The 120,102-nt window shown below is 31.2% G+C and overlaps 14 protein-coding genes and 2 long non-coding RNA genes across 25 annotated transcripts; 7 read left to right on the top strand and 9 right to left on the bottom strand.

Annotated features, from left to right (window-relative positions):
* Window positions 1-2,536: 2,536 nt before the first annotated feature.
* On the bottom strand, window positions 2,537-6,697 carry LOC127239527 (guanine nucleotide-binding protein subunit gamma 3). Of its 2 annotated transcripts, XM_051257722.1 has the most exons (6): window positions 6,416-6,697; window positions 5,500-5,642; window positions 3,715-3,767; window positions 3,560-3,604; window positions 3,409-3,453; window positions 2,538-3,075 (listed from the first exon to the last, which is right to left on the bottom strand). In XM_051257722.1, exons 2-6 carry the CDS (start codon window positions 5,527-5,529, stop codon window positions 2,685-2,687), a joined length of 564 nt encoding a protein of 187 aa, XP_051113679.1. In that variant the 5' UTR covers window positions 5,530-5,642; window positions 6,416-6,697; the 3' UTR covers window positions 2,538-2,684. The 2 variants fall into 2 exon arrangements, with proteins under 2 accessions (XP_051113678.1, XP_051113679.1); XM_051257721.1 differs by lacking the exon at window positions 6,416-6,697 and having other exon boundaries at window positions 2,537-3,075; window positions 5,500-5,982.
* A 17,586-nt stretch (window positions 6,698-24,283) lies between these two features.
* On the bottom strand, window positions 24,284-25,617 carry LOC127239849 (protein LURP-one-related 6-like). Its single transcript, XM_051258192.1, has 3 exons — window positions 25,245-25,617; window positions 24,957-25,172; window positions 24,284-24,549 (listed from the first exon to the last, which is right to left on the bottom strand). The coding sequence occupies exons 1-3, from the start codon at window positions 25,491-25,493 to the stop codon at window positions 24,427-24,429; spliced, it is 588 nt and encodes a 195-aa protein (XP_051114149.1). The 5' UTR covers window positions 25,494-25,617; the 3' UTR covers window positions 24,284-24,426.
* Window positions 25,618-27,495: 1,878 nt separating this feature from the next.
* On the top strand, window positions 27,496-29,064 carry LOC127239614 (40S ribosomal protein S29-like). The gene is made up of 3 exons (XM_051257851.1): window positions 27,496-27,652; window positions 27,747-27,846; window positions 28,852-29,064. The coding sequence occupies exons 1-3, from the start codon at window positions 27,591-27,593 to the stop codon at window positions 28,858-28,860; spliced, it is 171 nt and encodes a 56-aa protein (XP_051113808.1). The 5' UTR covers window positions 27,496-27,590; the 3' UTR covers window positions 28,861-29,064.
* Window positions 29,065-29,629: 565 nt separating this feature from the next.
* Window positions 29,630-34,528, top strand: LOC127239612 (protein trichome birefringence-like 14). Its single transcript, XM_051257847.1, has 6 exons — window positions 29,630-30,254; window positions 31,030-31,252; window positions 32,149-32,277; window positions 32,585-32,689; window positions 32,805-33,000; window positions 33,687-34,528. The coding sequence occupies exons 2-6, from the start codon at window positions 31,099-31,101 to the stop codon at window positions 34,510-34,512; spliced, it is 1,410 nt and encodes a 469-aa protein (XP_051113804.1). The 5' UTR covers window positions 29,630-30,254; window positions 31,030-31,098; the 3' UTR covers window positions 34,513-34,528.
* A 966-nt stretch (window positions 34,529-35,494) lies between these two features.
* Window positions 35,495-40,699, top strand: LOC127239611 (uncharacterized). Of its 2 annotated transcripts, none has more exons than XM_051257844.1 (13): window positions 35,495-35,914; window positions 36,895-37,065; window positions 37,309-37,524; window positions 37,614-37,706; window positions 37,782-37,895; window positions 37,993-38,262; window positions 38,346-38,502; window positions 38,618-38,695; window positions 39,370-39,473; window positions 39,587-39,766; window positions 39,835-39,909; window positions 39,994-40,110; window positions 40,193-40,699. In XM_051257844.1, exons 1-13 carry the CDS (start codon window positions 35,495-35,497, stop codon window positions 40,541-40,543), a joined length of 2,346 nt encoding a protein of 781 aa, XP_051113801.1. In that variant the 3' UTR covers window positions 40,544-40,699. The 2 variants fall into 2 exon arrangements, with proteins under 2 accessions (XP_051113801.1, XP_051113803.1); XM_051257846.1 differs by having other exon boundaries at window positions 39,373-39,473.
* LOC127239615 (uncharacterized) lies at window positions 35,808-40,412 on the bottom strand. Of its 2 annotated transcripts, none has more exons than XR_007836162.1 (4): window positions 40,290-40,412; window positions 37,933-38,180; window positions 37,275-37,869; window positions 35,808-35,929 (listed from the first exon to the last, which is right to left on the bottom strand). It is a non-coding gene; the product is annotated as an uncharacterized LOC127239615 (long non-coding RNA). The 2 variants fall into 2 exon arrangements; XR_007836163.1 differs by lacking the exon at window positions 40,290-40,412 and adding an exon at window positions 38,337-38,450.
* Window positions 40,700-40,705: 6 nt separating the features above from the next.
* Window positions 40,706-45,205, bottom strand: LOC127239613 (protein LAZ1 homolog 2-like). 3 transcript variants are annotated; one of them, XM_051257849.1, is made up of 10 exons: window positions 44,853-45,204; window positions 44,485-44,704; window positions 44,342-44,398; window positions 43,190-43,298; window positions 42,782-42,975; window positions 42,595-42,683; window positions 42,163-42,412; window positions 41,137-41,358; window positions 40,874-41,059; window positions 40,706-40,799 (listed from the first exon to the last, which is right to left on the bottom strand). In XM_051257849.1, the coding sequence occupies exons 2-9, from the start codon at window positions 44,638-44,640 to the stop codon at window positions 40,886-40,888; spliced, it is 1,251 nt and encodes a 416-aa protein (XP_051113806.1). In that variant the 5' UTR covers window positions 44,641-44,704; window positions 44,853-45,204; the 3' UTR covers window positions 40,706-40,799; window positions 40,874-40,885. The 3 variants fall into 3 exon arrangements, with proteins under 3 accessions (XP_051113806.1, XP_051113807.1, XP_051113805.1); XM_051257850.1 differs by having other exon boundaries at window positions 40,706-41,059; window positions 44,342-44,389; window positions 44,853-45,205; XM_051257848.1 differs by having other exon boundaries at window positions 40,706-41,059; window positions 44,853-45,203.
* A 1,859-nt stretch (window positions 45,206-47,064) lies between these two features.
* Window positions 47,065-50,700, bottom strand: LOC127239832 (uncharacterized). The gene is made up of 3 exons (XM_051258175.1): window positions 50,541-50,700; window positions 49,164-49,285; window positions 47,065-47,603 (listed from the first exon to the last, which is right to left on the bottom strand). The coding sequence occupies exons 1-3, from the start codon at window positions 50,677-50,679 to the stop codon at window positions 47,292-47,294; spliced, it is 573 nt and encodes a 190-aa protein (XP_051114132.1). The 5' UTR covers window positions 50,680-50,700; the 3' UTR covers window positions 47,065-47,291.
* LOC127239831 (uncharacterized) lies at window positions 50,674-57,018 on the bottom strand. Of its 2 annotated transcripts, XM_051258174.1 has the most exons (7): window positions 56,600-57,018; window positions 56,094-56,201; window positions 55,477-55,638; window positions 55,226-55,397; window positions 54,374-54,447; window positions 53,846-53,938; window positions 50,674-50,793 (listed from the first exon to the last, which is right to left on the bottom strand). In XM_051258174.1, exons 1-6 carry the CDS (start codon window positions 56,909-56,911, stop codon window positions 53,858-53,860), a joined length of 909 nt encoding a protein of 302 aa, XP_051114131.1. In that variant the 5' UTR covers window positions 56,912-57,018; the 3' UTR covers window positions 50,674-50,793; window positions 53,846-53,857. The 2 variants fall into 2 exon arrangements, with proteins under 2 accessions (XP_051114131.1, XP_051114130.1); XM_051258173.1 differs by lacking the exon at window positions 50,674-50,793 and having other exon boundaries at window positions 53,701-53,938; window positions 56,600-57,017.
* Window positions 57,019-59,604: 2,586 nt separating this feature from the next.
* LOC127239838 (uncharacterized) lies at window positions 59,605-61,525 on the bottom strand. 3 transcript variants are annotated; one of them, XR_007836248.1, is made up of 7 exons: window positions 61,268-61,525; window positions 60,920-61,195; window positions 60,498-60,665; window positions 60,333-60,390; window positions 60,180-60,236; window positions 60,004-60,078; window positions 59,605-59,858 (listed from the first exon to the last, which is right to left on the bottom strand). It is a non-coding gene; the product is annotated as an uncharacterized LOC127239838 (long non-coding RNA). The 3 variants fall into 3 exon arrangements; XR_007836247.1 differs by having other exon boundaries at window positions 61,259-61,525; XR_007836246.1 differs by having other exon boundaries at window positions 60,920-61,524.
* A 1,581-nt stretch (window positions 61,526-63,106) lies between these two features.
* LOC127240000 (pollen receptor-like kinase 3) lies at window positions 63,107-65,791 on the bottom strand. Its single transcript, XM_051258412.1, has 2 exons — window positions 64,309-65,791; window positions 63,107-63,873 (listed from the first exon to the last, which is right to left on the bottom strand). Exons 1-2 carry the CDS (start codon window positions 65,654-65,656, stop codon window positions 63,299-63,301), a joined length of 1,923 nt encoding a protein of 640 aa, XP_051114369.1. The 5' UTR covers window positions 65,657-65,791; the 3' UTR covers window positions 63,107-63,298.
* A 3,775-nt stretch (window positions 65,792-69,566) lies between these two features.
* LOC127239999 (probable polygalacturonase) lies at window positions 69,567-74,465 on the top strand. The gene is made up of 5 exons (XM_051258411.1): window positions 69,567-70,342; window positions 71,700-71,820; window positions 72,552-72,800; window positions 72,908-73,061; window positions 73,752-74,465. Exons 1-5 carry the CDS (start codon window positions 69,893-69,895, stop codon window positions 74,275-74,277), a joined length of 1,500 nt encoding a protein of 499 aa, XP_051114368.1. The 5' UTR covers window positions 69,567-69,892; the 3' UTR covers window positions 74,278-74,465.
* Window positions 74,466-88,528: 14,063 nt separating this feature from the next.
* LOC127239800 (protein TIFY 10b-like) lies at window positions 88,529-91,016 on the top strand. Of its 2 annotated transcripts, XM_051258123.1 has the most exons (5): window positions 88,529-88,808; window positions 88,918-89,035; window positions 89,129-89,403; window positions 89,517-89,679; window positions 90,705-91,016. In XM_051258123.1, the coding sequence occupies exons 1-5, from the start codon at window positions 88,667-88,669 to the stop codon at window positions 90,721-90,723; spliced, it is 717 nt and encodes a 238-aa protein (XP_051114080.1). In that variant the 5' UTR covers window positions 88,529-88,666; the 3' UTR covers window positions 90,724-91,016. The 2 variants fall into 2 exon arrangements, with proteins under 2 accessions (XP_051114080.1, XP_051114079.1); XM_051258122.1 differs by lacking the exon at window positions 90,705-91,016 and having other exon boundaries at window positions 89,517-89,923.
* Window positions 91,017-95,979: 4,963 nt separating this feature from the next.
* Window positions 95,980-99,910, bottom strand: LOC127239530 (mediator of RNA polymerase II transcription subunit 7a-like). The gene is made up of 5 exons (XM_051257724.1): window positions 99,582-99,910; window positions 98,493-98,562; window positions 97,688-97,854; window positions 97,041-97,114; window positions 95,980-96,402 (listed from the first exon to the last, which is right to left on the bottom strand). The coding sequence occupies exons 1-5, from the start codon at window positions 99,714-99,716 to the stop codon at window positions 96,342-96,344; spliced, it is 507 nt and encodes a 168-aa protein (XP_051113681.1). The 5' UTR covers window positions 99,717-99,910; the 3' UTR covers window positions 95,980-96,341.
* Window positions 99,911-101,944: 2,034 nt separating this feature from the next.
* On the top strand, window positions 101,945-114,547 carry LOC127239870 (kinesin-like protein KIN-14B). The gene is made up of 22 exons (XM_051258219.1): window positions 101,945-102,326; window positions 103,459-103,582; window positions 103,740-103,826; window positions 103,939-104,109; window positions 104,191-104,297; window positions 104,532-104,663; window positions 104,798-105,006; window positions 105,544-105,702; window positions 106,124-106,215; window positions 107,103-107,224; window positions 107,439-107,612; window positions 108,599-108,745; window positions 109,002-109,190; window positions 109,303-109,424; window positions 109,533-109,743; window positions 110,336-110,527; window positions 110,608-110,826; window positions 111,322-111,669; window positions 111,795-111,893; window positions 112,550-112,690; window positions 112,792-112,950; window positions 113,914-114,547. The coding sequence occupies exons 1-22, from the start codon at window positions 102,108-102,110 to the stop codon at window positions 114,337-114,339; spliced, it is 3,849 nt and encodes a 1,282-aa protein (XP_051114176.1). The 5' UTR covers window positions 101,945-102,107; the 3' UTR covers window positions 114,340-114,547.
* Window positions 114,548-116,037: 1,490 nt separating this feature from the next.
* LOC127239608 (ethylene-responsive transcription factor ERF017-like) lies at window positions 116,038-117,216 on the top strand. Its single transcript, XM_051257842.1, has one exon. It carries the CDS (start codon window positions 116,137-116,139, stop codon window positions 116,809-116,811), a length of 675 nt encoding a protein of 224 aa, XP_051113799.1. The 5' UTR covers window positions 116,038-116,136; the 3' UTR covers window positions 116,812-117,216.
* Window positions 117,217-120,102: the final 2,886 nt, after the last annotated feature.

Below are 120,102 nucleotides of genomic sequence, written 5' to 3' on the forward strand. Positions count from 1 at the left end.
CAGCTAAGCAAATTAACAACATTTCTTTTAAGATTTCCACTCAATCCAAATCTTTTTTCATTTTCTCTTATTCAGTATTATGTTGAATAGCGGGCAGGGTGCTAATAAATAATTTCTTTAATAATCTATCAAATTTTTTTATTTTGGTCTGTCCCATAACAAAATATTCAGTATATTTTTTTTTAAGTAATTGTACTATCTATTTAACATTACAAATGCCCTTCCAATTTATAATATATTACACAAATGTCATTACCTTTATATCATATAATAATAATAGGGTTAATTTAGTCCTTTTACTTTTATTGCTAATTTATCCTAATATAATACTAATATTTCTAAAATTCCGTGCAAAAAGCAAATTGATATATAAATATGAAACGGAGGGAGTAGCACATGATATTAACACATATAGTACAAATACATCACATGTATTAACAATATATAGCATAAGTTCTGTAAGGGATGACCTGGTGGTGTAATGGTTGGATTTGTGAGCGTGAGGTCATAGGTTCAAACACCCGATGACCTGAATTTTATGAACAATAGTTTTGATACAAATATTCCCTCCGTCTTATAAAAAAGTATTCATTTTTTTTTTTTTTTAGCAACTGTACTATCGTCATTACTTTTATATCACACATACTAATAAGATTATTCTAGTCATTTCTATTAATATAATATTAATATTTCTAAAATTATGTGAAAAAAATAAATGAATATTTATTTATGAGAGGAAGGGAATATAAAAAAATAAAACACTCTAAAATGGCGTGAATAGTGTAAAATTGGTTTGGGAAGACACGGAAAGTCAGCATATAGTCACATGGCATAGTTTTCTGAATTGCTATATTTAGACATTTTTTACGTGCGTAATCTGCTTTAATTATTCATTAATTATTGCTACACAATTATCAGATTACATTTCTTTATATTTGCACATATCAAATAAATTATATATATAAATTATACTCCTTCGATCATGCAGATGTGTGCTCATTTGATCAGACATGAATTTTAATAAAAATGAGTAATAATTATTATTATTTTTTATAGTACAAAAAAATGCAAAAATATAATCATTTTTTACTTTAAAAAAAAAACGAAAATATTTTTTTATGACAATTTTAAAAAGAAAGTGAATATAAATTTAAATAACGGAGGGAATACATATACAAAATACAACCCCTATTTATATTTGAGCTCATAATCGACCCTGATCACAAAGCATATAACTTTTATTGTATTGCTATATATTATATTAATATTTGATACCTCTTTTTTTATATATATAAATATTTACATATTAGATTAAATTATTATTGTACTGAAATTTTAATATATATTTGTTATATATAATTATATAATGTGCAAAGTCATTCAATATATAATGTGTTATAAAAATATATTATAGTATACAAAATTTATATTTATATTTTTATTATTAATCGGATCAAATCAGTATTAGCATTGAGATTTATGGTTTTGTTCTGTTATGGGCATAATTGCTTGTTAAGATTAGACATCGTTTATCTACGCCCATAAAAATTCTTTGGTATTTCTTTATTAGTAGTAACTTTATAAAATTACGTATATATATATATTAAGAAATGTCACATAAAATTCTCAAATTTCTAATATTTAAAAAAATTTAAAATCTTCTAAACTGCAAAAATTTATAGGTAAACACAGTCAGACTTGGGCTTTTAAATAGATTGAAAAAGAAGTTGGCCCAGGCCAGTTATAAATTGTGCCTTGCCTGGACTTTTAGAAAATGGGATGTGCTAGGCCCAGTCTGCATTTAAAAAAATCAAAATAGATTTAAATTTAAATACTATTGAAAATATATAGCATATTATATCACATTTAAATCAGAAAAATAAAAAATAATCACCAATCCAAGATATACCTGTCACAAGAAAGTATAACTTTTATTATTCTTATTTGTCCGCTCAAAAATATCATCTTTTACTATTGTCAAAATAATTACTCTAATACGAACATAACACAGAGTTATATTATTACGCATAAAAAATAGAGATATATATATATCTTACAGTAGGGATGTCAATGGGGCAGGTTCAGGACGGGTTCTGCAGGCTCCGAAACCCGTCTCGCTAGAAAATATTAGGCCCCGAGACCCGTCCCACCCTGCTTCCACTCGGCCCCAAGACCCGCTCCGCCCTGAACCAGGCCGGGTTTAAAATTTTAAATCCACAGCCCACCCCGAAACATATTATTTAGACCCGAACCCGTCCCATTAAGAGCAGGTCAGGGGCTAACCAGCCCCATTTGACATCCCTATCATACATATATCCATTAATTAATAAAATATTTTGAGTTTATGTATAAAATAATTGTATTTTTAATAGCATATTGATAGTTTAAATAAAAATAAAAAATATGTTAACGTATTAATGTATAATTACTTTACTAAACTAAGAAAGAAACTTTTATTTAAATTATTTTACATATATCAATTTTTTTTTTTCACCTCTACGAAGCAACGAACAAATACATTACACTCAACAAATATATTTCGATAATTTTGACTTCCCAATAATAATAACAATAATAATAATTACATGAAGAAAGAAAAGAAAAACAGCAAAACAAAAGAGGTCAAAAAAATACCCACACACAAGTAAATTTATATTTATAAAATAAAATAAAATAAATAAAACCTAATAACAATAGTAGCAAGGATAGCAACACATACTATTACTACCACAACACAATATATTACCAAAACTAAATTTTAGACATTTAGGAAGACAATAAAAGCATGTACACCACCTCTTCCAGGAACACGGCGGCCGCCGGCAAACGCCGAGGCAGGACGACGACGAGGACAGGCATTCCGGCGTGCTAAGGCATCCGCAGTTCCGGCAGGAGGAGAAGCACGAGCAATTCGGCATTCTGCAGCACACCCAGTCGCCGCTGCATCGACACGTTTCGCAGACCCGGGTGCAATTGCCGCCGCCGCCGCAGCAGTTGCAGTTGCAGCTGCAGCAGTGCGATGGACACGGCGCGCAGCAGCATAGCCACGAGAGGTTGAAGCAAGAAACCCGGTTGCTGCAATCGAGAAAATCGTTCGAGTAATGAGATTAGGTTAGTTCATCGACGACAACGAGCTACTGATTGAGCTAGTTATAAATCAATTTAAAAAAATTAATATAATAGATATAATTTTTTATATAAAATAATTGTGAATCAAATTAAATATATTTAATTTATATATTTAAAAAACATACTATATGATTAAAATTCGAGTTCGACCATAAAGTCGAGCCTAACGAGCTAGGCCGAGCAATTATTTTAGCTCGAATCCTAAACGAGCCATATCGAACCTAAGTATTCGGAAATGTGGCGTAAATTAAAGTCGGGAGTTAGTTAAACAGAAAATACCATAACCGTTTCCAGAAGCGGCAGGATTTGCGTGTCTTCTTGGTTCTGCATTCAGAGGACAAAATAATACAATATCGTAAACGATAGTTTAAAATGTATGCATTGAGTCATTGAGATGTATGGATGAAAATCGATTTTTTTCGTTTCTTACGTGGGTATGAGAGGATCGGCGTTCGCCGTCACAAAATCCACAACCCTGCGCGAAACAAAGGATTTACACTTCTTGAAGTTAGAAAGAAATTCGTTTAATTTGGGGAGCCATAACAATATCCCGATAATTTTGCAATCAGGAAATATGAAACTTACTCTTTACAAGATCTCGAAGCCGGGTGAAGCCCCTCTAACGACTTTAATTCGTCCTGCTTATACGAAATTTCCGATCAATATATCTGTAAGTTCGCATGTCCAATGCAGCAGTCGACGAGTAAATTAATTTAACAGTGAATCTACCAGCTAGAACGACTTTATTATTAACAAACGTACTAGCGAAGAATTACGCCATGGAATCTTTTCAAACAAACTTGCATTAAATATCGACGGTTCAAAGTTAGTTAGGTAGAACTGCCTTCACAGGAACAAATACATCATCGAAAAGTCAAATTTAGTTATGGCATGGAGCAAAGAGCCCAACACACCACACCAACGGCATCCAATTAAATTTCTAGCAACAAATATTCGGTTCAAGATCATATTTTTCAAGAGTCGCCAAACTTCGATTCAAGAATATATTTTTCTAGCAACAAATATTCGGTTCAAGAATATATTTTTCAAGAGTTGCCTAACTTTGATTCGAGAATATATTTTTCTAGCAACAAAGTGCCCGAGACACCACGCCAAGCAGCATCCAAATCTCTGATTACTCGAAAATTCCAAGAGTTGCCTAACTTCTATTACCCAAATCACGTACATTTTTAAATCTCTTTATGACACTCTTCGTCAACTTAACCTTTTGCTACTAAAAAACATAAAATAAAATAACATCAAAAAAATATTTCTTTTAGGTGTGTTTCTTTGGCAAAAGTTTATCAAGGGTGTGTTTGTTAGGGGGATTGGACTTTTTTGCCACTATTCATCCAATTTTTTCCCTCCAAAAACATCGAATCAAACACCTATTTTTTTTTTTATATTATACTAAAAATCAATTTTACATTCAAAACATCACATCATTACCTATTTATATCAATCTACAACTATTCAAATTCAAAATTTTTACTATTCAAATCCCAACTCAAAACCCAAAGAAACACACCCTAAAATACAAAAAAAACATAAAAAAATAAATTCACAATTCACAAAAAAAAAAAATTAAAAAAAAAAATCAAATATTATTTAAATACAAAAAAACATAAATAAATAAATTCACAATTCAAACCCAAAGAAACACACCCTAAAACACATTCAATCTACACTAAATAGTCTTTATTCGGGGCATTTAAAACATCATTTTCAATTCCTAAACTTTATACAACCAAAAAATTCAAATTCAAAACGATAAAGAACAAGTAAACACACCCTTTAGTGTCTTCAACGGGCAACCAAACTGATTCTTTGAAGAAGATCTTAGTAAGTGGTCCAAAGCCCAAACTTTTATCAAAAAGTAAACACTTATGCTATATCTACTTTAACATTTTTTCCAATTTATTTACCGTAGAATTCTGATATCCCAAATTAACTATAAAAATTTAAAAAAAAATCATCTTTATAATGAATAGACTCTGTTTTCCAATAAATAAACCTAACGAATTGGGATCATCATCACTATGCTATAAAATAGGCGGCCCCAAGTGAAGCCACCCCCCCTGCCCTACCCAAAACACCTACCCACCAAAATTACTAAAATTGGTAACAAGAAATCAACAGTCAGCAACCACAAACAAAACCCAAAGCACACCAAAGAACACAAGAAGAATAATGCGAGATCATAGAAATCCAATCTGAGATTTCCAAGAAATGGACATGGAAAGCCTAAAATGGGGAATATAAAGTCCAATTTCACAAGAATTAAACCACAAATCCGCCATTGTTACCACCAGGAGAGCTTTAATGGCTTCACCTATATCTACAGTACAATGATTAACCACGAGAACTCACCTCAAGGAAACCAATTTCCCTCTCCAGCATCTGAACTTTGGCAGATTCCCGCCGCTTGCCGTACAAATCAGGGTACTGCGGCGGCGACTTTGGCCGCGGCGGCGGCAGCGACGGCGGCGCTGAGCCATTGCCTCCCAACCCAGCTGCCATTTTTGTTTCTTAAAATCTTAAATCTAATTTCATAACTATAAACAAAAAAATTAAACACAGATACAGAAGAAGGGGTGAAGAAACAAGAAACTGCACTGAACAATGCTAATATTTAATCAATCTAGTGAAGAAGTTGAAAAGGTTTTTTTAGAGAGAGAAACAGAGGAGAGAGGAAACAGGGAGAGAGAGGAAATGCAGTTAGGTATGGGAATGGAAAACGAAAAGTTACAAGAGAGGGAAAGAAAACAAGGCAGGCAGAGGAAAAATAATTACTGAGCAGCTGCAGAAGCAGCAGCAATTGCAGCAGCTCTGACTCTGGGGATAATTTACGCAGGGGGTCCATACCCCCGCTAACCACCCACCCCACCCCCACCCCCACCCCCCTACCCAACTGTCTCTAGTCTCTGCTACGCAACAACTATCGCCAATTTTGACAGAACGTTAATGGTTTTGTTGCCTCTCTCAACAACTGTACTACGTACTGTCTCACAAATTGAAATCGATCGAACGAAGAGAATGAGCTATGACATATGAATCAACAAATTATTTATGCATCGTGAATTGATTATCCAAGTGATTAATTTCTTCAGAATCACGGTAATCAGTTTTTCTCCAATTTTTTTTTAACCTAGAAATTGAAACAAATTGATCAACAAATGATGTATGCATCGTGTAGAAACGATTATCTGAGTGATTAATTTCATCAGAATCTATTAAATTGATTTTCCCCAAATTTTTTGGTTTAACCTAGAAATTGAGAAATTACCGATGGCGAAACCCTAGCTTCGATTGATCGGCGGTCGGCGGTGGGGGCCGCGGCCTGCGGAGGTGCGAAAAGGCTGCAAACGGAGGACATACGTGTGTGGGGCATAGCACGGCATGGCAGCAATTCTCTCCACTATTGCTACAAAGTTGAGACGTTAAAGTAAGAGCTCTGTCGCTGTCGGTCGGTGGTCGACTCGACTCGCGCAATTGCGCAGCTGCGTTGGTGGCGTGTACGACGCCGGTCGGCGGTGGCACGGCGGCGGTACGGCAGCGCGCACGTGACTGCTGCTGCTGCGGTGGCATTGGGAAAGGGAAGAAGCCATTGGAAGCGTAAAAATTAAAAAATAAAATTACTTTTCACTGTGAAGGATAGTGTTAATTTCTGTTTTTTACTATTTTTTATTCTTTTAGTTTTTCCAGTATTTGGAAAATTTACATAATTTGAAGATTTGCTTGCGTATTGTGGATTCATTGAAGGTCCTTGGACTTGGACGCCAGATGCATCTCCGCCGTCGATTTGGTGGAGGACTGTGAGCTCCCGGATTACTCCGTCGTAAGGAACAATCTCTGTGTTCGTTACCTGCACCGTACATGATGAATAATTGTAATTTTATTTGATTTCTAAAAATTATCAGTATGTTTTTATTATTATATAAATAATCATTTAAATAAAATTGTAGGGTGTGTTTGTTCTTCGGTTTAGGTTGGGATCTTTAATAGTAAAAAAATTGAATTTGAATAATTATTTAATATAAAATAAATTTGTAATATAATTTAAAAAAATAATTATTTGATATGATATTTTTTGATAAAAAATAAAATTAAATAATAAAAATATGTGATAAAACTTACAAAAGAACGCAATAAACACAATAATTTAGTAAATGCATAATCAATAAATAAGTAAGAAAGTATTACTAAAAAATTATAGTATAATAAAAATAATTTTAAATTAAAATTAAGATAACTAACTGGTCTAATTAAAATTTAAAAAAATATAAATTAAAATGAAATTAAATTGTATAATTCTTTAAAAAAATTAATAAAATATGTGAGATAGACGGAAATTGAAAAATTGACAAAAAGATGGATGAACTATTATTTTATTATTTATTATGTCAATGGTATTGTTAGTATTTTTATAATAAAATTTAAATATATTACTAAAAGTAGTTTAGAATATATATTTAAATATTTAAATATTATATCTCAATAATATAATATCTAATTTGAACACAATTTCATAAAAAATAAAATTTCATATACTTCATTCGTCTCCTAAGATGGATATCATTTTATATTTTTGTCCGTACCAAAAGAAGTATACTATGTCATAATTTAATAATTGTCTATTTATCTAACATAATAAATATTTTTATAAATTACAATATATTACACAAAAGACGTTACTTTTATATTATATTATACTAATAGAGGCATTTGTGTCTCTTTTTTTTTTACTTCAAAGTAATTTAATATTAATACTAAAAAATCAGCGTGCAAAAAATAAATGATATATATCTTTATTTGATAATTTATTTAGAATTGACATCAAATTAATTTTATAAAAAATATCAAATTTTAAATATAGATAAAAATATTTATGAATGAGCATTATAGAAATGGGAGGAAGTGTTTTTTATAAAATATATTCGCTCTATCCATTTCGTAAGTATATGTTATTATTTTTTATTATCTAAACAAAACAATCTATTTTTATTTTTAATAAGTTTGGAGTCCATTGCATATCACAAATATATTCACATTTATATTTATTTACATTAATGTATTCACAATAATTTTACATAATATACAAATAAAATAGTATTACCCTCGTCATTCAAATCTATGCTCACTTTTCTTTTTTCGATTGTCATCGAAAAATATTATCATTTTTTTAAGTAAAAAAATCATTCCACTTTTGTACTATTTTTTACTATAAAAGAAAAAATTAATAGTTATTATTCATTCTTATTAATATCCGTATCCGGTCAAAAGAACACACATTTACGTGACGGAGGGAGTAGTTATATACAAAACTATCACCAACTATATTTTAAATATAATATTATTTCCATTTCAATTCAAAATAGTTTTTTTATTATTTTCGTCCGTCTCATTCAAAATTATTTTCTTCCATTTTTTATAAAAGTAATCATATATTAATACCAAAATACTTTTAACTTTAATTTAAAATTACAATTATACTATTATACATACAATTACTTATATAAAATCAAATGACAAAAATATCAAAACCTCGTACACATTCCATTAATCACTACGATATTATTATTTTTTTAAAATTTACTACAAAATCTCAAATTGACCATTTCAAAAGGGACGGAGAGAGTATTATTTATTAAATTATATGTAAAATATAAATATATATTTATAAAGTGGGAGCATGAGTATTAAATTTTAACGAAACATTAAAAAAAAAGAAAATTTTGTTCATTTAAGTGATATTATCTCCGTCTCAATTCAATAATTATATTTTATCATTGATCTTCATCTTAAAATAAATAGTAAATAATACTCTATCTGTCTTAATACAATAGTCTTGTTTACTATTTTTGTTCATCTTAAAATAATAGTCTTATTTTCATAAATAATCATATCACTATAAAACTACCCTTATTTCTTCATGATTATTAAACAATTGTCACTACTTTTTACATTAATACACTCATAAAGGGCAAAAAAAAAAATTTACCCATATTTTTTATCCACTACCAATATAATATTATATTCTTTAAATCTTGTGTTAGTAACAGCACAAACTATAGTTCTGAAACGGAGGAAGTAGTATTATTTTTATAAATAATATATCATCGTAAAACTATTTTTACTTATTTACTACTATTACACATATATTACTATTTTTTACACTTCAATAAAAATATGTTTACAAGGGCAAAATAATATCCTACTTATACTTTCTACATATTATCAATATATTCTTTTTTACCAAAGGTTTTTTTTTTTTTTTTTTTGTGTTTTGATTTGATTTGATTTTTTTTTTATGTAAGATATAAAATATTGTGTAAATAATATAAAAATAACGAGCGTGTAGTATAATAGTTTTTTAGAAAAATATATTGAAATTTATTTTGTTAAAGAAACCAAGTATGATATTTTTATATAAAAATAATATATATGTTATTGTAAATAAAAAAAAAAAACTATATGCTCATGAAACTTTAAATTGTCAATTATATTATAATTATAGAAAAAATAAAATCCATTGTAACTCATTAATTTGACCATAATAAACATTCTTTTACAATTTTATATAAATTTATATCATAGTATATAAATAGTATTATTTACTTTGTATAATGAATAATTTAATTAAAATAAACAATGTCTTTTTACATCATTTTTAAGAAATAAAATGATGAATTATATTAAAATTTTATTGAATTTTATATTTTGAATGACAACAATATATATGAAATTATAACAATTTAGAAAATAAAGATTAATCAATTATTTTTGTTCTTTTTCATCATCTTTCATCATATTATTATTATTATTACTATTATTATTATTATACCCAAATGGATGAGAAGAAATAATTGAATCTACCAAAACTTCATTACCATTGATGAAAGTGTTGAATTTCAAAACAAAATTATTTTATTATATTTCAAATAAATTTAATACTCCCTCTCTCCCACGTACCATGTCCACGTTGCCGTTTATGTCCGTCCCACATACCATGTCACTTTCCTTTTTTGGAAAATGATTACACACTTTAATCTCATTTTAAACTTTTTAATTTTATTTTTTTTAAATTTTAATTAAACTCATTAGTTATCTTAATTTTAATTTATAATCATTTATATTATCGGATAATTATTTTCACTAATACATTCTTAATTATCTACTAATTACATCCCTGCTAAAATATCGTGTCTACAGTGTAGTAGACACGGTACGTGGGACGGAGGGAATATTATTTGATAATTATATATATATATAATTAATATTGTAGTAGTATAATAAGGCAAATGTACAGAAGCTCTGACCCACTTCAAGCAATAATTCATTTTTTCAAATTTATGTACTTAATAATATTAAATGAATTAATAACTTATAAATACTCAGAACTGAGCATAAGATAGTAATAAAACATTTATTTATTTACATTTTATTATTTTTAAAGAAAAGTCAATTGGTCAGTTATTTTTTATAATAAACTGGATATTCTTTTGGAATCTAAAAAATTTAAATATTAATACTTCAGTACATTTACTAAGCTCAATTTATTACTTTTGGAAATATATTTTACAATTAATTACTGCACCGTAGATATATAAATAAAAATACTTACAGTGATATGTCTGTGCCTTTTTTTTTTCTGTCTATTTTTTAATTATTTATATATTTGAAAATAAAATATAAGGGTAGAAGTACAAAAGTTAACAATATCTTCAGTCTCAATTGATTTTTTTTTTTTTTTATATACGAAGAACTATCTTAATAATATAAAAATATTTAAATAATATTTTGAATGGTTCAGTTTTTTATAAGTAAATAATATATATATTAATAGGTGTATATTTATATTTTTTAATAATATTTATGATGAATTGTTTTATTGAAAAATGTTGAATGAACAGACTGATTATATATTTGTTACTCTCAAATATATTCGGGCCTCCGGAAGTGACTAGCAGTCTAGCTCGGAGGAGTAGATGGGCTGGCCCAAATAGCCCAAATCCAACCCAAATCTGTGTACGGATAAGGATAAGATTAATTTGGATGATGGATATAGCGGGGAGTGAATCAAAGAACTTTCCAGAAAATGATGGAACAAAAATGGGAAAGTGAGGTTATTACCAATAAAACTCATCAAATGCTATTAAAAGGAGAGTTAAGATATGAGAAAAAGGAGATTGATCTAAAAAATAATAAACACGATCCAACTTTATCTATTTTGCTTTCTTGCTTGTTTTTTCTTATTTTTGTTCCTAAATTAATGTTATTTTTTCAATTATTCATTTCATAATCCAATTCCTTTTTATATCTATTACTTTCTTCTGATTCTATCAATTTAGTAGTTCAATTTCCCATACAATTACAATCGTTAACTTTTGTTACCAAGCCCAAATACTTTATTAAGTAAGTCGGGGAATCCGATAATTTTTAATTTCAACTGGCTTAAATCCGTTGGGCCGTCATCAATGAATTACAGTGATAATAGATTGGCACATCCAATGGGACTCCGACGAATCTCGCACTTATTATGCAATTGAGGAATCGCAAATTACCATTTCCGAAGAAAACCACATTGTCGATTGCATGCGAAATTACAACACCGTATGTTTCCGGAGAAAACACATAACAAATCATCTGCAGCTCCGGAAGGTGTGCAAAGAATGGTGACAATCCCGACTAGCGTTTTAAAGAATCAAATCCGGGAAGAGATCCAAATGGCACTCCACAGGTCGACACCAAAGCTTTCCCGGTACATTAAAAATTTAATAAAGCTCACTATCCGCGATGAATTCGCATGGGTGAGGGAAGAAGAGACCTACAAAGGAGAAGCTCCCACGACCAACATCAAACATGTCAAGGATGATCCTCTGTCAAGGGCGAAACTGGGTGGCAACATTAGATCTCATTCGACAACGTTCCGGTACGACAACGTGACCGTATTGACGAGAGGGACCAGCAGCAAGCGTGCCCTGGATAAGTACGTGGCTGAAACAGCGACATCCTCCGAACAGGCTATTATTGCGCAGCCGCCATTCCAAAGACCTCTGGGAAGCATCGGATATATGCCACCAAACTCTTAATGGTACACTAACCCTTTATTTGGTGGAACAGGTCCACATATTTCGATTTCAGATCGCAATAATCAAGGAGTGACCATCAATGCTTGGGGGGGCATGGCCGAACATGGCCCCGACACCTTCAGCCGTTACTACGACCTCCGGAATCACTTGTGGGGACAATCCCACCACCTCTGCGTGTACCCTGGGGGCAGCCCCGCCTCTTCCGAGACCCTGAGGGTCAACCCATTTGGCCGTCGCAGTGGCGTGAGGATCAAACCTACCAACTTCATCGGCGTCGCCTCCGCATGGGTGGCAAGAAGCATACCACGGGATGAATTTTTCTGAGGTGTCCGGGTAGGTCCAGGATTACGGATCTCTAAATCAAGGGGTTTCAGTACTATTCGAGAACTTTTTGGCTCCTGAGGCGCCAAGGATGACATGGGACAGCTCTGACTCCCCCGGAACAACCATCAGCTTAACGGACGACTCGAGAGATATCTCTGGCAGCACATTCAGCGCCAACGGCGCCACAAACGACCTGGAATGTGCATCTAATGGTACTTCAAGTTCTAGACACTGCCCGGAGGACAACCCCGCCACATCCATGAGCACTTCAATTTCCAGATACTACCAAGAGGACAACCCTTCTACCTCCAGCAGCACTTCCAGCTTCAGACATTGCCCGGAGGACAGCTCCGCCACCTTCGACAGTACTTTCAGCTCCAAATGTTGCACCTTTAGATCTTAGGTTGAATGGTCGTGCACACAGAGCATTAATTTAATTTTCTTTTACCAATACATTCACACAATATGTTAACATTGAATCACACAAATCACTATAATAAATGGAGTTTCGTTACAATTATATTGTATGCATTCGAGTTTGCAAACTACATTCACTTTGTTTCTGTGTTTTTTGTCATAAACTAGTCTCTCTGAATGTTCATTGATATGGTTCATGTGAAGAAGAGGGTCAGACCTACTAAGAAGTCCACGGCCCCATCTTCATCGACGCTTCCCAGCTGCAACGACGCAAGACTGACGCCTTTTGAAAATCCAACGCATGCAGGGAAGTTCGACCAACTGAATAGGGTAACTTTCCTAATAGGATGTTACATAACCGTAGAGGCAGTTGAAACGCTTAATGTAGTAACTGAGTGCGAGAGGTACCTCCGTGTGGGTGCATGGTGACGATTCTTCGAGCTTAAGGACAACACACAATGTACGTTGACGCTGGAGTTCCTAAGTACCTTGGCCTTTGAAAAGAAACATATGTACGAGTTCGACTATCCCACCACACTTTCATTCTGCCTCAGCAATAGGAACTTCCAACTTTCAGTTACCAAATTCTCAGTAGCAATGGGACTATACGATATAGAGTTCACAAAGACAACCGAGTACAAGACGTTGCAGGGAGAAATGCAAGATGCGCAATAACGGTACTAGATTTCAATCATGAACTCGAAGGCATACAAGTGATGTCGCGATTTGGGGAAAGTCCCGCGTCGAAGATGAGGCCAACTGGTATTGACATCCTTATTCAAATGGGGATAATTCAGAGGCGACAACGAGGGGAGACGCAGGCTGACGAAATTACAACCAATGCAGCCGTGGATGAGTCCCACTCACTGATACATGCACTCGTTTCTGGAATCCACCGTCGTCTTGACGAGATAGAGTCACACATTGAGGGTAAGGTAGAGGCAATCGAATGCAAACTTGATGCATTGTGCGCCCATTTTGGAGTGGTGGATTGAGGGCCAACTTCCGTCGGGATGAGTGCGTGAATCGCGTAATAAATGTTTGCTCGATGATCGAACTGGGCGTGCACTTGTGTTCGGCTGCCACATTGGATAATGGTTTTGATATCTATGTTTTGATGCTTTACATAATTCTCGGACGATTAGTAATGTATTGCACGCCACCGAACGGCCTACGCGCATGACATATGTTTGCAATTGACGCTTATTAACCTTTTGTATTCGGCATCTTCTTTCACGTCGGTTACATCTTTTTTATTATATATCAAACGTAACTTGCATTGAAGAAATATTTCTTCCACTTGTTTATCCGCACACAATTGTAAGCTACTGCGATAATTAATTCATTTTTTTTTTCTTTTCCCCTTTTCTTTGTTAACGAAAAAGAAGGAAAATTAATAAAAAAAAAATACATCGCACTTCATATTTATTATTTTTTTATATTTAACATAAATTATTTCAATAAAATAAATAATTTTATCACTCTAATTATTACCTATCCCATCACCATCCAATAAAATTTCTCCAAATCCAAACAAAATTTATTACACCAAACAAATGCGATTTTCCAAAATTTCAAAAACAATTCAAATTCAATCTAAACTCAAACCTAATCTCCCAAATCCAACATGAAACACACCCTTAAACGGATTAAAACAAAAAAATAAAAAATAATAATAATAATAATAATAATTGTTGCACATCCTGATATACTGGACTTGCAGAAATTGGATAGATCTGCACCATTCACTTTGTGGACCCCACATATTGTACGGTGTACATTCATGTGGTACTGTGGTCCCGGGAGCTTTACTGCGATATTAGTACACAGAGTGTTCCCGAGCGGGTGCGGGTTCTGACAAGAAAATATGTTTTTTTTTATAAGTTTTAGAAAAGAAATTAGTTTTAATTTAATATTAAAATAATATTTTACAAAATATTTCGTAAAAAAATATATATATATTTATTTATTTTTATCAAATACAAAGTTGAAATAATAAAAATTTAATAATAAAAAAAACAAATAACTTAAACTGCAAAAAGTATCTTTTTATTTCTATCAGTTTTATATATTATATTTCTATCTCTTAGACTCTAAATAAGTCTCTTGTTTCACAAATTATGTCATATTTTTTATTTGTAATTATCTTATATATTTTTTTTAGAAAATAGTTATATATTTTAATTATATTTTTAAATATTAATTACATTAATTAATTATTTTAATTTTAATTTAAAATTATTTTTAATATATTATAGTTATTTTTATTGATACATTTCTAATTATTTATTAATTATACTGATTCTAAATTTTTGCATCTAAATTAACTTGCCATGATATCCGGAATGGAGAGAGAACTAATAAAATATATTCTCTCTGTCTCAATTTAAAATAGTATTTTTTTTTCATTTGTATTTGTCCAAATTTAAAGTATCATTTTCTATTTTTGGAAAAAGTAATCATCCACTAATACAAAAATATCTTTAATTTTTACTTAAATTACAAAAATACTATTACACATACAATAAATTAATATACAGATTTAAATGACAAAAATATCAAAAACTCTTATACATTTTCACAAACCAATAAAATATTAGTATTATTCTTTAATATACTACAAAATTCCAAAAGACCCTGTTAAGATAACTAAATAGTATAATTAATTAGAAAAATGACAAATAAGGTTGGACGGACAAAAATAGAAATAGTTGACGAAAAAAGTGGAATGACGTATTTGTTCTTTTTATTTTTTTCCGCACATTTTCCCAAAAATATTACTTTAAATTACACAAATTTATTATTTTAATATTTCATACACAATTCCTTGTACCTCACATAAAAAAAAAATCAATTCATTTTCACAAAACAAACATTATTAAAAATATAAAATTTTAAATATAAATAAAAATATTTATTTATTAAAAAAAATATGTCTTAAATATAAAATATTAAATTTTTAATTATATTGATTTATAATTATTTAATATATTTAATATTAATACATTTTATTAAAAATAAAAACTATATCAATTATTATATAATAAATTAAAATAAAAATATATATATATCTAATGTTATGAGACGAGAGAATATAATAATAATGAGAAGACCTGATGTGATATGGAAAAGTATGAACTCTTAGAGGAGGTCCCGATCTGGATATGTGGACCGTTGGATCTTTAAAATTAACGGTGAAGATATATCTGGTGTATTGATCCGGGAGCGGTAGAGATTTGGGAGTTTGAGGTGACTTAAGGTAAGGGAACATATATCGTCATTTCAATCATACTTCATATCATTTGCTTCCTGTCATCATTTCACTTATCACATAATCATTTTTATATTATTCAATTTAAAATTTATAAGATTTTTTTTTTTGTAATTTTAAAAATTGAAATGTATTTAATTTAATTTTTATAATTTTTTTTTTTTTTTAAGATTTAGAGGTATTCGATAAAACCTTTGCCTTTAAAATTAAAATTTAATTTAATACAATAAATGATAAATAAGTATTTGATTTGATTTTTTATGATATAATTTTTTTTATGTATAATACAGAGAATCATATTCCTAATATAATAGTAATAATATTTTATATTGAATATTGACTTTGTGAAATGATAAAATATACTTCATCCGTCCTATGTCTTATGTCACTTTTCGAAAATGATTAGACATTTTAATTTTATTTTTTCGAAAATGATTAGACATTTTAATTTTATTTAAAAAATTTTAATTTAATTAAATTAATTAGTTATCTTAATCTTAATATATAATTATTTTTACTAATACATTCTTAAATATCTACTAATTATATTTATTCTAAATTCTCGTGTCTACAATGACTCAGATATCCAACATGAGACAGAGAGAGTATATATTAGAAATCGTGTCGGAAAAAAAAAAATTTGTATTGAAACAAACCCAATAATTTTAATTATAAATATAAATATGCAAAAGTGATAAAGTGACTCGTTTTTTCGAATTTAATTTTTATTATTTTTTCATGTTAAATTATTTTTTTATATTAAAGAGAATAAAAAAAATAACGATGTCTGCCACATATATTTTGCCTTGTCGGCCTAGTTTATTTACTCAAAAAAATTAGATCAACAGACAAAATTTAAGTATGTGAATTTTAAATCTATATAAATCCACAATTATTTTTAAAATAATCATAATATATATAATAAAATCTTAATTGAATTTACCTCTCAATTAAAATAAAATGTTATCACACAAAACATTATATTTAAATCTATATTTTAAACAATATATTAGAAAAGTTAGTGTTTACTTTTTACACTAAATTTATTATTATTATTACTTATATTATAATATAGTATAAATTAAAAAAATATTTATTATATTAGATAGTACAGTATAATTATTAAATTACAAAATAGTAATCTTGTTTTTAGAAAGTTTTAAAATTTTAAATTTACTTTTTTTCTTTGTTGTGGATTATTAAATCCATTTAATGTGCGTAGTAATAATAATAATAATAATATTTCAATTCAGATAAATATTTAATTCAACACTAAAATAAAAAGGTCCAAATACTTAAGTAATCTCTTATCGATTAACATAATTTTTTATCTATATTTTAAAACTCTTCATTTTTTATAAAATTAATTTATGGTAATGATAAATAAATAAAAATATCTTTTATTTATTTGATATTATATAAAATTTTATTATCTACAAAATGATATCCATATATATAATCTTAAAATTTTTTAAGATACCAATAATATTATTCGTATAAAAAATAATAAACTAATATCTTAATTTATTATTAATAAGTTACTAATTTACACTACTTAAAAAATAGTGTCTCTAATAAGATGGTTCATACCTGACGGGACGGAGGGATTATAATTTAAATTAAAGAGATAAAGTCAAATATGGGAATCTATTCAAATCCACCAATATCCCTGATTTTAAGCAACAAATCAATTCACATTACTAATTAAATTTGTGTTGATTTTAGTTTGAGATCAAAACTAAACAAATCTTTATATATGTGTTGGTTATGTTTCCCATGATATATATATATATATTTAATTATAGTAATTAATAAATGTAAATAAGTACTCCCTCTATCTCATTTAATATGGGTGTATTATTGTAGACACGAGAATTTAAGTAAAGTAATCAGTAAGTAATTAAAAGTGTATTAATAAAAATAATTATAGATTAAGATTAAAATAAATAAATAGTTTAATTAAAATTAAAAAAATTATAAAATTTAAAATGCGATTAAAGTGTATAATTATATTTCCAAAAATAAAAATGACAAGTTATGTGGGACAAACGAAAATAGAAAATATGCACAAATTATGTGGGACGGAGTATATACTTTAATCTCTTGAATATTTTATTAAATAAATAATTGATACATATATAAAATAATATTTTAAAATTTAAAGAATTAAATTACTGTAAATAAACAATAAAGCATAAAAATGCCACACATACTCTCTCTCTCTGTACTTCAACAATTTAAATTAATCCATCCGATATTTAAACTTACACCAAATAAATTAATAAATACAAACACAAAATTAAAGTAAACTATTTATTTCGCAAAATCGCAAAAATTAAAGTTTAAGAAAAATATTCGCCCCGGATCCAATGTGAATTCATTTTCATTGCAATTTTATTTTCCGCCGTTGATATTTTGAGAATCCGATTTTTTTTTGTGGATTTTCTTCGGAGCCGTCAATTTTGCGAGAAGTATTATCTAATTTTTTTTGTGAATTTTCTCCGCTACCACCTTTTTTGCTCGAATTTTTATTTAGATTCTCGATCTTTTGGCGGATTATATCCGCCGCAAGATAATCAAAATGAGTAAGAATCCACGTAGATGCCATGTCAAATTTATCAGCAATTAAAGACTGAGGTGTAAAAAATAAACATTAGAAATAGTAATAATAATAATAGGCAACATCAACGGAATAATTATTCATAAATATTTTTTAAAAATATAAATATACACATATTAATATAATATACTCTTAATAGATAGTACAATTACTAAAATAAAAAAATAGATAGATTGTCAAGGGACGGAGGTAGTATATCATTCACCTCGGAAAAAGTGGATCATTCATTCTAACACAAAATATTATTTTTTATATTGCCAACACAGTTACTAATACCATACACAAAAAATCAATTCATCTAAAAACGTTGAGTGAACAAAAATAATATTGTGTGGATTTTTTATAAAATTTACTCCTTCCGTCCCACGTAATTTGTCCCTATTTTCTATTTTCCTCCGTCCCACGTAACTTGTCATTTCTATTTTTGGAAATATAATTATGCACTTTAATCGAATTTTAAATTTTAAATTTTATAATTTTCTTAATTTTAATTAAACTATTTAGTTATCTTATTCTTAATCTATAATTATTTTTACTAAATAATAATTATTTTTATTAATATACTTCTTAATTACTTACTAATTATACTTTACCTAAATTATCGTGTCTACGGTAATACACTCATATTATATGGAACAAATAGAGTACTATTCAACTACAAAATTTTATTCAGCATTACAATACAAAATATCAAATAAAATACTATTAAATTTTTACTATTTTCAAAACTATCTATATCTAAAACAAATTCAATAATAATAATAATAATAAAGTACAGAGAATACGAACGTACCTGGGATAAGAGGTAACAAAGGAATTGGTAAATTATGTGGAGAAGAAGAAAAAGGGGTATTTATAATTATAATTCGGATAAGATTTTTTAAATTAAATTCTAAATCTAACTTTTCGGATTCTGTTATTATCGTATACTTCCTTCGTTCCAAAACTATAGTCATAATTGGATTGGATACAGAATTTAAGGAATAGTCGGTAAAAAGTATGAATAAAATATTTTTTTGTCCTTACGAGTTACGAATGTATTAGTGTAAAAAGTAGTGACAATTGTGTAATAAAAATGAAAAAAACAGTGGTAGTTTTACGGTGATATGATCATTTATGAAAATAAGACTATTGTTTTGGGATGAACAAAAATAGTAAACTAAGACTATTGTATTGGGATGGAGGGAGTACAATAATAAGTGGAAAATTATAATAATAATTATCTTTTAAATGTAACAAACTTTGATATTGTTGGAAACTTGGAATTGGAATGGGTAAATTTAGATTAGTTATATAAAATATTCACTCGACGTCCCAAAATAGAAATACGTATACTTTCTAACTTGATGGAGGAAGTATTATTTTAAATATAGTAATTAAATAAAACCCTATATATGGCGCACTGTAATGGCTATATTATACTCGCTCCTTCCCACATAATTTGTCATTTCCTTTTTTTGGAAAATTAATTATACATTTTAATCATATTTTAAAATTTAAAATTTAATTTTTTTAATCTTAATTAAACTATTTTGTTATCTTAATCTTAATCTATAATTATTTTCACTAAATAGTAATTATTTTTACTAATACACTTCCTAATTACTTACTGATTATACTTTAAATAAATTCTCGTGTCTACAGTAATACACCCATATTACATGGGACGGAGGGAGTATTAATTTATGTGATATTTAATTTTTATTATTAATATAAATTTATCATAATAGTAATTTTATAACACATATTTTTCTAATTTTAATAATATTGTATAAATATACATAATATGTATATATTTATATAAAATAATTATATCTACGGTAAATTATAAAAAAAAAAAATATTATTTGAATATTGTTTATTAAAGTGAAAGTATATTATTTATAAATTTTGTGTTAATATATATGTATAAAGCTAACTTATAAGATATTTTCAAATTTAAATTAATATATAATAATATTAAAATAAAAATAAAAATTTTATGTTTTAGTAAAATCATTATACGATCAAACAGAATTGTAAAATAAATAATAATAATAATCATAAAATTGTTTTTATTAATATATATATATATATAAATGTTACTATTATTAGACAAAATTGTACAAAATACATCTTTTTATTATCAAAATTGCGAATAAGCTTCTTAATTTTTATTTATAAACCACTGAAATTATAAATATATTATTCTCTCCGTTCTATTGAAAAGTTACAATTTTCTATTTCCGTCAATCCCAAAACAAAATTATTATTTCCCAATTTAGTAATTATACTATCTACTTAACATAATAAATATCTTTTCAACTTACAATATATTACGTAAATGTCATTACTTTTATATTAAAACATAGGGGTATTTTTGTCTTTTTTACTATAATCCAATATAATACTAATATTAAAAAATCTACGTGCAAAAAACAAACGCCACTCTTTCAATGGGACAGATGAAACATTATTCTTATATCAAACCTCAACAAACAATAAATATAATAAAAATAATAATTATTTTTATCTTGTTCTAAAAGTATTTTTACTATTTTTTAAGACTAAACATAAAAATAATCAATTATTAAATTATCCATTCTGCCAATAAATATTACACAAAGTGAACACACATTTTCAAAGTAAATTAGACAAACATAAACCTTCTTTGATATATTTGTCATTTTAATATTTACAACATTATTGATTTTTATTTATTTCATCAATATTTAAAATAGTTTATTTTTCTGGGCTTCTCAATGGACCTGTTTCAGCCTGCTTGGTACTTTTTATTTTCGAGCCCACATTTTTTTTTTTTTTAACTCTCTCTTTCTCAGACAAGATGTAATATTTGCTTTTGACACGAGCTTTTAGATGGGTAGTATTAATTAAAAAATTAGGTGATGTGATTGAGAGAAAAATATATATTATATTATTTTATTTGGATGATGTGAGGGGATAAAGTATGGGGGTAGAAATTATATATAATTAATTATTTTTTATTTTGAAAATATTGTAAGGTGTTTCGGACAGAGGGAGTAGTATTTTAAATCAATTTGATTTTTTTTTTATTTTTTTTTATAGTTCATATATATTAAAAAACATATTACTATCTATTTAATATTATGAAATTTGTTAGGTTCTATTTTTTTAAAACAAAATTTATGTATATTTACTTTGCAATTCCATGAAATATACATTTGAGTACAATTTAAATAAATTGATCCCTTAATTAATGTGCATATTCTTTTATTTTGAGATTTTGTTTTTATTTTTATTTATTTGATTATTTTTTATTTATTTAAATATTGGTATGGATAGAGAATGTACTCTCTCAGTCCCAAATAATTTGTTTTTATTTTATATTTTCGTGCGTCCTACAGAATTTGTCTTTTAATTATTTGGAAATATGATTATACACTTTAATCACATTTTAAATTTTGTATTTTATATTTTTAAAATTTTAATTAAACTATTATTTTTATTATATAATAATTTTTTTTAATAATACACTTCTTAATTATTCATATATTTATAGTAATAGTCCCATATTACCTGGGAGGGAGGCATTAGTATTTATTATAAATGTTTTTAAGTTGAATTACCTTTTACTTTTTTACTTTTAAAATTATTTATTTACTATGCTCACGTTACTGTTCGTTTCTGTGTTCCACATCTGATGTCGCTTTTTTTTCTTAAAAAAAAAGAAGAAAATGATTACAAATTTTAATTTTATTTTAAATTTTAATTAAAATAATTAGTTATTTTAATATTAATTTATAATGATTTATATTGTAAGTTAATTATTTTAATTAATACATTCTAAATTGTCTACTATTTATACTTATTCTAATACATTCAATGTAGGACGGAGGAAGTATTAATTTAAATGTATGTTGATTAGTTTGATGATAGGTGAATATGTACTTATAATATTTTATTTTGAAAATTAATATACTTTTATAATATATATATATAATAATTATATGATACAAAATTAAAATCAAATTCTTAAAAGACCTAGGCTAGTATTTCCCATGAGAATGGTCAATATACTTTTATTCTCCAAATAATGACTTCAAGACAAAGTAACAAAATTCAACCAAGTCAGAGCATCTCTTTTGAATTTTCTTTCACTTTTGTTTTTTTTCTTTTTTTTTTTTTTTTCACTTTAATATTATATTCCTTTTATTTCTTAATAATTTATTTATTTTTTTATTTTGGTCCGTTTCATCTATTTTTCTTTTTTAGTAATTGTACATAACATTACAGATACTCTTACAATTTACAATATATTACACAAATATCATTATCTTTATATCATACAATACTAATAAGAGTAATTTAGTCTTTTTACCTTTATTTCTTCTTTATCCCCGTATAATACTAATATTTATAAAATTCTGTGCAAAAAACAAATGGATATATAGATATGGGATGGAGAGAGTATTATACTTTATACTTTTAGACTCCGGAATGATTATATTATTATTATTATATAAATATAAAAATATTTTTAATATTAAATACACACAAAAGATAAATATAATCTTTAGAGGTGGACGAAGATAATATAATTTTTGTACAATCAACTTATAATTTATGTATTATATGTTCATTGTAAATGTGATCACAGCATAATACTAAATATTAAATACTATTACAATCATCTCGAAATAGATAGATATATTTGGTTTGTAGCATGATATTAAAGCTAATTATAATATTATTTTATTTTAAATAAATATTTTAAATTTAAATTGAAACTTTCGGCAATATAATAGAAAATAAATACTTTAAAATGAAACTCACGATAACTGTAAAATGAGTTTTAATTGGGACAATCGAAATATTTTTTTTTAAAATCAAAATTAATATATATATGATTACAAAATTTTTTAAATAAACTTTACTATAAATATTTTTAAAATTATATTTAAATAAAATATATCTAATAGGAATATCATTTTATATAATATAAATTAATAAACAAATATATTTATTTACTTATAATTAATAAAAATGATTTTTTTTTTATAAAAAATGTGAAATATTAAATATAAATAAAAATATTTGTATATTGAGAAAATAAATGAAAATATTATTTTTTTGAATGAATATAATGTTACATATGTTTTAAAATTAATTAAATTATTTATATTTGTTAAATATATTTTTTATTATAAAATTTTATCAAACATAAAAAAAAAATGTCAAATAAAATGCGACAATAAAATAAAATAAAATAAAATCAATTATTTTGGGATGAAGCAATCAATACTCAATAGTGCCCTGTCAAATAAACTCAATTTTTGATACATTTTTTCAAAATAACTTAACGTAACTTTCACATTTAAAATACCTAAAACAACACAATAATAATAATAATAATAATAATAATAATAATAATAATAACTTCAATAAAAGTTGGTGACCAATATAAGCATGTGACAGAATCAATCTAATTTCAATTTCGTGAACAATGAAAACAAGTTACAATCTTCAGATTTATCCAACCAATTAATTATTTTTATTTTTTACATAAATTAAATAAATTAATAAAAATAAAAATCCATGAACCGAGTTCAGCTTCAGCACCTGGTGGATCCGCCGTTGACGTAATCGAGAACAGCAATCACTCCAACAACGAAGGCTTGATCGATTCCAGGCATTATTCTCAAGTGATACAAATCCACGCTTATCTTCACTCCAATCTGCAACAATCATATCCCCAATTTCAAGATCAAATCGACAAAAACCCCCAAATCGCACCAAATTAGGGTTTCGGCGACGAATGCGTGTAAATAATCAATTACCTGAGCGATTAACTGCTCCAATTTCAAATTAAATCGAAAAAACCCCCCCAAATCGTACCAAATTAGGGTTTCGGCGAAGAATGCGTTTAAATAATCAACTCCTGAGCGATTAACTGCCCCAATTTCAAATCAAATCGAAAAAACCCCCCAAATCGTACCAAAATTAGGGTTTCGGCGAATAATGCGTTTAAATAATCAACTCCTGAACGATTAACTGCTCCAATTTCAAAATAAATCGAAAAAACCCCCCCAAAATCACACCAAATTAGGGTTTCGGCGAAGAATGCGTTTAAATAACAAATTACCTGAGCAATTAACTGCCCGGCGGCGTCGACAATGGCGCACGAACCTTCCGAAAAATCGCCTCTAACCTCGAAAGTCTTCGATCCGGCGGAGATTCTGATCGGCGATTTGGAAGAACAGCACGAATTCGGCTCTCGTAACGTGAAAACCAATTTGGACGATTCGTAACTGAATCCTTTCCATTTCCTCGATAAAGTTAAAGCTTCAATAATCCCTCCCTATAAAACAATAAATAAATAAAATAAAATCGACCAATCAGAAGAGAGTATGTGAGGGTGCAGGGTAATTACGGTGTGCCTGATGAGCAGCAGAGCATTTCCATCTCCGTCTCTGAGAACGAGCTCGTCTTTCCGGCCAATAATCCCGCAGCCGTCGACGGCGAAGATTAGGCTCTGGCCGGCGTCCGCGACGGCGAATCCGCCGCCGTTGGCGACCTTTGGGCGGCGGCGGACGAGGAGAATCGTCTCGTAAGGTGAGCAGTAGAGTTTGCTGATTAATGGCTGCTGCTGCGTCATTACATTTAGTGGTTTCGTCGCCATTGACAGAGTTTTGGGGATTAGGACAATGGAATTTATAGGAGAGGGGGAGAGAATTGACGATGTAATGAATTCAAAGAAATGTGTAGTGTGCGAATTTCACAAGTTTGGCAAAGGTTCGCTTTTGAGTGTTGAATATTTATACATTATAGAGGGAGACAGACATATAAATATATATATATATGTATAGATAGATAGATACACACACGTACAAGAAACTTGTTTGATTGAGTAGTTATAATATGTTCACATGTTCTTTTATGTTCCTCAATTATTACCATTAGGACAGAGTTTACTATTTCTTCCGTCTGTTCATGTTTTCATTTTGTTTTTTAAACGATTATCCATCATAATTTTATTTTAAATTTTTTAATTTATAATTTTTTAAATTTTAATTAAACTAATTAGTTATTATAATTTTAATCTATAATAATTTATATTATATGTTAATTATTTTCACTAATATACTCTTAATTATCTACTAAATATATTTATCATAAATTATTGTGTCTACAGTGATTAAGACACCTAATGTGGGACGGAGGTAGTATTCTAAATCATAAAATTCAACTCATTTTAATATAATTTGTCATTTTTTTAAAAAAAAATTATAGGATGTGTTTCTTTACGGTGTTTTGGAAAAATTTGTGTTTGAATTTGATTTTTATTTTAATTTTGAAGTGAGTTTAAATTTATGTGTTTTTTTTTTTTTTTGTTTTAGTTTGCGTTGAGTTTGAATAGTTTTGAAGTGTATTGATTTGATTCTAATGAATATAATAATATAAATGCGTATTAATTTGTATAATTTAATTATAAATTTATTTTATATCTACACATATATTTATAATTTTTTATTTATTTGCATTATAAAACATTTTATTCTAAATGACATATATATTGTATATATTTTATTAAATTATAATTATTAAATTATGTCACTTTCCATATTTTAAAAAATAAATAATTGCACACTTTAATTTCATTTTAAATTTTTTATCTAAATTTTTAAAATTTTAATTAAAATATTTAATTATTTTAATATAAATCTAAAATATTTTTATTATAAAATATTTTTTTATTAATATATTTTTTTTATTTATTAATTATATTTTACAATTTTTTTTAATCTGACATGTTATCTTTATAAAAGGTATAATGATAAATAATATATAAATTATTATAATATTTTTTTATTAATATATTTTTAAATTATTTATTAATTATATTTTACAATTTTTTTATAATCTGACATGTTATCTTTATAAAAAATATAATGATAAATAATATATAAATTATGTTAATATAATAAAATAATAAGACGATATAGGAATATAGTATTATAATAATATAATAGTATAATTATAGTATATAAATCGAAAAAAATTATTATATATTTTGTTCGTCACTGATAAATTTTTTATTTGTTATTTTAATTTATTTAAATTAAAACTTTTGATTTTTATTTTTAAAATAATTTTCAATTAAATACTTATTGTACATTTTATTTTTGATACTACTTTTAAAGTAAAATAAATATTATATTATTTTATTATATTAAATATCTCTAAAATAATAGTTTATTTTAATTTGCATGGAAAGGAAGTATATAAATATAAAAATTTCATATCTCTAGTTATTATGGGATAAACCGCAAGTGACCTGAGGCGTCGGGGTTTGAACCCATGACCTTGCGATCACACGTCCAACCCCTACAGGCCATCCCTTACGGGACTTTTATTTTATTTTTTATTTATTTACATAGTATCTTGTTCCATTTACTATCCTATGGAGTAATATTATAATAAATAAATAAAATTTATACCAAAAAACAATGCGAAAATTTTTTATTAATATAAATATATCTAAATCAAAAGTTTAAAATATTGCGTGCAGCCCACGTCTAGCGATATTACATTCATTTGGACCGGCCCAGATATATGTACTATAACCCTGAGGGTATAGTGGTCAAATCACAATTTTTTGACAGATATATATAAGGCTCTGCTTCAGAAATTAGGGTTTCACTCTATCGGCGCCTCTTCGTCTCCTTCACTGCGAAGTCTCTCGAGTTGGGAAATTTTCAGAGCCACAGATACGAAGATGGGTCACTCTAACATCTGGAACGCGCACCCCAAGAACTACGGACCTGGATCGCGCACTTGGTGAGGAAATTTGTTGTTTTGTCATTTTAGTTTTGTATGTATGTGTGCGCGCCCTGAATAATTAAGATTTGGTTTGGTGGTGGTGTTTGTGCAGCCGCGTTTGTGGTAATCCTCACGGGATTATCAGGAAATACGGTCTCATGTGTTGCAGGCAGTGCTTCCGCAGCAACGCCAAGGAGATTGGTTTCGTTAAGGTATTGTTCTTTCTTCCTCTGATAATAACTTTATTTTTTATTTTTAAAAATACATATGTTGTGGTTATAGATATATATTGGTTTTGTTTGTTGCGGACTTGAACGGTGAGGAAGGGTTTTGTTTTATGCTTAGATTTATTGAACAGTCTATGCGGTTGATTGTGATATAAATATGCTGAAACTTCGATGGTCAGAAAGGGGGAAAAGTACTTGAAACTGATAATTTGGTTAACTTCGTATATAATGGGTAAAATATTTGTGGAAGGTAAATTTACGATGCTCTAGGTACTGGATGAGGATTATGTTTTCTATTTCAGGTTTTGAATTTGTTTGCTTGAATCTTGTGGAAGTCAATAGGGTTATAGTTGAATTGAAGGATGAATTAGCTTCAAGATTTTAGTTCCGTAGAAAGGAAATTGTTATTAACTCAATGAATGCCTGATTGTGGAGCTTAGTGCTCATTCACGTAGGGAACGTTTGAATTCATAAACTTTAAAAAATTGGATGAATTTTCAGTTTGTAATACTATGTTTGGAGGACACAATTTGCAATGAGGTTTGATTCGTCTCTTTTCAATTGAACTGCATTTATTTTATTGCTGAGCCATTGAGAAATCCCTTTTCTGTGGCCTCTGATTATAATCTGTACAAATCTTTCGAATTGATGTGTTTTTGAAGATGTTCGTGTTTTATCTTGCAAGCAATGGATAGTTAGGTCTTTTTGTCGAATTTTTTCAATGCCTGAACTTCTTATCGGACGATTTACAAATTAGAATAAAAAATGTAAAACTACTTGACCACAAAAACCCATCTTGGTTTACATGTATAACTATAATATTTTCTTTCTGAACCCACTGTTTTAATTCATTGTCCAATTCTTGTCAGTTTCTTGCAATATTAAGGCCTTGATATGGCATTCTTGAAGCAATACATCTTTCTACTCAAGAGCTCTTTTATCATATTTTTATTGAAAGACTAATCGTGTATTGTATACTATACCTTGCAGTACCGCTAAGGCGACGGAATCCTACAACGAAGGAAGTGCTTGTGACATGCAGCATTTGTCCTAGAACACTTCTTGTTTCAATTTTCGATTTTCAAGCTTGAATTATTATGTTTACCTGACTTTGGGATATTTCTTTTCATCTTCGTGTAGTTGAACAATATTTATTACCCTTTAATTGTTTTCCAATGAAATGATTAGTAATATGTTTTCATTTGTTTTATGTTTTGTAGCTTGTTTTCTATGTGAAATTTTTTACTCAGATCTGTTTCATTAACATCCTGGCTGGGATGGTTCAGGGAAAATTGCCTCAATAGCATGGACCGGACCGGTCTTCAGAGTGATGGGCCCGATCCGGGCTAATTTGTATGGACCGGGCCCTTGTTAAGAACACCTGTCCTTGTTTATTTGAACTATGCCTTAGTTCGCGGCCGTCCTTTTATTATTATTATTATTATTATTATTATATGAACAACAGTGAAATTTGAAATTTAAAGAATATTGATATTATATTGATAGTGGGTAAAAAGTATAGGTGAAAGATATTTTTGCTTTGTAAAATGTAATGATAATTGTGTAATAATAATGAAAAAATAAGAGTAGTTATATAGTGATACGATAATTTATGAAAATAAGACTATTGTTTTGAGACGGAGACAGATTATTGTATTGGAGTGGAAAGAGTATATGTTAAAAAATTGAATTAAAAGCTAATAGGAGAGTAGAATTATTGTTTTGGGACAAAAAAACTATTATTGACGAATAAAGTATAAAAATATGACTCCCTCCGTTCCGGAACTCTGTGAGTAAAAAGTATAGTTAAAAAATTCTTTTTGCTAATAATAGTAAGAATAGTTGATATGAGTATCTATATCGGGGCGAATGAAATATTATTTACAAAATAGTATATTTTATTAAAATAATTAAATAAATCAAATTCAACCAAAATTACAATTGCTAACCAAACACTCAATAGTACTACTAATTACCACAAAACCTCTGTTAAGATTCAGAGCCGACAATTATACATGCCATTACTTGTTCTCCTATGTCTATCTATACACAGCATTCCTCCTCCGCCGCCGCATCTCCGCTGTACAGCGACACGTTCTCCGGCTGTGATGCTTGAATCTTCACTACTCGCTAAATTTTCCATTCTTTCGTTCGCGCTCGCCTGTACTGATTCGAAATTCGACGATTGTTAATTTTTGGTTTGTTTGCGATATTGAGCGGATTATGTTTTTTCGGCTGCTATCAATCGATGTGATGCAAGCACACGTTGGCGCGGTTGTGTCGGAATGCGTGATTTTCTCTGAATCTGATTGATCCAAGTTTGGCGCTTTGCTTGTTGTCGCAGAGTGTGTTATGCGTTTGCTTGCTGTATGATTCTCAGGTCATTTGAAGTGGTGCGTGCTTTGGATTTTGTGTTTTTCGCCTCTTTCAATGTTTTCTTCTTGAGAATTATGTTAATTTCATTTTGTTGCCGCTTTTTATGTTTGTAAGAGCGATTCGAATTTTATTGTGCAAGGGAAGTGAGTGTTAAGAATTATGTGAGCTTCATTTTGAAGCTTCTCTTCATGTTCATAAGTACGACTTGAATTTTATTGTGCGAGGGAAGTGTTGCGCTGATTTATCAGTTCATTGCCTGATAATGCTTTGCTAATTGAATGAATTGATTGCAGAATTATGAGTTAGGTTTGTTGGTGAGATGCATTGAAAAATGAAGAACAGATGCAATGTCTGTGTGTATGTTTGTTTGTGTTTTGGGGGTGTTTGGTGTTTTTGTTGATGTTTTGTGAACAAAAAACTTTGACTCGAACATATTTGTCAATGCTTTAATTTGAAAGTAGGCTATCTCAGATATTTTGAATGAAAAATGTGCATTACCAAGTGAATTTAGGAGAAAATTTTATGTTATTGTAGATTGACTAATGCAAGAAATGAGTTTGAATCACAGACAAGCATATATCAGTTTGGCAGCAATATGATGATAGTTGATTCATGTATTAACTTTCAACTAGAACATATATTTTAACTTCAGTTGTCCATTTTTGTAATCTGAGGAAATCAGTGCCTTATCATTTTCCAGTATGAAGTATTCATAGATCCTAGTGCTTTGCAGTCGATGCTTCTTACTTGCATTGGACATATTTTTAATGATTATAATTCTATTGTTTACAGATATCTTGCAATAGGAATGCATTCTTGATAGTTTGATGATTGTGGGACTGTAGATTCAGAGTCAAAAGGATGAAAGGAGGTATTAAAGGGCTAAAAGTTTCACAGGTCTCTCTCATCTTTATTGGCTTATTGTGCGCGACTTTAATAGCATTGGCGTCGACAAAGCCCACGTTTCTGGCGTCTTTAATCCCAAGTCAGAGTCAGGTTCTGCAACTGTATCGAGGTTTGGCACTGTGCATTATCTACATTGGATATTGCTTTCTATTTTAAAGTTCCATTTTTATCATTTGAATTATGCTATTTGTGTAAGGCTAAAAAGTAAAAGAAATCAATATTTGATTTTATCATCAGTTCAGCTGCCTTATAAAAATCACTAATTTTTTGCATCAAATGCTGGGGAACCCTTATCTTGGATTTTGTGGGGTAACACCGAAAACTAACAACATAGAAGATTATCGAAGTAATGGAACAAAGTGTGCCTTTTAAATAAAGAAGAATTGCAAAAAGAGCTATTCTTGTGGCATTGCGGAGCACATGACTTGCTCTTGTAGGGACCTTATAGATAGGGATGAGAATGAGATTATAATCCCTAGTATTATTTCAATAAATTATGTAATCATTATACTAATTAATATCATGTTTCCGTTTCTTGCTTAAGCATATAATAATATAGGCTTTTAGTATAAATATTCCTTAGGATAAATTAATCCCACTCATCTAGATAGGATTAATTATTTTTAATTAGTGTGTTCTCATTAAGAGCTTTAATCAATTCCGGAACTTTAATCAATTAAAGTAAACAAGTGATTTTATACAACCTAATCACCCTAAGTAAATACACCCATAATGTATCCATAAAAGCTATTAAAATTGCTGAAATTTGTGTTGATTTACATTTCATCTCTGTATTGTTTAAAGCTGGTTTGTTTTTACCTTTTTCCAGTTGCTTATTTTAGTTCCAGTTTGTCCATACATGTTGAAATCGGAGTTTTCTCGCCATGTTCATACTTTGCAATGATCCAACTTTTCTCATCTGTGATGCATTTATCACTGTAGCTCATTTCATGTTTAGGCGAGAGCTGAATTCTTGTTAAGTATTTCACATTTTCACTCAATCAGGTTCAAGACAAACTCCAAAGCAAGACAATAGTTCATCATTACAAACAGGAGCACAACAAGTTCGATCACCTTCTCCTTCACAAATTGGGAGTGGAGACGATGCAAACGCGACAACCACTGCCGATAGAGGTGAGATGCATCTTTCCATTTTTATTTCCCCAAAAAGTCTCGGCATGCCAACACTTTTTCATTAGCAAATGACCCTGAGATTTGGCTTAAAATTTCTTCACTTTAACAGCTTTCATTTATTAAAATCTCGTTTGTGTCTTATTTGAAAGATAACACTATACATCATCTACATGTGTTTTTACTTTGTGATTGTGTGAAGATTGTGACGAAAAAACTTACATCCGCTTCCAGAAAAAAAATGTCACATTAAATGGATATAAATTTTAGAATTCAATATCTGATATAATCTTGCATCCTACTGAACCAGATACAAATATATCAAACGAGCTTTCCGGAGGAACAAATAAATCAAAACAAGCCAAGAATGTATTGATCGTAGAGTCCCCGGCAGAAAGGTCACATTTAAAGAAAAGTAACTCTTTTTTTTCCCCTAAGGCTCGTCTTTTCTGCATTCATATTACATCAGAGGACACAAATATATCTACATTTATACACTGTAAATCTAACTCGATCCTTATATATCTCAGATTGTAATTATGCAAAGGGTAGATGGGTCTTTGATGATAGCCGGCCTTTATATTCGGGCAGTGGTTGCGTCCAATGGTTGTCGCCTATGTGGGCCTGTCGTCGAACACAGCGCACTGATTTTCAATACGAAAGGCTACGTTGGCAGCCCAAAGATTGCGAAATGGAAGCATTCTCAAGGTCCAAGTTCTTACAAAGGTACATCTGAATTAGAGCTGTTAAACGAATCGAGTAGTTCGCGAGCCAAACTCGACTCGGCCCGTTAACAGCTCAAGCTCGAGCTCGAAAATTATTTTTTTATAAATGAGCCGAGTTAGGCTGGTTTTAACTCGGCTCGCGAGTAGCTCAATTAAGCTTAATATACTTATATTATTTATATATTACTATAATATATATAATTTTTTATATCAAAATTTATATTTAGTATTAAAATTTGAATATTTTATTATAAAAAATTATGAATAAAATTAAATATATTTAATTTATATATTAAAGAACATATAGAACATGTATAAAATTCAAGCTGAGCTCTAATTCGAGCATTACGAGCCGAGCTCGAGCTTGAATTTGAGCCTAACAAGCCGAGCTTGAGCCACTATTTTAGTTCAAAGTTTTAACAAGTCGAGAATCGTTAACAAGTTTGAGTCAAGCTCGACCCATCGATACTCGAGCTCGTTCGGCTCGTTTAACAGCTCTAATATGAATTTCTTATCGAGTTCTTGTTAGCTTTCCGACACTACAAATTGCCTGCGTTTGCTTTCAAAGTTCCTGTTTGGAATGCTATAAAGTGTCGGAAAATTTTTTAAAATAGTAAAAAAGTAATCGATGTAAATAGACCTTCGATTTTTCTCGTTTTAGGTTTGTCCCTTATTGCATACTTACAGAATGCAAGACAAAACTTTGGCGTTCGTCGGCGACTCCCTGGGTCGGGAGCAGTTCCAGTCTCTCATGTGTATGGTGACGGGTGGCGAAGAAAGTCCCGAAGTTCTCAACGTCGGCTACGAGTACGGTCTCGTTAAAGCTCGCGGCGCTAAAAGGCCCGACGGATGGGCGTATCGGTTCCCGAACACGAACACGACGATTCTCTACTACTGGTCCGCAACGCTCTCCGATCTCGAGCCGCTGAATGTATCTGACCCAGCCACCGATGTCGCCATGCACCTCGACCGACCCCCGTCGTTCCTCCGCCGTTTCATCGACAGATTCGACGTTCTCGTCCTCAACACCGGGCACCATTGGAATAAGGGTAAGCTAGAGTCCAACAGATGGGTCGTTCATGTCGGGGGCGTTCCCGACGCCGAAGGGAAGATAACAATCGAAGCTGCGAAAAACATCGCCGTCCGCAGCGTCATCGGGTGGGTGAATTCTCAGCTCCCGTCGTTCCCGGGACATAAAGCGTTCTTACGAACGCTGTCCCCGCGACATTTCTTCAACGGGGATTGGAACACGGGTGGCACTTGCGATAATACCGTGCCTTTAACTTACGGTAGCGAAGTCGTGCGGGACGGTTCTAGCGATCCCGTTCTCGCCGAGGCTGTGCGGGGAACTAACGTAACGCTTCTCGACATTACGGCGATGTCGCAGTTACGCGACGAGGGTCATATTTCCCGTTACCGTGTTCGTGGCGTCTCCGAGATGCAAGATTGCCTGCATTGGTGCTTGCCCGGCATTCCCGATACGTGGAACGAGATTTTGTCTGCGCAAATTTAGTCGCGCTTTCCCGAGCTATCCTATTCGAATGTGTTATGTTCGATTCTATCGATCTAACGAATTATCTTGTTGTGTTTTTAGGCGGGACTACGTTTTATCTTCGTTGCGATCTCTTTGTCGGCGTTCGTCCCCGTCGCTGTCGATTATTCGGGATTCTTTTCTTGAGGTTAGTTTTTATGGTTTTATTAACAATTTTTTTTGTTTGTGTTTTTTTGGATACATTTTGTGTAAATTGAGATATAGAACCAAGTGTATAATTAGATAAAAAGATTTGAGTATTTAGAGTAGGAATTTAATAGAAAGGGAGGATGAGATATAGCTGAATTTGATTATTAATTGGCTTTGATAAATTTGTTTTGTTGTTCAATATATAATAATAATAATTATTATTATACGTATTTATATTATTATCATTGTGTTTGTTTAGTGTTTTGTTGCTGATTTTAATTAGTTAGCACAATGTTGATGGGACACGAAATATAAATCAATGGATATATATATGTGGTATAATTAATCTCAATATACAAAGTATGTTTACTTATAAGGTTTTTGTTTTGGTTTTATTATTTTCATTTTTTTTTTTAAATATCTAATTAAATATTTATTTTTTATTTATTAATATTATATTAAAACAAACAAGATCAAAATATACAAGAGAGAGAGGCACTATTTCCGTCTAAGCTCGGGCCACACTTCCCAGCATATTTTCCGACCGTTGCATTTTTACATCAAGTAGACAAAAAATTTAAAAAAAAAATAAAAATCTCTAATTAAAAATTAGGCGACACGTGTCGAGCTTCTATTGAAGGAAGTCCAACGTTGAGCCTTAAGTGTTGGAGAGGCCGACAGAAAAGTTGCCGTTAGAGTCTCCTCTCCATTTTCCACCCAACGGTTCAAAAACCAGAAAGCTCCCTCTCCACATCCCCACCCCCAACCACCTCAAAAAACAATCCAACGGTCAGATTTCTCCGATCGGATCGCGATGGCGGAGGACTTCCGATCAGCGGTGGAGGACGGCCTGCGCCTCTCCAAGAGAATATACTTCGGCGACGACAGAAAGGCGCCGCCCAAGCCTCCGCCGGCGATGGAAAGATCCAACAGCGCCGCCTCCACGTCGCCGCCGCCGCCGCCGCAATATCTGCCGACGTGTCCGATGATGTACGCTGTGATCGGAAACCCTGAGATCGTGGACAATCCGGACATGCCGAGCTACCAGCCGTACGTTCACGGCAAGCTGGATCCGCCGGCGCTGATGCCGCTGCAGATGAATCGGATTTCTATGGAGGTCGACTGCGCCGCCGCCGACACGGCGGTCGTCGCCGTCGCGGCGTCGTGGCGCGTGCACTGCGTCATGGGAAGCCGCGCGTGTGATTGCCTCCTCGCGCTCCCCGTCGGCGAACAGGTACGGTTACCTTGCCTAGTTTTACGTACATGATTCATTGATTAATTAATTAATTAAATTATTTTGGGGAAATTTCGCAGTGAAATAAAAGATTAAATAAATGCTTGATACAATAATAACATAAATACTCATTCCGCTTCGGATTGCATTTTTGCTCGGATGTGTTTTAAGTATTTAAGTTTACATATAGATAGTACATTTATTTAAAAAAAAAATAAATATTTTTTTACAAAACGGATCAAAATTAAAAAAAAAAAAATAGAGAGATTTTTAAGGGTCAGAGAGTGTAAAATTGTGTAAAATTGTATTGATTAGTGAAATTATGTAAATTTTTTTTGATATTTTTGACACTTTTAAGTATAAAATAATAATATGTTTGCCTTTAGATAAAAGTTAAAGTATTTAAAAAAAATACTTTTAAGTTAATGACTAAAATTTTTAAAAAAATTGAGTAAAGAAAACCTTTGTTTACATTACATATACTTTTTTTCCTAATGAATTACGAAATGATCTAAGTGGCATCAACTCGTAAATATAAAATAATTCTCAAATAGTAACAACAGCAAATTTTCATGTCATTAAAAAATAAAATAAAATAACACACCCTAAGTATATTTGGGACGCTTTCAACAATTTCTAGTTGCATCCTTTTTACATTTCTTCTTCTTCCTATTATACTATCTTCATAACTTAAGAGGCCATGAAAATTTTTTAAAAATAATAATATAATAATAAATTGATAAAAAAAAATAGTAACAAAATTATTATTAATTGTTCAAATAAAAATAATAAAGTTATAAATAAATAAAATGCTTTACCATAAATATAATGTAATTAAATTTTGCTGACAAAAAAATAAAAAATAAAAAAATTGATATAATTTTAGATGATGGAGAAAATATAGTTCAACAAATATTTTAATTTATTTATGGTTTTTTTTATACCCTGATGGTGCGCTAATTATTGGGTGTGACAAACAGGGTTCAATTCTAGGAGTGGAAATAGATATCCCAATGAGATCATTCCGTACTCAAATAGCCTCTGCTTTTGAAGAAACTGCCAACTCCAAGAAAAGCAACAATAAAGCAGCAATAGAGATTAACGACCACCCCCACCTTACTCCCAATATTTTCACCGTAAAGATTCCCAAGGCATGCATGCTACCCTTATCCAATTTTATTATTTTATTTTATTTTATTTATTTACACAAAATTTCTTATATTTATCTGCCGACAGGATCACATATGCTATGCCATATAAGAATAACCATCTTATATTTATACATATTTATGAGATATGTATAATGGTCACTCATATGACATATATTAGACTTAATCGGATCAACACAAAATACGCGTACCTAGTGTTTTGATGGCTGTGCTGCATTTTGTCAGATCGACGGCGGCACAAATCTCTCCGTCAAGCTCCGGTGGTCGCAGCGATTAGTTCACCACGGAAACGGCCAGTTCACGTTGCAGATCCCCTTCGCCTTCCCGGAGTACGTCACACCTGCAGTCAAGAAGATTTCCAAACATGAGAAGATACAAATCGGCGTTACCCCCTGTCCCGGCACGGACATCCTCTGCGTCACATCCAGTCATCCCATGAAGGTGCCGTTGACTGCCCCCCATGCATCGCATGTTTGTTTTGGAACGACAATCTCCCTTCTAACAGCCGTGAATTTCCGAAAACATTGTAGGAGAAGCATCACGACTCGTTGGGGAAGAGGACCTATTTGTACGAGGCGGACGTGCTTTCGTGGTCGAAAGACGACTTGGTTTTCTCTTACACCGTAAGTAAGAATCCCGTCCGAATTTCCGATCATCCGGAATTCGCGTTGAGAAATTATTTGTTCGTTCTTCGGCAGGTATCTTCGAGCAATACTTTCGGCACCGTGCTGTTGGGCTCGTCGCCAGACGTCGACGGTCAAAGGATGTTCTGCTGTTATCTTTACCCTGGAACAAGCAAGCCAATCAAAACGGTAACGTAGAAATGCCGAAAACATCGATGACGCTTACCTGAATTTCATTTAAAAAATTCCGAATAACTTTTCATGCTTCGGATGCTGTTTTCGACAGGTTTTCACAAGGGAAGTGGTGTTTGTCGTGGACATAAGTGGTAGCATGAAGGGTAAAGTTCTTGACGATACGAAAAACGCCATCTTAGCTGCTCTTGCAAAGCTAAGCTCCGACGACTCATTCAACGTTATTGCATTCAACAGCGAGAGCCACCAGTTTTCGTCATCTTTATGTCCGGCAACACATTCCTGCATCGAAGAAGCCAGACAATGGATTAATGAGAATTTCGTAGCCGCCGGTGGAACCAATATTTCGCACCCTTTGAACCAGGTATTCGAGTTCAATAATTCTACCGGCATTTGAGTTCAATGATTCCTAATTTCGAACAATAATCGTATTAATACCTGTCTCAGGCAATGGAGATGTTTTCTAACAACACGTCCGCCATCCCTGTCCTTTTCCTCGTAACCGATGGCTCGGTCGAAGATGAGAGGCAGATTTGTGACGACATGAAAAATCATTTTTCAAAATTTACCAATGTCCTACCCAGGGTGTACACACTCGGCATAGGTATGAAAATTTTTATACTAGTGTTCTATTCTTCGTGTCCCTTTGTCGTAGAAGTGATCGATCTAAGCTTTACAGATCATATTTACTTATGTCTATAGCTTTCGGATATTTTCAGGGAGCTTCTGCAATCATCATTTTCTTCGGAAGCTTTCTCTGCTAGGCGGTGGCTATCATGATGCAGTTCTTTATGCGGGTAAGAAAACATGATGATCTACAAGTTCTAAACTTTTAGATAAAATAGTTATTCTAGCTACCGACGTATGCTGGCTGACATTAGATGTAAAGGTAATAAAACAAAAAAGAGAGATTACTAAAGTACACGAGAACCGAATTAAACAACCAATATACAACGACCTAAAAGTTTTAAACGGTGTATGTAAAATAGTTATGACCTTAGGTGTTAACGGTAATAACACAGAAAATCGTGTCTACTAAAGTACACGGGAACCAAATTAAATAATCTGTATATGTAGTATTGTTCGACTATATGTATTCTTCCTCTGTACTATCATCAAGAATGATGCTACTTCAGGTTTCTTCTGATGATCATATTGCGGACATACGCTTTTGTTTTTATTCCCACCTTACGAAGAAACCACAATGGCTTAGAAGTTATAACTTTTAGATGAAATAGATATTCTAGCTACCGACCTATGTTAGGTGTTAGCCATGATATTAGATGTAACGGTAATAAAAGGGGAAAGAAAATCTACTAAAGTACACAAGAACTTAATTTAAATAACCAATACTGTAGTATTGTTCGACTAATTGTATTGTATTGTTTCTCTCTATATAAAACTATGCTACTTCAGATCTCTTCTGATCATAATATTGCCGACATACATACTAACTTCCTCAGCAATGTAGCAGATTCTATCAAGGAACGAATGAAAAGACTATTCGACAGAGCCTCCGAGATTTTTCTTACTGACATTGCTTTCGAAAATCTCGACAAGCTTCATGATGTTGAGGTACATCTACTACTAATACTAGTACTAACTATACTACTTTTCACTCATGCAATCTAATATTTGGTTTCGGTGATTCTTTATAGACTAATAATTTGATTTATGTCCATTTTTAGGTGTTCCCTTCTCGAATTCCAGACATTACTTCCGGGACAGCGCCCTTGATTGTATTGGGCAGATATCAGGGGACGTTCCCCGAGACCCTTCAAGCTAGAGGTACCCTTTCGGATAACAGTAATATTTCGATGGAGCTGAAGGTGCAAGAAGCAGAGGAAGAAGTAGTACCTATAAGCAAGGTGAGGTATAGCTTTTACAGTGATTGAAGGTTTATTTGATTGATGCTAACTGTTAATTGTGTCGACAGATGCTGGCAAAGCAAGAAGTCGAAATACTTACAGCCGAGGCCTGGTATTCAGACAGCCAGGAGCTCAAGAAAAAGGTATTGGTGTATGCTAAATTCAATCTTATTTATCAAATGATTGTCGAGGATACTCTATTGAACCTCAAGGATTCGATCTGCCAGATAGCAGATATTTGTGTTCGGAATAACCTAGTTTCGGAGTACACAGACATGATCCTACTCGAGACTGTAAGAAGGAAAACTAAAGCAGACAAAACCACCGCGCCAAACAAGCCTAAGGTGAGATTATCTACTCTAGAATTTCTATTAGCAATCCTCCTTTTTTGGCAAGATTATGTGTTAACTCCTTAAACTTATGTAGGTTTCTTCTAAAGTAGCTGATTCTCATGGGGTCGAAGAACCGAAGCCTCAAAAAATATTAGTGCTACGTAACATTGGAATAGGTTTCGGGAACTTACGTGCCACAGCCGAAAATCTTTACTCTGGAACTGGCTATCAATACGCTGCCCTCGAAGATGAAAATGGCGGTTCCAGTTGCTGCCGAAATCTCTGTCGATATTGCTGCGGCATGGGCTGTATCCAGATCTTGTCAAAGATCAATGACCAGTTAGCGGTCGCACTCACTCAGTTGTGTTGCGGCTTTACATGTTGGGGTTGCTTTGAGTGTTGTTCCGATGCATGCTCGACCTGCTGCGAATGCTGCGAAGGATAATAAGGTTAAAAAGTGTATATGTATAAAAAGATACGTATATATATATATGTGTGTGTGTGTGTTTATTACCCAGCAGGCGGAAGGCAGCATGCGGAAGGAATCCATCGATATGTATCAAACAGTTGCACAGTCTATGAGATGTTTTCGGATATATATAACATATGTGAATGTGCATTGTATACAGTAGAGGATTAGAGAGAGCTTACAGAGAGTAGAATAGTTTTGGAACCAATGTTATGGTTGTAAAATACATATTCTTGAAGATGAGAGACGTAGTTTAGATTCTTGAAGCACAAATTTGTACGATGGCGTAGTCGAAACCTTTCATACCTGAAAATGGAGCTATGCTTCGGGTTCTCTAGCAATGCTCTGTTGGTGCTCTTCGATTGTCACTTCTGGCTCATTTGTTGCATCATTTGCCACAGATGTATGGTGGAATGTTTCTTGGATTTTAGTCATGCCCTCATGGACAGGTTCAATCGCCTGGTTTATTGTCAACACGACGTCCTTCACGACCTGTAAATGTGGAGGAATAATTAGTAAACCATGATAGGTCAGGTCAAGCTCATGTCTTTTTTGTGTTCAGCTCTAACCTTTTGACCCCCGCCGACAACAATGTCATGGACACTTTCTCTTACACTTGTTCCGGGTGCCTCGACTTCAGTTTCTTTCTTTTCAAGAAGTGCCGGCTTCTTTTTATTGTCTTCTCCTGTCATAAGCACAGCAGTTGTTTCTTCGGTGGTAACCCGTGCCGGGACGTAATGATAAGGTCTTGCTGAGAAAACAAATATGTGAGCAACTGCTGCAATTGCCATCTGTTTTGGAAAAAGAAAGCCATCAATAGGTGATATAAAATAAATCATGAACATTAGTGCAAGGAAAGAAAAGGTGCCAATATTCCTATGATTGATTAGTTATTTTAATCAAATGGTATAATAATTCAGTACAAATTGTTAATGCATAAACTTTGGCCTTTGAAAAGGGACAAAATTTTAACTAAGTTCCCAAATTATGTACCCTTGTTTTCGGCTCGAGTGGTCGAGATTTTGTACATTAGCCACGGCCAGCTTCTGACGGCCAAGCAATCTTAAATCAATAATAATTTCACATAGAATAATTTGGAATTAAATTGGTAAAATTGTTCATAACTCCTTTATAGTTTCAAAATTCAGCATAAAATCTTATTTTACTTTTGCATGGTGCCCCTCATACTTAAAAAAAAAAAAAAAACGTTCCATAAAATTCCACAACTATGAAACATATTATCTATATTTTTTTTTTGCTTTACAGGTGATTTCATGCAACATTTTTTTAAAGTATAAGATACATTATACAAATTTTAAAGTAAAATAGGAATTTACGCTAAGTTTCGAAACCACGTAGGATTTCATGCAATATTTTTTAAAGGAAGATTTACGTTGAGTTTCGTAACCTCGAGAGAGTTACAAAAATCAAATTCAACTTTTGGCCAAGATTTTACCATTTTTTGTTAATTTCTGTGTTTAACAAATAATTTTAACACTTTGTATAAATTAATCACATGAGATAATAACACAATTGTTTCCTATCAATCAACAACGTACAGTTTGTAGGATAACCTTATTTTTAATTTTCCTTACCTCAATGCAGATGAGAAGATCCTGCAGTCCAGTTTGAAATTTCCCATCCTTTGGCAGAACACCAAAGGTGCAAAACAGGACGATGGCCACGCCTTGCCACCATGTCGCGAATACAATAGCTTTGAAGCTAATAAACTTTGCTAGAGGCTTTATTGGTTCAAGTCTTTGATGAGTTACGCCGTAAAATTGAACGAGGCAATACAGTGCCCACATCTGGCTAAAATTCAAAACTATAGTTATATAAGGGTACCTGAAAGAAACAGAGTTATGAGATACAGATATGAACCATATTTAGCAATCTATTGGCTTTGGTTGTTTTTTCGTTAAGAATAAAGTCGGTAGATGCAGCCCATATATTAATTCCAAAGATGATATGTATAACTAAAATTACGGGATCTAATTTGTTCAGAATGATAAGGTTTATAAACATACCCATAGTACCACTTAAATTCTCCATCACCATAAACTCCACCTAGCTCGAGAATGAATGCCAACAATGCACAGAGAGTCTTCAAAATCATCTGCAAGTCATCAATATATATATATATATATGTATATATTATAAGTATGCTTGATGAGAAAAGGCAAAAACTGAAGCATGTAAAAGCAAGAGGTTTACGTATTGCACGAGACCAAATTTTATTATTGTGAACAAGTCCTTTCCAAGCAGACATGGTCTGAAGATGAAGTTGAAAAATGTTGTGTGTTCCGACTGAGGATTCTTCTGATGATTCTTCTCCCCTTCTAGCAATGGCTGGCTGATTTCATTCCTTGCCTTGTCTTCAAGAAAGTCGACAACTGCAGCTTCGCCACCTATCAAACTACATGTAAGATTCACACAGAACTTCAACTCTGAAGGCTGCTACATAGAATGAACAAATCGACTTTGAAGACAAGTTCTTTCGAGTTTGGAGGCGTAATAAAGGGAATGGACATGAAATTTAAGTTGAGATTCAGAAAATGAAGCATCTCACAGAATGTAATAGATCTTTTCATAGGACAAAATCATCTATTCGTGCATTCTTACCCAGGCAAGCAATCAAATAGCTCCCAAATGCATACAAGGCAAATGCTTCGTAGCAATTCCTCAATATATCACAAGCAGTAGATAGATTTGCATTCCACAGGGATAATATCTGCATAAAACAGGCCATCGATAAAAGTACAGTACTTTAAACATGGATCGTGGGACAAATGAGATGACAAACTGAATTGAACAAAATTTTATCTGTTGCAAGGCTGCAAATGCATTAGTTCATCTTGTAGAACCAAAAGCATGATCATGTTTGTTTGTGTTTTCAACCTTATGGGTTGTTCAACCCAACACTTTATTATTATTTTTCTTTTACAATACTGATGAATATTACCAAAAAATACATATATACGCACATAATACAATATATTTAATATATACTATTCATTCTAAATCAAAATATTTTCTCCCCCTACAATAATCACACCCAAACCTTATTTTCCATAAAATCATCGCACCTAAAACCTATTTTCTATTAAATAAAAAAATCACATCCAGCACCAATTTTCATTAAAAGAATCACAGCCCAAACTTAGGATGTGCTCTTTGTTGTTTTATTTTTGTTGTTTATATTTTTAGTTTTGATAAAAGATTGAAATGAAAAAAAAGAAAAAGAACTGAGGTTGTTAACACGAAAGAACGAAGCTATTTTCTATTATACATATACATGTAAATAAATTCAAATGCACAAACATCACATTGAAAGCATCATTCATATCTAGGGGTGAGTATGGTTCAATAATTTGTAAATATATAGGTATTTGAAACCATCATATCTAGGGGTGAGTACGGTTCAATAATTTGTAAATATATAGGTTTTTGAAACCGTGAATAGTATTTGAATTGAAATTTTTGATTAATCGAAAAAAAATTCATTTTTTACAAGTAATTCTAACCGAACCGAATTTAAACAAATACGTCCAATAAATAATAAAAAATTGGATTAACCAAAAATATTTCAAGCCCTAGACATCCTAAATCACAAACTAGAACACCTTTTCTAGAAGCAGTTATATATTATTCATACTCGGTGAATTTACTTGAATGAAGAAGCTAAAAATATCGGACACTTGGTAGACTAATTATTTATGTACTCTAAATGTGGGATAGTCTCGAACCATGCGTCTAAAAAATGTATGAACTTACAGATTCAGTGGCGTAGACTGGAACCATAAAAATTACAGCAACAATCCACTTTTGTTCCTTATCAAAAACAAGAGAAGTTAGCATTAAGAAATTTTTAGATATATCTGCTCTGATCGAAACGGGCAGAGTGCTGAAGAGCTAACCGAAGGTTTGGTGTAAGATCTCAGATGTTGAGAAGTTAGGAGGAGAGAAAGGACTAACGCTACGAAAACGAAGCAGGCTGCAACAATAACGGCAGGCAAATGAAGATCTTCGTAGATGCTCTGGTGCAGAAACAAGTAGGGAAATGCCGACGCCATATCAAATGCATCGTCTCGTGAGCCTTTTTCGTTGGAGATTTACAGAAGAATTTGCTCGAAAAAACTGTCCAGAATTGGAATCATTCAGAAAAAACATAATCAACTCGTTATCAGCCAAAATTAAGCACAGCAATAAATTATACTCTCCACCGGCGCGGAAAGAGAAAAAACACTGAATTCGAATGGCTAAATGATTCAATTGGAAACCGAACCTTCATCCAATTGAAAATATACCGAAACGAAGTTCGAGCGAGCTGCGAGCGCGTCCTGTTCAAAAATTTAATTTCACTAGTATTGCTCCACTCCAGTGGTGCCAGTTGAGTTCTTCTTCCTGTACGGAAACGCGAGTCTGAAGAGCAGAAATGAAGCTAAAAGTTGTGGAGATTTGATGAGGTAATTTGCAGAAGGGGGAAGGAAGGGAAAGGGCATTGAAGTGGGGGAGGTGCAGCAGAGTAGAGCAGAGAGAAGAGCATGCAGATTGGCATGGATGGGGAAATGGCACGTTGCCATTGCCGCGGAGGTGACACGTCGTCGTTTTGATTTCGTCACTCATTTTCCGTACTCATTGGGCCTCCGCCTTTTAAAACATTTTCAGGCTACCGATTGACCCTTTTTATCTTCTTATCATACCCTACGTATAAGTCTTACTTAATTGCGACACATGTACAATTGGGTCGTAAAAATAATACTACTTCTTTCATCCATATCCCGAAAAATATTTATTTATTTTTTTTATCTGAAAATTCGCAGTCGAACGTGCGCAATGGGTAAATCATCGACTGAACCTAATACCCTGTAAACCAAGTCCGACGGAAAAATCACTCCAAGTGAACTAAGCATGACAGGTGACCTGAGGCATCGAAAATTTGAATTCATGACCTTCCAGTCGCAGGTCCAAACCTTACACAAGACCATATTTTGGTGCGCTGATAGTGGATTATTTGGCTTCTTGGATTGATTGTTTAATAAATTGGGCCAGTCCAGTTTGTAGGCCCAAGCACGCAAGCGGCTGGTCCCTCTTTTTTGTCTTAAATTTTTTTATTTTAGGGTGTGTTTGTTATAGGGGGTTTTGGGGGTAATTTGAGTTTGTTTTTTTTTCTGATGAGTTTGAATTTTGTTGTTTTTTGTGTTTGAATTTGGTTGGAGTTTGGGGAATTTTGATTTATATTGATTTGATGGATAATGAATAAAATAATATAAATACGTAGTAAATTTAATTGATAGAATTTATATTGTATGATTTGATTATGAATTTACAGTATACCCAATATATATATATTTAAATTTTTATTTATTTGTATTATAGAAAATTTTATTTTCTACAAAATAACAAATATATTTTATATATTTTCCGCCCTATAATTATATTAAATATTAAATTATATATTAATTTTTTTAAGAAAAAAGAATAATTTTTGTTGTTATCTTATTAGTAATATACATATAAAATAATTTAATATTAAAAATCAATTTTAATAAATTGGGCTTGATTGGGCACGGTAAAAAAAATATTTGGGCCTACTTTTGGAGGATCACAATTTTTTGTGTAGACAGAACTTTCGGACTGTTTACTTAAAAATAGAAAAAGATGATTTAGGAAAAAAAAAAAAAAACAAAAGAAGAAAAAGTCAATATGGCGCGGAAAGAAGGGAGTATGAATATACATATTTATATTCTTGTTTATTTTTCAAATAAAAAAATTAATTAGTTAATAGTAAGGAGTTATAATATTATTTTCTTTATATAATTAATAATATTGAAATTTTAAAATAAATTTAATATATATTAAAAAAATTAGAATATATATTTAAATATTCTAAAAATTATATTGCAATAAAAAATATATGTAATATCTATATCATTTTGTAAAAATTAAAATTTTCAATATACAAGTAAATTAAAAAATTATTTATAATTAATATAAGCTAATTTTATAAAAGACGTGATGTTCTAAATATAAATATAAATATAAATATTTGTTTTTTTTAAGAGACATAAATAAGAGATTTTGAATGATTTTACACGATGTTTCATGTTATATAATTAATGAAATTAATTTATATTTGTTAAATATATTTTAATTTAATAAATTTTACTCAAAATAAAAAAATTGTCAATTGTTATGGGCATATAAAAATAGCAAAAATATCGACTAAGATAAATCTGAGAGAGGGAGTACTATATAAAAAACTTATTTTTATTAAAATTGAAAATGAAATATGATGAAAGAGTAGTGTATATTTATTTTTTTATTTTTAGTGATCTAGTGAGAATTCAACATTTAACACATTATTTGTTATATTGCCTACAATTCTTGCGTACTTCAAGCGTTTATATAAAAAAAAAAAAAAAAAAAAAAAACCTTCAAATTAAAACACTAAACATACACATACACATAACAATAAAAATCAACAAAAATGCCACAAAACATAAACCAATTTTACTTCTTCAATAGCTTCTCTTCATTTTCTTATTACATAATTTTTCGCATTCTCAGCAAAAATATATTATTTTCTCTTACAAAACATCACATAACATCAAACCGTTACATATAAATACAAACACAAACCAAACTCACCTTACATTCAAGAATACTCAAAAAGACATATCCAACCTATAAGTTATCCCAACCATAAAACCACAAGAATTCATTAAGGAAAAGTGAGGATAGAGATAAGCTTTTCATACCTGGGAAATAGTCGCACTAGCTCGGCTCGTTTAGCCAACTCAAAATCCTCAAACTGAAATGCCGGCGCGCACGTGCATCCCACGAGAGAAAAGTTTGTCTCGGGATCCCTCGAGACCCTCTCGCCAGTTCTAACATCAACAAAATCGTTGGTGGGGAACGCGCCAAACCAGATGTATGGGCGCACGGCGTATTGCATAACTTGATTAGAAGCAAGCGGATCGGGTCCAAGAGTGGTCAATTGAACATTTCCATTGTCTTCGTCTAGCTCGATGACCTTTACAAGATCACAATCGGCACCATAGAGAGAAAGATGCACATAATAACTGTTTAGTTATTTATCATTTGAGAATGATATAAAAAATCGTAACTTTTCTTTTTCTAACACTCATTCTTCAGTTAAAACATTACATTAAGCAAATATATGTTAATTAAAAAGAAAATTAATTAAATTCGAAACACTTCGAAACTTATAATCAAATACAACCCTCTTTGTGCGAAAGAAAACCACGATGCAATACAAGAAAGTCGACAACACAAAGGGGAGTTCGGGTTAATTTCGGGAGTGCTCATTTATATTGAAATTTTTTCATTGAAGAAACTACAGAAAAATAACTTCATCCGTTCCAATTCAAAGTACTTTTTTTACCATTTTTGTCCGTCCTATTTTAAAGTATATCTTTCATATTATTATTAATCTACTACAAAACCCCAAATGACTCATTTGATAAGGGGCGGAGGGAGTATATATACATATACACACATACAAAATAGATTTACATTCAAATGAGTTGCATTAACCATAATGATCGAATCGGTTACAATCACTCAGAGGTAATTCAAAATTAATCGATTTGAATTTTGATTTAAATAATATTTTTTAATGTGATATTTTATAGTGTTTTTTTTTTTTTTTTTTCCCGAGAGCTGAGAGTTGCATAGTTAAAAAAACAGAAATGGAATATAAAGAGAACAAATGATCCTTCAACACACTAGAATTCAAGCTCTATATTTAGTTCTTTTAATAATATAATTCAAGCTGGAGGAGGAATACAAAGAATAACAAGTTCCTTCAACACACTAGAATAGATCAAAACCAATTAATCTTCCCAAATCATTGATGCAGTTTGAAATTGATTTGATTGTTTATTTAAGAGTAGTATTTTGATGTAAAATTTTGTGAGAGAAAATAATATTTCATCCGTCCGCCTCTAAGGGTCACATTTACCTTAACATTAAAAATATTTTTATATTTATATAATTTTTTTTTACACAAATATCCTTCTATTAATATTAGAAGATATTAATAAAAATATTTTTGCAATTTTTTTTTTTAATTTGTACTACGTTTTGATATAATAATTAATATTCAAATATTAACACACAAAAAGTAAATGCGATTTTTAGAGCCGGACGAAGGTAATATATTTTTATTAGAAACCGTGCGAAATAAATAGTGGTGATTTATTTTTGAAATTGTAATTAAACAAACCCAAATTACCACAAATTGATTTTAGTGTTTGCTTGTGTTTTCGATCTTGTTTCCACTATATATACAACACCCGTCTTTCATTTAAAACATAATATCCTACGCATCAAAATTTCATTTATAACATCACATTCAAAACCCTATTTTGCATTCAAATTCAAAACTCTATTTCTTTATTATGCAATTCTCATGATTCTCTATAAAAATATATAATTTCATTTCACAAAACATCGCATCCAATCTACTACTCAAACTAAAAAGTAAAAATTCACAAAGTAAACACACACTGAAACATAAAAAACACAAACAAACACGGTAGCAATTTTTAGAAGTGAGAGGAAGATATACCGTCAAAGGTTGTCCATAGTAAAAATGCCAAATTTCAGCACACGGAATTCGGTGAAGATGAGAAACACTCCCCGAAGGCAACAAGAAATATATGGAAGTACTAATTGGTCGATCGACCTTATCTGCGAAACATCGCCAAACAATCAAAAGGTAGGAATATTTTTCTATTTTACTATTTACAAAACTCTCCAAAACTTCGGTTGTATTTTTTTGTAAGTTTTACTACAAATTTTTTTTTCCCTTAAAAAATATCACATCAAACATTTACTTTTATTTTTTTATATTATAATACAAATTTATTTTACATTCAAAACATCACATCAATCTTTATTTATATCTCCTTAAATAACTATTCAAATAACCTTTTACTATTTAAACCAAACCAAAAACTAAAACCCACAAACAAACACGCCCAAATACTTTCAAAACATATCTAAAACACCAACAATGGTAACTAACCATTATAATCATGATCAGAATAGATTTTCCTATCCAACTACTATACCATTCTATGTACCCTTTTTTATCAAAAATTTGTTTTCTATTCAAGTCTATCACTAGAGACTATTCAATTATTTGGGTGTGTTTTTTATGTCTAAAATTCTAATTTTTTACTATTTAGACTATGTATTTTTCGAATTTTCTTTTTTTTTTTATAAAAATATATCATCATATATTATTTTAATACTAAATTCAAATTAAAATTTTTCAAATTCAATCAAAAGAAACACACTTATAAATAAGAATTTATTAATTTATATTATATTTCATCCGTAATATTTTTTTTTTTGGTTTGTAATAAACAAATGCAATAATTACAATAAAATAGAAAATAATTAACTATATATAGTCTCTATAATCTCATTACATAATAAATATATACTTTTCACTCCAATCAAGTCATCTCAATTCCCAAATTATCCCACTCAATACCACCTATCTAGATTCTCATGCTGAAATCAAAGGTTATTATTCAATACATGAAGAAATATAAAATAAGTATTCCTTTTGTTTCAATACAATAGTCTTTTCTACCATTTTTATCCGTTCTAAAATAATATTTTCATTTTCATAAATACTCAATCATCATCAAATTATCCTTACTTTTTCATTATTATTACACAAATTTTATGACAATACTTTTTACACCGATACACTAAAAAAAATTACTCTTAATTTTTCAACTACCAATATAAGTAAATATTTTTTGGATCGAAGGGATTATTTCTTTTTCTATTTTGAATTCTAAAAAATACTGAGGAAATATATCTATCTAATCACAAGAATGGTAACTGGACTGATTATAATCATGATCGGTATGGAATATGGATGGATTTTCCAATAAAATAAAATCGATAGAAAGAGAAGAATACATACAGTGAGGGGGAAGATGAAGATTGGATTTGGAGAGGACGATGGAGAAGTCCCTGACAGTCTCGTAGTAAAATCCGCCCTCTGGATGGGGCTGCAGCTTCAATTTCCTCACTATTTCCGATGATTTCGCCGTCGAACCCATTTTCCGATTTGTCGGCGCGCCGTACTTCTCCTTCTGATTCTCAAAACCCTTTTCCTTTTTCCTCGTTGAATTGGAACCATTATATGACTGTGTTTTACTCGCTCAGATACATGTCTGCCAGACAGTACACAGAGGATGTAATTAATAAATAATTAAAAATATATCGATAAAAATAATTATCTTATAATATAAATAATTATAAATTAAGATAACTAATTAGTTTAATTAAAATTTTAAAAATAAAATAAAATAAAAAAATTTAAAATGAGATTAAAGTGTGTAATCATTTTCCAAAACAAAAAACACATTATATGTGGGACGAACAGAAACGGCAACATGGACATAGTATCTGAGATGAAGGGAATATTTATTTATATTATTATATTATTACTATTACTATTACTAATACTATTGTGGTGTATTTTTGCATCAACTCGTGATTTTTTATACTTTCTACTCCTTCGGTTCGAAGAGTATAGTTTTATTGGATTGGACTCGAAATTTAAGAAATATTGATATTATATTGATGATCGGTAAAAAATATTTGCTTTTGATAAATAACTTTTTTATCCTTACGAGTATATTAGTTTAAAACGTAGTGACAATTGTATAATAAAAATGAAAATAATAATTATAGTTTTATAGAGATTATATATAAAAATGAGACTATTGTTTTGAGACGCATAAAAATGGTAAACAAGACTATGGACAGAGGGAGTATGTCATATTTATTCATTTGCTTTTTTGACGAAGTTTTAAAAATATTAGTATTTTTTGACGGAGTTTTAGAAATACTAAATTAACTTTATTAGTATTGTATGATATAAATGTAATGCAAAGATAGTACAATTACAAAAAAATAAAATAAAATACTTTGTTATCGAATAAACAAAATAAAAAAAAATAGATAGATTGTTATAAGATAGAGGAAATATTATACTTCCATTCAGCTATCATGTCCGATTTAATATGGATACCGAAATTTATAACAAGATATAATTATGGGTGAATATTGCTTGGTTCAAATCAAAACAATTAAAAAATATATATATTAGTTTGGACCGTTTAATTTGGATTTTTTCGGTTAATTAGTTCGGTTTGATCATAATTTCGGTTTTGGTTCGGTTAAAGTTTTCAATTTTAATTTTGATTAATCGGAAAAATCAAACTTTTAAAAATAATAAAACAATTATATATTAATAAATAATATATATTATAATTTTTAGTATTTATATTTAATTATATATTTAAAATATATATTATTTCTTCGGTTTTAAACCGAATCGAACTAGTTTGATCCAGTTTATTTGGTTTTGAAAAATTTTGATTCAGTTTTGATTTCAAATTTTATAAACTAAAAACCGATCAAAATTGAAAATTTGAATTGAATACACACAAGAATATATTAATAAAAATAATTATTGTATAATAAAAATAATTATAAATTTAAAATTTTAAAATTAAAATAAGTTGGACAAAATGAAAAAAAACGGATATAATAAAAAAGGGACGAAGGAAGGAAGTATATAAAAATTATATTCATAAAATAATATATATTCTCTTTGTTTTATAATTAAATATTTATTTACTTCTTGCACGTAGTTTTAAAAATATTAGTATCATAGTGGGGATGTAGTAGGAATAAAATAGAAATGACTAACATAACCTTATTATATGTGAAAAAAAAATAATATTTTGTTATGAAATAGATTAAAATAAAAAAATAAATATTTTGTTACGAGAGATGGAGATAGTATAAAATATCATAAAAAATTATAAAGTAAACAAACCACTGTTTCATTTTATTCTTGAGTGAATTTACAGGATTAAAATCCACCTTCCGGATGGGGAAGCCCCTTTCCAGTTATTTAATATTAATTATCATATAAAAATAGAAAAGATTGACAAAAATATTTGTAGTAGTGTCCTGTAATATTATTATAATAATATTTATGTAAAAAAATATATAAATATAAAAATATTTTTAGTATTAAATACAATATCGCAAAAAGTAAATAAAATTTTAAAAACAAACAAATAAAATATTAATATAAATAATAGTATAATATTTTTTATAATATTGTGTACTATCCATTAGCACACGCTGCCTTTCCAGTTTGTCGGCAACTTCTGAAACTCACACTCCTTGTTTTACATAGTGTGTGTTCGTTCGGACATTTGGATTGTGAATTGAAATTTAAAAAATAAAAATTTTGAATTTGAATAGTAGTACGATGTGATATAAATAAGTATTGTTGTGATATTTTGAATATAAAATTAATTTTTAATATAATATAAAAAATAAATATTTAATTTAATTTTTTTAAAGAGAAAAATGGAATAAATAACGTATTTAAACCTTTGTTGGTATGTGTCCAATTATTATGCATCTACTAGAACGACTCTACTATTCTTTTTATATTATTAATAGAACGACTCTACTATTCTTTTTATATTATTAATATCATTATTTTTGTATGTGCGAGAGTGTTCTTAACAAAAATATACACAAAATTTTCAAAAAATATCCATGTAATACATAAATTCATTATTTTTATATTTCCGCATGATTTTATATCACAAAAAAATATTGATTCAAAATTATTTCACAAAAGCAGACACTATGGGCATATTTTTTTAAGAAAAAATTGATTTAAATTTAATAATAAAATAATATACTATTAAAATAACCTACTAGTCTCATTAAAATTTTTTAAATAAGATTAAAATGTATAATTTTTTTTCAAAAAAAAGTGACAATATAAGTAAAACGAACAGAAAATAGAGTCTCATTGACTGGGCAATGTTTCATTAAGATTCTAAAATTTATTTGCAGGGAAGATTAGACGCAGAGTTTGTAGGATTTGGCACTACGAATAGATTTTGTGCAATTTACATATATATATATATACACACATGTATATATATATATACAAACACATATTCTTCCGAAGCATCTATAAACTATATCTATATGCATTTTTAACGGTGTAGAGCTCGGGAGGGTTGTAGACATGTTCATAGCAAAATAGTTAATTAAGAAGCAAATAGCATCCATCCATGTTGAATATTTTTATTTCGCTTAATTGCACATAATTTCTCGACTATTGGATCCCTCCTACGAATCTAACATGCACAAAAAACAACTCATTCCTTTCATACTTACCGGAATTTCATTTCAGCCGCGGAAAATTCTCTTCACAATGCCCTGTACAGGACCTCCCATCCCGGCTTCCACTGCTTCCGCAAAATATTTGGCCTGCAGTGTCGAAACTAAAATTTAATACAATATGGTATCCGGCGAGTTTCATGGAGGCATGATTGAGTAATAACTACGGCAAATTTTTCTAGGGAGATAGCAATAGAGTCGATACACGAATTTCACCTTCCAACCGTGCAAAAAAGCAGAAGAATGATCATTTGATTTTACACAGCATATTTTCTCAGTCGACAGGTTAACTACCCGTGCAATTATTACATTTATGCAGCAGAAATATGCATCACCTACTACTTATCGATAAATGAAGGCAAGCCCTCGCGCATTCTTTAAAATAGAAAAAGTTTCAACTGAAGGATCGGATATATTGCAGCAAAAACTTGCCACTGTGTGTGTTTCTTTTTCAGCCATTGACAATACTAGAAAATCTCAAGAAAATGTAATCGACATTGAGTAAAAAGGGGCCGACAATTTTACCTCCTGGAATGACTTTTTAAGATTAAAAGCATCTTTAACTCTTCCGTCCAAGAATGTCCATGAATCCTTAAAATCTATCATTAAAAATAATGGTGGATGAATCAGGCTTGCATAGCAACAAAATTAAATAAATAAATTAAAATAATAATAAAAGAGATACTCCCGCTGTCCGCTAGACTTACGCAGTTTTGTGTAGGTAAAAAACATAAAAAATATGAGTATTATGATAAATTTATTATAGAGTTGATAAAAAAATATTGAGCAGGTAAACAAAATAGTATCAAAATAGTTATTATTGGTTAAAATATGAATAATTGTATTATAAATGGACTATGCATAAATTAAGAGGACAGCTAAAAATGGAAAACTACATAATTTTGACGGAAGGAGAAAATACATCAATAATCCCTAACAAGCAAACAAAGCCTTCTAAACTGATCCCAGAGCTTTTAAAGATGCATACTCTGTACTCCATGAATTGGACGCGGCTTTTGCTTTATATTAAGGGTGTTTTTGTTTGGGGAATTTTCCCAAATTTCAACTATTCATCAAATTTTTTTTCCTCAAAAACATTGAATCAAACACCTATTTTTCATTTTTATATTATACTAAAAATTAATTTTACATTCAAAATATCACATCAACATCTATTTGTATCACATTATAAAACTATTTCAATTCAAACATTTTTACAATTCAAATTCCAACTCAAAATCCAACCCCCTAAACAAACACACCCTAAATACATCTAAGTCACATACAAACAAGAGAAATTGTATTCACTTTTATAAACTACACACAAGCAGAGGTCAAACCACATTGACAACAAAATACGGAATTCGGATAGCTAACCTGGGGAATTATCAGTCAGCATGTACAATTCAGTTGCAGAGTATATCCCACCAAGGACTGTCCGTTTCACGTACCAATCAATATCAGCGGACACATCGCCAGCAGCATGCCAAAACTCATCAACAAGCATTGCTCGCTGCTTTAAGCTAGTAGAAAGATTCAAAGGTTGTGCCTATAGTTTAAAATCTATTAATAACTTCCTTTAAAATCATCGAACAAACAAAACTTAACAAGACATACAAAAAAATCACCTGTATGCTGAGTGCTTGCGGCCACTGCGAAATATATGGAGCTTGCATCTCTAAGCGAATTCTAACAACCTTGGTAATGCGCTGACTGGGTATCAAGTTTTCCAAATCCTTTTGATTGTCGACTATGTCAATTAGCCTTTGAAGACAATCATCCATGAAAAACTGAAACAAATAACATGAAAAGATCTTTGATAAAAGAGTTATAGAATACCATCCACTTGATGCATCATTTACTTCACGGCACTCAAAAAATGAAAATCAATACGAAAGTAAGAATTGCAAGGATACTTAAGGGTGTGTTTGGTTGGGGGTTTGGGAAGGATTTTTCCAATTTCCTATTCCCAATTTTTTTCCCCCTAAATACACCAAATTAAACACTTATTTTTCATTTATTATAGTATTATACTAACACTCAATTTTACATTCAAAACATCATGTCAATACATATTTTCTATCAGGTCAAACAACTACTCAAATTCAAATTTATTACTATTTAACATTCAAAACCCCCACCAAACAGACCCTAAATATGCAAAGAATTTTGAATGCAAGCAAATAACAGTTAAGAGCCCTCCTATCCTCTTTCACTGAAATAAAAACGAGTAAAAATGTTATACCTCAACAAGTGATGCCTCTTTCCGGGGAAAAGATCCTACAATGGAAGGTGAGATCCCAGCCTCCCTTGCTCCAGCAAACATGGCAGCCTCAGTCCATCCATATTTAATCTGATCAATGACATTTCTATCAACATCCTAAGTAAATCATACTTGAGTAAACCAAAAATGCACTTCACACCAAGAAAAAATAAAATTAAAGAAACAAGAAAAGCAGGAATCTGCTGCACATAACTTCAAGCCAATGAGTGCATTATCTCCATATATCAGAGTTCATCAGAACATCATCGATTTCGATAAGTACCAAAATAAAAAATGGAGGAGAGAATTGAACAAAAACAGAGTTTAAAGTTTAAACCAAACCAATTAAGGATTCCAGCATGAAACGCGTTAATCGTGATAAAAGCTACAGTAGGCATCACCGAAAACCTGAATTCGCATGATCTGAACCAAACAATTAAAAAAAGCGTGAAACAAGACCACAAAAAAATTAGGGTAAAGAAGTCGACCACGTGGCGGAGAGAGGCCTGAAGAACGCGCGCCTGCTCGTCCTGCCAGTGAGCCTTCGGCCGCGCCGCCCTCGCTTCTTCGTTCCGCGATTCATCCGCCCGCACCTTCTCCTGATCAGTCCCCGCCGTCGACGACGTGGAAGACGACGACGATGAGTCGAAAGGCCTAGGGTTTTGATTGGGGATGCTTTCTGCAGACGAATACCGCGCTAGACTAGTGATTCGAGCAGGAGTAGGAACAGAGACGGTAGTGGTGGCTGAGCTCCGCCGGTACAACGACGGTAGCAACCTTCTCGCCGCCGATCGGTACATTCTTACAAATAATAAATCGCGGAGAGTGAACGGCAGAGTCACTGTCAGCCTAAACTTAACCGTGCAAATATTGTTGCGGAACTTTGAGATTTATTTGTAAAGCATTTTTTTCAAATTATTAACTCTATTTTATCATATTGTTATGATAAAACAATACGTAGCTCCTACGATGTAGATACGTGGATGCATTTATATCCTTCTCCATCCAAATGTACCTCTATATATATGTATATTATTTTATAAAGAATTAATCTCAAAGTTATCATTACATATTAATGCATATACATACATATATATATATATAATATTTTTCTTATACATATATGTACACACGACACTCATATATATAAATATATATACTTACCAACGTTATATTATTATTATTATAATTATATAACGTATTATCAGCACGAATTCTTGCTTATTTTATTTTTGATAAATTTTATTTTTATACCATCTATATTACATATTTTCTAAACTATGGAAAATTTTGCAAAATTTTCTTTTAAATCTCTCTTACTGGTAATAATTTTCTGATTTGGTCCCTTGATATAGAAATGCATCTGGTTTCTATGGGCGTTGTTCATACAATTGCCAGTAAAAATACGGCTACAAGCCAAGATCGGGCTAAGATTATTATTTTCATCCGTCATCATTTGGATATTCCTTTACAATCTTAATATTTGACGGTGAAAGATCCAATAGATTTGTGAAATGAATTGAGGGAGAGATTTGGACACTTGAAATATATCACACTCCCCAAAGCCCGACATGATTGGCTTAACTTGCGATTGCAGGATTTTAAAATTGTTACATGATACAACTCTGCTATCCATCATATTACATTTCAGTTGAAACTCTGCAGAAAAATTGTTACTAGGAATGATAAATTGGAGAAGACTCTCTTTACCTTTCATGCTTCTAATATTGTGATGCAATAGCAGTATCGTGAGAAAAACTTTCAAAAGTACCCACAGCTCATTGTATGTCTTTTATTAGTTGAGCAAAATAATGAGTTACTGATGAAAAATCATCAGTCCCGGCCCACTGGTTCCAGTCCGTTCCCTGAAGCGAACGTGACATTTTCTGAACGAGGCCGAGGACGTGGTAGAGGCCGTGGACGTGGTCGAGGTCGTGAGAGTCAACGCGGTCAATATACCCCTTACAATCGCCGCAGTTTTGACGCTAACAAAATGCAGAGTAAACCCCAATATGGGGATATAGCCGAAAAGGCTAAACAGATAAAGAGGCAAATCGACATTTGTAATCGGTGTGGTATTGAAGGCCATTGGGCCAATACCTGCAGAACAACCAAACACCTAGCCGATCTTTATCAAACCTCACTGCAGAAAAAAGCGGAAAGAGGTCGAGACTAATCATGTTGATAATGATGACGACCCCGATGATGATGTTTTGGATTATAGCGGATTTTGTCGTAGATCCAACAAACCCACAGTGATAGACATATTATGTCATTTTATATTTTGTAATATTTAAATTATCGCATATTACCTTTTTGTAATGTATTTTGTAATACTTATATATGTATTTATTAATACTGCGTTTATTTATATTTGAAGGTTAAATTAATGTCAATCAAAATGATGCAAATATGTGTTTCATTGACAGTGGAACTACGCATACTATATTGAAACACGAAAAATATTTTTCTCATTTGAAAAAGGAAAAGATGAATGTCAATACAATAAGTGGCAGTGCAAAATTAATTGAAGGCTCTGGAGAAGCCATTATATTTCTCCATGCGGGGACGAAAATTGTGATACAGTATGCACTGTTGACCACTAAAGCTCGAAGAAATTTACTGAGCTTTCAGGACATTCGAAAAAATGGTTACCATATTGAAACTATGAGTGATACCGATGGTGAATTTTTATTGATCACCAATATTATTGATAAAAAGAAATACATCATTGGGAGATTACCCTCACTCTCTAGTGGCTTATATTATGCCAGATTAGGTGTTGTTGAAACGCACCTCATGGTAGATTAAAAGACTATCGATTTTCAAATATGGCATGATCGTCTTGGGCATCCTGACAGTATAACGATGAGGCGAATAATTGAGAATTTGCATGGTCATTCATTAAAAGGTCAAAAAGTGTTAAACTCAAATGAGTTAACCTGTGTTGCCTGCACTAATGGAAAATTGATAACCAGACCATCCCCAGCTAAAGTAGGTATTGAATCACCTACATTTTTGGAAAGAATACATGGGGATATATGTGGACCAATAGACCTACCGCGTGGGCCATTTAAATATTTTATGGTGCTTATTGATGCAACCAGATGGTCACATGTCTGTTCTCTATCTACTCGCAATATGGCATTTGCGAGATTGGTTGCCCAAATTATTAAATTACGGGCACAATTCCCCAATAATTCAATTAAAACTATACGTCTGGATAATGCTGGTGAATATACATCGAATGCATTTGATGACTATTGCATGTCTATTGGAATTAATGTAGAGCACCCGGTTGCTCATGCTCATACACAAGATGGCTTGGCAGAATTACTTATTAAAATATTGCAATTGATTTCTAGACCATTACTGATGAGGTCTATGTTGCCCTTGAGAGCATGCAATCTTACATGCAGGAACAGTTATAAGAATGAAGCCGACAAGCTATCATATTTATTCTCCTATACAATTAGTATTTGGTACTTACTAAGAATGGAGAAATATTAGTTTATATATCGGAAGGCTGATAAAATCTCATAACAAAATAGTTTCAATTTCTTTACATCACAAATTTTGACATACATAATTACAATTCATCAACGTCGGTTAACTGTTAGTTATATATAAAAATTTGTTTTCAAAGATGGAAATGCCTTCAAACAACTGCCCCTCCCAAAAACATAGCGCCGCCGGGGAACCGGTCGGGAGTTCTTTTTCCGGCAGGTATTCCTTCTTCGTCTAACTCTGCTCATAAATATATATACATCAGATCCGAGACTACATACATATACATATACATAACTAAAATGGATAATAAACGACAAATATTCTAATGCGTAGTAGCGTCTACGTGTTCTCATATCGTAATATATATATATATAATGAATACCTGTTGGGTCATGAGTATTTCCGCCGTGACATTCAGGTCTCCGTCGGCAGCTGCTATTGCGACTTCCACCTGTGTCTGAAAATCAATCATAGGCGACGATTATGATTATGATTATGATGGTGCAACGGGGCGACTAGTAAACAAGGTAAATAATTCTTTCAGTTTCGATTCTTTACCCTCTCAAAACCCATCGCAACTAGTTTCTGAATATCGTCTTCGGATGCAACGGCGCTCTGTGTCAGGGACAGGTTACGACAGATGTAAGAAGAATAATCGTAATATATATAGCATTGAATAAAAAGATTATCATCTTATAAAGATGTACGGACCGGGGCCGGATTGTTTTGATTTCTGCTCGGCACTGCAGCACTATTCGACACCAGTGGCCTGAAAAATGAAAATAAAGAGGGAATGTTGTCAGCAAAAAAAACATATGAAATAGGAACACATTTTCTCTTTTCAGGAGAGACGAGATAATTAATTGCATCGATTACCTTCCGCCAAATGTTTCTGGATCGAGGCTTCTGTCGTCATCCAGTAGTCTGGTTTGTCGTGTAGAATCGGAATTTGTAATCAAATCGAAGCTGCTTGATTGGTGCCACCTAGTGTCCTGCCTCTCCCGGAAACCGGCCGTCGTCGTCGTTGTCTTGCGCTGTCTGCGTCTGGAGAGTAACATATGACAAAGATAATGTGAAGAAGAGCCGTTTGTAGGGGTGGAAAAAACATATCGACTTGCTGAAATATCATGTATACGGTAACAAAAAAGTGCTAGATATATCAAAAATTCGATACGGTAATGGTATCTTCAATAATATTTCGGTATATACGATATTTTGAATATATTGACACCAAGCACATTATACTCTCCAAAGTGAATAAGGTAATAACTGGAACAAGGAGAGCTTCGAATTCATACCTGATCGTGATCCTGATCAGAATCGCTGATTCATTCACTCACACAGTAGGCTTACGCTCCCAGGATCATCCGTGCTCGGAAATGCCCAGTCACCATAGCATCAGGCGGACCTCTCCTACTCCGCTCCGCTGCTCCATCTCCCGAAAACAACGCCTCCACAGATCCATCCCGGCGGTTCCGAACCCAACCTTTCAACCCTAACTCCTTCGCATTATCAATCGTCCAATTCCGATAGATCCGACACACCTTGCACTCTCCCCTTATCACCACTCTCACCTGATTCAAACACCAAATTAGAACGGAACAGAAATCTATTAATGAAATTGAGAAATCGGTTACTGTTTTCACAGAGGCCTGGCTCCCGTAGTAGAGAATAGAGTGCGTAGACGGCGTCGGAGCAGAGGAGGAGGAGGAAGACGAAGACGAAGACGAAGACGACGGTGCTGCGGAGGAGGAAGAAGACAAGTATGATGAGGCCGTAGAAGAAGAGGAGGTCGCGCGAATGTTCGGCGGCAGAGCGCATTGGCATTGCTACGCCATTGGAGATGCGTCAGAGAAATCGTGGTTTGGAAGAACAGCGATTTTGTCGCCATTTCTGTTAAAGTCGCAAATCGGAAGTGTGTTTATTTTGGAACATTTAGAGTGATGCGTGTCAGCCGTTGGATGGAGCATATGCTAATCATAAATTATTCTCTTTTTTTTTTCTTTTTTTTCCTCATAAAACATGACATATTTTTTTTTTAATTTTTAGTAAATTTATTTATTTTAAACATAATTAACAAATATTCCTTTCGTCCCATATCTATATATCATTTACTTTTTGCACGGAGCTGAATTAATCCTATTAGTATTGTATGATATAAAGGTAATGACATTTGTGTAATATATTGTAAAAAAAAAAGAAACGAATACTTTGTTATAGGACGGACCAAATAAAAAAATGAATAGATTGTTCATGGACGGATGGAGTATAAATTAATATAATTAAATGTTAAACCTTTTAACATCAAATCCACTCAAAACCCCTTGTATTTGTATCTATTTTCTCAATAAACAAATATTATTATTTATATTTAACACTCCTAATATTTAATAAAATTAGTTTAAGTTAATTATAAATAAATATATATATTTTTATTATATAAAATTTTATTCTCTACAAATGATATCTATGTGGTATACATCTTATTGAGATATAATACTAAAAATATATTAATTTTCTTCAAAATAATTTTAAAAACTAAAAATAAATATTTTTATAATCTTTTACTTATACCACTTCCACATTTACCAAAAACTACTAACAAAAATTGAAAACAAAGCATGTTTTGTTCACTAATTTTTTTTAGTGATACAATTTTCAATTTTTTGCTAAATAGTATAATTTTAGACAAAATCTTCCAAAAGAACATATTAGATAAATATTTATATTTGAACTAAAATTGATATATTTTAATTATATTATGATTATTATTATTATTATTTTCCATTTTAACTATATCAACTATTATAAATTCAAAAAAAATTAAAAATATAACAAAAAATTAAAATTTTAGATCGAAACAGAAAGATACACGGCCGTGTAGAATTATACATGACCGTGTAACAACATGGTCATGTATAATTATACACTGAAATATACATGGTCATGTAACAACATAGCTGTATATAATTGTACATGGCCGTGTAACAGCATGGTCATGTATAATTATACACTGAAATATACATGACCCTGTAACAACATAGCCGTGTATAATTGTATATGGCCGTGTAACAACATGGCCATGTATAATTATACACTAAAATATACATGGCCATGTAACAACATGGCCGTGTATAATTGTATATGGCAGTGTTACTTTCCAGGTCAACTGCCACGTCACCTCCGTCATGTCCACGTCAGCAATTTTCGTTAGTTTTTTAACTGTGGGACCATAATTGATAAAAATTGTTTATAATGAGACCAAAATTGATTGAAATTGTTTATATTGAGACTAAAATTGATGAGTTGTTTATATTGGGACCAAAATTGATAAATTTTGATTATATTGGAACCAAAATTGATTAATTTTAATTATATTGGGACCAAAATTGATTTTTTCCCGAATAAAAATAAAGCCAAACATGATCTGCAATTAGCTTAAGCTTTTCATGGGGTCTCAATACTAACTCTCAAGAGGAGGTAAATTTACTGCAATGGAAGGAAGAACGCTCAGATGGTATAATCTGTGTAATCGAATTCTCTTGCTTCTCTTTGATGATTCAAAAATCAGTTCATAATCAATTGTACAATTGCGCGATTGATCGAATCGATCGTTTCGTAACTCAAGTGTTTATCGCAGATGAATATGCGAATCAAAGCAGTTGTTCTGCTCACTATCAGTTCTGGATTTCCTCGATGCTCCGGATTGCTTCCCTCATCTCGATTCTCTGCTCGTGGTCGTCTTCCGTGCAGGCAGCGCCAATCCGCAGCATTTTCTCCATCGAATCGATTGAATCCTTGGACGCGTTGCTGGCGATCTCCGGATCGATGAGTTCGACGAGCCTGTTCTCGGAGATGGCGTTCCTCATCCACTGGACGACGTCGGTTCCGCCTTTCTGGCTGCTGACGTACTGAATCGGGAGCTTCCTCGTCATGATCTCGAGGATGACGAGTCCGAGGCAGAATACATCGCTCTTGTGAGTGAGCTGTTGGTAGCGCACAGCTTCCGGAGATTTACTGGCGGATAGAGCTTGCACCGACTGATTGTTGCTGATTAAGGAATACATTGCGTAGTCCGTGAGGAGTGGCTCGTAGTTCTGAGCGAGAAGAATGTTGCTCGACTTGAGATTTCCATGTGGAAGTTCGTGGTTCGCGAATTCAGTGTGGAGGAAACCCATCCCTCGAGCTACGCCTTTTATGACCTTCAACCGAATCGGCCAGTTCAGCTCCGATTGCTCTGCTCCACGTTCGCCTGGTAAGAACAAATTCCTTTAGTTACAGTAATTTTCATCGATAAGGTCGAATGCATATAGAGTTTGAAGCTTGAGGATATGAATTTCTTCCATGTTTTCATGCCTGATTCGGAGAATCTCAAATTGCAAACAATGTTTTCAGTGATTTGCCTGAATAAACATTAATTTTGCATAATCGCCTAGAAATGCACATAGAAACTGAAATCTGAGGATACGATTTTCTTCCATTTTTCATGCCTGATTTGAAGAATCTCAAAATCTTCTCAACGTTTTCGATAATTTGTCTGAATGAACATTAATTCTGCATAATTTAACCTAGAAATGCACATAGAAACTGAAATTTGAGGATATGAGTTTCCATAGTTCATGCTTGATTTGCCAGTTTCTCAAATTGCACACAATCTGTTCGAAGAAATGTCTGCAATGAACATTACCGTGTAGCTGAAGCAGCAAGCTTCCTTTCGGAACATACTCGGACACCATGAGCTTCTCTTCTTTCCGGTAATGGTACGCCAATGGCGGCAAGATATTAAGGTGCCTTATCCTCCCAAGCTTTCTTACTTCAATATCGAATGCATCTCTGTTAAGCTTATTCATATGTCTCATCCTTTTCACAACGACAGACAGTCCGTTCACCATCGATGCTCTGTACGACGATCCAAGATTACCGCTTCCGAGAACCTCCGCGGCAGCCTTCATCAAATCAGGTAATCCGAACACTCCTCTTTCGTTGTTTATAATCACGAGATCATTCGTCGTTTTTGCAGCGATGTTCTTAGACGGTTGGCTTTCGATATCAATGTGTGCTCCGGATGGTCTCTTGTTGTTGCTGACTTTCCTGTTCAAGCTCGGCGACTGCACCGATACCGCTCGATTATTGTTCTTAACGGCGCTCGGGTTTTCCTTTCCTAGCACGGCGAAACTCGGTTCTTTCCTCTTCGCCTTGAAAAGTATCGTCACCAACAACACGGCTACGACGATCCCTAATATCGCCCACTTTGTGGTTTTCCCCGAGCTGCTCGATTCGTTCCCCACCGGTTCTAGTCCGTCTGCATTCACGCTGCTGCACGGCTTGTTAATGACGGCGCCGCAGACGTCGGGATTACCTTCGAACGTCCGCGCCGGGAATCTAGCCATGCCTGGAGGGATTTCGCCCCGCAACTTGTTGTACGACAAGTCGATCGTCTCCAACGACTTCTGGTCGAAGGAAGGGATCGGTCCCGCGAATTCGTTGCGTTCGAGCAACACCTCGCGGAGCGACGCAATCCGAATCAACGAGTCGGGGATCTTCCCGACGAACTTGTTTCTCGAGAGATGAACCCGCTTGAGGGACCGCATGCTGTCGAAGTACGCCGGCGGAATCTCGCCAGAGAAGGCGTTCCCGCCTAAAAACAGGGACTTCAGCGAGCCGAGGCGGTTAAATTCCGGGACGGCGCCGGAGAAGCTGTTGTTCTCCAAGCTTAGGACCCGGAGCGTCGCGAGATTCGTCAGCGCCTCGACGTCGAGGCTCGACGAATCCCCGGCGAGGCCGTGGTTCATGAGCAGGATGGAGGAGACCGACTGGCCGGCGGTGTCGGCGCAGTCGATCCCCGCCCACGGCTTCTGGCTGTCGCAGGGGTTCGTGCCTCGGATCCAGGTCGGATCGAGGGACGCCGTGTTCGACAAGGATTCTTTGAATTCGATGAGGTGGATATCTTCATTGGCAGCCAGACTAGTGAAGGCGGTGGCGGCGATGAGGAGGAAGAGGAGGAGGAGGCGGCGGCGGCGGCGACCGGCGGCCATGGTGGTTGTGCGATGTGGGAATGCGGCGGAGAAAGGCCTCCCGGCCTGGCCCTGATGATGATACACCCTCCTGAGAAATGCAAAAGGTATGCCTTTGAATCCTTACTGTGGATGTCCGTTTCTTGTCTTGGCCTTTTTTTGGGGTGGAGTTAATATGATGTGTCATGATTTTGTTGGTGTTTTTTTATTATTATTTTTTAATTATTATTTTGATTATTGTTTTATTTTATTTTTGTATGGTTATGGGAGGGAGGGAAAATATGGCCAGCCAGCCACTTTTGTTCAAATAAAAGTTGCTTTTTTTAAAAAAAATTATTTTAAAAAATATGGGATTTTGGAAAAAGTGGCATTGCTGATGGAGATGAGAGATTTCAGGGTTAAGAGTTTCTTGAAGTTATTGTGTGGTTAGTGTAGTATTTGGTTTTGGTTACTGTATTGGGTATGTTTCTTTAGCCCAATTTTTTCAAATTTTACTATTCTAATTTTGTATTTTTCGAAAAAAATATATTTTTTTCTCTTACAAAATATATCATCAACTATTATTTTCATATTAAATTCAAACAAATTTTTTTCCAAATTCAAGAAACACACCCATGCCCATGCATTTCTCCGCTTTTTCTATACCCATTTTACGCATCCACAACATGAGTGTGTTTGTTCGTGGGTTTTTTTTATGGATTTTTGAATAGTAAAAACTGAATTTGAATAGTTGTTTGATGTGATATAAATAAAAATTGATGTAATATTTTGAATGTAAAATAAATTTATAGTATAAAATTAATAAAAATAATAATTATTTGATTTAATATTTTTTAAGGAACCATAAAAGAACACAATCTTTATGTTTCTTTAGCCAATATTTTTTCAAATTTTATTATGTGAACTTTAAGTTTACTGAAAATAAAATGGTCCATCAAACATTATTTAAATACTAAATTTATTTTTTATTTTTTTTCAAATTCACACAAAAGAAACACACTGAACCTTTGAAATTGATTTGAAATAATGGTTTGAATATTTATTTATACGGTATTTTGATGTGATAGTTTTATAAAAAAAATATATTTTTATTAAAAATTGTGTGGAACTAATAGTGTAGATTTTTGTGTTTGAAAATCATAAACAAACAAACAAATGTATACTTGCGTGGTTTCTTTTTTTTTTTCTTTTTTTCCAAAATTGCTTATAACTCAATTTGAAAAGTTTGCATGGTAATTTAAAATTTGCATGAGATTTTTTGTTGTGTTTTAGAAAACATTATATTCCTTATAAATTGTGTAATATATATTGAAAAAATTGTATAGAATCTCCTAAAAAAATATTGAAAGTATGTGAAAGTTGCATACAGTTTATAAATCACGGTGAAGATCAATGCAAGTGTTTTGGATTATAAACGATTCTATCTTTTTTCTTTTTTTATTGCAAGAGTATTTCATGTGTATGTTTTTATTGTAGGACTGTATTCGAGTTTGAGATTAAGTTTTTAAATTTAAATAATATTTTAATTTAATGTTTCATGAGATGAATTTTTATTTTTTTAATCAAGAATCGTGTAAATTTATATAGTAAAAAGATTGATTTGAAATGTAAGTAAGGTTTTTGTTTTTATTGCTTTTAAATGAAATAATAATTGAATGTGATATTTTATAAAAAAAACATATATAAAGTTTATTACAATAATAATCTAAAAAATAACTGAACTGGTATGTTTACTACTATTATAAAGTTTTCTTTAATTCTTTCTTTTTTTTTTTTTTTTTTTTCTTTTTTTTTTTTTTAAAGCACTAGGTTCCGAACTAAAAAACAAGAAATATTTTCAAGTTGTATATTTAATTTATTAAATGTAATTTGTATTGGTTATTTTATAAATATTATTTAAGGTGCTGAATTTGTTCATGATTTGATCAAATAAACAAATTAAGTTAGCATATTAATTTTAAGCAATGGGCAACATAGCAAAGAATATACATATGTTGTTATTCATCCGTTCTAAAAGTATAATATTGTTGGGTTGGACACGAGATTTAAAAAATATTGATATTATATTAGTAGTTGGTAAAAAGTAAGAATAAATGATTTTTTGCCCTTGTGAGTATATTAGTGTAAAAAGTAGTGACAATTGTGTAATAATAATGAAAAAGTAATAATAGTTTTATGGTGATTATTTTTGGAAACAAAACTATTTTTTTTGAACGGACAAAAATGATAAACAAAACTATTGTATTTGAACTGATTGAGTATTATATTAATATTTGCTATCTTTTTTTTTTTACAGACATTTGCTTATTAGATTAAATTGCTATTATTCTGAATTTATAATATATTCTATTGTATTTAATTATATAATGTGCTATTAAATATATGTTATGTAGTACTATGATGTCTTGGTCACTGTAGACACAAGAATTTAAGATAAGTATAATCTGTACATAATTAAAAATTTATTAGTGAAAATAATTAACCTATAATATAAATCATTATAGATTAAGATAACTAATTAATTTAATTAATTTTTTTTAAAAAAAATTAAAAATTAAAAATAAAATTAAAATGGATAATTACTTTTCAAAAAAATGGAGTATTATTTTAGATTTTGTTATTTCTTATACATTTGCCACGGTAACCTGAGCTATTATGCTATTATTTAAATACAATATACAAATAAAATGGTAAATTATTTTTTTAGTTCCGTAATTGGACCCTCTTATTATTTTAGTTCCGTAAGCGGAGCATGTCGCAAACTAGTTCCATAAGTGAAAATTTCGTTGTTTTAGTCCTCCGGCGCCGGATACGCCCGCGTGGCTCGCCGGATATGACGTGTCCGCCAGGTGTGACCTGGCGGACACGTGGATTTTTTTTTTTTTTTTTCATTTTTTTAAAACTTATTTTTAATTTATTTTAATTTTATTTGTATTTTTTTTATTTGGTCCAATTAAAAAAAATGAAAATAAATGAACAAAAATTAAATAAATTCGCGTGTCCGCCAAGTGTCGCTGATTTGGCGAGACACTTGGCGGACACGTCACCTCCGGCGGGCCACGCGAGCGTCTCCGGCGCCGGAGGACTAAAACAGCGAAAATTTTTCACTTATGGGACTAATTTGCGACAGACTCCACTTACGTGACTAAAATAATAAAAAGGTCCACTTACGAGATTAAAAAAACAGTTTACCCCCAAAATAAAATCTTCTCAAATCCTTCAAAGATAAATTCTCTAAAAAACACACACTTAATTATTAGCTTCATTATTTATGGTCCGTTACTCTTCAACTGTCGTGTAAATTAAAAATGGGTATTTCAAACATATATTTCAAATTTTAGCATTTGACTTCAAGTAAACATTTTCCCACTTTTATAATAGAATATATATATATATATTATTGTATATTGAAGGTTTGTTTTTAACTTCAAATTTCAAATATTTTACTATTTAAATTATATATTTTTTTACAAAAATTACATCGTACATTATTTCAATATTAAATCAAAATTAAAATTTTTTAAACTACATCAAAAGAAACATCCCGAGATATAATTGGATATAATATATAATCATACAAAATGCATATAATATATATTTATTTTGATATAATGATGTGTTTTTTTAGGTGAATTTTGGAAAAATAATTTGATTTTGATATTAAAATCATATTTGATAGAATATTTTATGAAAAAATAAATAAATTATATTTTTAAAAAATTATATATAATTCAGATAATAAATGTTTTTATAATATCATAGTAAATATAATCAATATAATTTTTTCTTACACACAAATATCATAATAAATATTAATTTTTTACTATTTTTTAATTTTCAAAAATTTCTATGTGCACAATATATTTAAAAAACAAAAGAAACAAACAAACGGAACAAAAGCAACCACAATGTCAAAATTAGGGTTTTCATGGCGTCCAAGATAGAAATTAGGGCTTTTCACGATTTGGGAAATAACTCCTAATTTTTAATTTGGGATTTTTCGATGCGTGCCTACTTCGCTTGCAATCCACTCCAGCCACCAGCAATGGCGCTGCGATTCTCGATTGGTTGATCCATCGCTACCTCCCACCCTCCCCCGCCCACCAATCACAATCACAATCACAATCACAATCCTAATCCCAATCCCAATCCCAATCCCAATCCCTTCTCAGAGATCTTCAATCCGTTTCATATGCATCGCCGCATTGCCTCCGTTCCCCACCCCCCAATTCGCCGCCGATAAGAGTTATCCATCCGATGGTGGAAACGACGGCGTCGAGCCCCAATGGCGTCAACCGCCGCCGCTGGATCCCATCGCCGTTCACTTTCCTTTGGAGTCACAAGGCGGCTCTAACTGCATTCTGGATTCTCTTCTTCTTCCTCATATTCTACTGGCAGCGGGACGCGGCTTCCGTTGTCGGCGGCGCCGGCGGCCTGCTAGCTTTCCGGCGGGTGAATCAGCCGCCTCGGCCGATTCCGAGGCTACGTCCGGTGGCGTTCAATTTGACGGACTTCGGAGGCGTCGGGGATGGGGCGACTCTCAATACGGCGGCGTTTGAGACGGCGATAATGGCGATTTCGAAGCTTGGGAAACAGGGCGGCGGCCAGCTGAATGTGCCGCCGGGATATTGGCTGACGGCGCCGTTTAACCTCACCAGTCATTTGACTCTGTTCCTTGCTGAGGGCGCTGTTATTCTAGGGATTGATGTAAGTGTTTCGATTAACCATTACAATCAATAAATTGGTTAAATGCTAGATTATACATGAAATAGTCTTTAATTTTTTTTACTAAATGAATTGTTGGATGAAGATAATAAACAGATGTTATGAATGTTCTGAATATAAAATAAAATTACATAATAATATAAAGAGAAAAAAAAAAAAGTAACTGTTTGTTTTGATATTTTGGATCAATAAATTGGTTAAATGCTAGATTATACATGAAATAGTCTTTAATTCTTTCTACGAAATGAATAGTAAGAAATTGAATTTGAATAGTTGTTTGATGGATATAAACATTGATGTGATGTTTTGAAAGTAAAATAAAATTTGTAGTATAATATAAAAAAGAAAAAGTGATTATTTGATTTAATATTTTTTGAGGAAAAAAAAAATCTAAATAGTAAAAATCCGTGTAAAACCCACAAAAGAATACATTCAAAAGGTTTTGTTATGCATTGGTGAGATTTTGAATAGAATTGGGACATTTACGGAGAAAGCAACGTTTAGTCTGGTGAAAATGCAGTTAGAGTTTGTGATCCTAAGTTTCGGGATATAATTTATTTGAAATGAAGGTATCCTTGGTTATGGTGTAGATAGACCGAGTAGAATTGGGAGCCGAGCGAATGTGATGATTCTCAGATGCAAAGGTGGGTAGAATTTGTGATCTTAAGTTTCCTTAGAGTTTTGGAATATAATCTATTTGAAATAAAGGTCCTTGAATATGGTTATGGTAATAGACTGAGTAGAATTGGGAGCCGAGAGGAGGTGATAATTCTCGGAGGAAGTAATATTTTGTGTTTAATTGTTAACTTTTCGAGAGTAAATAAAATATATATTGTGTGAGTGAATTTATAATATTGTATTTTTTTTTTGTAATATTAATCAGAAAATGTATCAATATCTTTGGTTGTGTGAACACATCCTATATGAAATAAAGGTATCCTTGGTAAGGGTGTAAGATAGGCAAGAGTAGAATGAGTATAGGGAGAGAGAACGGGACGGTTCTCGACTGCAAACACGGGTAAAATTTGTGAGGTTAATCATGGTAAAATTTGAGTGAGAAAGAAGATGTACTACATATCATTCTAGTCTGTCGAGGTATTCAAACATTAAATTAATCTGATTTGACACCGAATATACATCTCGTCGCATCTATACAATTGATCTTTGATATATATATATATGTGTGTGTGTGTGTGTGTGTGGATACGGGATTTGTGTGTGCGTGCGGTGTTATCATATGAACTGTTTGGAATTATTTAGATGACGAGGAAAACCTCAATATTTCAATGTTCAGCATTGGTTTTACGGGCACTTCATCGTTCATCTGGACATTCTTTAGGATGAGAAGTATTGGCCTCTGATGCCTCCGCTACCTTCTTACGGATACGGGAGAGAGCATCCGGGACCACGATACGGAAGTTTAATCCACGGACAAAACCTCAAAGACGTCGTAATTACAGGTCAGCACTTTGATGTGATTTTGTTCTTATTGTTGAATTTATGCACCGAGATACCTAATTCCCTATCCCTTTTATTCATTGTGTATAATTGTTCTATATATAGAGAGAGAGAGAGAGACTTTTTTATCCGCACGTGCAATCATTGTCGAACATTTATGCCCATTATCAAGGGAATTGTATGTCTCTTCTCTGAAAAAATCTATTACGACCCGACGCTATGCAATATTGGGACTTAGAGCTATGTAATCTAGGTTAATCTGTATCAAGAATTAGTATCTGCAATCTGTAACCTAGCCGCTTTAATAAATATGTTCTCCGTTTTTGCTCATGGATGTAACCAATACGTTGATGGTGAATCACGTAAATCTGTGTTTTTCTTTACGTTTCTGTTTGTTATTCGATCTTAATCCTACTCCGTTACAACAGTTCTAAATAATCAAATATCGCTTTTCATTTCATCTTGTTGAAAGCTCTTAATACATAATCGTATTTACGGCAGTAATTACAGTTATGCTTGTTTCCCGTACATGATCTCATTCCCACGCCGTATGCCCCTAATGTCGTCTTTACTTGTCCTACCCTGTTAAATAATTTTCGCTTCCTCAAAAAATGCCAGTTGTCGACAAACTTGTTGGTTGATTCTCTTTTATTACTGTGTTTGTGGCTATATATCGATCTTTTTATCAGTTTGAAATTTCTTGCGCTAATCATGGTGTGGTTACTGTAAACAGGGCATAACGGTACGATCAACGGCCAGGGTCAAAGATGGTGGAAGAAATTCCGACGGAAGCTTCTGAACCACACGAGAGGACCGCTCGTGCAGATTATGTGGTCTAGTGACATAGTGATATCGAACATAACATTGCTCGATTCTCCTTTCTGGACTATCCATCCATTCGACTGCAAGAACGTGACTTTGAAAAATTTAACTATTCTCGCGCCCATCTTCGAAGCGCCAAATACCGATGGCATTGATCCCGGTGAGTTCCCTTGTATGTTGTAACTAATTTTATCTCGAACGAGAAATTTTTTGTTTCGTTCGATGATGTAATTAATAATCCCAAGCGAATCAACTTCGATTAAACAGATTCGTGTGAGGATATGGTGATTGAGGACTGTTACATAAGCGTTGGTGACGACGGTGTTGCGATAAAAAGCGGTTGGGATCAATACGGGATCGCTTATGGACGGCCTTCGATGAATATACTCATCCGAAACCTTGTTGTTCGATCTATGGTCAGGTGAGAACAATTGGTTTTGTCGCTTTTAATGTGTTTTGACGTAAATGGATAGAACGTCGTATGTAAATTTTATTGCAGATAATTCATTATTATCGTAAAGTGAATTATGCAATAAAATTTACGCGAAATATATCTTACATTTATGTTATTATATAGGTATTATATACTCTCTTCGTCCATTAAATCTAAATATATTTAGATAGCGATAGATGTGTAAAGACTAAAATACCCCTAGACCGTAAGCGCTCATTCTTGATAAGGAATGTGTTATGCAACGGATATTTTGGTACTTTTATTAATGCTTCCTCCGTCCGTCACTAAGGATTACATTTACCTTTTGCGTCGGTGTACTTAACATTAAAAATATCTTATATCTGTAAAAAAAAAAAAATTTGTACAAATATTATTTTATTAGTATTATAAGACATTTTGTCATTTTGTCATTTTGCTTTAATTTGTATTACATTTTGATATAATAATTATTATTCAAATATAACACTCAAAAAGTAAACGTGATCCTTAAAGCCGAACAAAAGTAGTATTACGATAATGTGTCTATTGTCAGTGGACGAAGAGAGTATATAATATCTATATATAATTTACCCTTTATTTTATTAATACGTCGAGTTCTTTCAAATAGCATCGTCTCGACTCGAACATAAACACGGAAACGTTTTCTCTTATCGACAGTGCGGGAATATCGATCGGAAGCGAGATGTCGGGCGGGGTGTCCAACGTCACCGTTGAGAACATCCACATATGGAGCTCAAGGCGTGGCGTTCGGATCAAGACCGCGCCCGGTCGAGGAGGCTACGTCCGACACATCAAGTACCGGAACATAACGTTCGACAACGTCCGCGTGGGGATCGTCATCAAGACGGACTACAACGAGCATCCAGACAAGGGGTTCGACCCGAACGCGTCCCCGACGATCGAGGACGTAAGCTACAATTCGATACACGGCGAAGGCGTGCGGGTGCCCGTCAGAATCCACGGCAGCGACGAGATCCCGCTGAGGAACGTAAGCTTCCGGGACATGTCCGTCGGGCTGACCTACAAGAAGCGGCATGTCTTTCAATGCGCATTCGTGCAGGGCGCCGTCGTCGGGTCTATTTTCCCGGCGCCTTGCGAGAATCTCGACGTGTACGACGAGCGAGGGCGGCTCGTCCGCCGGTCTGACGCCCGGAACGCGTCGGACATCGACTACGATTTCTGAAAAATGGGTTTCCGACGTCCTTTTAAGGTCATTTTTTTCTTCCTCAATTTTAATTTTTGGGTGATTCTGAGGATATGCTTAATGTGGTTCTGGGTCTTGTGTTCTTAGATTTTTTGTTCATTACAAGTGTGTTTGTGTTTGTAAATAGATACATACATACATTCATACATACAATTATTTCTTACAAATCTTTTTGCCCATCAGAGTTCGTTTGGAAGTGATTTATTTAATTAATATATTTGATTTATTTAATTATTTTAATAAGTAAATTAAAATATTTATAATATTGATATTGTTTTATAAAGAATAAAATTATTAATTTTTTTTATGGATTTTGAATGGATTTCTTATGTTGTAATAATTTTGGAAAAAGTAAGTAATAAAAAAAATGAAGTATAGCATGAATGGGAATTGAAATGATAACCAAAGTGACCCTAATTGTACAAAATTCATAGGCTTTGTTCATATTGAAATAATATATTTTTTTTTATTTAAAATACAAGAAATGCGTAGATAATATGGAATTAATAACTTTAATAATATATTATTTTTTACGAAAACGTGTTGACTTTTTTTACTTAAAGAACACACCCTTATGTTTAATTTATTATGTGAATTTATTTATTTATTTTATTTTATGATATATTCTATCCATCTCAGTCCTAGCTAATTTATCCACTTTAGTTGGGCACGAAATTTTAAGTATTATATAATTAATAAATAATCAATAAATATATTAGTAAAACTAATTATAAATTAAAAATTAAAATAATTAAATAGTTTAATTAAAATTAAAAAAATTATAAATTATAAATTTAAAAATATAATTAAAATATATAATTATATTTCCAAAATAAAATAGATAATTTGCGTGGACGGACGAATATGAAAAGAGCTGAGAAATGTTGGGTTTTTAGGCAATGAAATTTTGATCTAAATCTTTAGGTAGTTAGGATTTAGTTTTGAATAGTTTGTTAATAAACTCGATATAACTAAACATGAATTGATCCATATCTTTATAAATATTTAGAGAAAATATAGTAGAAAAGTCGCGGCCCACATCTTAGCTTGGCATGTCTACCTAGAGTCTAGACGGCCAATCTCCGGCGACCAGCGGCGTGCAATTATGGCATTGCGACTATCTTTGTTGGGTAGTTTAGATATCGATTTTTTAGTTTCGGAAAAAATCCTTAAAGCCCTTCGTCGATTGTCTTTCTCAGCGAGTTATTGGATGTGCACTGTCTTTTCCGGATTATTTTTATGATACGTTTCGAGACAATATATATACTCTCAAGATATTTTTGCGACTTATTTTGAAACAATTCAAATCTCGGAACATTTTGTGACTTATTTTAAGATAATTTTTACTCTCGGAACATATTGGGGTTACTCATTTTGAATATATACTCTCAGGATTATTGTCGTGACTCATTTTGAGATAATTCACACTCTCGAAATATTTATTACGATGTATTTTGAGACAATTTTTGCTTTCGGAATATATTTTGCAACTCATTTTGCGATAATGTATGCTCTTGGATTACTTTCATGACACATCTCGAGACAATTCATACTCTTTAGATATTTTTCGTAACTTATTTTGAAACAATTCAACTTTCAGAGTATTTTTTTTACTTATTTTAATACAACTTTTACTTTCGGAACATTTTTTATGATTCATTTCAAAACAACTTATATTCACGAATTATATTTGTGATTTGATTCGAGAAAATTCATATTTTCGAAATATTTTTCGCTACTTATTTCAAGATAATTTATACTTAGTAGTATTTAGAATCAAATATACAATAATAAATTGTCAAAAATAACTTTTGAGATAGTGGTATGTTAGAATTTGTAGGAAATTAACCCTAAGCCCAGGAATTGAGATAAGAAAATAAAGTGAAATAAATCTAACCTTATTCCTCAGCATAGTCGGATTTAGATCTTCAAATAATGGAGGGTTTTGTGTTTTTCAAGCCTATGGCGCAACCCCTCCTGAGAAAACCGCTAGGGTTTCTGCCTTTGCTCCCACGATGAGATATGGAACGTAACGGTTGTTGCGTCTAGAACTGGGATCACAACCCTATTTATATCCTTTATTATTAATTGACCTCATCACCCAATTAATAATTTACCAGGTTTCTGCACATTGGAGGCCTGCACTTACTAAATACATTTAAGCCCAATAAATTTAGAGATCACTTAATATAGGCTTAATCTGACTGATAACCCAAATAGTTACATTTAACCCACAATTGAATTTTTAATCCAACATGGTCAAGATAAATTGTTGCAGTGGTGTCTCAGACAATGATTGATACATTAATTTGTCTAAAAAAAAATTATGTGACACATGATTGCCTCAGAATTTTTTACCGATATAATTTTTCGAGATAAATTGAGATTTTTGTTATAATTGTATAGCACATCATCATATTGTGTTATATAAAAGTATGTGTTGTACATTTTATATATTTCATATTGTGTTGTACATTTTATATATTTCATATTGTGTCGTACATATTTTTATTGTGTTAAAAATTAATAATATATTGTACTCTCCATGTCCCTCTCATAATTATTGTAAATTTAGAAATTGTATGATTAGTTAATCATTAAGAATATATTAGTAAAATTAATTACAATATAACTAATTAGTTTAGTAAAAAATTAAAATTTTTAAATTATAAAATATAAATATTATTAAAATATATAATTATTTTTTAAAAAATAAAAGTGAAATGATATATATGAGACGGATGAAAATAACAAATATAACAAATCAAATAAAAATTATATGATGTCAGCAACTAGATATATATAATGAAATATTATTCTATTATACACTATCATTTGCTAAATAATGTCTGATGCAATTTTGAAAATATAAGAATTTGACGCAATTTCGTAAAACTACATATATTTTGTACAATTTTTCCTAAGAAATATTAGTATTTTAATAGTAGTGGATATATATAATAGTATAAAAATCAAATTGTCTTTACACTTTATAAAGTGAGGGTAATACGATGAATAAAAAAATATATATATATTACTCCATCCGTCCCAATACTAGTCTTGCTTACTATTTTTGTCCGTCCCAAAACAATAGTGTCATTCTATAAATAATCGTATCATTATAAAACTACTTTTATTTTTTCATTATTATTACACAATTGCCACTACTTTTTACACTAATACACTCACAAGGGCAAAAAAATCTTTTACCCGTACTTTTTATACACTACCAATATAATATCAATATTTCTTAAATCCTGTGTCAAACACAACCCAGACTATAGTTCTGGGACGGAGGGAATATTAGTTAGTAATATGGTCCACGTTTATTAAGGGTGTGTTTGTTTGAAGGATTTTGGGTACTCATACTATTCACACGTAACTTTTCCTTCAAAAACATCAAATCAAATACCTATTTTTATTTTTTTTACATTCAAAATATCATATCAATACTTATTTACAACCATATTATATAATTATTTCAATTCAAATATTTTACGATTCAAATCTCAATAAAAAAGTCAAACCCCGGAATGTAAATCTTTGAATTTGATGAATTAAAATAAAAATATGTAAACATTGTAAGTGAACCGATAAAATATTTATTACCTAAATAATTGTGTTTAGAACAAATGTTTATTTATTTCAAAGCAAAATGTTTCTTTTTATTAGTTTGAAAGAAAAAAGAAAATTGATTTGAATTTGGTATTAAAATAATATTTGAATGAATATTATGACATAAAGAAATGCATCCAAACATATTATTTTTATTAAAATATTATAAATACAATATAAAAATAAAAAGTATAATATATATTCTTTTGGCTAAATTGCACAAAATTCACATGTGGTTTTATGAAATTGTATCGAATTTCCCGTACTTCTAAAACTGCGTCAAATTCCTTTGTGGTTTCATAAACTTTACGTCTAACCCCCTCAGCGGTCCTTATTTAAAGATATTTGATCTAAATGCGCTCAAATTGCAAATAAATTTTAGAATCTCAATTTTTAAATTCCTAAAATTACAAATATATTTATTTTTTTTTATATATTTAGCCTAAAAAATAGTAAAAATAAACTCTTAAAACATAAGAAAAAAATATATTTAGGGTAAATATAAAAAAATATATATTTGTAATTTTAGGGGTTTATAAATTGAGGTTCTAAAATTTATTCGCAGTTTGAGCGTATTTAAGTCAAATATTGTTAAATAAGGACCATTGAGGGGGTTAGAAACAAAGTTTATGAAACCACGAGAGAGTTTGACGCAGTTTTAAAAGTATAAGAAATTTGATGCAATTTCATGAAACCACGAATAAATTTTTGTGCAATTTAATCTATTCTTTTTAAAACATATGATATACTCTTATTAAACATATTTAACATCAATTAAAAAATTTAAAAAGCACGGCTTAAAAATTTAAAAATACTAATAAATTTTTTTAAAAATATATATTTTAAATATAATACATGCTTTTATTTTATAAAATATGTGCTATATATATCTTGGAGTTTGTTTCTTTACCAATTTTTTTTTTTAATATATCTTTCGAAAAAATTAAATAATATATTTATACAATTTCTGAAAGCAAAACACAAAACAAACGCACCTGATATTTTATGAAATGTTACAATCTGTCTGAGAAAATTGGATGTGTTAGGGAGGTTTTTGGAGGGTTTTTTTATTTTGGAAGTTAAAAAAGAAATAAAAAATTAGCATTTAATTTTGATATTTTGTAAAAAAAAATATATTTAATATAATATTTTAAAAAAATAAATAATATTAAATAAATAAAAATGTGCTGTGTAAATAGAGCCTTCGTAACCGTCGTCTTATTTAGAGATTATTATGATACGTAGTACGTCGTCGTCACGACATGAAACGACATCGTATCAGTCGACACGTGTTAGAGTTCAGCAATCGCAGTCGTGTTTGTCACGGAAATTTCTGACACGTGTCGGCTCAGCGTTGGCAGCAGCACGTGCAACCGCCGTTCTCAAACATTTCCGCAGCACGTGCGTGGGCCCTTGCCGACTTTCTTGCCCGTACACCCCTCGAAACGTCGCCCTGCCGGGCCTGCTCCCTGCTCTTTTAAAAAATTCGAAAAACAATATTTTCAGATAAAAATATAGTTTCTCACTCTGCGATCTATTGTCATTGTATTTAATATTAAAAATATTTATTTGTATAATTTTTTATAAAAATATTTTTTTTATTAATATTATATACAGTAATAAAAATATTTTTGTATTTTTTTTTTAATTTGCATTATATTTTGGTATAATAATTAAATAAAAAATCAATACGTAAAAAGTAAATGAAACCCTTAAAATCAGACGAAAGTAATATTATTTTCGCTATTCAATTGTGTGTTCATTTGCCCATATACAAATTTTTAAAACAATAAGGGTGTGTTTGTTTGGAGAATTGAATTTTTAATCCACTATTTATCCTATTTTATTTCCCAAAAAACATCAAATCAAACACCGATTTTTCATTTTTTATATTATACTAAAAATTAATTTTACATTCAAAACATCACATCAACACCTATTTATATCATATCATACAATTATTCAAATTCAAAATTTTTACTATTCAAATCTCAACTCAAAATCCAAACACCAAAACAAACACACCAAGTAAATTTTAGTGAATATTTTTTACTTGTGAGACCATTTTCAAACATCGGCCATTTAAAATTCTTAAATAATTACAAAAGTAAAAGATGTGAAACAAAAAAATAGTTTATCAAAGAAATTTGTCAGCTATGTCAACACCGGCAGGCCAGCGTGACCAATCCGATACTAAACGACCATTTTAGCGAAAAAATTTCAGCTGAAGAATTTTTTTCAGACAATTCATTTAAAATACTAAAATGATAAAAAAATAATAATAATAAATAAATAAATAAAAAATCAGATACGTAATTTAAAAATAGTTTACCATTGAACTTATTTGAAGCCGAGAGACGTTGACACTAACCGAACATTAAAATGGTAATGGACAAAATGATTTTTATATTCCGAATTCAAAAAACTGGATCACATAGTAAATTCAATTTTAAATAATGGATAGTATAATTTTTTTTTTAATAAAATTCAAGTATCGATATTTTGTTCGCTCAATACCATTTTTTAATTGCAATTTTTATAAATAATATTTACTCGGTCTATAAACTAATGTTTTATTTTTATATTTAGAGCATCTACTAACTACTGTCCTATATTTATTTATATATATATAATTTATTTTTTTACTATTTATTCATTTACTATTTTTATGTGAGTTTGTTTTCTCCTCGTAACAAAAAAAAAAAAAAATTATCTAAGTATTTGTGCAAATATGAGCGTAGGGACAATACCAAAAACTTTCTAAAAAACTAAAAAAAAAAAAAAAAAACTTCAAATTTTTATTTTTAAAAAATCAAATATTCAACTTAAAATAATATATTTTATATTTTTTACACAATTTTCTATACTATACGCACAAAAAAAGTCTAATGCATCTAAAATGGGGCGTGAACAAAATATTAGTGAAAATAAAAATACTCCCTCCGTCCAATTTCTATTGTCCTAAGTATATTTGCACGGTTTTTTAGGTGATTGTCTTTTTGTTATGAATTGACAAATTTGTCTTTAATTGTATGGCAGAGATTAAAAGTAATGAATGAATGAAGGGTAAAAATGTAAAATTTATATTTAAAAAAGAAAATAGGACAATAGTTGTTGGATGTCCCAAATTAGAAAAATAGGACATTAGTTTGTGGCCGAAGGGGGTAATATTTATGAAATTAAAATTCAAAACACAGCAAAGCCTAACAACATGAAAAAGTTGTAGCCATGTTGAACAAAAATATTCAAATTAACGAACATTCATTCATCATCTTTAGAAATTAAATTGAAGCAATATATTCTTATGCACTTTATTTGTTTTTCAAAGACACATTAATTGACTACTAATACAGGAGTATTATTTTTCTGCCATTAATTCAACTTTCAATTCTTTAATAACGTTAAATTGTAATAAATTATATATATATATATATATTTATTTATTTTATGGTCATTGGCTGCTTCAACCTAATAATATCAACTTAAATATTAAAGTCAAAACTTTAATAAATAGATAGATTGATAAAAATTACTACCTTAAATAGGTTTTGTTTGCTTGTAGTTTTGAAATTGATTTTTGAAATGAAGTGTTAGATTGAGGGTGTGTTTGTTTCGAGAATTGGATTTTGAATTGAAATTTAAATAGTAAAAGTTTTGAATTTGAATAATTATATGATATTATATAATAGGTATTTGTGGACAAAAAATTGTGTTATTTTTAATAAATACAAAATTTGTATAAATTATATTTGATTTGGATTTAAAGCGGGTCATATTCTCTAAATTGGTCATTTGATTCTCCTTACAGGTCGATTTGTTTTCCAACTTAGTTTTCGATGACTTCTTTGATCTGAGAAAGTTTGGTCTTCGATTTCACTTTGCCGGCTTTTGGAGAGCTTTGGTCTCCGTGCAAGTGATTTGATCGTCGGCTTTGAATTTGATGTCTTTTTTAGACGATCCGAGGCTTTGATATTTGATTTGGCTTTCCCGCCATTTTGAGGATTTTGGTCTCCGTGTTGGCGATTTGATCGTCGGCTCTAGATTTGATGTCTTCTTTAGACGATCCAAGACTTTGATCTTTGTTTTGTCTTTGCCGCTTTTGGAGGACTTTGGTCTCCGTGTGGGCGATTTGATCATCAGCTTTAGATTTGATGTCTTCTTTAGATGATCTGAAGCTTTGATATTTGATTTGTCTTTGGCGCCTTTTGGAGAGTTTCGGTCTCCGTGTGGACGATTCGATCGTCGGCTTTTGATTTGATGTCTTCTTTGGATGATCCGTAACTTTGATTTTTCTTTTTCGCCTTTTGAAGAGCTTTGGTCTTCGTGTGGTCAATTCGATCGTCGGCTTTGGATTTGACGTCTTCTTTGGACGATCCGCGGCTTTGATATTTGGTTCACCTTTTCCGCCTTTTGAAAAGTTTTGGTCTCCGTGCGGGTGATTTGATCCTCAACTTTGGATTTGATATCTTCTTTCGACGATCCGCGGCTTTGATATTTGGTTTGACCTTGCTGCCTTTTGGAAAGTTTCGGTCTCCGTGTAGGCAATTTGATCGTCGACTTTGGATTTGATTTCTTCTTTGGACGATTCGCGACTTTGATCTTTGATGAGATGAATTTGGTACTCCACAACACTTTTGGTGGCGTGCCCCTGTGACTTTTAAATTGAAGAGGACCGAGTTTATGCTTTAGTGAAGAATATGATAAACACCTCGAAGCTTTGGGATGAACTTTGGATGCTTTTCATTGGCTTTGATGGATTCTTCAACGACTTTTGAAGTTTTGATCCTTGAAGAAGTGGATTTTGTGTTCCATAACACTTTTGGCGGTGTGTCCCTTTGACTTTTAGATCGAAGAGGACCTAGTTGATGCTTTGTTGAAGAACGCGATGTACATCTTGAAGCTTTGAGAGGAACTTTAGAGACTTTTCCTTGGCTTTGACAAATTCCTCAATGGCTTTGGCCTTCCTCCGGCTTGGGCATATGACGAAGAACGTTAACTCTATCGATTCGTCAACCAATATTGGATCATTAGTCCAAATCAGTGACTTTTGACGAAAAATACTTCGAATGACACGAAGAACAATACAGAGAGAGTCCAGAGACTTACCCATTTGCTTGAATCCTCGATGTAACTTCGATCTGTCAAATGAACTGACCATGACTCCTATTCATAGGGGATGAGTGACTTTGGCTTCCTTTTTTAATGGTGCCACGTGACGCGTCCTGATTGGCCAACATGAAGATTTTATAATCTTTCATTTTCCATCCGATGCCGTTTTCTATTCCTGAAAGATTTGATTGCGCGCGTCTTCCTTTCTTGTCAAGATCTTTATATCATTATCTTTTTCGGAAGATAATAATTTATATACTTCATTTATTGACAAAATTAATTTATTTTGCTGCCAAATTTATTATGGCTCTATTTATGCACGTAATATTTGCACGATATCTTTCATTTTAAGCATATTTTTGCATTAATGGTTGATATTTATTGTACAAAAATTAACATATGTGCATAATTAAATATCAAATATTTATTTTTATTGAAATTTTATTTTCTTTCAAAATACATAATATTTAATTAATAAATACTGCTATAAAAATATATTTATATGTATAAAATAAATAATTAAATTTTAAGAGTAAATAAGAAATAACCAAAATTAAAATAAAAAAAACTCTTTCAAAACGTTGGGTAGATGAATTTTTCAGAAATTAGTTTTTTGGTCCAGTCAAACGGCTAAAAGCTATTCAATAAACTAGACGCTTTTCAAAAAGTTATTTCTCAAACACTCTCATAGTTTATATTAATTATAAGCAAATAAAAATATTTTTATTTATATTTAAAACATATTAAGTTTATTTTTATATGATATTTGTATTTTATATATTTTAATTTTTTTAATTATATATATTAATTTATATTTTTAAATATCAATATCACTATTCATATAAAAACTAAATAAATTAATAGCATAAATTATTGTCATTAATTTACTAAATTTTATATATATATATATCGAGATACAAACTAAATATCCCCGTTAAATTTTTTTTTAAAGAAAAATGACTACAATATAAAAAATATTTTTAAAAATTAATAGTTGATAAATAATATTAAGATTTTCAAATATATATTAATAGAGCCTAAGAATCTGTAAGTTTAATTATAAACATATCAATATAAAGCATGTGTTTTGTGGTATTGTCAGCCTTTTTTAAAAAATAAAAAATAAAAAATAAAAAATAAAAAAAAATATATTTTTAGTATGTGAGCTTCGTTGCCGACAAGTACTTTAGCAAAAAGGTCAAACACTCTTAACTAATTCACATGTTCATTACTTTAATTATTTATATTAAATTCATGCCCCAAAATAAATAAATAGTCAAATTAATAACTAAAATTGATTGAATCACGTGAATAAGGTTTCTTTGGTTTTTGTGATTGTATTTAAATAATTTATTTTTTTATATAATATTTTATATGTTAAATTAATATATAGTTTATAGAAAATAAAAAACAAAATTTATAATAAAAATTTTTGAACCAAAGTTCTATTTTAGTTTAAATTTAACAATAATTAATATTGTATTTTTTGAAAATTTTTTTTAATATTTTCTTCATTTCACATATGATAAATTTATTTATTTATTTTCAGGAGAATTTGCGTGGATAGTATTAAGTATAATAAATTTATTTTATTTACAATATGTATAGTAACACGGTAACACATCCTTGTGTTTTAATAAAAATGCACAAAAAATATTGTAATTTATTTATTGCGTGAAACTTCCTTATGTTAATATAAAATTTGCACGAAATATTCTCTTTGTTCAAAACCGATATTTGGTTTTAAATAAATATCTAAATTATGCATATTTTATACAAGTAAAAAACGCAAAATATCTTAAATAAATTTTTAAAATAAAATAGATAGATAAACAATTGATTAATCCTTAATTTTATAGTTTTTCTAAAACAAATTGTTATCTGATTTTTATAAAAACTATAAAAATAAATGATTAATCAATTATCTATTTATTTATTTTATTCAAAAAAAATTAGTTAAGATATTTTGCGTTTTTTATTTATATAAAACTTGTGTAAGTTAAGTCTTTATTTATAACAAAATATCAATTTTGGACAAAGATGGTGTTTCATGCAAACTTTATATTAATACAATTGAGTTTCACGTAATAAATAAAATATAAGATGCTTTGTGCATTTTTACCAAAACAAAAGGATAATTTACCCTTATTTATAATGGAGATATTTCAAGATTTTAATAATAGTCCTTCGCGTATATTTGTTTACGCTTTGGTTACTATAGTGATTGTGTCAAATCAGTATTCGATAGCATATTTTAATATTTTTTTCGTCTCAGAACTATAGTTTTAATTGGGTTGGACACGATATTTAAGGAATATTGATACTATATTGGTAGTTGGTAAAAAGTATAAATAAAAGACTTTTTTGCCCTTGTGAGTGTATTAGTGTAAAATTTAGTGACAATTGTGTAATGAAAATAAAAAAGTAAGGGTAATTTTATGGTGATATGATTATTTATGAAAATAAGACTATTATTTTGGAACGGAAAAAATGATAAACAAGACTATTGTATTGGGATAGAAGGAGTATAATATAACACATTTTTTTATAATGCATTGTATAATTATATATAGTACTTCCGCAAAATAAAAAAATTATACAATATACTACGATATATGATCCACACATCAAATGTTAATACAAACATATAACATAACACAGTATAAATTTATATTGCACAATATACTGTGGTTACAATAGAATAAAATATAGAAACAACACATATTTTTATAACAAACAAGATGTGATGTTTGTAATAAAAGCATGTGTTGTTTACTTATAATTACAACGTGTGTTGTATAAGAGTATCTCATATATTAAAAATAACTGTGACATGTGCTGTGTGAGACTATATCATGTGCTGTATTTATATTATATTAATATAAATGATGTGTTGTCAATAGTAATACCATGTGTTATTTGTTAGCGCATTGCGTATTGTTCAGCACAATAATGAATTAAAATTTAACATTGTAGCCTCCGCCATAATCCACACAATATATGTTTTTATATCATACAATATATATGTTATTTGTTTTGTAATAAATCGTTAATTATGTCGAGATAATGTGTTTACTTGATCAATTTAGCACCCTAACTACTACTCCCTCCGTCGTTCAAATCTATGCTCACTTCTTTTTTTGGGTTATATTGAAAAATATTCTTATTTTCTTTTTAAGTAAAAACTTATTAAATTTTTGTACTTTTTTTACTATAAAAGAAAAAAGTAATCATTATTACCTACTTTTATTAAAATCCGTGTCCGATCAAATGAGCACATATTTGCATGACGGAGAGAATATCATTTATTTATTATTTTACTATTCTAAATACCAATTATAAGATTATTCAAAGCAATTGCGTTTAAAATAAATAGACAAAAATATTAAGATGAAATTGGGAGTTATTAAATAATATTAAAAATATTAAAAATATATTCTCTATCAACACTAAAGTCGTATTTGTTGTTCGTATTAAATATAATTGTGGTGAGAAAGTCAAGATTCACAATATAATTTAATTGAATTGTTACCTTCCCTTAGTTAATTGTGATTTGACAAAATTAGTAAATATTTATTAATAGTAATATTTGTTATGTATTACTTAATTACTTTTTATAATTAATAATATTGATAATTTTAAAATATATTTAATATATATAATTAAAAAAATAAAATATATTTTTAAATATTTCAAAAGTAATATTGCAATAAAAAATATATGTGCAATAAGAATATAATTATGTATGGAATAAAATTTGAAATATTAATACAAGAAAATAAATATATATATCTTTATACTTAATATAAACTAATTTTTTAAAAGATATAGAATAATAAAAATAATTATTGTATAATAAAAATAATTATATATTAATTATATATTAAGATAGAAATGTTCGTGAACTTGTGACCGTGAGGTTATAGATTCTCAAACTCTGATGTCTCTAGGTCCATCTACCACACATATGTAACTTGTCTTGTCGGACCTAGTAGATTAAGAAATAATATATAAAAGATTTTGATATTTTTTCTATTTGACTTTTTGTGTAAAATAATTGTATATATAATGGTATGTTTGTAATTTAAGTAAAAATTCGGAGTAATTGATAAAATAAATGGGACAAAAAAAAAGTAAAAAAGTTACTTTGAATTAAAAAAAAAAGTATATTAAGATTACTATACCTAATTAATCTAATTAAAATTTAAAAAAAATATAAAATAAATAGGATGAAGGAAAAAATAAAAATATGTTGGAAAAGTATTAAATAATGAAGAAATACTCAAAATATTTAATTTAAATTGAAGTAGTGGCAGACATTACGGAACGTGGCACGAAAAGAAACGGCGACCGTTAACGGAGCTCCCACAATGGCAAACGGCGTAAATAATACCCAAACTGAAGGGCAATCAGCATACGCCCAAACAGGCCACGTCGACGTCTTCCCAATACGCGCAAATAAACACGTGCGATTTGAATAAGTATAAACAACACGTATTCAATTGAAACTAATCCACATTCATTATTACAATATTCCTTTTTTCTTTTTTTTTTTTCTTATTTATTTATTTATTACTTACCCCTATCATTTAATTTGTTTATTTTAATTCAAACACAAAATTTTAAATAAATATAATTTGTAAATAATTAAAAATATATTAATAAAAATAATTATAATTTAATAAAAATGACTAAATAATTTTATTAAAATTTTGAAAAATTATAAATTATAAATTTTAAAATTTGATTAAAATATATAATCATATTAGATAAAAAGACAATGTGGGATATATGAAAATAAAAAAAAAATATTAAATTAAATGAAACTTAGGGTGTGTTTGTTTGTGGGTTTCAAGTTTTGGGGTTGGATTTTGAATAGTAAAAAGTCGAATTTGAATAGTTGATTGATTTGATATAAATAAATATTGATGTTATGTTTTGAATATAAAATAAATTTATAATATAATATAAAAAATAATTATTTAATATGATAGTCCCTCAGTCCTAAACAAGGTGTAACATTTGCTTTTGGCACGGATCTTTAGGTGGGTAGTATTAAGTATGGATAATTTAAAAATTATGTGATGCGATGAAGAGAGAAATATATATTTTTTTTTTTGGATGATGTGAAGGAATAAAATGTATAATATAAATTAAGTATAATTAATTATTTTTTATTTTAAAAATATTGCATGTGTTTATGATATATAAAAACAAAATATTGAAAGTTGATTAGATCGGAGGGAATATTTTTTTTAAGGAAAAGAAAATTAAATAGTAAAAATGTTTTGTGAAAGCTGCACAATCTCAATTACTACTAAAAATTGAAATAAAAAAAAAAAAATATATATATATATATATATATTTCTATTACTTAAATTATTATGTCCGGCAAGTGGCAGGTAGTCGGCCGTGGCGGGCCCCACCGCCTTTTTAAATTCACACACATATTCCTCGTGCTCTTTTATAAACCTTACCCTCAAAGGATCAATTCAATATATATAAAGATAGATATATATAGAGAGAGAGAGAGATGAACATATGCATAGAAATCTTCCATTGATTTTTTCTCCAAATTGTTGGTAGTTATCGCTTTCGTTCAGAGAAGTTTTTTGCCTACAAGCATCAATTCGCCGGAAGGACGATGTCTTCGTCGGAGAGAGCGTTGTACGGAGGCGGTAGATCAAATTTTTCGCAGACCTGTAGTTTGTTGAGTCAATATCTGAAGGAGAAGGGGAGTTTTGGAGAGCTTACGCTTGGATTAGCTCCGAGTTTCGAGGTTAAAGGTGAGAGGATTTGGAGAATTTTGGAGATGTGCTTTTGTGGTTTCTGGATTTGTTTGATTTTTTGTGGTTTCCTGATTTGTGTTTTTTTTTTTTTTTGATTTTTGGTTAGGAACTATGAATCTGTTGCCTAAAATTGAGGAATCTACTCAGATTCCGGTCGCCGGAGACGTTAAAGTGCAGATGAATTTGCTCCCCAAGCTCGTCGGCGCCGGGGAAGAGAATATGAGGTTAATTACTTTTTTACCCCTGGGTTTTGAATTTGTTCTTCGTCTATTTGGTGTTTGGACGGTTGCTGAGGTAGGATTTTTTGCGTGCGGCAGTTGTTCGCCGGAATCCGGACAGATGACTATTTTCTACGGCGGTCAAGTGTTGGTGTATAACGATTTGCCGGCGGAGAAGGCTATGGAAATAGTTACTCTAGCCAGGAAGTGCAGCAGCGGCGGCGGCGCCGGTGGCGGTGCAAACAACCTCCACTCTACCTCCTTTCCAGCTCCAAGTCCGGCGGAATCCGCCACCGGAGCAACTCCTAACGTTTTCCACAATTTCTCTCTGGCAGATTCCGGCCGCCGTCCTCCTCAGCCAGCTCTCGTCTCCGGTAAGCCGATTTCATCAATTCTCCACAACAAATCCACATCGAAAGCGATAATTACATCACTAATTCGAGATTCCTCATACCTGTAACTGATTTCATTAACTTTCGGATTTCAGATCTACCAATAGCTCGGAAAAATTCGTTGGCGAGATTCCTGGAGAAGAGAAAGGACAGAATCACGGCGAACGCGCCGTACGTCGCCAGCAAACTAGCGGCTTCACCGCCGGCGACTAAAGCCGAGGCGGCGCCGCTCCTCAGCTCGCCGAGATCCATTAATCAGTATGTTAATTCTGGTTATTAATCATAATAATATTATTATTAATATTATTAATTAATTAATTACGCGTCATTAGAATAGTGTGTAGTATAACCGTGCTTGGTTTGTTTGTCTTGCATTCCGTTACCATTAGAAGGCATTAGGCATTTATATGATGATCTTTGTTGTAATTATTAATTCAATCTTTCTCTAGAAATTATATATGAATTATGATGAGATCTAACGCAAAATACCAATTTATTTCCAGATCTCAAGTTTTTGTAATTTCTTCATGTATTTGTATTGCGTTTGTTCTTTTAAGATTCTATAGTTCCCGGTAAAATTCTGTACTCCCTCCCCCGTTTCAAATTTTTTATTTTTTTATTTTAGTTCGTGCCATAACAAAGTATTTATTTATTTATTTTTTTAAATAAAGTCATTTATACCTTATTCCTACTACATCCTAATATAATACTAATATTTGTAAAATTCAATGTAAAAAGCAAATAGATACATAGTTATAGCGCGGAAATACGTACAATACTCAATATCCGAAAAGTTACATTAAATCACTATACACCAAATATGATTAAATATTTAATACAACATATACATTTATTTATTTAGTAAGTTTGATTATATTATACTCTTCGGTCTCATATTTATATATTTATTTGTTTTTTGCACCGGGTTTTAAAAATATTAGTATTATATGATATAAAATAGAAATAAAGGTAAAAAAATTAAATCAACCCTATTAGTATTGTATGATATAAAGGTAACGACATTTGTGTTATATATTGTAAATAGTGGATCTTGATATTGTAAATCCACTTGCAGCCGATAGTTTTTTTTTTCGGGTAACGGAGTCATGAGATTCCAAGTGTTTGTCTTCTTGAGGGCTTGTATTTTTCTTAATATAGTTTGTCACAAAATATCAATTTTTACCTCTCGAAAAGACTTGAGTTTACGATGAGATCATATGGCAGTGTAACAATGATAATTAATAAGATGAGGAGAAAATTGACTTACATGAGTAAACCGACAGATACTGGCCGCAGGGATAAGATGGATATCAAGAAAAGGCTCAAGCATCGGCACATGAAGCGCAAATAGATCTACTGGAGGAGAAGAGGACGATGGTAAGAGATCGACTAGAGTAGATATAATTTCAGGATCTGAAAAAGATCGAAAAAAAATAGGGAAAGATCATAGTTGGGTAGATATAGAATGAGATGAGACGTAAAATTTGGATACGAAAGAGAATATTTGATGCTCCCAAAAGGAGATTAGACGAGAGATATGAAGACGATCAATTACAAAATCTCAATATCACTACAAGAAAATATCATTTTTGTAACGACGTTTTTTCATCTTTAAATCTACTTTTTTCGTTACTAATAACATTAGAGACAGAATTAAAAATGAAATTACGTTTGCTACGTACACTTTAGAAACAAAATTCCGTTACAAATATACTATTTTTTTTTTAGTGATCGATAACTCTTGTGCGCCGTAATTTCATTCAATATTAACCAATATGTAAACTACTATATATATATATATATAACCTAATTATGGACAATTAGGTCATTATATATACAATAAAATACTATACATCAATACTATTTAAATAAAAAATCAAATAAAAAATAAATAAAACTAAAAGCAAAAGCAAACCACACATATCCTTAGATAAGAATTCGATTTTGAATCTAATTAAACATCTTAATTTAAATAAATATATATATATACACAAAAATATTTTATATTACATGATTGATATTGACACTTTATTTTGAAAGACGTATAAATTTAAAGGTCATTCAAATAATCGAATAAGTGTGGATATTATTATACTATTATTTATATTATTATATTTTTTTATATTTCAATACAATTTTAAAAAAAATAAAAAAATTATAAAATTATTTTTACCAATAAAATTATGTGGATAATACATAGTCACATGAAACGAATTGTCACGTCGTCGCCATCGTAGTTATGGGTGTGTTTTTTGTTTTGGATATGTCCCTATTTCAAATTATTTTTATTATTATTATTATTATCATTATTTCAATATTTTTAATTTTATGAAGTATCTTCATTACAAATTATTTTCATTTTATATATTTTAAATATAATTTATATAACCATTTTAAAAAGAAAATCAAATTTTAAAAAATATCAAGATTATATCATATATATAAAAAATTGTATTAAAATTAAAGTTAGAAAAAAAATGGAAAAAAATTAATTAGATTATATATTTGATTTAATATTTTAAATAAAATATTTTTATTTTAAAATCAATATTTATATGATTTTTTTAAAAGAATCATATGTAGTCAATAGATATTTTACGAATATAAAAAATAATATAATATTAAAAATAAAAATATGACTAATATGTAATATGTCTAGATGTATATATGTGTTGAATAAAAAATAAAAATAAAAATCAACATAGTAATTGCAAGTATTTTTTGAGATATTTTAAATAGTAATGATTATGATAGTGATTGATTATGTGAAAAATAAAATTTAGAGTGAATACATTTATAAAAAATAACTCAACGAAACAATATACTCCCTCAGTCTAATTGAAATGTTATTATTTTTTATTTTTGTCCGTCCCAAAATAAGGTTATCATTTCCTAATTTAGTAATTGTACTACCTACTTAATATAAAAAATACCCTTTCAACTTACAATATATTACACAAATATCATTACTTTTATATTACACCATACTAATAGAGGTATTTTTTTTTGTCTTTTTTTACTATAATATAATATAATACTAATATTCAAAAATCTACTTGCAAAAAGCAAACGTCACCCTTGTTGCGGGACGGAGGGAGTATATGTTTCTCAATTAACAATTATAAAAAATATACTCCCTCCGTCCACGGATAAAGTATACATTTACTTTTGGCACGGTATTTAAGAAATAATAGTATTTTAATTATAATGGGTAGTTAAAAATAGTGTAATGACATTTTTGTCCTTACTTTTTGATATAAAAGTAATGATGTGATGTAAAGTAAGAGTATTTGTGGAAAAAAGTAAGATATTTAATGAAATCACTACAAGAAAATATCATTTTTGTAACGAGATTTTTTTGTCTTTAAATTTACTTTTTCCGTTACTAATGATATTAGAGACGGAATTAATGATGGAATTACGTTAGCTACGTGATCTTTAGGGACGGAATTCCGTTACAAATATACTATTTTTTTTTGTAGTGAATGTTTACTTTGTAATTGGACGTCCCAAAATAGAAATGTGTATACTTTCTAGCTGTACGGAGGAAGTAATATATATACATATTTATATATAATATATATTCTATTCATTCATTAAAAAAAATAAAAATCTAATACTTTAATATATAATATTATTTTTTATCGATTTTTATTCAAGTCGAGCATGAAACTTTTTTAAAAAGAAAATAAACCCACAAATTAGGTTTTGTTTGTTTTGTCTTTTGATTTGCAGAAATTTTTTATATATATGAATTATAGAAAATTAAGTAATATAAATAATTATGATAGATAATATACTCCCTCTGTCCTGTCCTATTGAAAGGTTACCATTTTCTATTTTCGTTCGTCCTAAAATAAGGTTATCATTTTCTAATTTAGTAATTGTACTACCTACTTAACATAATAAATACCCTTTCAACTTGCAATATATTACACAAATGTTATTACTTTTATATTATATCATACTAATAGGGATATTTTTGTCTTTTTACTATAATCCAATATAATATTAATATTAAAAAATCTACGTGCAAAGAACAAACATCACCCTTCCAACGGGACGGAGGGAGTATTATGTTTTTTGGAATAAATGTATATATTATAATATTTTTAAATTTTTATATTAATAAAATTTAGTTGATGTGTATATTATTTTGTAAATAATAAAATTTTTTTTTATAATTCTAAAAAATAATAATGGAATTAATTCAAAACAAAGTATAATATAATTAATATATAATTATTTCCTTATAATATAAATAGTGACATTTCAATAGTGTTGACCAAAAGTTGTAGTAGCCAAGCCAATAGGGCAAACATGTTTCGATACTTTTAGGGTGTGTTTGTTTGGGGGTTTGGATTTTGAGTTGGGATTTGAATAGTAAAAATTTTGAGTTTAAATAGTTGTATGATGTGATATAAATAGGTGTTGATGTGATGTTTTGAATGTAAAATTGATTTTTAGTATAATATAAAAAATGAAAAATATGTGTTTGATTTGATGTTTTTGAGGGGAAAAAATTGGATGAATAGTGTAAATCTAATCCAATCCCCCAAACAATTTTTTATAAATATATATATTTTTTAAAACTTTACTATTTATAAATAAAAATGTATATTTTCTTTTATAAAAAATGACATTAAATACTTAATATTTTTATTATTTATAAAAAAAATTAAAAATTGGAAAACAACAACCTTAATAGGACTTATTTTTCTATTACAAATAATTTATTATAGATTATAAAAATATAAAAATAAAGTCGAATCTGCAATTAAATATAGTCATTATCTTCACATGTCAAACTTAAAAAAAAAAAAAAGGATTGTGGGGACCGTTAGGATTAATTAAATAACATATTAATATGTATTTTTTGAATTTTAATTTTAATGATTTTATCGTACAAACAATTTTTTATAAAAAAATAATATTATTTATTTTGATAAAATATTATATTTAAATTAATGTCGACATCAAATGCAAAAGAACAGAATTCAATACGCGTTAGTTTTAAATATGTTCACATGGTATTCTTTTTTTTATGTACTTATATTTTTATATTTTTTTTAAAAAAATCATGGAATATAATAAATTATATAAAAAAATACTATATTCATCCCATAACGGGTGTCGGGTGTCTTGGTCAGAAACGAAAAATTAGAATAAGTATAATTACTAGATAATTAAAAATTTATTAATAAAAATAATTAATATTAAGACAACTAATTAGTTTAATTAAAATAAAAAAATTTAAAAGAAAATTAAAATGAGTAATCATTTTCCAAAAAAATAAAAGTAACATCAAATGTGGGACGAACAAAAACGGCAATATACACATGATAAATTTGATGGAGGGAGTATCATTTACTTTTACTTTTTATTTCAATTGCATTATTTTTGTTATTTACATTTTCTGTACACATTTTCATTCAATATAGCAAGACTAGTGTTCCGGTGCCGATTGGTACTATGTTTTAAATTTTTTTTTTTTATTTTATTTCTCTAAAATAATACTCTTTCTGATCAAATTTATTCTTTTTTTTATTATTATTCTTCTATTAAATTTATTCCATTAGTCTATATAAAATAATTATAATAAATAATACTAACTTTATTATATTTTTTATTTTATTTGTTAATAAATTATTTATTTTTCTTAATCGTGCCGAGTTCAAATGTGCTAAATAATGTTGACCGACATTTTCTATTTATTTTTTTTAATAAACTATTCATTTTCCTTAAACGTGCCAAGCCCAAATGTGCTAAATAATGTTGATGGAGGAAGTATATAGCATTAGACTCGTTCAAAATATATTCATATTTCTTTTATTTATATCAATCTCATTAATAAACAAACTCTAATTTATTTGTAAAATTAATTTATTTTAATTATAAATAAGTACTTAAATTGTTTTATTTATTTGTAAATATTTTAGGGTGTGTTTCTTTAGGGGAGTTTGGGGAAAGTTGGGTTTGAGTTTGGTTTTTATTCGAATTTTAAAATGGGTTTGAATTTTGTTGTTTCTTTTTGTGTATGAATTTGATTGGGATTTGGGGAGTTTTAACGTGTATTGATTTGATGGATAATAAATAAAATAATATAAATATGTATTAAATTTAATTGATAAAATTTATATTGTATGATTTGATTATGAATTTATATTATACCCAACATATATATATTTAAATTTTTATTTATTTGCATTATAGAAATTTTAATTATTTATTTATTTGGATTTATTTGGTATCATTATTAATAAAATATAGTACTATTTTTTCATAAAATATATTAAAATACCTCGAAATAGAAAAATTCAAACTTAAATACAATCAAACAAATTTTAATAAATATATTTTGATATTATGCATATATTTATAAATTTTATTTTATACTGTATATATATATATTTTTTCTTTTTTTTTTTCCTTATAAAAAATGAACTCCTAAAAAGGCCCAAAATTTTGGACCCAAGTGACTTATATGTGTAATATAATTATATATGTATAGTATATTTATATTTATGTGAAAACTACGGTATTTTGATATTAATGTATAATTGTTTTATTAAAACGAAAGAGTACACTTTTAATAATATACCATATTAAATGTATTTAAATACAAAACACAAGTCAAATATTTCCGATCCAAACCCGGATAACATTAGATTGAATCGCATCTTTCGAATAGGTCGAATGCGGGGAACTTTACCACTTGAAAACATGGCAAGTTTTTAAGCAGTAAAAGGCCAACTACAAGTAAAACTACGATAATAGAGAAACTTAATGAAATGCGACGCACCTTTGGGCAAAATGCTGCTAATGATCCGCAAGTATAGATATCCATCTCTGCCTCGCTCGTTTGTCACCTATGTTGGGTTCCAAGAGTATGTTCAAATGACTCACTCTTCGATCGGACTCTACTGTCCATCAAGTGTTCCAAGGGCCTCGTTGAGAAGTTTTTGAGCTTCTTCTCGTCTCCTGGAGCATCATCATCAAGTATGTTGAGTGATCGAAAAGCGACTACACTTCTTAAACTGCACAAAATGTGTCACTAATCTTGTTTCCTCTAGAATGTGATATTCGGGTTTTTTTTTTTTTGTCTTTCATATTCGTTTTTCACTGTTCAATCTACGGTAATATAAATTTTACTCTTTAGAAATCTTTGTACCAAACACCCAAATATTTTTCCATTCAAAACATTCTATTATATAAACATATCTATCATTCAGCGTATCAAACACCTAAATTTCATTTAAACATCTCGTCTGAAATCTAATTTTTATTTAAAACATTGTATTTAATGTCGATTTCCAATTCAAATATCATTGTTCCAAGTGCATCCCAAAACAATGGACATTTTTAAAAAAAAAAAATTCAAAGGCTGTGTTTGGATGTAGGTTCCGGAGCGGATTTTGGGATTCAGAATTGTAAAAATTTGACTTAGAACATGTGGTTAATATGATATAAGTAAGTGTTTTTGATGCAATTTTTTGTAATATAAAAAAAAAAAAATGTTTGACGTGATTTTTCTGAAGAGGAAAAAATGGGGCGGACTAACATGCTAGCATATTCATTAAAAACATGTATTGACGGGCACGGTAAAATACAAACCATACCTTTTAATGTCCTCGACAGCTTGCTTGCGCCGTTGTATCTGGAGTTCCAAAATATGGATGAGTGTAGCTCTAGCCTGCCATGCCAACAAGTTCAGTGAAAAAAAGCGAAACCCAAACAAACCAGTTTCTTCAACTAGAGTCTACGATTGTGTTCTTTTGGGGTTTTTACCACCGAATTTTACTACTCCCTCCGTCCAGCTAGAAAGTATATATATTTCTATTTTGGGACGTCCAATTACAAAGTAACAATTTCATTAAATACCCCATTTTTTCCACAAATACCCCTACTTTACATCATATCATTACTTTTATACCAAAAAAGTAAGGGCAAAAATATCATTTCACTACTTTTACCTACACACTATAATTAAAATACTATTATTCCTTAATCTCCGCGCCAAAAGTAAATGTATACTTTTAGCTTGGACGGAGGGAGTATTAGATTAAGATTTCCCTCAAAAAATATCAAATCAAACAATTACTTTTTTTATATATATTATACTACACATTTATTTTACATTCAAAGCATCACATCATTTATATCACATCAAACAACTATTCAAATTCAACTTTTCACTATTCAAAAATCCAAACCTACAAACAAACACATCCTACGATATTTTTGTGAAATGGCATATATAGTTCACCTGGTGTGGGCGCAATGAGTTGAGCAGGTGATGCAAGTTCTTGAAAATAAGCGAGATATCTTCTACTCTCCTAGCATATTGTGACGGCTTCTCCACAAGAACATCAGCAAGCTCCAACAAATGTAGTTGCAATTCACGGTTAAGTGATCTCAGCTCCTTCTTGAAATCTATATGGGAAGAATAGGCAAACACTCAATAAGTGATATCGAGTAATTTAATAACTGAATAATATGTTCCAGTACAAGATTTCTACGACAATCAGAAAGCTCACCATCACAATTTACAGATTCAAATAATGTAGGAACGTCGCTATTTCTAACTAAGTTTGATGCAAGAGAATTTAACTAGAGACATCAAAGTTTGGGTTTGATAAACTAGACAATTTACGTATTCAAATAATGTAGAAACAGATTAAGCTACTTCACCATTTCTAACAATCACAATAATTTACCTCCCGTTCCCACAACAAATAAACTACAAAGCAGAATAAAATTGAGCTTAAAAAGAGGTCGAGGGCATTTCATCATTCGCTAAAAAGAGCAATGCCTAACACTCAAAATTCATCTTCAAACAGCAAACATCATTTCAACACCATTCTTAGAATTGCAACTGCAATCTGTAGCCACATCCTAATTGGGTGTTTTTTTTTTTTCGGTTGCATTTTATCAGTTTCACAAAACACATTAGTTATAAAACAAGCTACACAATGCAGCAGAGAAGGTAAGTAAATTTGAACACCAAAATGATAAAGGAAAAGGAAATAAAATGCAAATACAACAAAAAGTAAGGTGTGCGTAATACATGCCAATATTCGGTCCTTTAGGATACAGTTGACGAACACCTTGCTCTTCTAGACCAGGAAGTACATCATCAGTCTGCACAATAGTCAATATCACAAAGCTTAGTTTGACAGACAGATTTCTGATTTTCAATATATAACTTGGGATGTGTTTTCTATGAGCAACTAGGGTGTGTTTCTCTTTTGTTTCTATCTAGTTTGCTACTATTTGAACTCATCGTTCTTCGAAAAAATACACTTTACTTTCAGAAAACATCACATCAAGCATTATTTAAATAAAAAACTCAAACCTCCAAACTCAATCTAGGTTGAAAAAAAAATAGTTAAGGGAGTGTTAGGATGTGTTTCTGAAGTTGTTTTTGTACAAGCTATGATAAAAATTCCCTAAAGAAAAATCGAACTAAACCCCTAGTTTCCTTTCAAACCATAATATCAAGAAACCATCCAATTACAATATAGAACACCTAGTTGTCATTCAAAAATTTTCAAATCCAAAACCCCAAATCACTCCAAAAATCTTTTTTATTTGCTAACCACAGATCATACCAATATTGAAACCCTAGCGGATTAAGCCATAGAACAATACAAAGCATGGTGGAAATACTGGTGTTTTTACTTATGCTTTCAAATCATTTTTCACTTAAAAAAAATACAGTACCTTAAATCTAACACAAATTTTAGGGGTTTTGGATTTAAACCATCACAACGTACACTTTACTTGAAAAAATTTCAAATACAAAACACACTAGAACACCAAAGTACTCCAAATACCAACACAGATAAACACAATTTCTGGCTATGTTAGGTTGTGTGTAAGCTCAATGTCCAGTAGCGAGTGCATATGCACCGGATATCACCGTTTTTAATCCAACTCTACACCTGAACTAGATCTACTCTGTGTATAATGAACAAACAAACAGGCAAACTTGTGCATATGTTTTATGATCAATTATCTCTTTCTTTGCCTGTGAGTAGGAAAGTAGCGGTGGAACGCATCAGAAATCCGTGGAAGGAATGGAAAAACGAATTTCGCAACCGCGGCAATCGAAATAAACAAATACAATTCGAATTCAAAAGGCGTTTAGGGTACGATACCGTGTAACTGGCGCCATAGAGTACATATGGACCTTGAATCGGGGGCGGCGGCGCCGGGGCGGAGTCAGGATCCTTTGAATACTCCTTGTACAGTCGGTAGTACGGCGGCGGCGGTGGGTAAGTCGCCGTTGCCATTGGAAGATAATGGATTCGATATGTACCTTATATAACTAAAATCCTCTGTGCGGCCTTAGGCTCCAATGAACCGGATTGTCGCGACGGCGGCGGCGGCGGCGGTGGATCTTGTTTGTGTTGATGGCGTACAGCTGAGAATGGTTTGAAGAAATTTCTCTGCTGTTACTTTGCTGCGGTTTTCCAAGTTCAAATGGAGTGAATTGTGATTATTACTCTATTACTCCTTCGTCCCAGTAATTTGATTTTATTTTCTATTTTCATCTATTTCATATTGTTCTTTTTATTTTTAAAAATATAATTATATATTTTAATTGCATTTTAAAATTTAAATTTTATAATTTTTAAAATTTTAATTAAATTATTTTTTTATTTTACTCTTAATCTATAATTATTTTTACTAAATAATAATTATTTTTACTAATACACTTCTTAATTATTTATAATCTTATACTGTAGATGGAGGGGGTACAAAATTACAAAGAATATATCAAATTGGATAAAGAGAATAATATTTATTAAAACTTAAGCTATAAAAGAATTGGTGGGCGAAGAAATTCATTATTTTAAAAAAAAAAAATTAAAATTAAATTTGTGGGTTAATATGGGGATGTGTTTGTTTGAGAATTTAAATTTTGAATTGTAATTTTAACAGTAAAAAATTTAAATTGTAAGTATTAAAACAAAAATTATTTTTATTTCATTTAAATTTAAATTTTTTATTTGTAGTCCATTCAAAAAAATTTATCAAAACTAAGTCCTATAAAAAAAATTTCATCATTTCTAGTCCTAACGGATTATACCAACGCCATGATTATCGGTGCTCATCTGACAACTGAATCGGATTAAACACGGTCATGTTTTATGTAACACGACCGTGTTTAAATGAATTGCTTGTCTAATTGATTCAACACGGGCGGCGGCGGTCGATCATGGACGTCGCGTCTCCGGTGCTCTACGGTGGTGGAGGAGGGGCCGGCATTGGCGCTAAAGGTCGCGGCGGTCCGATTCGGTTGAGAAAGAGAAAAGAGGAGAAGAGACCGCTTTAATCACGAATGTGTATTTTGTCAAACATGCCCGTGTTGAATCCGTCATATAAGCAATTCATTTAAACATAGCCGTGTTTAATACAACTCAGCTAACAGATCAACATTGGTAACCGTCATGTCAATATAGTTCGTTAAAATTGGAATTGGGAAAGAGAAAAAGGATAAGAGACAGAGTTTTAACCACAGACATGTATTTTGTCAACACGCCCATGTTGAATTCGTCGTACAAGCAATTCATTTAAACACAGTTGTGTTTAATTCGACCAAGATGCTAGATCAGCGTCGGTAACCGCTACGTCAGTTAAAAATGAAACGATATGATTAGAAATGATGGAGGTTTTTCTGTATAAGACTTGATAAAATTTTTTTGAATGTGATGAAAAATAAAAAAATTGAATTTGAAAGGGACTACAAATGATTTTTCCTAAGGGTGTGTTGGTTTGGGAGAAATCCCTCAAATTTCACAATTTATCAAATTTTTTTCCTTAAAAAATATCAAATTAAAATATTTATTTTTTATTTTTATATTATATTAAAAATTAATGTTATATTCAAGATATAACATCTAACACTTATTTATATTACATCATACGACCACTATAATTCATATATTTTACTATTTAAATTTCAACTCAAAATCCAAAATCCCAAATAAATATATTCTAAAAGTATTATATGATGTCTTGGTTAAAATAAATTTTTAATATAATATAAAAAATAAAAAATAATTATTTTATTTGATGTTTTTAATAGATAAAATTTTATATAGTAAAAATAAGAAAAAATCTTTCAAAAAATACACCGTGGGTGTGTCAGAATTTAATATTGTAAAATTTAAAATTCAAATTCTTTAAAAAAAAAAAAGAAATTTAAGAGAAATTTAATTTAAATTTAATATTAAAATAATATACGACGGCATCAAACAATAGACAGCCGAGGTTTTTGTCAGCTCAATAGATGATAAGAAAATTTATATATAAGAGTTTATTATATATTCGTTGCCAAAATTTCGAACTTTTTACCTCCAAAACAAAAAAAGCAAATCAGTTCACTTAACATGTCACAGGTACGAGTCAATGTCGGGACAATTTTGTGAACCCAATTTGCCCAAATGTGTCCCACTTCGAAACCACACACCACACCACACCAGATTCCAAGCATCCATCGTGGCCATGCCTCGCTCTCACCACAAAAATTCGCATTTTGAATTGGATAGCGGTAAAATCACAGGATTGAAGGGCCACAGTTCAGCCCCGCCATTGCCTTCTTCTCTTCTTATCTGCAGGAAACTCATTTTTCATGCTGTCTTGAGATTTTTACTTGATTGAATTTGAGGAGTTTTGCAATGGGGGAGCAGAGGAGTAGCAGTAGCAGTAGCAGTGGCAACAACCGGTGGAATTGGGAGGTATCCGGGTTCGAGCCACGGCGCCCGTCGGAGCAGCGGGATGACTACCGGAAGACGCCGCTGTCGGGGCGGCGATACTCGATGTCGATTTCATCGCATTCCGAGCTGTCCAGGCTCGCCGCGAGCTCCAAGCTCACGCAGTTGAAGGACAAAGTCAAGGTTCATCTTCTATTACTAATGCTATACATATATATGTATTTATATATATGTGCATTTTAGGATTTGGTGTTGATTTGCATCGATGTTTTTGTTGATTTGTTGTTTGACTGATAGCAGAACTTGGTGAGGTAAATCACGTGTAGAGTATTTGATGATCAGGCTTATTATTCGATAAGTAATCTTGTGTTTCAGTCTTACTTGGAATTAAGAGAAGGAATTAGTAGTATATATGCATTTAAGGATTTGGAGTTGATTTGCATCGATGTTTTTGCTGATTTGTTGTTTGAATGATAACAAAGCTTGGTGAGGTATATCGTGTTTATAGTATTTGATGATCAGGATTATAATTAAATAAGTAATCTTGTGGACGAATTGAGTTCAGGAGCTGTGATTAATTATCCAACGTGTTTTGAAAAGCTATCTTATTTCGGTTGCTAGTTGTAGTTATGAAGAAGGGATTCGGATTCACAACCTTGGTTATAAGCCAAGGGAGTTCCCATATCATATCCAATGTGGAATAATATTAACACTATCCCTCGATATGATAATCTCGAAAATACATATAAGATCAATACCCATTACGGGTACCATGGCACTGATATCATGTGAAGAAGGGATCCGGATTTCCAACCTAATATCAATTGGTGATAGGTGGGGTGACCCTTCAACCTTATAAGCCAAGGGAGTTCTCACATCATATCCAATGTGGGACTATATTCAACAGTAGTTGTGCTTGAAGTGTAGTTTCGATTCTTTTCGAGGTGTAAATGGAATTTTCAAGTGTTCGAATGTTAAGGTCTTGGCTAGGAAAGCCTATGACCTCATTTTAAATTCCACAAGACCATTGTTGGTCTATTGCCTGCTATTTTTCTTTTTTCTAGGATGTAGTGATTAGTTTATAGTCCATGAGTCTGAAATGAGATTCTGTGGTGAAGTCGAAAACCTGTACTGCTATCTTGAAGATGATGCCATTGTTAAATTTTTAATGTAAAAGGTTTTACCAGAGATTATACTCTAAACTTTTTGAAATGATAATGTTGTGATTTTATTTTCTGCCATTGATTTGTACCTTTTAATTCTTATTATTACAACTCTTGTTTTCTTGAACTGATTACTTTGCCTTTATGTACAGCTTGTCAGAGATGATTACCTGCAGTTAAGACAGGAAGCTAGGGATCTTCAAGAATATTCTAGTGCAAAACTTGATCGAGTTAGTCAATACTTAGGTGTACTTGCTGATAAGACACGTAAGTTAGGTAAGTCAGTTGGATATGAGTTTGTGGCAATTCAAGAATGACATTTGTTCATCTATACGTATATATATGTATACACATGTATGCCAATATGCTGTTTTCTGTATATTGTATATATAATTTTAAAGTTCTGTGAACTCAAACTAATTACTCTTTCCAGATCAGGCTGCCGTAGAAGTAGAAGCTAAAATATCTCCACTTCTATCTGAGAAGAAAAAGTTATTGAATGATTTGTTGACTGCAAAAGGTTTTCTTCTCTTCTCAAAGCTTTTGGCTATTCTGGGTCCTTCTTTATGCAAAATTTGCTCCATAAGTTCTCTCAAAATCATCACATACTGAACTTGGATTACCATTTGCAGGAAACATAAAGGTGGTTTGTCGTGCAAGACCTCTTTTTGAAAATGAAGGTTCATATGCTGTTGAATATCCCAATGATTATACAGTTAGCATAAATTCTGGGGATGGTCCTCTTTCCCATCCCAAGAGTGTTTTTGAATTTGACAGAGTTCATGGGCCTAATGCTGGACTAGGTGAAGCATGTATTGTTATGTTGATTCCTTATCGTAGATGCTCGTAGAACCCTTACTAGCTTGTGTGCCTCAATTGTGCAGGAAATGTTTTTGTTGATATTCAGCCTTTTGTTCAATCAGCATTTGATGGATATAATGTTTCTGTGTTTGCATATGGACAAAGCGGCTCTGGAAAGACATATACTATGGTTTACTTCTCTTCCCTTGTCCTTCACTGTCAGTATACTCAAGAAATTTATGATTATCTGGTTTAAAATGCAATTTAATGTATGTTAAAATTCATTGATAGTTTGATCTATAGGTTTCCTTAACATTTGATATAACGTTGATATATTCATTTAACTACCTATGTGTGATCTTATGGTTGGCCACTGGTGTGAGTGATAGTATCCCTTTCTCATCACACATCCTTCTTAATGCAGGAAGGCTCCAGCCATGATCAAGGTTTATATGTTCGATGTATTGAGGAGCTCTTTACTTTGTCCACCTCAGATGCAACATCAGCTTCTCAGTATAGTTTCTCAGTTTCAGTGTTTGACATACATGATGAAAAGGTACTTTTCCTTCAGCATTATTGAGTTAAATGTCATGCCTCGTTTAACTTCAACTTATTCTTGTTTGACATTTGAAGTGTGAATGTGTCGAGGTTCATGAGTATCTTTTGTCGAAGCTCATAATGCTTTTGTAGGTGAATGATTTGCTTCCGAAATTTAAGGATCGGCCAAGTGTCCGTCTTTGGTCATCGAATAGCGATCAAAACCTCACACAAGATTTCAAGGTTGATAAATGGGATAATGGTGAAGAAGTGCAGCAGGAAAAAATTGAGAATCCAGCAGAATTCTCCAACGTTCTCCAATCAGCATTATCTAATGCAGCAAAGTCTAGAGCCTTCCACCGGTACGGTTTCTACCAATTGCCCCTTACTAATTTCATGGGGCATACAAATTTCATATGCAGCAAATTATGGTATTTTCTCAGTCAAATTGATTAAAGAGTGTCTGTTTTATGGAATAACTTCAATATTTCACTAGATTATTTCTTGGAAAGTAAAGAGATTTAGTCGAGTGCAATTTAAAGCGACACAGGTAAGGAAGCAAAAAGCAAAACTAAAAACTGAAGCATGCCTTAATCATTTGGGTAGAATAAAAACTAAGAGTCTCAAGATAGGAGTAATTATTTGGGTTGCTCGTGGGAGTAATATCAAGTGTTCTATGTGCATTCAAACTACAAGAACACCCATGCAACATGGTTTCTTCTGTTCATATAGTTCTTTTTATGGACCGTGTTTCACTTTACCGTAATGCATGCATAGATCTTTGGAAAAATAAAAGTCACATGTATCATGTGCTTGCTATGATCTATTTCATAGAAGGCATCAGTTCCTGGGTTCTTCTAACTGAATTACTTTATTATTTGTTTATTTTCTTTTTGTAGGGTTGTCACTATACATATATGCAATATAAACTTAGCCACAGGTGAGAGCAGATGCAGCAAGCTTTCTTTAGTTGATTTGGCTGGAAGTGATGGTACAAGAACAGAGGCCACCGGTGAACATGCAACAGAGTTGTTGCATGTCTCAAGATCCTTGACAGTGTAAGTGAATGTTACATGGTTCTCTTAAAGGCCATGAAATTCATTAATCTTCAATTCGGACATTGTATACTTGCTGCCTATATAGACGACTGATCTCATTCTGGCCATGGTTTCCTTTGTTCAATAGCAATCTATATTGTTTCCATTTGCTAGAAGTTCCCTTACAATTTTCTTATTGGCTAGTCTCGCACAGCTGCAGTTTAAGTTTTACATCATAACCTAGGATGTTTCTTAGTTTATCTGATGTTTGGTTTTGTGTGTTCTACTTTTGTATTTGTTTCCTTTCTCATGAAAGGTTGTTAGAAATTAGGCACCTCAATGTACAACTAGTGTAAAAGTTAGTTGGTGTACTCAATTCATCCTTTGGTTTTTTTTTTTTTCACTTGATCTCACTCATAAATTTTTTTGTTTCATGTTGCAGTTTAGCTGACGTATTGGCTTCCTTGTTCGCTAAGAAGGATAAAATTCCCTATGAAAACTCTCTGTTAACCCAAGTTCTTGCAGATTCACTAGGTATCTATGTAGTTATTTTGGATTTCCTTATTATTAATATTCTGATTTTCAGCTATCCCGTTTTGATTGATAATCACTGCCTCATTTTTTTTAACTCACTGGCTCATTATTGATTCATGTCTATGTTAGTTGCACAAATATTCTTGCCTAGATGCCACTAATCCTACTAGTCATCAATCATTCTTGTCTAGGATCATTATAGTCCCCTTTTATAATAAGTGAAATAGAATCTATAATATGATTTATCTTCTTTAGGTATTTTCAGCTACCAAATCACCTCACCTTTTCATGTTTTCACTTGATGGTCTAGCCTTTTACTTTGAACAATCCAACATGCATGAGCCAAACCAACAAATCTACTGTTGTTTGTCTTCTGATCATGCTGACTTTTTCTTAATCAGGTTTCAGTTAGGTTGCGGCTCTTGTCTTATCATATATTAATCCTGTAAATTATCCTGTTAGATCATGCTTGACATCAAAGTTCTGTGTTGTTGGAAACGTGGAGTATATACCATTGTGGGTTTGAGACCTAGCTTGTTTGTTTCGAAATCCACTCTTGGGTTCGTCTCTCAATAGCTACTATTAGCCTTAGATCTTGTGACTTGTTAGCTCAATTGCTTCTGTCAGAGTTTAATTTTCTGATTATGATCTCTATGTTTTACCCGAGACAGTGTTGAGAACCACACATTTGTGTCATATCATTTGCCCTTATTCATGCCTTCAAGTTGTCTGGAATTATTCAATTTCGCAACATCCAACCCACAGTTGATGCTATCTTGCATAACTTCCTTCTATATTACTTTGGCTTAGTTACAAAACTCATTTACAAATTTGTAGTTCATTTTCTGTCTTATGCTTTACATGACATTGGATTTTCATTTATGCAGGTGGAACCTCCAAATCAGTGATGATTGTCAACATCTGCCCGAATATGCTCAGCATGTCTGAGACAATATCATCTCTTAATTTTTCCTCTAATGTCCAAAATGCCATGAGACAGAAGGATTTTGTAAGTCTTCTGAATTTTGTTGGTAAGAGTATACAAATTTTGCAAGAATATTAGTCAAATGAATTAGTACTTGTTCCTGAAAATTAAGCAACGCGGAAGAGAATTCATTTTCTTCATACTAGTGATTATGCGGGATGCATACAGTTATTAAATGAATGTCAAGTTAATAGTGTGTTCATATTTTTGTTAAGCTTTAGTTGCACTTCTCTTGTAGGCCAGTGAAGCACGTACAGAGTTTCCTGAAAAAGAAGATGAAATCAATGAGCTGAAGCAAGAGATTACGAAACTAAAACAAGATTTGAAACATGCCAATGACCAATGCGTTTTGCTTTATAATGAAGTTCAGAAAGCCTGGAAGGTTACTTCCACGTTGGAGTCTGATTTGAAGGTATTATGTTATGCTTTTGCACTGTTCTCTACCATTTTCCTATCTGCTATTTTGGTGGATGAGATATGAATATTGGCTTTAGGATTATATTAATACACCAGACAAAATTTTTCTGACTAATATGTTGATCGTGAAATGAGTTTGATATGTGTTACTACATATTGCAAGACATGTATTATGTGGAGAGAATACTTTCCACATTGAAGAGTGATTTTTATATGTAGTTGACTATGTATATTACAACTTCTTTATCTTCATCATCAAAATAATCATCTAAGCCTTTGTGTTTGATAATTCTTTTTGGATCATATGCCGTGTTAGCCCTATGGATTACATGCCTCCATTGTGTTCAATTAAGAGGCATATTTTTCATCCATATTTAAACATGCAATATAGTTTCTTATAATTTCTTTCTAGGTCTTCATATAGTCCTTTTTGTATGAACTGAGGGGTTTGTGTTTCAAGTTTCAACATATCTTCTTGTGTTAATTACTTTTTCAATATAATTTAGTGAGTGTAAATATTTCTTATTTAACTTACCCAACATTTTCTGTCAACTTTTGCCTCCAAATTGAGTTGTCCTCTTGATTAAGTTCTACATAATCTCCAAACAAATCTCCCAAGTGGCTATCCAGAGCCCCAAGTTCTTGAGACAACTCATATATGTAAACTTCATCTGAACCTGTAAAGAAATATTATTGCCCAAATTTCATAACCATTGGGTGTACGCTGACACTCAAAACTTTAATGCCAATGGTAAGTGACAAATTCCAACATATGTGACACGTGCACATGCTCTCATCTCCTAGTACCTGCTAGCTGTTTTTATTCATTGTTTTTCAAATGCAATACTTCCATAATTCAGACTATTTGGTTTAATTTTTTATTTTTATCCTACTCTGTCGCACAAAATACTTCTTGGGATGCAATTGTATACGAACTAATAGATGAACCAGACTAAGAACATGTTATCATGTTTTCTGCAGGCAGACAACACAGTGCTTGCAGATAAGTTCAAGATAGAGAAGGATCAGAATCAACAACTTCGAAACCAAGTTTCTCAATTGTTACAGGTGGAGCAAGAGCAGAAGTTGCAGATTGAAGAAAAAGATTCAACTATTGAAATGCTACAGGTTGGCACAAAATTCTGTAATCCTCCTTGTTCATTTTTGTAGAAGTCACTTGTCTCTCCTTCATACATTTTCTTTTAATATCATATAGGGTATTTTTCGAATCAATTTGTTGTCAAACGCCATCTTTTACGGAAACTGGTAGAACCTCAACAAAAATATATTTATTGAACAAATCAAAATCTCTCAGTGTTTTTAAATCTTCTACAGCTTTATACTTGAATCTTGATACCGATGGCCCTTGATGCAACTTCTGTAGGCTAAGCTGAAGAATATTGAGTCACAATTGAATGAAGTTCTTCTCTCCAAAACCACTTTGTCAACGAATGGCACTGGACTGTCAAGTGAAGAGCAAACAAGCAACAAATCCCCTGCTGATGATGTAGAATCTGCTGCAGTTACCAAGAAACTTGAGGATGAGCTCAAAAAACGAGATGCTCTCATTGAGGTCATTTGGGTTGCCTTTGTTATATATCTTTCATTGAACTTTTACTAAAGGTTCAGAATATTTTTGGAGGTATGCTACAAAATAAGCTTCTTTTCTTTTGGTCCCCGGGCAGAAATTACATGAAGAGAATGAGAAGTTGTTCGACAAGTTAACTGAAAAAGCTTCAGCCGAATCACCTAAGGTGTCATCTAAACCTCCTGGGGGCTCAAATGCCCAGTCTCGTGACTTGGGAAGGTGTTTATCCATTCTGATCTCCGTCAAGTTCTCTTTACAATTGTTATTACTTGACATGCATACATACTACCAATTTTGCACGAGGCCTAAATTGATTTTCCTTGACAGAAATGATAATTCTCATGCCAAAGGACGGCCTGGTGATGTTTCCTTACCCACCCAAGCAGAGAATGCTGGTGCATTGGTTAAATCTGGCACTGGTATAGTTAAAACTACACCTGCTGGTGAATATCTTACAGCAGCACTTAATGACTTCAATCCTGAACCATATGACAGTCTTGCTGCCATATCAGATGGTGCAAACAAGCTCTTGATGCTGGTAAGGATGGTGAATTTGCATCTGCGGGTGCACATTTTTTAGATTATACTCTAGCATTTCTTAGGCACCTTTTTATCATGTATCTAAAGCTCATGAATATAAAAAGCATACCTTTGTTAAGATGCCTTACAAAGCATTCCCTAACCATCTGCAAACCAACCTAGTCTTGATTCTTAGGGCCCAGAATTCATTATTAGTCCCACAAATGTACGTTTCTATTCTTGTCCCATGATATACGTTTTAGTAGTTTGTTGCATAATAAGTTAGTAGCTTTGGTTTCATAATTTCAGGCCAATTAAGATTGACGGGAAAAACCCTAATAGCATGTGGAATTACTAAAAGAGTATGCAATGCAGGTGTTACTGTATATTTCTAACAATGATAATACTCTGAAATGTTAATATTACTGAAAATTGGCTTATTATGGCCAAAATAGAAATAGGCACTTGGGATTACATAAAAAGTTCAATTTCACCAATTTTTAGGCAAGTTGGTACCATTGTTTGTAGTTTTTACATGCTTGATTTCTGGTAATTAATTGATCAATGGCTCCTGTCTTTAATAAGCTATTATGTTTCTGCAAAAACTGCAGGTATTGGCTGCGGTAATAAAAGCTGGTGCTTCTAGAGAGCATGAAATACTTGCTGAAATTAGAGAGGCTGTATTTGCTTTTATCCGTAAATTGGAGCCCAAAAGGGTCATGGACACCATGCTTGTGTCCCGTGTTAGAATTCTCTACATACGATCGTTGCTCGCTCGCTCTCCTGAGCTCCAATCAATTAAGGTGCTAAGAAAGTTTATGGTATATTTTGATATATGTCAATCTTGAAATATATACTCAAGAAAAATGATTTGTTATGTAAGGTTCTCCCTGTTGAGCGGTTTCTAGAGAAGCCTGTAAGTGGGCGTAGTAGAAGCTCTAGCCGCAGTAGTAGTCCTGGAAAATCTCCTGTGCGCCATGAATCCAGTGCTAGGACAAATATGCTGGTTGAGGAGTTTGTTCCAGGTTTCAGAGTTAATATAAAACAAGAAAAGAAGTCAAAGTTGTCGTCTGTGGTCCTGAAGATACGTGGAATCGACGAGGTATTTTGTGATATTATTACAGTGAAATAGAGTCGAACATCTCATTGATGAAAATATAACTCCGTCAATAAAATCAAATGTGATTTAAAAAAGGATATATCAGTTACTATATTTTATATATTGTAATGACATTTACTTTCCATGTAATAGTGCTTATACATTGTAGTGGAATTAATTATCTCATAATAATATCGATTATTTGTAAGGAAGAAGGTACTTGTGAAACATTTCATTTATTTTCTCAAAAAAAATGTACAATCTAACGACAATTTCCTCATATTATATGTACTTGATGAATTTTACTGTTATTATAACAATCCTAATTAAATTTTTGTCTCAGCTATTCTGTTTCCATTTTTTCTCATGTATTTTATCCTGTCTTTATATTTTCAGAATCATGTAATATCATAATTGTTTTCGATCAATGGTTAGCTATAGATTGAATTTTGACTGCATTTACATAAACTTCAAAATGTTACATTTCTGATTATATAGGATGTATGGAGACAACATGTAACCGGTGGAAAGCTTCGGGAAATAACTGAGGAAGCAAAAAGTTACGCAGTCGGAAGAAAGGCTTTGGCAGCTCTTTTTGTCCACACTCCAGCCGGTGAGCTCCAGCGCCAAATCAGAAATTGGCTTGGTGAGAATTTTGATTTCCTGTCTGTTGCTGATGACACGGTAGCCGGAGCAACTGGACAGATTGAGCTTCTCTCAACTGCAATTATGGATGGTTGGATGGCGGGTCTTGGCGCTGCCCAACCTCCCAGCACTGATGCCCTCGGTCAGCTTTTGTCCGAATATGCAAGACGTCTCTATGCTTCTCAGCTGCAACACTTAAAAGTATGCATTATATTTAGCCCTTCCCACATTTATGAATCATTTAGAATATAGTTGGAGTTAACTGATGTTTCTTTTTTTTTTTTTTGGGGCTGTGTTATTACCTCATGTTACTTTGTTTCTTTCAGGACATTGTAGGCACTTTGGCTACTGAATCGGCAGAAGACGCTGCACAGGTGGCGAAGCTCCGCTCTGCTCTCGAGTCTGTTGATCACAAGAGACGGAAGGTTAGCATGTGAATAAAATATATATATAAATTTCTTGGTTCTCTATTTTGAAATATGCATTGAATGGTCATTCTCATGTTTTGAAATATGAATCTTATTGTCTGAGTTCATATCTAAATTTCATTTTTTGTCAAATTTATACTCATTAAATTTGGGCGTTCTTTTCTGTTTTGTAAATGTTGGTTTTTAGGTAAAATATTGGTTGAATATGATGTTTTATATAAAAATTGGGGTGTTTTTATTGGGAACAATGAGATTTGTATGGTGTGTTTGTTTTGTCAGATTGTTGGAAAGAAAATTTTTTTATATGAGGTATAGTGAATTGTGTAAGAAATATAAAAATAATAAATGTGTCTAGTGTATTAATTTTTTTTGAAAAACATGTAAAAAAAAATAATAAAAAGAACAAACTCGTAGTAAAACTAAAATAAAAAGAACATATTCTTATTATGTTCTTGTCACTAAATCGAAATATATTTGTATCAATTTTAACTTTAGGCAATGTTGCTCCAATTCTTATAACATTTGACTTAAATTAAATGTACATGTTTTCTTTTTACCGATATGTATGTGCATCTATATATATATATATATATAAATACACACATGAACATATTATCTTGTGTCACATGGACACCATTGTTTTCTGGAATCAGATTTTGCAGCAGATGAAAAGCGATGCATCATTGTTCAGTTTGGACGAAGGCGCTGCACCGATTGGAAATCCCAACACCGCTGCTGAGGATGCACGACTGGCGTCATTAATTTCACTTGATGGCATATTGAAGCAAGCTAAGGTTTTCATCCCATCTCCCATCACATTTTCTTTTTGCTGGTTTTTTTTTATGTAAGTTTATTCCTTGTTAATGGGAAATTTATATATCTTTCACTCGAATAGGATATAACAAGACAAGCATCAGCTGGTGTTCTAAGTAAGAGTAAAAAACGCTCGTTGCTTTCCTCTCTTGATGAACTCTCCGAGCGGATGCCTTCATTACTGGATGTCGACCATCCTTGTGCTCAGCGACACATTGGTGAAGCTCGACAACTTGTTGAGGTATGTTTCTTATTTTATGATTCCATGGAATTAACTACGGAGTATTTTTTGTATGCTTTTAGTTTTTATGAAGTTAAAAGCATGAATAGTTGTGTCGCGGTTTCTACATGCATAAATTGAACCATAGGCCTCTTTACAAAGATATAGTGTACTTATGTGCATATTAGTTTTTTTTTTTTTTTTTCGATTTGGTGTGTTTTTTAAGGTAAAATAGTAGTTGAATGTTATATAAATAAAAAATAGGTATTAAATGTGATGTTTACTTTGTGACTTTTTTGGAGTTCTAGTTTTGATTTTTGGTTTAAATGATGTTTACATGAAAGAAAGTGATGTATTTCTACTTTAAATTGTGAGGATTTGACGGTAAAGTAGAGAAATAAATTTGAAAGTAAACATAGACTTATAGTAGAGAAACACTGAAAAACATACAATAAACAAACATGCATTTCATTAGAACACTTATACTCAATTATGATTTTTGTCTTTTTGTTATCTCGCTGTCAAAATGTATTCTACACATTTGCAAATGTCGTCATTTTTGTCCTTTCACGCGCGGACGGAGGATAAAAATGACTGACTTTTGCATACATACAAGATATATTTTACCAGCTAGATAAATAATACTTTAAGGATATTTTTTGTAATTTTTTCTGCATTTCATATATATATATATATAGAGAGAGAGGTTATGGTGTTGATTAGCTCTAATTAGCATATAAAAAAAATATATAGAGAGAATACACGGTTTCACTTAATACAACATATATTGTGTTAATTGAAATTATTTGCCGACAGTTCATATTTTATAGTGCGATGAATGATCGTAATACGAATTGTATAAATTATAATAATATATTGTATGTCATACTGACACAAATTTGTTTTCTCGATTTAGATTTCATGTGTTCTCTATCTATCTCTTTCTTCTCTAAACAATCTAAACTCCCGATTTTCTACATGTAGTCGACTACAGAAGAGGATGACAAGCACGTCGACTCGGCGGCGCCATCCAAAGACACAACTCAGCAGCAGCTGCAGCCGCAGGACGTGTCGCAATGGAACGTCCTACAGTTCAACACGGGGTCGACAACTCCATTCATCATCAAGTGCGGGGCGAGCTCAAATTCGGAACTTGTAATAAAAGCAGACGCGCGCGTGCAAGAGCCAAAGGGCGGGGAGATTGTCCGGGTGGTTCCAAAGCCAACAGTCCTCGAAAACATGACGCTTGAAGAGATTAAGGATAAGGTATTCTCGCAGCTTCCGGAAGCTCTCAGTTTGCTCGCTCTTGCTCGGACAGCTGACGGGACCCGCGCTCGTTACTCGAGATTGTACCGTACGCTGGCCTTGAAAGTTCCCGCGCTCAAAGATGGATTTGTCGAACAAGTTTGAACGGAGGAGGATGTGTTTCGATCCAATTCGATCAAAATGATCTCCAGTCTTACTGGTTGCTTTGTAAGAAAATTTGTTCTATTTTATACGTGTTTTTTTTTTTTTTTTTTTTTTTCTGAGAACATAGGATAGGATGGAATTGAGTATACAATGTAATACACAATACATATTGGTATTGTTTATTATTAATGTTCAATGTTAAAAGTAACTAATTAGTATAATGAAAAATTTTAAAAATTAAATTTTTTAAATATAATTAAAGTGTGTAATAAGTTTTTAAAAATAAAAATAATTGTATCAATGGATGACAGAGATAAATTGTTATAAATAAATAATGAAAATAAGTCATTACAATACACAAAGGTGAATGATTGCGGTTTTTAAGGTTTGTATTATTCATTATAATTTTCTTTCTGAAAATATCAATTTAAATTTTTATATTATAATACCTTCGTTCCACATAGGGATGTAATTAGTAAATAATTAAGAATATATTAGTGAAAATAATTATCTTATAATATGAATAATTATAAATTAAAATTAAAATAACTAATTAGTTTAATTAAAATTTTAAAAAAATAAAATTCAAAAGTTTAAAATGAGATTAAAGTGTATAATCATTTTAAAAAAAAGGAAAGTGCCATGTTATGTGGGACGGATAGAAACGAACATGTATGTGGGACGGATGGAGTATTATTTATTTGGTCTCATATAATTTATTTATTTATTTTTATTTTCATCAGTTTCATATAATTTACATTTTTAAATATAATTATACATTTTAATTACATTTACATAATACCTAAAACTCCGTATCCAAGCTAAAACGGACAAATTAGCTGAGACGGAGAAAGTATTTTTTTTACATAAAAGTTATTACTCCCTCTGTTCCACATATCATGTCCATCTTTCCATTTATGTTTGTCCCACTTATTTTCTCACTTTTCTTTTATAGAAAAAAATTATACACTTTCATTTAATTTTAATTATAATAATCAATTATTTTAATTTTAATCTACAATTATTTTTATTATACGATAATTATTTTTGCTAATATATTTTTAATTATTTACTAATTATATCTCTCCTAAATTCTCGTGGATACAGTAAAGCGGACAAATATCCGAGAGAAAGTATTAAATACTCTCTCCATCCAAAAACAATAATTTTATTTTGGCATTTTTTTCTATATCAAAATAATAGTCTCATTTTTATTTTTGAACTACCTTTTCACATTTTTACAATGATTATATAAATAAAAATATTTTAATCTTTTAAAAATACTTATACATTCCTCCGTAACTACCCTCTAATCACCAAACAAACTCTAAACCTAAAGAAACACACCCTAATATTTTTCTATGTATTAGTATAGATTATCTAGAATGATTTTTAAGTCTTAATATGTGGCCCTAACTCCTTCCTCGATCCATCCCAATTTCCGCACGAGGAAATTAAAATCTCGCACGTGCTCCGCGTAGCACCAAACCACCTGATCCTTCCCCACTCCGGGACTCCCAACGCCACACCACTACACTCCATCACAAAAAACCCTCAGCCCCTCAAACTCCAGGGACCTTCTATTACCCTCCACTCTCACTTTACTCGCTGACTGCACACTCTCCCTTCAACACGCTAATCAACCCTCACGTGACCGCACGCGCTCCCCACCCGCCGTATAAATACTCCCACCAGCCGCCATTCACATTCAGTCCCATTTTCGAAAATTAAAAATAAAAAAATTGAAATAAAAATTCAAAAAAAATAATAAATCGCTATATCTTTTTTCCGCCGATTATGGTGAAATCGTTGTCGCCGGAGCTCCGCCGTGAGTCGCCGTCGCCTCCGCCGCCGCTTTCGCTGTCGCCGGAGACGTCGTCGTGTAAGTACAAAGGCGTGCGGAAGCGCAAGTGGGGGAAATACGTCTGCGAAATCCGGCTGCCTAACAGCCGCGAGCGAATCTGGCTCGGCTCGTACGACACCGCCGAGAAGGCGGCGCGTGCGTTCGACGCGGCGCTGTTCTGCCTCCGCGGCAGCAAAGCCAAGTTCAACTTCCCCGAAAATCCGCCGGACATAGCCGGCGCGAGATCGATGAAGCCGGCGGAGATCCAAGCCGCCGCCGCCAGATTCGCGAACGCCGAGCCGCTCCCACGCGCCGCCGAGCCGGCGCCGGCTGCGTTCGAATATTCCGATTCGCAATCGGATACCCTTTCATCCTTTTCCTGCCCGTCGGTCACCCATCAGGACTATGAAATTACCACAGTACCCCCCGAGAGTGACTCTCTGAACCAGCTGCTTTTTTCTACGGCTGCAGAGAACAACCTCTCTGAGTGCGGGGCATTTTCGGAATTTTACGATTTCCCGGGCGATTTTTTTATGCCCGCTTTGCCCGACGTTACTTATTGGTCTGATACTACTGATGACGTGTTCAGTACTGAGGCTTCGCCATCTCTATGGAACTTTGAGGCCTGATTCTTTAGGAGGACCCGGAGCTCGAGATCCCGATAAATATGCACAGTAGATGGATTAATGAACGGTATAGATGATCGAGACCCGGGACCTCGAACTTCCCTGCGGACAAACTTTCAATCCTTCTCAGGGTCAGAAATTTTGGAAAATTATTTAAAACTGAAATTACTGACCCAAATTTTTTTATTTTTTGATTAATTAATTATTTTGATGGAACCATTTTTTGTATCCATCATCTTCTTTTATCTTCTTATTTTTTTATTTTTTTTTAAAATGATGTTTCATTATTTATTATTATTATTTTATTTGTTGTCCCTCACATGTATGTATTCTGAGGGACCAAATTTTGCTGTAATAATATTTGTAGAAATGAGTTGAAATAAATTGTACGTGGGGTTTGAATTTTGAGTTGAGATTTAAATAGTAAAAATTTTGAATTTGAATAGTTGTATGATGTGATATAAATAGATGTTGATGTGATGTTTTGAATGTAAAATTGATTTTTAGTATAATAGAAAAAATTAAAAATAAGTGTTTGATTTGATGTTTTTTTAGAAAAAAAAAATGGAATAATCAGTGAAAATTTAATCCATTTCCCGGAACAAACACCCTTCATAAGTATTGCTAAATTACGGGAAATTTTTTTATTTTTATGTATTATTAATAATAATTTTGCATATTTATCATTAATGATGTACAAGACGAATATACATTTATTATGTTATCTTCGATGTCAGAGTTTTTTATTATCGTATTAATTGTATACGATAGAATCAATCAAATAATTACACACATATATATATAATGTATATATCCAATAATAATAAACCAAATAGATCAGAATGATACGAGGCAATGTGGGTGTATTCCTTAGACATATTTTTTCAGATTTTTATTATTTTTTATTTTTTATTTTTTAAAAAAATATCAAATTAAATATTTAATACTTCCTCCGTCCACTATCTATCTATCAGTTTACTTTTTACACATAGATTTTAGTATATTAGTATTATATTGATATGTGATACAATTGATATACATAAAGACTATTTTACCCCTTAACATTTATGATATTAAGTGGTGTTATTTGATGACATTTGTGTAATATTATATAAATGGTGGGGTAACTTTATATTTTAGTGGAAGATACATTTACCAAAAAAATGAAATTGACACATTTGTGATTGACATACTAAAATGACAAAATGGATAAATTGACGGTGGATGAATGGAGTAGTATTATTTATATTATATTGAAAATTAATTTTATATTCAAAATATCACGTTACATCAACTTATATTATATTCAAAATATTTGTTGAGATATTTTAGATATTCAGATTTAGTAGATTTATATCTAGATTTGATCTTATTCATATATTAGATTACTTAGATTTGAGTCTATCGAATCTATTTTGTATGACATATATATAGGCTCCTTACTTTGACAATAATAAGAGAATCTCATTATTTTCTCCCAAATTTCTAACATGGTATCAGAGCTTATTTTCCTCGGCTCCGGTGGATCGTCATCTCATTTTTCGGCTCCGGTGGAGTCATGTCGTTTTTTTTGCTCCGGTAGAGTCCTGTTGTTTTCGGCTCCGGTGAAGTCATCTCGTTTTTTGCTCCGGTGGAGAGTCATCTCGTTTTTTGCTCCGGTAGATAATCATCTTATTTTTTGCTCCGGTGGGTGGAGAGTCAGCTGCTAATTTTATTTATGTTTTCTGTTTGCGTTTATATTCAAATTTATCGTCAAACTCAAGTTGGTTTCTATTATACCACTTGAGTTTGAGGGGGATGTTGAGATATTTTAGATATTCAGTTTCAAATTTAGTAGATTTATATTTAGATTTGATCTTATTCATAGATTAGATTATTTAGATTTGAATCTATCGAGTCTATTTTGTATGACCTATATATAGGCTCTTTATTTTGACGATAATAAGATAATCTCATACAAAATATAGGTCATACAAAATAGACTCGATAAACTCAAATTTAAGTAATCTAATTTATGAATAAGATCAAATCTAAATATAAATTTACTAAATCGGAAACTGAATATCTAAAATATCTCAACATCCCCCTCTCAAACTGGTATAACAGAAACCAACTTGAGTTTGACGAGAAATTTGAATATAAACGCAAAAAGAAAACATAAATAAAATTAGCAGTTGACTCTCCACCCACCATAGTAAAAAATGAGATAACTCTCCGCCGGAGCAAAAAACGAGATGACTCCACCGGAGCAAAAAACGAGATGACTCCACCGGAGCAAAAAACAATAGGACTCTACCGGAGCCGAAAACGACATGACTCCACCGGAGCCGAAAATGAGATGACTCCACCTGAGCCGAAAACGACAGGACTCCACTGGAGCCGAAAACGAGATGACTCCACCGGAGCAAAAAACAACAGGACCCCACCGGAGGCGAAAAAAAGATAGATCGCAACACCAAACAGATCCCACGCAGACAATAGACAAGCAACGGACAAATGGCAGATCACAGACAGGTTTCATATCGCATGCAAGCAACGGACAGGCTTCATATCGCATGCAAGCAACGGACAGGCTTCATATCGCACGCATACAACAGAAAAGAAGCAACAAGCAGGCGGACAGATGACAAACTGCAGACGGGTTTCAGATCGCATGCAGGCAACAAACGGATAGCAAATAGATTTCAAATTGAACGCAGACAACATACAAATGGTAGATAGCATGATTTCAGAATCACTACACCTCCGGGTACAATCCAGGTTGAATATACCCGGAGAAACGCAGGTTGATAGACTATATCTACGGCATAAGAAAAATAGGCTCTGATACCATATTAGAAATTTTGGGGGAAAATAATGAAATTGTCTTATTGATCATCAAAATAAAAAGCCTATATATAGGCAATACAAAAGAGACTCGATAGACTCAAATCTAAATAATCTAATCTATGAATTAAATCAAATCTAGATATAAATTTACTAAATCTAAAACAGAATATATAAAATATCTCAACAATATCATTCTATACATCTATTTCAAATCAAAGACTTTTACCGTCAAATCATATGTAATTTTTTGTTGTTATTTCAAAATTCAATATATATAAATTTATTAAAAATTAAATATTGATTTTAAAAATTGAATTGGACCAGACACAACCCGGTTCATTAGCATGCCCTGCCAGACACGGTCCAAAAATTTTGGAGTCTATTTTTTTAGGTCAAAGCACGATTTTTTCGTATTGTGCTCGGACTGGGCTTTCATGATTATTTTGCCACCCCCAAATGAAATTA

The sequence above is a fragment of the Andrographis paniculata genome, unplaced genomic scaffold, assembly GCF_009805555.1.
Source record: "Andrographis paniculata isolate CXL003 unplaced genomic scaffold, ASM980555v1 Contig78END, whole genome shotgun sequence".
In the NCBI taxonomy this organism is placed as follows: Eukaryota; Viridiplantae; Streptophyta; class Magnoliopsida; order Lamiales; family Acanthaceae; genus Andrographis; species Andrographis paniculata.

Bases quoted from the DNA above. Each gene is read 5' to 3' on its own strand.
- LOC127239527 (XM_051257721.1), bottom strand. From the start codon at position 5,649: ATGGCAGCTGGGTTGGGAGGCAATGGCTCAGCGCCGCCGTCGCTGCCG. The intron at 3,768-5,499 runs GTGAGTTCTCGT...TCGTATAAGCAG, and splicing joins GGGAAATTGGTTTCCTTGAG to GACGAATTAAAGTCGTTAGA. The intron at 3,454-3,559 runs GTAAGAAACGAA...CTCTGAATGCAG, and splicing joins GCCGATCCTCTCATACCCAC to AACCAAGAAGACACGCAAAT.
- LOC127239849 (XM_051258192.1), bottom strand. From the start codon at position 25,493: ATGGCGACGAAACCACTAAATGTAATGACGCAGCAGCAGCCATTAATC. The intron at 25,173-25,244 runs GTAATTACCCTG...ATTGTTTTATAG, and splicing joins TGCTGCTCATCAGGCACACC to GGAGGGATTATTGAAGCTTT. The intron at 24,550-24,956 runs GTAATTTGTTAT...TGATTGTTGCAG, and splicing joins CCGGGCAGTTAATTGCTCAG to ATTGGAGTGAAGATAAGCGT.
- LOC127239614 (XM_051257851.1), top strand. From the start codon at position 27,591: ATGGGTCACTCTAACATCTGGAACGCGCACCCCAAGAACTACGGACCT. The intron at 27,653-27,746 runs GTGAGGAAATTT...GTGTTTGTGCAG, and splicing joins GGACCTGGATCGCGCACTTG to CCGCGTTTGTGGTAATCCTC.
- LOC127239612 (XM_051257847.1), top strand. From the start codon at position 31,099: ATGAAAGGAGGTATTAAAGGGCTAAAAGTTTCACAGGTCTCTCTCATC. The intron at 31,253-32,148 runs GTTTGGCACTGT...TCACTCAATCAG, and splicing joins GGTTCTGCAACTGTATCGAG to GTTCAAGACAAACTCCAAAG. The intron at 33,001-33,686 runs GTACATCTGAAT...GCATACTTACAG, and splicing joins AGGTCCAAGTTCTTACAAAG to AATGCAAGACAAAACTTTGG.
- LOC127239611 (XM_051257844.1), top strand. From the start codon at position 35,495: ATGGCGGAGGACTTCCGATCAGCGGTGGAGGACGGCCTGCGCCTCTCC. The intron at 37,066-37,308 runs GCATGCATGCTA...GCATTTTGTCAG, and splicing joins TCACCGTAAAGATTCCCAAG to ATCGACGGCGGCACAAATCT. The intron at 39,767-39,834 runs GTGAGGTATAGC...TTGTGTCGACAG, and splicing joins AAGTAGTACCTATAAGCAAG to ATGCTGGCAAAGCAAGAAGT.
- LOC127239613 (XM_051257849.1), bottom strand. From the start codon at position 44,640: ATGGCGTCGGCATTTCCCTACTTGTTTCTGCACCAGAGCATCTACGAA. The intron at 44,399-44,484 runs GTTAGCTCTTCA...GTTTTTGATAAG, and splicing joins GATCTTACACCAAACCTTCG to GAACAAAAGTGGATTGTTGC. The intron at 41,060-41,136 runs GTTAGAGCTGAA...CCACATTTACAG, and splicing joins TTGTCGGCGGGGGTCAAAAG to GTCGTGAAGGACGTCGTGTT.
- LOC127239832 (XM_051258175.1), bottom strand. From the start codon at position 50,679: ATGGGTTCGACGGCGAAATCATCGGAAATAGTGAGGAAATTGAAGCTG. The intron at 49,286-50,540 runs GTATGTATTCTT...GATGTTTCGCAG, and splicing joins TCTTCATCTTCCCCCTCACT to ATAAGGTCGATCGACCAATT. The intron at 47,604-49,163 runs GTATATCTTCCT...GATCTTGTAAAG, and splicing joins ACTATGGACAACCTTTGACG to GTCATCGAGCTAGACGAAGA.
- LOC127239831 (XM_051258174.1), bottom strand. From the start codon at position 56,911: ATGTACCGATCGGCGGCGAGAAGGTTGCTACCGTCGTTGTACCGGCGG. The intron at 55,639-56,093 runs GTATAACATTTT...TATTTGTTTCAG, and splicing joins AAGAGGCATCACTTGTTGAG to TTTTTCATGGATGATTGTCT. The intron at 53,939-54,373 runs GTAAAATTGTCG...TCGACACTGCAG, and splicing joins TTAAAAAGTCATTCCAGGAG to GCCAAATATTTTGCGGAAGC.
- LOC127240000 (XM_051258412.1), bottom strand. From the start codon at position 65,656: ATGGCCGCCGGTCGCCGCCGCCGCCGCCTCCTCCTCCTCTTCCTCCTC. The intron at 63,874-64,308 runs GTAATGTTCATT...TGTTCTTACCAG, and splicing joins CTTGCTGCTTCAGCTACACG to GCGAACGTGGAGCAGAGCAA.
- LOC127239999 (XM_051258411.1), top strand. From the start codon at position 69,893: ATGGTGGAAACGACGGCGTCGAGCCCCAATGGCGTCAACCGCCGCCGC. The intron at 70,343-71,699 runs GTAAGTGTTTCG...GACATTCTTTAG, and splicing joins CTGTTATTCTAGGGATTGAT to GATGAGAAGTATTGGCCTCT. The intron at 71,821-72,551 runs GTCAGCACTTTG...TACTGTAAACAG, and splicing joins CAAAGACGTCGTAATTACAG to GGCATAACGGTACGATCAAC.
- LOC127239800 (XM_051258122.1), top strand. From the start codon at position 88,667: ATGTCTTCGTCGGAGAGAGCGTTGTACGGAGGCGGTAGATCAAATTTT. The intron at 88,809-88,917 runs GTGAGAGGATTT...ATTTTTGGTTAG, and splicing joins TCCGAGTTTCGAGGTTAAAG to GAACTATGAATCTGTTGCCT. The intron at 89,404-89,516 runs GTAAGCCGATTT...TTCGGATTTCAG, and splicing joins TCAGCCAGCTCTCGTCTCCG to ATCTACCAATAGCTCGGAAA.
- LOC127239530 (XM_051257724.1), bottom strand. From the start codon at position 99,716: ATGGCAACGGCGACTTACCCACCGCCGCCGCCGTACTACCGACTGTAC. The intron at 98,563-99,581 runs GTATCGTACCCT...ACTATTGTGCAG, and splicing joins TCTATGGCGCCAGTTACACG to ACTGATGATGTACTTCCTGG. The intron at 96,403-97,040 runs GTATGGTTTGTA...ATGATGCTCCAG, and splicing joins GCTGTCGAGGACATTAAAAG to GAGACGAGAAGAAGCTCAAA.
- LOC127239870 (XM_051258219.1), top strand. From the start codon at position 102,108: ATGGGGGAGCAGAGGAGTAGCAGTAGCAGTAGCAGTGGCAACAACCGG. The intron at 104,298-104,531 runs GTTTACTTCTCT...TTCTTAATGCAG, and splicing joins CTGGAAAGACATATACTATG to GAAGGCTCCAGCCATGATCA. The intron at 105,703-106,123 runs GTAAGTGAATGT...TTCATGTTGCAG, and splicing joins GTCTCAAGATCCTTGACAGT to TTTAGCTGACGTATTGGCTT.
- LOC127239608 (XM_051257842.1), top strand. From the start codon at position 116,137: ATGGTGAAATCGTTGTCGCCGGAGCTCCGCCGTGAGTCGCCGTCGCCT.